A 144,179-nucleotide genomic window follows, 5' to 3' on the forward strand; every position below is an offset into this window, starting at 1 on the left:
ATGCAGTCGATTTCTGTGCCTTAACTTTGAATCCTGTGACTTTGCCAAATTCATGGATGACCTCTAACAGTTTTCTGGTAGAGTCTTTAGGATTCTCTAGGTATAGTATCATATCATCTCCAGTGATAGTTTTACTTCTTCCTTTCCAATTTGGATTCCTTTTATTTCTTTTACTCCTCTGATTTCTTTTACTCCTCTGATTGCTGCTAAGAATTTGTCCATTTCTTCTAGGTTTTCCATTTTATTGGCGTATAGTTGCATATAGTAGTCTCTTATGATCCTTTGTATTTTGGTGATGTCCATTGTTATTTCTCCTTTTTCATTTCTAATTTTATTGATTTTAGGACTTCCAAAACTATGTTGAAGTGTAGTGGCAAGAGCGGACATCCTTGTCTTGTTCCTGATCTCAGTGGGAATTCTTTCAGCTTTTCACCATTGAGAATGATATTCTCTGTGGGTTTCTTATATATGGCCTTTATGGTGTTGATGTAGCTTTCCTCTATGCCCACTTTCTGAAGGGTTTTTATCAGAAATGTGTGTTGGATTGTGTCAAATGCTTTCTCCGAGTCTATTGAGAGGATCATGTGGTTTTTATTCTTTAGTTTGTTAATGTGGTGTATCACAATGATTGATTTGCGAATATTGAAGAACTCTTGCATCTCTGGGATAAATCCTACTTGATCAAGATGTACAATCCTTTTAATGTATTTTGAATGAGGTTTGCTAATATTTTGTTGAGGATTTTTGCATTGATGTTCATCAGTGAAGTAGGCCTTTATTTTTCTTTTTTTGTGATATCTTTGTCTGGTTTTGGTATCAGGGTGATGGTGGCCTCACAGAATGAGTTTGGGAGGAGCCCCTCCTCTGCAATTTTTAGGAATAGTTTCAGAAGGATAGGTGTTAGCTCTTCTCTAAATGTTTGATAGAATTCGCCTGTGAAGTCATCTGGTCCTGGACTTTTGTTTGTTGGAAGTTTTTTCATCACAGTTTCAATTTCAGTTCTTGTGATTAGTCTGTTCATCTTTTCTATTTCAACTTGATTTAGTTTTGGAAGTTTGTACTTTTCTAAGAATTTGTCCATTTCTTCTAGGTTTTCCATTTTATCGGCGTATAGTTGCATATAGTAGTCTCTTATGATCCTTTGTATTTCTGTGATGTCCGTTGTTATTTCTCATTTTTCATTTCTAATTTTATTGATTTGAGTCCTCTCTTTTTTTCTTGATAAGCCTGGCTAAGGGTTTATCAATTTTGTTTATCTTTTCAAAGAACCAGCTTTTCATTTCATGGATCCTTTCTATGGTTTTCTATGGTTTTTATCTATTTCATTGATTTCTGCTCTGATCATTATGATTTCTTTCCCTCTACTAACTTTAGGTCTTGTCTGTTCCTTTCTCTTGAGCTGATTTAGATGTAAAGTTAGCTTGTTTATTTGAGTTTTTTCTTGTTTCCTGAGGTGGGATTAGAGGCAGCTGTGTGCCTGGGGATTCTTTAGGCAGCCTCTTTACTGAGGGGTGGGGCTGAGATCTCACCAGGATTGTTGTTTGCCCTGGGGCTTCTCAGCACTGACTCATGGGTGGGGCCAGATTTTTCCAAAATGGCCATCTCTGGAGAAAGGCACTGCTGCTGAATATTCCTGAGAGCTTTGCTTCCAATGTCCTTCCCTCACAACAAGCCACATTCACCCCTGTTTTCCCAGGATGTCCTCCAAGAACTGTGGTCAGGTTTGACCTAGATTCCTATGGAGACTTTGCTTTGCCCTGGGACCCAGTGCACATGAAAGTCTGTGTGTGCCTTTTACGAGTGAGGTCTCTGTTTCCCCCAATCCCATGGAGTTCCTGCACAAAAACCCCACTGGCCTTCAATGCCAGATGCTCCAGGGGCTCTTTCTCCCAGTGCCAGATCCCCACACTTGGGAATTTGATGTGGGACTCAGACCTCTGACTCCTACAGGTGAGTCTCTGTGAACCAGTTAGTTTCCAGTCTCTCGGACTTCCCACCTGGGAGGTATGGGTTTGTTTATATAGTGTAATCGCCTCTCCTATCTCTTGATGTTGCCTCCTCTTTGTCTTCTGGAGTAGGATATCTTTTTTAAGTTTTCTGGTACATTTGGTTGAAGATTGTTCAGACTTCAGTTGTGAATTTTGTTGTTTTTAGGAGAGAAGTTGAGCTCCAGTCCTTCTATTCCACCATCTTAATCCCATCAGCAAAAATGAATAATATTTTTAAGTAAATTAACCTCTCTCACAGTTAAACTAACAACAGAATAGTCCAAAATATGGATATAAAATCAATTCTCTACTGTTGGATATTTATGACACTTTTTTTACAGTTATAAATGTATGATGAATATATACAGACATACATGCCAATCACTTATAATTCCAAAAGGATATAGAACTAAATGGGAAAACTTTTAGAAATAAAACTGTGTCTTTAAAATTTATGCATATTTTAAGATAAATAAAATTTGGCATCTTTAATGATCTAATATTATTCCTGATGCAAGGCTTTTGTTTATAGTCTTTCTCTGCTATTAAAATGATCAATCCTGTTTTCCTTTTTCCAATATTTTTGTCCACACTTTTTAAAAAATCTTTAAACAATATTAAGTAACTTTCCTATAATTAGCAGACTTGGATTTTATTTCTGACCCAATTTGATATTTTTAGTCTTTATTTATTTATTTATTTATTTATTTATTTATTGGCTTTTTTAGGGCCACACCAATGGCATATGGAGGTTTCAGGCTAGGGGGTCTAATCTGAGCTACAGCTTCTGACCTACACCACAGCCACAGCAATGTGGGATCCAAGCTGCATCTGCAACCTACACCACAGCTCACAGCAACGCCAGATCCTTAACCTACTGAATGAGGCCTGGCATCAAACCGGCAACCTCATGGTTACTAGTCAGATTCATTTCTGCTGAGCCATAACATGAAATCCTATTTTTAGTTTTTTTAAAAGAAAAAATTCATTTTTGTATTGTTACATAGAATATAGTTAGTTTTATTTTTATTATCCTATTTTACTAGTTATCCTATTTCTTACTTTTATTACATTTCTTTAGCCTCATTTTTCCCCATGCTTTCTATGTTGTGCAACATAAACTCTAGTTTCTTATTTCTTAAGGTAGTCATTTGGAAGACATGCAACCTATTTTAAATTCTATTAGTAAAGACCTGTAGATTTAAAGAAAATTATTGCACTGAAATTCCTCTATTAATATCAATGTAAATGTTAAGAAAGCTCCTTTAAGCTCTGGCCTATGTAAAATTAGGCAATCAATCCATTTTTACTTACTATTTAACCCTGAACTTATAGTTTTTTTAATTGATATATCTCATAGTTTTATTTTCACTTTTGTTGTTAAATAATTTTTATGTATCTTAATTTCCAGAAATTATTATTGACTTTTCAATTGTTTTGTAACCCACATGTAGCACTTATTTGGATTTTATCCCATATTGTGTGTGTGTGTGTGTGCTTGTGTCTGTGTGTGTAAATACATATATATATTTTTTTCTTGCCATACCTGCAGCATGCAGAAGCTCCTGGGCCAGGGATCTAACTCCCGCCAAGCAGTGACAACACCGAATCTTTAGCTGCTAGGCCACCAGGGAACTCCTTCATTTGCATTTTTATTTGTATTCACTTTTCACTTGAATGAAGTATATTTTTAGTTACTTATGTTATTTGCATATCTTGGAGTCAAACATGAATATTTGACTTTCATAGGTAAAATATTTAGAAATGACCATCTTTTCTTGTTTAAATTATTTAATTGTTGGTCCACTATTTTCTGCTAGGTACGAAGTTATCTCTTTTTTTTTTTTTTCTTTTTCTTTTTAGGGCTGTACCTGCTGCATATGAAGTTCCTGGGCTAGGGATTGAATTGGAGCTACAGCTGCCAACCTACACCACAGCCACAGCAATGCCAGATCCAAGCCAAGTCTGTGCACTACACCATAGCTCACCACAACACCTGATCATTAACCCACTGAGCAAGGCCAAGGATGGATCCTGTGTCCTCATGGACACTAGTCAGGGTCTTAACCCATTGAGCCACAGCTGGAATTCCACCAGGACCAATTTCTGCAACCAATATTTTGTCCTGACCTCCAATCAATTAGATAGATCCAAATTCCTTATTTTTTAAGTGATGAATTAGAAAGGCCCATCTCATGTTAGGAATTGGCTTCATAAAATTCTTGGAAATAGGCACTATGTTCAAAACAAGGCAATCATTGACTATGTGTTTATTTTAGCTATGTTTGCACTTGGAATCACAACTACCTTTAAAATTGGTAGCAAATGATGTTGAATGAGAGAGGTTGATATTTACAAAAATTTCCCCTTAACTTTTTCCTCTTATTTTTTTTCATTTCAACTTTCTGAGGAAAGTAGAGATAGATATTCTTCATTTACTTTGCTGTCTTTCCATAATGAGAGTTATGTTGATTATGTGAGCATAACATAAAAGAAATTTCACCTATTAGTGATGACCTAAATTGGGCAGACTTAATTGTAAGACATGGAATACCCAGGCAAACCTATACCTAAGGGAAGAAAAACAAAATAAACAAACAGCTGAAGGAAATAAACCTCAGCATTTTATAAGGGTGTTTGCTTATGCTGAGCAATAGAGTATGACAGCAATAAGCAAAAGTTTCATTGCATCTCTCTTTAAACATTACTAGGAAAATTTCTTTGAAAAGAAAATTAATAAACTTTTGGACAATCTCTAAGACAACATTTATAAAATTATAATGATAGACAATTTGGTTCTCATGTACATTTTCAATTCTTGCCAGTATCTGAACCAAACTTATTAAGGTTAAATCAAACAAACCTATATACAATATATACCTTGTAAAGTGTTCATTTACATTAATTCCAATTAACTTGATTGCAGTAATGGAGGATTTACTTCCTTTCTATTTCCAAGCCAATGACACTTTATTTCTGTTAACTAGTACATTGCTTTTTCAAAACACTAAGGAAAATGCTGATTGACTATTTTGTTCTAGGTTATGGGAATGATCATATTAGTAAAGAATCTCTTCCTTGTCCTTACTCCAAATCTTTTCTGTGTTCTAGGCAATTGATTTTCCCAGTTGTGCTCTGCAGGGGAAGTTGAGGGCTAATATTTGCTGTTTTCTAGAGCAAAACAGATCTTCCCTTAGTTGTACTGTTACATCAATTCCCCCTATATGCACACACAACTAAGCATACAAATGAATAAGTGCAAACCTATATACTGGCTGGATGTGATTAACTAATGCCATTCAGTGAAGTGTTGACTTTAAAATCACAATGTTTCGTACATCTTAATTTTCTAAGAATTACCTCTGTCTCTTTCTAGAACATGCCTGGATCTGACTGGACTAGAGAAATAACCTCTCCTTTCTACCGTTATGCTTCCCTCAACATACAAAGTGGTGTCTGATAAGAGAATGAGTTTGAAACATAGCTCAAATCGACCATTTATTAAACTACAAATTTTGAAAGTACTTATTCTTGCTAAGTCTCAGTTTCCTTATCTATAAAGATAACCAAAAGATAATATCTGTTTTATGGGGTTTTAGTTGGGATGACCTATATAAAAAGTTTGAAAAATTTCTGGAACTTATTCCTATTTGATAAAGTTAATTTCCTGAAAAATGACATGTAAACAAGACTTAAAGTGGGGCTTGACTAGGCACACTTGCAATAATGAAAACTACTTCTTGTAATTTCAAATACTGGAGGTTTATTTTGCATATTTGAAGCTTCTACTATTTTTGTTAATTATTAAGTTTGGTATGAATTATATCCAAAATAACTTTCTTACATTAAAAATGTATAATTTAATGATAGAATTGTTAGTATCTAATATGATACTGTAAAATATTTTAGCTTTTTAATTATTGGTTTATTCATAACTCAGATTTCTATGTTTATTCACTTACAGTTCAGTACCCACTAATTGATGAGTAAATGAATACCAATCCCATGTATGGTGGATTCTAATTATTTTCAAAGGTGAGTTTGTGGACTTTTAATCTTATTTCTAAAATTTTGACTTTTCAGAGAGAACTTAGAACTCAGAAATCTACTTTTTCTAAATATGCAAATTGGTAAATAAAAGACAACAAAAATAAATGTAGTAGCACCTACTAATGTTAGAAACAATTCTAAGATTAATATAATCATCGGAATGAATTTATGTAGTAGGTCCTATTATTATCTCCAATTTTTTAAAGAAATGACAATGAGATATTGAGAAATCACAAGAAATTTGCCCAGGTTCACACAATAAGTGATGGAGTTAAAAAGTACCCCTCTCTCATTTAAATATACATCCTCATTTCTGAAGAATAAGTTTGCTTTTGAATAATTTCATGAGACCGAATTTGCCATTTAGGACCTGAGGGCCTGGGCTCATACCAATTTCTGAATTATGGAAAGGGCTAGAGACTAAAACACAATCTTAGATGAAAGTTTGGTATAAAAAAATCCACTTTGTTCATCAGCACTTAATTAAAATCCCACTGTTGCCATTGAAAGATAGTTAAGCACTGGGTTAGTGTATATATATGTGGTCTTTAGCTGGAAAACATCAAGAACTTTCTCTGATTACATAAATAAATGTAGTAATTGAGCCCATGCCTCATGTGGAATCTCATTTTCCTAGCAATTATTCTCCCTTAGGAAGGTAAGTTTATTTATCACTGTCTACTTGCTACACGGTTCAAATAAATCTTTAAGTGAAACATCGGACTTGCAGTCCATGACTATCTGGAAAACATGACCATTCAACCCATGCTAAGATTTACACCTTAGCTCAAAACATGCTCAAGTGCAATATGCAGCCTCAAGTCCTGGCTGACAAAATGTTGATCTTTTATTTGACATTAAAATCAATTATTGGGAAAAGGGGAAGAGGCAAACTCATTAGGAAAATTGCTGCTGATTTTATATTCTGTCACACCAAAGTGAACTGGATATTAATATTCTCATATTTTATTGTTAAAGCATTTTAATTTCTTTTAAGTGTGCATTTCAGGCTGTGAATCCTTGATGAGAACCCAGCTCATTAGTTCCAATTTGCATATGAAAGGGACAATATTCTGACACCTACCTGTCAGCAGGTACGTTACCCTCCTGAAGGTGTTCACCTGCTTAAAGTTTTTTAATGTTGGGGTCTAACTGAAAAATTAAGGAGATATATAGAAATTATGTGCTTAATGCTTATTTAAACCTCTCATGGATTTTTCTGATTTTCTTACTATAGAAAAGAAAGAAAAGGATATTTTCACTTCCTGGAATGACTAAAGAAAGCATTCAACATTGTGGGGCCAAATTTGTGGATAACCACTGGCCCTTCCCATATGGAATATTTTTAATACTACTCTCTGAACCTGTTTTATTCTTTTCTTTTTTATTTCAAGAAAAAGAAATATCCAGCCCAAAGCAGATTCTGTGCCCCAACAGAGATTATATTGGGTGTACTGGTCTGAACAAAGTTAAAATAAACTTGAAGTTCCAATAAAATATGTATTTCTGTGCTTCCATCTCTGAATTCTTCAAGTTAAAGGCTGCAGAATAAAATCATAGTAAGCTAAAATTTAAGAGGATTGATTTGAAGTTTTCAAAGTTTATTCAAGGGATTATACCCAAGAAAACCAAGTTCTCTTTGGTTATAAAGTTCTCTTTTTCCTACACATTTGTGAGTCTAAAGCACTAGTAGGTGCCTCAGCATTTCTTTCTTTTCTTTCTGTCAGCATAGCTATGGAATTTATTCATATTCTCTATGTTCTCCTCCTTCAGACTTCTTCACTAAGGAGATTATAGTGCTTTGGGCCAGTAGGTTTTCATACAAATAGACAATCTGATATTCAGTCACTATCCACTCATTTATTGTTTCATTTTATTTTATTTTTTGCTTTTTAGGGCAACGCCTGTGGCATATGGAAGTTCCCAGGCTAAGGTTTGAATTGGAGCTGCAGCTGCCAGCTTGTACAACCACAGCAACTCAGGATCCAAGCCGTATCTGCAACCTACACCACAGTGCACAGCAATGCCGGATCCTTAACCCATCAAACAAAGCCAGGGATTGGACCAGCATCCTCATTGATACTAGTCAGGTTCTTAACTTGCTGCGCCACATCGGGAATTCCTCATTCATTTATTCATTCAACAAACTACTATTGTGGTCATAAAGTGACAAAATAATCAATTTCAGACATGTAACTGTAATCACCTATGTAAACACAGACAAATTACATCACCTGTGTAAACACAAACAAAACACATCGCTTATGTAAACACAGACAAATTACCTAACCACATGAATGCCAGCATCTTCAGCTATAAAATAAAACTCCATTATGAGGATTAAAGAATGTTGCATTTGGAAAGTGCCTAATACAGTGAGAATATTAGATACAATATGTGTTCTTCAAATAGTAACTTGGCTTAAAATCAGTTCTTCATTAATTATAGACTGTTTAATATTTAAATATTTGCATTAGTAATACACTAGTATTGTTTAATTTTTTTTAAGGTGCAGGAAAGTATGTAGTAAAAAGTCCCCCTCTGCTTCTATAATTCATTATCTAGCCCTTTCAAGGGTTGGGGTGGGGAAGGGGAGTGTTCCCAGTTCCTTCATAGTTTTTCAGAATATTTTGTGCATGTGGGAGTAAACACAATATAAACTATTTTACGTTCATGTACTACGTATAGGATTGTTTTGAATTTATCACCTTCCTTTTTTCACATAGTAACATATCTTGAAGAGTGTCTTCAAACTCTTTTTTACAGCTATGTAATGTTCTATTTTATGCACAAATCATAAATATAACACAAGTTGTATTTAGTTACTGAAGTTGGAAAAATATTTGAAAGTTTTATTAATGGTTGCTTTTGGGCCCTAAGCTGACAGCTGTTATAGATGATAACTCCAGAAAGAGAAAGCCTCCATCCTCTCCCAAGCACTAACAACTGGAAAAACAGTTTTGCTGTTTTGCATAGCAGCAGTAGAGAAAATAAGGCTAACGTCAACTCCAATACACTCAAAAATTGACTATGTAAAATACCAACAGAATTGTTTATGCCTTTACAAAAAGGTATGTCTTTACCCAGAAAAAAATAAGCACAAATGAGTGAAAATAGAATACTGAATTTAACATGTACCTGATTTTTTTAAGTCAAGCTCTCTAGTTATATCTTCTCAATACACAGTGTGTTTCTACTAGTGTGTGTTCTTAAAGTTTATATTCTTCTCTATTTCTGCTTAAAAGTCCACTATGTAAGGTATGATGATTATTAAAATTAGTCTCTATCACATACACAATAAAACAAACTAGATATTTTCACATGTACTGTTTAATTTTAAAATAGACACATTTTCTTTATTCTACTCTTGGCTTTTAAAGGTTAATATTAAGCTAGATATATTAACACCTATGGAAATCCCCAACCCCACAAACTCCAAATAATTTTAATATTGCTAAATATAACATACAATTTACAGCTCCTAATTTTCTAGGTCTCACAACAGGATAGTTTTTTTCATTAATTCCTTGCCTCCAGCTTATCTTCAAACATATTTCTGTTTTACTTAATTGTATTTAAAAGAATCCCTTTAACACTAGGGTAAACCTCACACAAACCAAATCATTTTCATGGGGCTTACTTTTTAAAAAAGAAAATAAAAGTTCAAATGACTTTTAATGTTAATATTTAACTACTTTACAAGTTATTTGTATAAATAAAATTCATTTCTTCTCTGCCAATATTCAAACAAGTAGATGTTTATTGTATTTATACCAAATTGGTAAAATGTGAGTGATATTGGGTTATCTCAGTTGAGTCATTACAATGGAGATCATGAATAGAGCCATGTTAGAATAATATTCATAGGTGATTTTGAGGGAAATAGATTAATTTTCCTTAATCTCACCATCAGTACAGTTTACCATCAGCCCCATTTAGTAACCAAATATCTATGTCCATAAATACACACACATACACATACACACACACACTCCATTGTGCCATAATAAAGTTGCACTAAATAAATAACTATGGGTAGAGGAAAGAATGCAAACACAAGATACTTCAGATAAATTACATTTGTAAATGAAATAGGAAAATCTGATAGCCCTTTCCTCAGTCTTATAAATATTCTGTTTCAATTCACTCATGGAAAGAAGTGATACGGAAAAACGAATTCAGATTATGTGATTAGTAGATTAAAAACCACAAAGATTCATCAGAAATAAAAACAAAACTGAGACAGAAAAAAGATGTGATGCATTCTACATTTACACAAGAGGATTTTCATTTTTTAGGAGAAATGTGTTGTGAGTTTCTTTACTTAGCTTTACTTTCTTTACTTACACAGGAGGACTTCATTTTTTAGGAGAAATGGGTTGTGAGTTTCTTTACTTAGCTTTCCAGATATAGACATTAATTCTAGAAGCTAGAGCAGATACCTTTGGTGGACAGAACAGATCAGGCCCAGGATTTGCAGATGGGATTTACACATCGATGTTAGCTCTCAATGCCACCTGAATCTGTTTACCATTTTGATCTTTGATTTTCTTATCAGTAAGAGTTGGAACAAAACAATAGTTTTCAAACCAATGCAAGAGGTCTCATGAGCAGCTAAGCTTGAGATTTTCCACCTCCACAAACGTGAATATATTAAGCTCTTTTTAAAAAATCCCATTAATATATTTGCCTTTAAGTAAGATTTCTCTTGAATACAGATCTTGTCCAGTGAGACTAAAAATCATGAGACTAGATAAAGCCTCCTTCACTTATGGATCTAAATATTCTCTAGCTCTCTAATAAGACAAACTCATAGTTATGTACAAAGCAACATATTGATTTGGAATTTGGAAAACAATGAGCTGAGTAAAGCAGAGGCCAAAGAACTTGAGAACATTAGCCCAATTCTTAACATCATGTTATCTTCGTTATCCTAATGGGTTTACAAAATGTGAATCTTTATAAAATAGAGATCAAATTCCTCTTTTAAAATCCTTCAGAAACTACTGGTTACTCTTTGGTTAAATTTATTCTCCATGGCCTAGAAAAGAGACACTTTGTGGCCTGGATCCTGAGGCCTGGCCCTATAATGCTAATATCCAGCAAACCCCACAAGGGCCCCAGTCTCCAACGTGCTCAAGTTACTGTGCTTATAGTTCTGGAACTCACGCTTTTTACTCATCTTCATACCTTCGCATATGCTCATACATCTTGTGCTTCTTCCCAAACAGTCCATTTCCCAGATTCCTCCCTTTTATTAATCAAGAAGTTTGTACCCTGACTCAATTAAGATTTTTGTTGTTTTCAGAAAACATCTTCCAACCCTCTTCTCCACAGGCTAAACCAGATGCCTCTCAAAGTGCCAGATGTATTTATCTGGCCAAGTGCCTATCTTTCTGAGTTGTGACTTTCTTAAAATTGTCTTTCTCCACCCTATGCTGGGACTCTTAAAGTGAATGAAGAAATAAAGTTCTGAAAATATTATATTATGATCAATTAGCCAAGGAATAAATATTTTGTGGGGCTTTTATACTCATAGCCCACCAACTGCAATAGTTCTTATCTGGAACATAACCATGTACCTGTCAATTCTAGTATACACATCTTTTTTAACATTTTAATATTTCTAATATCTGGAAGCAACATACCATTGGTATTATTGATTGTCATTGTCTGTCCTTCAATAAAAAATAAAAATAGCCACATCAAAACTTGCAGAATAAGTGTCAGTGCCTTGAAAGAAAATCTCACAGACAACTGTGAATCATTATTTTACCCCTAGAAACCAGGAGGGAAGGGTTGGGAATGGGTGAATGAGAGAATGAGAGGTGTTTGCCATTTTCGCTGAAGGTGGAATCAAAAGTAGCCCAGCTTCAGATAACTACAAAATTGGTTTAAGAGTCCTGCCCTTATGGCACTTAGTTCTTTCTGAAATATTTCAAAGTATGTACTTGAATGAAATATCCTTCAATGAAGAATACATTGTATGGGATAAAGTGAACAGCAGTATTTTCAATAGAAAAGAGATTCTAAACATCAATAACTTAAATCCCTTATCCAATTGATTTTGCTCACCTCTTTTACATATGCTCAAAATAAATACTTATGTCTAAGTAAATGTAAAATGGGTCCTTCAATAAGTATAAAGTAAAAATGTAAGTTATAAGAAAGTACTATAAGAAATCTAATTAGTGGCTTTCTCCTTTGTTGGTGGTATATAAAATAATGGTGGGATTTCCAATTAGTGGTATTTTAGATTTAGTTTTATGGAGTCAAATATGGGACCAGGCAATGAGTCAAAATCTAAAATTTAGGCACTTTTGCTATTTTAGGGATTTAGTTCACAGCTTGAGTTTATATAAAGTTATACTTTGTTAAATTACTTTCTCCTAGATTCTTATATTTAAACTAAATGATCAGCGAGACTACATAGCTTTTTTTTTTACTACTCAAAAGAGATTGTAGAGATAACATGTTGATATCAAATTTTGACCAACATTTGAAACTGTAGTGTAAAAATAAATGTGCCAAAGTGAAAAGTTTACTAGACAGTAGCATGAAACAGTACACTTACATTTTAGGTATTAGTAATTCACATCAATACATCTGTGCACATATCCAATTCACTTTATTTGTCCAAATCTGCTTTCATTTCCTGACCACCAGTTGAAAAATCCATTTTCTGTAGTCTTTTAATGCCTTAGTTTATTTGTCTTTCAGCACAGGGATAATTCACTGGCAGTGAATAACTGGGATAGAAACTGTGGTGTGTTTCTCCTAAGCATATGCTGTGTGTGGTACAGCACTTTATGTCGTGATGAGGATACATTCAATTCAACTGATGCTGCCTGCCATTTTTTCCCTCCTCTAAAAAGGAAATGGCTTTCAGATATAAAGGATTTAGAATGAAATTTTAAACAAAAGTAACAAATACATGTGATGCTTGCTTGATAAATATGCCTTGGTTTTTTCACTCTTAGTCTATATGATTAATAATTCAAAGTTTGCATTAGGATTAATTTTGCCAGAAATATTTCTAAATAAGGATATCATAAATAAAATGTTCAAGTACCCCAATGTTTGCACACTTTATTATCAGAAAGAATGGCAAACAAATTAATTGCTATAATAGCTAAAACTCATAATCCAGATTGCAGAAAGTCTCAGGGATTGTGTGTATATGTGGGGGTGGGGGGATGAGAAAGACTTTACAGGAGGAAAAACAGCCCATCTTCAATAAGAACCTAATTACCCAGAGCTGGTTCTTTAGTAAGGTCACCAGTGGACCAGTTTTATAGCCAGGAAATAGCCTTTCTTTCTTGGAGATTCTGACTTTCCAGATTCCCACTCCTCTGTGTACCAGTGTTGCCTTTCAGCTTGTATCAACACACTAACCCCAAATGTTTTATTTAACTTCAGACAGAGAAGGGATTTGATTCAGTTTAAGAGTTTAAGATCTGTATTTTCCTCATTTTTACCACATTCACATTCTGTACTTCACATACACTGTTCTTATTGCTAAACTTTTGATATTTGTTATGATTTAGACATACAGTTTGTTATTAATAGAAAACATTACATTGATTTTTTAGATTATTGTGTGTGTATTCAGAAATACACATATATAACATATGAGCTGTCTCTAAATGTACTATGGATCTCTTTTGAATGATAATTGAAATAGTAAATTAAATGTGTATAAATCCTACTGACTTTTATCTTGAAAAATAAGTTCTCCAAGAATAAACTTCTTTATTTAAGATATATAATCTGAGTTAACACATAGTAAATACCATTCTAGGTTCCTTGTATGCCAAAATATTTGATGCTGACAGCACATTTATGTTATGTTAAGGAAACTGAGATGCTGGGAAACACATTGTTAGTAAAAACCCTGGGATTTGAATACAACTAGTCTAATGTGGAGTCTTGCTCTTACCAAATCTATTGTAGAGGATCTTAGCTATTCTGTACTGGGTCTCAACTTCTTGTTTGGCTTTCATCCAGTTACTAAACATCTCATGTTCCATACTTTCATATCAGCAAACATGAAAGTTAAAGTAGGACTTTTATAAGGACCGTTTTACCTTCCAACTTTAGAGCCAAGGGCTTGAGAAGTTGAGCAGCAGAAACAGGGCGGGGGAAGGGGTGGAAATGAAGGCGCGAGAGCTCAGGAAAGGAAACATTTACGTTTGAGGAAAGATACTCTTGCTCCATCAAAGATTTTTCAAATAAGCATTAACCAATTGAATAATTATATACTGACTGGCTTCTAAGGGCTTGGCCAGAAATAGCTGAAGAGGTATACCAGATTTCTACCCACTAAGAACTATTATTCCAATATATCAGACAAAGTATAGTATTATAAGTTATTTCCCAAACATAAGCACTAAGCACAGTGGGGATACCCAGAGCAGTCACTCAAACTTGAGGGAAGGGTCAATGCATTTAATTTATTTTCCTTGTTCTGACTTTGGGAGATGTACTTATCCTATGTGACCATGTTCTTGGCTCCCTTTTCAGTATGTAAACCATGGTGACTCAAAACAATGAGTATATATTTGAACAAATTAAACTATATCCAAAGCTAACAATCTACAATTTTATTCCATAGTCAATAGCGGAACGCTAAGTGTGTGGGAAACATATTTTAACATTATTTTTCTTACATTGTCACATTTTTCAGGAAAATGGTTTTTGTATTTCAGATGGGGACCTTAATTTATTACAGCTACTACTATGGGAACCAGAAAATCTTAGGATCTAATGTACATCTGTGTAAGTGATGTAATTATAGCATTTACAAAATATAATATTTAAAAATTCTATTATCATGTTTAGTAATTTTAGTGCTAATATAAAGTCCCTAAGGTGAGCATTATTAGAATTTGAGAAGTAAAATTAACAATACCTCTATTTCTGCCTTTATTTTGTACCAATTGAGATGCAGAATAGGGATCTAGAAGACAGAAAGAAAATGCCAGTATTAGGACTAATGGAGATTTTGGACAGCATAGCTTACAGAGATGGAAATGATGAGTTGTGTGGTTATTTCCCGAGATGTTACTGAAGAATTCAAGCATCATTGAGAATATAGACTAAAGAACTCTAATATTTCTTCCAACTATATGAGTGAGTTAAATCTCAGCCCAAAGTGTTCACAGGACTATTTTATATCCTTCATATTCATGAATAAATTAGCATGCTTTTCTGGAACACCTGGACACTTAGTAAAAGAAAATAAAGGAGTACATAAACAGGAGCTCCTGTCATGGCTCAGAGGAAAACGAATCTGACTAGCATCCATGAGGACACAGGTTTGATCCCTGGCCTGGCTCAGTGGCTTAAGGATCTGGCATTGGTGTGAGCTGTGGTGTAGGTTGCAGATGCCGCTCAGATCTGGCATTGCTGTGGCTTTGGCATAGGCCAGCAGTTACAGCTCTGACTGGACCCCTAGCCTGGGAACCTCCATATGCCTCAGGGGGAGCCCTAAAAAAAAGAAGACAAAAAAAAAAGAGTACATAAATAATCAACAAAATATCTAAAAAAAAAAAAAAAAAAATCAGCATAAAGAGAATCTTTACCATCAAGCAGTTTTCATTTAAGCCATAAAGAATAGGATATTTTAAAAATAATTAAAAATTTCAGATTCAATCAAATGTACTGACTTGAGGAACAAAAGAACATTAATAAAGACAGAAATTATGGTGATCTACAGTAAAATGAGAGGCCTTAGATGGGATAAGAACTTCTATTTAAAGGATTCACGAGTTCTGGGAGGGAAACAGGAAATACTCAACAGAATAACAAAACAAGTGCACAGATATGCAGATACTATGTGCTCACTGTGTACTTGCTGAATCAGTCAAGTGATACTTGCGTGAAGAGGGAATGATTTAAGGCTGAAATAGAGAACACATGATGAGGACAAAGAGAAGTGACCTGGATTATGTGAGATAGACATGAACTAACATGTACTTAAGTGGCAGAAAGAGATGACCCTTTTGGTATTCCCGAGTAAGATTTTACATTAAAAAAGTTATTTAGCAGTATTATCCCAGAGGGGAGAAACTAAGGATAGAATAAACAATAAAAAGGCTGTATTAGGAATGCAGGTCTGAAATAATGAGGACATAGATTAGAAGGGCAGCAGCAGTATTTATAGAAAGGAAAGGGTGAGTAAATCTGAGAGACCCTTACCAGGGCCAAGAGACACTACCTAGGGTATAGTAGCCTATGCTTAGAGTAAGTTCTAACTAGAATGTCTTCTTTATGGTTCAAGTCCAAAGCTTTGGGGAAAATAGATAATGTATGAATTTAATAGAAAGCTAGAGATGCAGTTCTGGATATTTTTCTAGGTTTTGAAAAGTGCAATCTTGTTTAGACAGAGAGCAAAAAAGATTTCTCTGCCCAGGAAGAGGATTTGTATATTTTCTGACTCCTTTTTCTTCCAACTAGTTTTAGTACTATGAGTGCAATTATAACCAAATGGGGAAAGAGAGACAGGCAGTGTGCCTGAATCCAGATTGAAAAGTGATCAGTGGCTCTAGGAGTAGCAGAAGGTTCTAACTGTCTTTTCAAAGTGGATGTAAGACTGAGGTATATGTCCTTTAGAAATAGGGATGCCTATAATTGTTCAAAGGATAGTTATACTCTTTCATGGGGAGACAGAGTGTGGGAAGCAATAAACGGTCTTTTCTTTGTAACTTAAGTGAAGCAAGTATAAATGGTGCCTGATGATCTGCAATTCTTTTTTAAGTACTTCCTTCTCACCATACCACATTGTTCCTTATCTTGTGGTTATAGTTATGATACCTCCCTATGCTATCACCACATATATCTGACCAAAATATTCATACTGGATCTGCTTTTTCTTTAAATCTATCAAAAATATATTGTAAGGTACTGCCTCCTTTTCTAAGTGCAACCTGGTTGTGTTTGCATAGAAAGGATTTTATCTTGTCTCAGACAAAACAAATGCATCTGCAAAGCCATTAGCTTTCAAATAAAAGAAACAATGCTGGGTTTCAACCCTATGCAATTTTGTAACATCCATGCTTGCATTACATTACTTACTTTGAGCTTGAAACATAATTTGTTTATTAGTTCACAATTATATATGAGTAAAGTGTTAATTACTTCTAACTGGTTAAAATGTGATGTAATAGATTTTAATATTTTCAACTTTTATTAATAAAGTTTAAAACTGGAGGAAACAATTTGCTGTGTGTATTTTTTTCCATTGTTCCATCTGCTGACTAAATTATGCTAATAAGACAGTAGATCTGTATAACCATCACTGGGCATCATTTTGCAATAAACAGAAACAAAAGTCTATCAATTTGGTATTGTCAATTTGTGTTCTCATAAATGACAATAACAACAAGGAGCAGGGAGAAAAAAGGTGAAAAATTTGTGGTTTCAAAATTGTCTTAGCTGGGCTGTTATTTTGGAGCTCATTGGTAAGGTCAGCTGATGCAGGATTTCAAAGGCAATTAGAGTAAATCAAACTGCAGAACATCCCCCTGGGCTGGTTTGAAGATACCTCCAAAAGATGCTCTTTTTTCCCCCTAACCCTGGTTGCTGCCACATCTAGCAGCTGCTTTCTTTTTGACAATTCGTCACTCCTGAAAAATGTTTGCAAGCAGTTTGGATAATTTCCAATTCATTCTTGCAGGAAATGAGGATTTGCTTCCTCACTTGGGATACCTGCTGCTAGGTTTATTCACTAATAAGCATGATAAATGTTTTAGCCTTTGATCAGTGCTAATTTAACAAGTAAGCTCCCCAGAAAAAAAGTCTTTGAGGCTCAGGGGCTCAAGACAGCACATGAGTTGGAAATATGATTGATTGTGTTGCTGTGAGAAATTTCCATAAAAACTTTTATCACACTGCTATGTTCTGAACAATTAAATAAAAAAATGAAAGATAGTTACCCTCCAAAGAAGGACAGAGGCAGCCCAGCAAACTTCACAAGACATTTTTTTTTTTTTTGAAAACTGGCTCAGAATAATTTTCCAGAGAAATATCAGTTCTCTTTTTTATTAATTTTTTTCACATTACTTTATCCCTTTTCTTCTCATCCTTACTCATCTTCTTCACACATGATTCTTTTTTCTACCTTCCTGGCCAGACCTATAAAATTAATATTTTAAACAAACTTTAACATGAAGTATATTATGAAAACTGAATGAATGAAATGGAAGAGAACTGGACATCTGGGACTTATGTATTTGAATCATTTCCTGTCAAAGGGGCTGACATAATCTAATGCCTAAGTATGGAAGTTCTCATTTGTTAATTGAAGAGTAGTCCACATGACCAATAGTGGACCAATATTGTCCACCGATAGTGAACAAACACAGAAAAAGGCCAAGTTCCTTTGGTTACCTAACAAATTCTGAATTCTCCCCAGCATGAGACTGTAGAGTTTTTCTCCACAATACAAATAAATTATGTTTGCCGTTAACCATGAAGAAGTAACAGTGGACTGCCTACTCTCTGAATCAGTTCTAACTACAACAAAAGGTGTATTATAAACTGCCCTTTTTATCATTTCAAAATACCTAACCTGAGTAAAATAAAAGATGCACAAACAAATGAGTCACTCCTTGCCATTCAATACACTCAACAAAATGCTCTCTATGGAGAAATAGGCATATAGATACAGGTGTGGGTAAAACTTAGTTAATAGTAATAATCATTTTCTGTTATGAAGGTTTATACTACAGGTGACAGTTAGGAAGTAATTTTATTTTAAAAGAAGAATTTGAAAAAGAAGAATGAGAAAGAAAATGTGCCGATGATCCAATGATACGAGGGTAGCTAAAAATATTAGGACAGTACAGGTACTGTTTACCATTTATGGATGTATGTGTGTGTAGTAAAAGTTTAACAACACAGAAAGATAGTGGTTACCTCATGCAAAAAAGGAGAGAAGAAAGTCAATGGGATCAGAAAGTGTTATAAAGGGGACTCTTCCTGTATCTGTATTGTTTTATTTGGAGGTAAAAAAAATGAGAATATTTTAATGTTTATTAGGTCTAAGTATTCATTAAATTTCTTACTGAACTTTCCTGAAGATTTGAAATATTTCATGATATATCAAATGTTCAATTATAGTTTATGTAATAATTACTCTAAGTTGAAAGCATAAAATGCTGGTAGACTGTTAGATTGGGGAAATGCTCTAAATTGATTTCATTTCCTTCATTGATTTGACAATATTTAATCTTTAATGGGAAAGATGGAAATATATATGTTTAGAAGTTTTAAGTTGAAAACACTTTTTTTGGTGATCTGTTTGCCCTAAAATATGAAATATATATATATATATGTATATATATGTATCTACATATACATATATATATATATATAGCCTTCAAAGAGAAATACAGAGTAGTGTTCCAGGCTCATATTATGACATTGTATAACAAAACAAAACAAAACAAAAAACTTTTTAGAAATGAAGACATGCATAGCCTGGATGAGAAAATGTAATTTTAAGGGGATATAAAGTCGCTAAAAACTCTCATGAAGTATGTGAGGCTTCAAATGTGGAAAAGTGAGCAGAACAACTTTAAGTATATCTTAAGTATAAAATTAACACCAGTTGGGGAAGTTACAATCAGAAACATTTTGATTTTTCAGTAAAACTACAAGATCATTCCAGTTATGCAATAGGATATTTTGCCTTATGAATTAGTGACTTGTTAGAAGTGTCCATAAGTATACTTCACTTTGTGAGAACTTTGCATTCTGAGTCTCTGAGTCTAGATAATATTCATTTATCTAGTAATAGCTATAGTATGTAGTATTTATGATGTTATTATCATAAATTGCAGTTAATTTGTTTTATAAGATTATGTTCTTACACTTTCCACCACACTCATCATACATTTCTAAGTAAACTGAGCTGCTCACAGCTAATATGGAAGGAAAAGCCTATGAGATACCACTGAAAACGTATCCACTAACCATCATTAATTAGAGCAGGAGATGAATAAATTGGAAAGAATATTTTAACTGATAATGCCATGCCTTGTCATTTTTCTTATTTTCAACATTAACACTGGTGTGTGTGGGGGGTATATGTATATATACATGCATATCTATTTTAAATAGGTATATTTATTTTTGGAAAATAGATTGGCTCTATTTATTTATTTATTTATTTATTTGGCTGCACCCATAGCATATGGAATTCCTGGGCCAGGGATCAAATTCAATCCAGAGTTGCATTCTATGCCACAGCTGCAGAAATGCTGGACCCTTAATTTACTGTGCCAGGCTACGGATCAAATCAGTGCCTCTAAACAAGCAAGCCAGATTATTAACCCACTGAGCCACAGCAGGAACTTCTAGATCTGTTAATGTAAATTATTTAAAATCATGCCAATAAATACGTAGAGTCAAATTCCATAGCACAGCTAGTGGAGTTAAAATAACTTAAAAAGAATGTCCATATGTCACTTGTACTTCCTACTGGGCCTTTCATCACTTATAATGGAGCAGTGGAACTCTTCAAGTCTAGAGCCATGATGCGGTTCCCTTACTGCTAAGTAGCTGCATGTATCTCACACAACTCTCTTAGACAACTCATCTATCCCCACCAATTTTTTCTCTCTTTCTGATCACCTTTTATCTGTCTCATTTGCTGCTTTATATTCTTTCAGTCTCTTAAAAACAGAAAGAAGGTTTCAAACCTGTCTTTGGCACTTTGGCAAACTCATGGACTCAATGATTATCATTACATACACAAAATTTGAACAGTAAACACAAATCTAATCCAACTGAACTTCAGCATTCCACTTTCAAATTTCTTATCAGAACTTCAAATTCATTATCCAAATGTTGCTCACAGCCTGTCCTCTCAAGTTGACTTTATACTTGCTTTGCTCCTTTTATTGTTTCGTTTCACTTCCAGAATATCTGAAACTTTCCCATCACTCTTGCCCCATAATACCCAGGTTTCCCATTTCTACTCATTCTACCTTGTTAACGTCTCTAACACTCATTTCACCACTCAAAACTATTACTCAAGTTCAAGTCCGTATTACCTTTCAACTTCTTTAACTGATTTCTATGAATCAATTTATCTCTTCATTCTTATTATAACATTCCCCTGCTCTAATTATAAGATTCTTTCACAATACTCCTAAAGAGTACTTCTGATCGTATTAATTCCCTGTTGAAAAAAAATTAATATATCTTCTCTGCATAGAGAATGAAACACAAGATCTTTGACCTGGGTCATTAAGTCTTTCAAAATTATTTGTCCCAAATACATTGCCAAACACTTTTAAGTATTCTATAATGTACTCCATATAGTTTTCTCTCCCTGTGTCTCACTTAGTATCTTTTTTCTCTTTCTCTCCTTTATTATATGATTAAAAACCCAAAGCAAATGTCTCCTGAGTAAGCAGTTTCCTTTAAAGTTGTCAGGGCTAATCTCTCCAGCTTAAGAGATTCTACTTAAATTGCATGTATGCATATATATGTTACAGTTTAGGAGATTTTATACATATACATAAACAAAAATATATGTATATATGTGCATATTGAATATAAACAGATAAGTATATATGTGTATAAATGCTTGATCAATATTTAAGTTAATGTGGTAATAAAATAGATAAAATACAGCCAAACTATGAAATTTTAGGTTGCAAAGTATTTGCTAGACAAGAATTTTGCCTTTAAAATGACTTATTGTAGCGAGATTTGGGTTTTCCAAGTATTATTAAAATTTTCTCTCTGAATTATGATAGCCTTCCAATTGCTAGAGGGTTAGAACTTATTTAATCTCACAGACCCCTCAGTGTAAACCCTCCACACGGCCAGTGAACAGAGGTAGAAAGGCACTAGAGGTTCATTACATGAACACTTTCATATGTGTCCTGGGATCCTCCTGAGAAGCTCAGCAGCAAGGTGGCTAATCCTGTTGTAAGAGCTCATTGACACCAGATGCTGCAATTGAGATGAATTTCCAAAAGGTTAATGAATTATACACATGACTATAAATAGCAGCATGTTTTTCTTCAGCAACCAGTTTTTCTGTAGTAGAAGAGACTTCAAATCAGTACTTTCCAGTGGAGGTCCTCTATGAAGGAACTTTCTCTAAGAATTTAGCTCTAGGAGGCTTTTGATTCAACAAGCATTTGATGAGAAGTGAATGCATTTCATGACTGTCAATCACTGATGGTGAAAAAAGTAAAGATTTCAAATCTGGAGACCTTTATTTATCCTGAAAATACTTAGGAGTTTATCTTACTAAGCTCAAGTCTTTTGAGTACAAATTCACCATTTCATAGTTTATTCCACATTGAGGCTAAGGAGTGAGATACTGTAGTTTAGAGATTCTCAAACTTGAGAGTGCATCAGAATTACTTGGAGGGCTTGTTAAAACGTCACAGCAGAGGGAATGAGGAAACGGGTATTCCCGGAAGTTTTTTTTTTTGGGGGGAGTCTTTGGTGGGGTTTAAGAACTTAACATTTGGTGGATTCCTACAATTTGCAATTCTAGCATGCTTTTACATGATACTGATACTGCTGGTCTGGTTACTACACTTTTACAAGCACTGTTCCAGCTATTTCGTCCTTAAACTTGATCTCATATTGAAACTACCTAGAGAGCTTTAACATTACCACCTCTCCACATCTCCCTTCCTACTCTGCCCCAGGTGTCTGAGATTCTGGAATGGTATAGGTTATGTCCTGCATGGGAATTTTTTTTTTTTTTTTTTTTTTTTGTCTTTTTAGGGCCACACCTGTGGCATATGGAAGTTCCCAGGCTAGGGGTTGAGTAAGAGCTGTACCTAACAGCCTACGCCACAGCAACAGCAGATCTGAGCCATGTATACGACCTACATCATAGCTCATGGCAACGCTAGATCCGTAACCCACTGAGTGAGGCCAGGGATTGAACCTACATCCTCATGGATACTAGCTGGGTTCGTTACCACTGAGCCACATTGGGAAATCTCTAAGTGAGAATTTTTAGTGTAGGTGACTCATAGTTGCAAGTAAAATCACTAGCCTCTGAGGGGTTATTTCAGGTATAGATTAGTAAATCAATCTCAGGTGTTGAACAATAGGGACAAGATATGACTTGGAAAAATCAAGAGAATTGTAAATGGCAGCTTATTGTTATTCCACACCAGCAAAGCCCTTTGTGGGGCAATAAAAACCCCAAAAGAAAATCACACTATGTGTATGGAATGGTTATGGCTAATATTATGGCCTCTAGTAAAATCAAACATACACTCAACATCTGAGCAGGAATTCATAGAACCAAGTTTTTTTAGATCAGTACTTTTCTCACTTAGAGGTGTTTTTAAAGCACAGACCTATCCCCAGAGCTCCTGGGAGTGGGGCCCATGAATTTCATTTATATTTCTAAAAATGTCCCCAGGGATTTCTGGTCAGGTATCATATTCTGAGGACAATTACTTTGGCATCAGAAGTTCAGCAAGACTTGCAGTATATAGGCAGCTCTTTACATGTCGAACAATCAGAGAAGTTATCTTGGAAATCATTCTGAACTGACTTCAGGTGAACTAGGAATCATTGGTGAAGGTCATGGGTGTGACCCATGATAAGATAAAGACATTATATACTAACTATTTCTGTATTAACTAAGTATGAGTTTATTAAAACTTATGTGTCATATACTAAAGTTTTTCTCTTAAATTATTGGAAAAAGTATGCCAAACATATCATATATATTAAATGATTTGAAGAATTTGAATTTAGCCCAGTTCTCTTTCTTAGCTTTTCAGAAATGATCTGGATTCATTCCAGCCAAAGGAAGAGATGTCTAATGACTATTGGTCTTCACCACTGTCATGCTATCAAAACAACAATAGATCTTTTTGGATATCTATTATTGAAATATCTAATTATTTCAATAAATTTACACTGAAATCTTTGAGAAGCCCCAAATTTGAGAACTTCTCTTTATCACATAATTTATCCATTCATTAGTCAATGAAACAGACATTCTGATAATCATTAATGATAAAATTGTCAAAAAATAGAAGACATTATGCCTTTAGGGTTAATAGTGAAGATATGCATTAATCAACTAAGTGTATCATTAAAACCTATAGTATTGCAATGAGAAAGGTTTATAAATCATTTACATGTGATTAAGAGTGTTTGAACACTCACAAAACCATCTTGTGCTAAAGCTAGACGACATTAAGGAGATAAGAACACACCAAGAGACCCACTCTTTATTTGAGTAACAGGCACACCAGTCTAATAAGGTTCAAATCTATACCTCAACAAAACTAAATCAGTATGTGTCACTGACCTTGAGGGAAAAATTCTAGTGACTGTAGCTATGGATATTAAAGCCACATAGCCAAAGTGATTTTTAAAGGGATTTTGCAATCTTATTTAAAATTATATTTTATCAGTGGGAAATTACTCACTGATAAAAGAAAAAAATTTAATGTTTCATCAAGTTTTTTAAATCAAAATCATGATATATGATAGTGACATTTTAGCATTAACAATGACTAATTTAGGTTATATAGTTTTTAATCCAGGTTATGCTAATAGCTGTACTCTAAATATAGTCAAGGATCCCAGGAAATATGTTGTCAAGTGATTTATTACGGAATATAGCAATAACTTTATGAATGAGTAATATATAATAAGATAGACTTACCTACCTTTCCCTACACACTTATTTCATATTTTGTAAAGTTTTCATTGAAATATAGTACAGATAGAAAATGGCATAAAATATAAATGGTCAATGAATTTTTACAAAATAATCACATCCATTTAAAGAGATTTAGAAGATGATGCCAAAGTCTTTCCATTGTGTTGTATCACTTTACACTTCACACAACGAGTGTCTTGTGGCTTCATATGCTTTTTAATTCTCTATATTTTCTTCCATTTTAGTGATCCTGGTGAAGTATAATAGCAGTGAATTGAATTGTGATTTTAATTATTTGCTTTTGGATCTTCTTTCTTGCGTGTGTGAGTTTTTTTAAGTTTTGCTTTGTCTTTTACTTCTGGATTGGTAGGAGTTTAATAGGTAGGTTGGTAGAAGGCAACTGCATTGAGGGAAAAATACTGCTCTTTCTTTGAGCCTTCTTAAGTCACCAATTCGTCCCTCCAGGCCCATGAATTCACCAATGTTTTGGGGTTTCACCATCCCATGAGATTTAGTAGTAATCTTCTGCTCTAGAAAAATCTCTGGTCCTTATTATTTACATAACATTTTGGTGCCATTAGTCTTAAAAATTTCTTGTAGCTTTTCCATTTGCTCTTAGTTGGATCATTGAGGTAGCAGAGGCCACACTATCCTACCTGGAAGTGGATGCTCATACCTAAACTTATTTATAAAACACATCAAATAGGATGTAAAAATAGCTATGTGAGAGACTAGGATTATCGACTAAATCTTTAAGTTGAAAATGATGAAGAATGCAATCTGAACTAAACAGCAATATTTAGGATAAAGATGATAATTTAAAAAGCAAGCTTCTAGAGATTAGGTTGCAATTTGAATTGTTTATGTTTTTGTTGTTGTGATTTGGTGTGTTTTTGAGAAGGAGAAAAACACAACAGCTATCCAGAAGCCAAGAGACTCAGTTCTTAGAGACTGTTCCATTAATAATAAAACATCATTTCCTTTTCCTGTACCTCCATCTTGCTGACCTATAAAATGAGAACTTTTATGTGTGTGTGAGGTATACTTCACATACAATATTAGTTTCAGGGAGTTCCCATTGTGGCTCAGTGGGTTAAGAATGTGACTAGCATGAGGATGCAGGTTCAATCCCTGGCCTTGCTCAGCACTGCCATGACCCATGGTGCAGGTTGCAAATGTGGTTTGGATCCCGCGTTGCTGTGGCTGTGGTGTAGGCCAGCAGCTGCCGCTTTGATTGGATCCCCTAGCCTGGACACTTCCATATCCCCCAAGTGTGGCCCTAAAAATAAAAAAAAATTAAAAATTTTTAAAAAAAGGAAAAGGAAAAAAAATTAGTTTCAGGTGTAAAATATAATATTCAATATTTGTGTATTTTGTGAAATGACCACAATAATCTAACATCCATCATCATACATGGTCACAATTTTTATTTTGTGATGAGAACTTTTAAGATATGTTCTCTTAGCAACTTTCAAATATGCAATATGGTATTATAAACTATAGTCACCGTGCTGTATTATTACATGCCCATGACTTTATTTTGGAAGTTCGTACATTTTTATTTCCTTCATTCATTTCACTTACCATCTCCTGATAAAATGAGAACTTTAAGCTAAATCATCTGGCCTTTTTTTTAACCTTCAAAAATTTCTACATGGACTTCCCACTATGGCATGGAGGTTAAGGATCCAGCATTGCCACAGCTGTGGCATAAGTCATAAGTGGCTTGTTTTGATCCCTGGTCCAGGAACTTTTATGTGCTGCAGGTGCAGCCAAAAAAAAGTTGGTTTCTGCAATACATTCACATGTTTCTCACTTGCAACTTATTTTTGAGTCTAGATAACCAACTTTTAAATATTAGTTGTCACTTTGGGTAAAAGAAGATACAAGTAAAGTAGTAATTATTCTCCAAATTCACTGCTGTTTTGATGTGACTGATAATGTAGTATATTTATTGTGGACATTAAAAAATATATAGAAATAGAATAGCCTAATAATTAAAAACAATAACTCTAGAGCCAGAATGCTCAGGTCCAAATCCCATCTTCCACTTACTAAATATGTGAGCATGGGACAGTTGCCTAACTCATTTTATGAATTTTTAAATATATAAACAATTAAATATGATTGTTTATGTATAATTTTTATATATAAGTTAATATATGCAAAATGCTTACAACTATGTCAAAGAACTAATATAAATTGTTTAAAAAAGAGATAAAAATTATGTGTGTGTACACATACACACTCACATTTTACAAGATATAATTCACATGAAAACTTCTTGATATTATTTTTAATGAAAAGTAACTGTTCCTAATGGAAAATTCCTTTTCCTGAGAAAATTGAACAATTGCATGTAGCCATTGTTCTTAGAGGAACTTCACTAAAATATACATATTTGGAGTAACTTCTCCATCAATCATCAGCGGGTCTTTGTTTTCTTAGCTGAGGATATGTCTCCACTGGACTCACAATGTCAGGGAAAAGGAAAAAGCAAAATTAAAATAGTCATTCTTCTGAATCTTCTGCTCTCAATACTGAGTAATCCTGAAATAATTTTTCCCCTTAGGGGAGAATAAAAAGTTTAGAGAGCTACTTTCATTATTTTTCACATCTGTCTTTCCTTTTTCAAGTCTCAGTCAGACCCCTAAACTAAAATCCAGAAATACATCAAGAAAAGCAGATCTGATGTTGGGAAGAAGAAGCCCTAAATCCTTACATCTATCCTCACTTCAAAATCCCCTGCAACGTTTCCCTTATCACTTGGCCTGCTTTAGTCCCTTGAAGAATTTGGCTTCACAGTCTGAAGAGTGATAAAGAAGGAACTGAGAAAGTTTTAGGTAGAATTGAAGCCCAGTCTGTATCATCTGAAGTACCACCTTAGAAACAAAGGCACCTTATTTGGTAGGCATTTTAAACTGGTAGGCATTTTAAATTTTCTTTTTCAAAGCAGCAAATTAGTGAGAACAGTCAATTTTTCTGTGGAAGTTGGTTTTATGTTTTTCCTTCAATTTCTGAATTTATTTTCAAATTTACCACAGGCAGTTTGAGATCAGTAGATTGAAACTTCATTTATGTGAACCTTACAGTCATGGTTGTTTAAATGGCTTGTCAGACCATTTCTTTGTTTCCCCAGTTTTTCTTTTCTTTTTTTCTTTTTTTCTTTTTTCTTTTTTTTCCAGTTCTTATCCTCCAGCAGCCCAGGATTTTTCTTACAAAGTTTGTCACAGTACATTTCCATGTATAGTTAGTTTCTTCTCAGTTTTTCTCTAAGGATCAGTCACGAGTCTTTATCACAGAAACCTGTGTAGGTCTCACTTTCAGGAAAGAAGCTAAAAAGTTTGAATTTTCATTTACAGTTAAATTTGAAGGAAGAAATTTTTGAGATCCAGGGTAACAGGATTTTGTCAAGAATTTGATCAGATCATGCAGAATTCATATTAACTATTTTTTTGATTTTGATTTTTTGTTGAAGATTTAACTCTAACAAACACACTCCTTTAGAGCAGAGTACGTTGAACTTTTTATTATTATTATTACTATTATTTTGTCTTTTGGGGACTGCACCTGTGGCATACGGAGGTTCCCAGGCTATAGGTCCAATCGGAGCTGTAGTCGCCAGCCTACGCTGAGCCACATCTATGACCTACACTCACAGTAACACCGGATCCTCAACCCACTGAGCGAGGCCAGGAATTAAACCCGCATCATCATGTATGCTAGTTGGGTTCATTAACCACTGAACCATGATGGGAACTCCCTGTTGGAAGTGAACTTAATACATAATATGAAATGGTAAGGGCACTGAGATGTCAAACTTATGAGGAATATTTAAGAGCAGATTGTCATAATATTGATATGTCACTAGATTCTCCTGGGATCATTTTAATCTTTCTTCAGGTACTCCTACTTCTAACTATCTGTGGCCTTTTGCTTTTATCGCCCAACACCTGTGGCTTTCCTTCACCAGGTAGGTCTCAGGCTACTGGAACCAGGTTGCTCTTTGCTTCTCAAGTTTATAGATCTGGTGTTAGCTGGGACTCTTTTTCCCCCCAGGTTTATTAGCCATTACCTAATTATTCACACATACAAGTTCATGAAAGGTCACCTCTCTTGCTTTAGGATGCACAACTCTTAGCTTAACTTACGCTGTAGAGAGACCCTGCAGGTCAAGCTAAAGCTGTCCCTTCTAGAAGACCTTTCCTGAGATCCATCCTTAGTTGGCTTCCTATACCCTTGTCCAACTTGCCTCACTCTTACCATTTTCTCTGGATTGGTCCCACTTGCAATACACTTGCTATTCATTATTGTTATAGGTACTGCTTCTGGTTTACCCTATGTAACACACAGGACAAGACCATCAAAGTCATTCATACACATTCATTCAAGTATTTATTGAAAGCTTTTGTTGTACCAGGTACTGTGCTAATGTAGATAAAGTGCTGAAAAGAGAAGACTGGAGGAGAGAGACATTTAGTCAATAACTTCATATGTCATTAGTTAGTTGCTAATTATTGTAAATGTTATTTAACAGAAGAATGTGTGGCTTTCTAAATAGCATTCATCAGGGGTTTTAATGGACAGATGTGGGAAAGGTGGATAGAAGCTACAAAAAGAGAGATTTCAGCTCAATATAAGAAAGTTTGAGCCCTGTCCAGAGGCAAAAAAGGGCTCCTGCGAGAGATGAGGACTCCTCATCAATGGAGGTATCATCTTAGAAGTTATACTTAGGCTTCGGCATCATTCAGTGTTTTATCCATTAGAATCAAACCTCTGTTGGACTAGACTAACTAGATGAAGCCTTAGAGCCTGACTTGACTCATTGTGGTGACATTACATGGTGTATTGGAGAAAACCAAAGGACAACTCAGAATATACTGAAGGATTTCAGTTTTGAGTCTGGAAGTAAATAAGGGTATGTTCAGTAAAAGAGATGACTGTCAGAAAATATTAAATAATCTTCTCATACAGTCTTTGCCAGATTCAAAAGTAAATTTTTGCTGTTATCATAGACATAAGTAAAATTAAAACCTATACTCACTTGTAAAGGTGTTTTCCCTATATTCAAATTTATGGATGTAACAGTGACTTATAAGATCCTGACGCCACGATGGGAAGAAGGGCAATTTGAAATCTGAGAGCATTGATCTTATTATATAAACCCCATTTCAGACAAATCACTCTCTTCTGCTGAACATTCATAGTACATGAATTTGAATGGACTATGACATGTCTTAAGTGCAATGGGGCAGATGATCACTTTGGGTTTTCAAGCATATTTAAACTAGAAATAGCCTGATATATACTCATATTCCATATATGGAAAGAGGAAAAAATATAAAAATTAATAAATCATGTCAAATGATAATCATGTAAATTTTTCTGTTATTGGTATGTAAATTTCTCGAGAGAAGAAACCATGTCTATCTCAATTTTATTTTTTTTACTATACCTCCAATACCATAACAGTGTTTATCACAAAGTTGGTTAAAAAAATTATTTGGAAATTAACATAAGATAAAGATTTATGAATTAAGTGGCCTGAATATATACACATATATATATATAAAGGGGGTACTTTTATAAGTGGTAGTTCACCTTCATGACTGAGTTTTATTTATTTATTTTTAGAGTAATTGTTTCCAAATTAGCAGGAAATTTTCCAGGTGAGAGTTTTAATGTCCAGAGTTCCTATAGTGACTCGGTGGAAAAAAATCTGACTAGCATTCATGAGAACTGCAGGTTCGATACCTGGGCTCATTCAGTGGCTTAAGTATCCAGTGCTGACGTGAGCTATAGTATCAGTCACAGATGCAGCTCAGACCTGGCATTGCTATGGCTGTGGCATAGGCTACCCGCTGCAGCTCTGATTGGACCCCTAGCCTGGGAACCTCCATACACTTCAGGTGCGGTACTAAAAAGCCAAAAAGAAAATAATAATAATAATAATAATAATAATATTAATGTCAGCTTCCTGTGATTGATGTTCCACTTTCAGCTAAAGTCACAATAAGAACAATCTTTTATCACATTTTCTTATATTTTATTGGTACAAGGTTTTAGATGTTTTAGAATAAGAAAAACAACATAAAACACTCAATGAGTAATTGAAAATTTCTAACCAAATGGCTAAGGCCTAAAACTTCATAATTGGATAATTTCTGCATTAATGACATTTAGGTATGCTTCACAGCATCACTGCCCCCCCCCCCCCAGTGTTTTTATACTCCATCCTTTGTCACCACCTCTGGAGCCACCATGATTTTGTTCTAGTATAAATCATGCCTTTAGGTGGACTAGATTATGTTGATGAGTTCAACTTGAGCTAGATTTATGAAGTGACACAAAGTTTGAAATCTTAATTGATTCTAGTCCTATGTGTCATCTTCTATGAGTAGTTTTATAACATGATTATTGGGCAATAGTTCAGCCTTCTGATAGCCCCAGGAAATTCAATTCCACCACAATACAGGGGATTTGAAGAGTCTGTTTCATTAAAGAGTACCCTGAATATAAATGCATTTATTTTACTTTTTCTTATCTAAGAAACACTTCAATATCTATTTTTTTTTCTTTTCCGCTCAATATTGTTCAAGCTTGAAGCACTGACTCACTAAAGGGGGATCTAGAAGGCGTCAAGCTCCATTGGACGAGATAAGTTCTGTACATCACTGATTACTACCCTGATGACTTCTTTATTCAGGCCCGGAAGTCAGATTGGCTTCTTTGTACAGAAATTACAGGACCGACAGCACGCAATGAATCATGCCTAACAACATGCTGACAAGCTGGCAGGAGACAGCCTGTACAGTGACAAATACAGCTGACAACAAGTGTACACATCTGTTTGGTCAGAATTATGAGAAAGGAATACAAACAAGCAGAAGATGGGTTCTTTGGTTTTATAAGAGATTTAGAGGCTCTTTTCTTTCTATCCCAATAAGAGCAATATAAGGAATACATATTAGTCCTCAAGATTTATTTATTACAAGCAAAACCAGATTACAAATGGTCTGTGAAGATTAGCATTTTGATTATCAAACTGCTGTTCCAAATATCTGATGAACAGATATTAGAACAGTTCTTAAACATACTGATTAAACACACATTGATGCTGCTATTTTTAACACATGCTTATAGTCAGGTATAAATCAGGTTCCATATTCTTCCTTCAAGTGAGAAATATAAAATGCATGTATGCCCACCAGACTTTTCTCAGGGAGACAGAAACCCACATCCCTCATTTTTGGTTCAATTTTGAGGATTAAATAAATTTGAAAAGGAGGTCAACAGATTCAAGTGCCATAATTAGGCTTTCAAATAGCTTATGCTATAAACAAAGTCTCTTACAAAACTTATTTCACAACCAGCTTACTACCTCTCCCTTTTGCATTTGTCTGTAACATAAAAGTTCTGCCTTCAATGCAATTAGTCCAAGGGACCAAAACTTCCTCAATTACGGAAAAAAAAATCCTAATAAAAAAATTTTATATCTTAATAATAACAAGAATAACAAGAATAAAAAATAAAATGATAATAATAAATTTATTCAGAGTACTAAGAATCTCTCTCCCCCTTGCAAAAGATTATATATCAAATTGAAAATGATGGCAGCACAGACAAATTTTATAAATGGTAAATGTTGCACTGTTTAGATGATTTAGGCAGAAAAAATATTTAGAAACTTTGGTTATTAGCAACTGGATTTTACCACAGTCATAGGTCTTGCTCTGGGTTATTTATTCTTATACATGTAGTTTTTTTTTTTTTTATCGATATTATCCTGGATGGTCATTGAGGGTAGACTCAATGCTTCTTTTCACATAGTAAATGCCTTTTAATGATTGGTCAAATGAAATGAAATTAAACTATAGTATGATGGGCCCAGAATTTTTTTCCTACCCTGAATGACCAAAACTCTGAACTTGGTCTTGGATGATGCTTCTTTGTTACTAATATCCTTAGAGAATAACAACTGGCAACAGAGAGAGATTCTGAATATCCTGAGCTGTCTGTAATAGAATCAGGGCTTTGTCCTCATTGCTATCATTGTTTTAAACTCTTGTTTTTGAAAATGGATGCTAGGATATTACTTGGAAGCTTGAATAACATATATTTTTCAACCTTAGGTTGAAACCCAATCAGAATTGTTTATAACCTGTTCCTCTTTCCCTCCAATGTGGGGACAGAGTGAATGGGTGAACTAGGCACCAGGGAAAGACTGATGTGTGGGAGCATGTTCCTTCTGTCTTTTTCACATGTTGAAGTGTAAAAGTTTAGCCAAGGCTACTAGTTTTGACAAAGAACTGGTCAATATTCTCACCTATTTACATTTAAGTTTGTTTAAAATAATTAATCACAATAATTGTTTTCATGAACTCTCTATCCTAAAGCCGTGAGAGGAAAAAAAAAAAAAAAGGAAATTTTCTTAAACAAAAAAATAAGTTTTCAACTTATTCAAGTCTATTGTCAATGACTCTTGGCTGTATTATTAAATTTTATAATTGAAGGTTTTTAGAGAAAAAAAAAGAGTGCAGAGATCATTTATTTAGGACCTTTCACTTCCCTTCCTTCATTATTGGCAGAGTTCTACCAGCCAGTTCATTCTGCTTTTATTGACTGAATTTCAAAGTAATATTTTATCAAATGTCATGTATTTACATAATTAGCATAATTACATATAAGTGTATAATTAGTGTAAATACATGTAATTACACTATTATAGTATGCTATAATCTTTTAAAAAAGCTTTTTCTAACTTTACAAGCCAAAACATATGCATCATGTTAGCATATTAGACAATTTTTGACATTCAGTATTTTTCTTTTTTCAATATCTTTATCTTAATTGATTTAACCATATACCAAATCTTAGCATGTGTATTTTAAAGATAATTTTATCTTTATTTTTGGCAGTTGTTTCCAAGCTGTGTTTTTTTTCAATTGTAAAGAAAACAACAAACTGTGGAAAAGAAAGCATTTCTCTTTCAGTTTATGTTAATATATAGAATAAGCAATCTTTGAAGTTAAATAAAAACAGGTTTATATGCAAATTTCATTTGAGCAGAAATTAATGAAACTGAACTCTGTGACTTGGACAATAGTAGTGTTAATGAAAATGTTGGATGTCACCTTCACTCTGCTGGTCTCCTAGTGCATCTGATAAAAAGATTCAAGTAATTTTATGCACTGGACCAAAGAGAAGCATCCAATAAACAGAGGAATTCACACCTGAAATACTATAACCCCTTTCTTGCCAGTCTCTGTAAAAAGTTCTAAAAAGCTTGATAATCACTTTATTCCTTTATCAACACCTCAGAGTGATTCCTATATCAAGTAGGTCTTTTTGAAATATTTGAGTTTCTTTCCTTTTTAATGACAAAATTCTAAGTCCATCACATCAACCCTGTTTGGGGATGGTATATTTAGTTAGCTTTGGAGATGTTTATATGTCTCTACACAGTATTGCTAACTAGAGGATAAAATTTCTAAGACAAGGTAATACTGGGGAGACATTTTCCTTGTCTTATTCTCTTGAAAAGAACATGAAATATCAGGAAAAATTTGAAATGTAGAGTAGAACATAATATATAATGTTGAAAAGAGAAGGTAAACTGAATAACTCACACTAGAGAGAAGTAATTATTTAACCTTAGTGTTTGAAGGTTTGAGTGCTGCCAAGATGCAAACTACTATGCTCCTAAAAACTACTTAGAAACCAGCAGTATCATCAACAGAGGAAAGAGCAAGATGAGTGGAAACTGGAAATGTTAATGTCTATAACATCATCAACTAACCTTCAGGTCCTCACCTACAAGCTTATGCAGTTAGAAAAATGCTCATTTCCAGTTTGGAGGTCAGAGATGTAATTACCCTCTTGAAATTAAACAAAACAGTTCTGAACATTGGAACTCCAAGCACAAAGGTGGCTGAAGGTGATGTACTGTACAAAAAATAAGATTAAGAGAAATATCTAGTTTTCTTTCTTTTAGAGTTCCAAAACACTTCCCAAGGCAAGAGACAGGTGGATTCCCCAGTACAAAGTAAATCACCACAGAGAAAAGACCTAAAACTCTTATGTTGATGCATTCTTCAAACAGATACCTGGCTATCTAGTCAGACTTCAAACAATTAAGTCAGTCAACCAGAAAGCCATTGCTCCAACTTTGTCACAATACACAGAGAATTTGTTGTATCCCTCTGAAACTTCAATGGAGAGCAATACAAGACATTGAGAACAACCTTTAATATAAAGGTAGATTCCAAAACCAAGAAAATCCTCCTTGCCTCCTGAAAAAAAGTGAAAAACAAAACAATTCAGGAAGAAAAAACTAGGTATAAAACTTTAAATGAAATACTCAAGGAGGTAGAGTAGATATTGCATATTGCACCTATAAAACAAGAAAAGGATACCGTGCAAAAAGGCACATCAGAGAAAAACAAAGAGCAATTGAGATAAAAAGAATGAACAAGAAAACATCAAAATACTAAAATACCAGTGATAAAGTGAAACAAATTGTCATAAAGGATAAGAATCAAAGTGATATTCAACTTCTCAAATTAACATAATATATTGTATGTCAACTGTACTTCAGTAAAAAAAATTAATAAAAAAGATATTGAATATTTCAATAGTAAGTGAGACAGAATTTACTAAAGAAATGTATTTTGAATGATGAATCAAAATCATACCAAGAGAGACATCTCTATTTTACGTAGCCAGATATAAAGCAAAGATTTGGCTTTTTAGTTTATGCATAGCCTTAAAAATAAAAAAAAGACTTTCCCATCCATACATTTTCAGAAGGTTTTCTGGGAAATGTACATCCTCAGACAAGAGCAAAAACCAAGAAAGAGCAAGATATAGGACCCAGAAAAAGAGAATTCGCCACTGGAGAAATGAGAAGGAACTACTGACAAAAGCTACATAAAGACCCAGGATGAAAACTGTATAGCTGATGGATAGATCAACTGGACCATATCAGAAAAGCCATTAGAAGACTCCAATAAGGATAGCTGCAGGTAAGGTTTGGCCAAGTAAAAATTTAAGTAAAGAGAATTTTACCAAGTTAGTAGAAGATTTAATCAGATAAAATTTTTCAGATAAAATATTGAAGTAATTAACTTCAGAAAAAAAATCAAAGTTGTAAAAGACATAGGAAATGTAAATATAGTATAGAATTACAGCTTAACAGTAATCAGTACTATCAGAGTTCTAAAACTGAAACAAGCTAATAGAGATTTTACAAAAATAATCAGTGCATTGTGATGATGGCAGGTAAGGAAGGATGGGAAGATTTGTAAATCTTCACTTAACAATAGAAAGTGCATAGGTAATGTCCTTAACTATGGAAGCTACAGGTAGAACTATATTCATATTATTTAGAAATATGTTGGTAAATATAGTATAGAATTATGTTGGTATAGAAATATGTGGTATAGAAATATGTTGGTAAATATAGTATAGAATTACAGCTTAACAGTAATCAGTACTATCAGAGTTCTAAAACTGAAACAAGCTAATAGAGATTTTACAAAAATAATCAGTGCATTGTGATGATGGCAGGTAAGGAAGGATGGGAAGATTTGTAAATCTTCACTTAACAATAGAAAGTGCATAGGTAATGTCCTTAACTATGGAAGCTACAGGTAGAACTATATTCATATTATTTAGAAATATGTTGGTAAAACCCAGAAATAGTAAATAAAACATTTGTAACTGGTTGCCACTGAGAGGTACAGATATATTTATTTATAATCTTTTAAAATAGATGGTTTAATTCAATATTATTTATATAAAATACTTTCATAAAAATTTAATTTAATACATTTGTATCACATTGAAAAGAAAGTCAGTGAAATTCTAGAGAATGAGATTACATTAGAAATATTTAATTTAGTACTGTGAAATTAAATTTTGCTAAGTTGTTAAGAAGAGGTTCTGGAAATGAAAAAGAGAATGAAGTTTACAGTGAAAAAGTAAGTGAAAGACTGGAATATGAAGGGAATTGGAATAAAAATTAAGTGGAAGATTGGAATATAAAGGCAATATCACTGAAAGTAAGACAAAAGTAACAAAGATTCATTTATTATTTACGAAACCTCTTATATCAGTGTAGCCTCCCAATTATTCTCCCTCCACATCAGAAGACTCCACTCAAGTTTCTCCAATAAGTCCCGTGTAATTTCCTACCCTCTCACACTTGGCAGATAAATTTCTCTTTTTCAGAGAGAAAAGAAAATCCACAAATGTGATCTATTTACATCTCCATTTAACACAACCTCCCTAATTCTCCTTCTGTTTTTGTCTCAGGAATGGGCATTGCTCTTCCCTAAGCCTAAACTTTCCATTTGTGCACAGAATATCAACCAAACTCAAATTCTCTTGATTTTATTTTCCTGTACTTCAGCTTCTGCTTCTTCTAGCTGTCTTTCTCTCACTTTGTAGACATTGGCACATGTCTTAATTTGAGTTGCCCCAGAAGCAGACACTGGAACAAAGATTCACGTGCAAGTAGTTTACTTGAGAAGTGATGCCAAGAAATACCCAAGAGTGAAGAGATTAGGGTAGGATGGGGAGAGAGCCAATAAAGGGCTCATTATCGCCGGTTACCATTTTCCGTAACTGAAGCCAAGTCCCACTTGGAAATTCTGGGATCCAATGGATCACATGCCAGGGATCCATTGAAAACAAGGCACAATGAAACCAAGATACTTATCTGCCAACTCTTATGTTCACACTGGTTGAGAGCTGTTTCTTGAGGCTCTGGTGCTTCCAACTTTCCCTCGAAGTGAGACAAGCATGCTTTTCATGCATTCAGACAACAGAGCACAGAATTAGAAGAGTCCTAGAAAGCACCTTCAGTGTGTAGAGGTGAATGACAAAAGGATCTGGGTGGATTTCTAACACCAAGTGTCAGGGCATCTGTGTCACAGACTAATTAAAAAACTTTGGAGCTATTCATGACTTTCCTCTCTTACCTTCTATAACCAGAAGATCATAAAATCCCATTAATTCTCCTGTAAAATATCTCCAATATGCCTCACCCATACTCTTAATTCTTCATAGGTTCATCAGAATGGTGATGAATTCTTCTATGAATTACTACAACAGCCTGTTTAGTGGTTTATGTGGGTTTTGATTGTTACACTTTCTCTTCTGTAACATAATCCAGTTTTTTATCAAAGTATAGTTGATTTACAGTATTCTCCAAATTTCTGCTGTAGAACAAAGTGACCCAGTCATATATCTATATACATTCTTTTTCTCATATTCTATCATATTCTGAAGTTTTGGGGTTAGTAGATGCAAATTATTACACTTAGAATGGATAAGCAATGAGCTCCTACTGTATAGAACAGGGAACTTATCCAATCTCTTGGGCAGAACATAATTCACCCCTAATTTCCTATATAGCATCCTATCTTCCTTAAGACCCATGGGAATTAGAATATCTGAAAATAAGAACTGTGGAATCATATAGAACTGGATTTGAATCCTGCCTTTGTCCTATACCTGTCTTAGGATCTTTGGAGTGGCCATGAGTCTTATTTTCCTCATTCATATATTGGGGATATTTATAATTATCTCATAGAATTGTTTTGAATATGAGAAACAATTTAAATATAAGAAATAAGTAATTTGGGAGGTCATCAAATAACTAACTTTCATCACTATGATCAGCATTAGTTCATCACACAAGGCCCTTTATAATGTTGCTCCTACATCTATTTTTAGATTCCTCTCCATTTCTCTACAAACTACTGTAGTCTTCTCTCTATAATTTGGCCATGTTCTTTCTTCCACCTCTTGACTTAGCAAACTCTTCCTTGGACTTAAAGAGCCAGTTCAATGCCTAGTCTTTTATGAAATATTTCCTCATTCTTGTAAGCAGAGTCACTCCACCTCATGTTACCACATAACTAGATACCAAATCTTTTATTTTATTTTTTTGCTATATTTTACATAAGTCTCCCCAACCAGAATATAAGATTCTCCAAGGCAAGAAGAAAATTATATTTATTTTTATATCCTTAGCACCAGACACAGTGCCTCTGCAATAATGTCTGTTAAATGAAAAGATGAAAAATAGATGAGAAATATGATTGCTAGATGATTGACTGGTAGATGATATTTTCTTATGGTGAACCACCTATGTTACGATACTACAACTAGCATTCATTCTAATGTAGACCTGAAATGAATATTTATTTTCTAAGGCAGGGTTTAATATAAAATGCAGATTTTTAATGTGACAGGTTATATGAGAAGTATTTTTAAAATATGAATATGATTGAGTTGGCTTAGTTTCATATGTGCAATTAGCTTCTTCTTCCAAATATGTCAAATTATTCAGTGATTGCCAAGATCACACTTAGTAACATGCCCTATAGTAAAGATTAAGAGCTCTTATAACATTCATTCCTCTAGAGCCAATGAGCATGGCAATGCAAAGTTAAATTCCATGTGTGCATCCAGGAAGAGAATGGCATAAGGGCAATGCTAATTACTTCATAATCCGACCAAGGATGTATAAATACACCCCAGCTAAGATCTCATATTTATGAAAATGTGCAAGTATTGACCTTTACTATATGAATAAATAGAGCTGAAAGGAAACTCTGAGACTTGCAAAAGCAAACAACCTATTAAAAGTGACCAGCATATTTATATCTGGCAGGAAGATACCCCTTTTAATTAACAAAGTACAGAAATATTAAAGTTTCCATAGGAAATCTCATAGATATTGTAGGACAAGCATCCATTTGTGAAAGAAAAAAAAAAAATCAAGTGTCATAGAATAGTCTTGTTTTGATATGGCCTTGGATTGTTAGATAATCTAGTACATACATATTCCTGATTATCAAGATCTTGCTGGTGAGTTTAGAGGCTCAGGGCCAATATGACTCATCTAAGGAAGGATACATTTTTGTTTGTGTTTTGAGTATTTAAAAACAAAACAAAATTAAAATATAAACTTTTTTCTGTCTTCAGAGTCACTTATATTAAGTAGGAAGAAGTAATTTTGAAAACCATTCCTTCATAATATAAAAGTATCATCAACACAGGAATTGCCATTTAGAGGGATAATGAAGGCCATTTTCACACAACGGAATCTATTTTAGTATTCTTCCTTTTGCTTGCTGTTTCTGGCAGTTCACATTGTCAGCAAAGTTAATGCTAGATGTGGAACCTTATACCTTCTTTTTAAATCAAGTTCATAAAGAGACAAATGACTTAGAAAGAAAAAGCAGCCTTTGCTCAGAAAGTAGGGAGGTATGACTTCTCCAAGGAGAAAAAAAAATAATCTTAAAGGCAATTTGATCATTTAAAGTACTCCTCATAATCCAACTTTTCTCTGATCTTATTATGTAAACATTTGTGTTAAACAGCATATAGCCAATTAACCATTAATAATTTAAGTTCTAAAATTACCACATGCTAAATCCAAGACAAAATTTCACTTTTAACATCTAAGTTTACCACCCATTCCCAAAAAAGGAATTTTTGTGTCCATGCTCAACTTCCTTTGTGATAATGTTTGATTTAAAAAGTTTGTTTCTCTATTTTAAAGTCAGCACAATAACAATAATATGCTTTCCCACTGCATCATACATGCCTACCTAATAATCCAATTATTAAAGGAGTTACTAGCAATAGGAACTGCAATTTCTGAAATAACATCAAGTTTTGCTTTACCAAATGTACCATAGATTTTACAGTGAATGCCCTTAAATTTGAAGCAACAAAACTGCCATTATTTTTGTTAAAGAGGGGCCATTTTCTTTGAAATGTGTTTTTAAGCCTGTTTAAAACACGCTCACATTTAGTCTTACTACACTAAAGAACTTTCCTTGGAGTCAAAGCCATGCTACTTAAATTTTTACCCATTTTATTCAGTAAACTTGGCTCTCAATGGATAATGCCTGTTTCCAAAAACCAAATCCAACTTCAAATCATGATTTTTCCATCAATCTGAGATATTTAAAAAATGTGCACCGAGGTATTTTGAAGGCATTAACACAGAGATGCTCTCAGAAATGTCTTGTGCTGTGAGAACATCATTGAAATATTTCCCTTCATTCCAAAATAACTAGTCTAGTGAGGTCAATGTTTATTAGAAAATCTTAAATTTGTTGCATTTGAAAAATAGCTACATTACATAATAGTCACAAACTCAACTCATGAGAATATACTGTCGATTCCTTCTTTCATTTACTCTGAGCATTTTAAAATCCACATTTCTTACTATCATCTAAAATATGTGGTCTCAGCTTTCTTCTCTGACTTTGGCTCACTTCTTACATTCCAGATACACTGGCCATTTTCAAAACTACATCAAACACACTTCTTTTTCTGGCCTCTGCCTGATGTTTCCTCAAAATGGAATGCTCCATCAACAATGATCTCAAAGCCTGATTTCTTACTCTGCTCAGTTATCAATTATCACCAGATTAAAGAGGCCTCTATGATCACCCTACCTAAATATCTTCGCCTCTTTATCTATGTTTATTATATTATTACCACATGATATCACACTATTTATTATTTGACTCCCACACAGAAATGTAAGATACATGAGGGCAAGTGGTTTATATGTTCTCTTCACCACTGAATTCACAGTGCCTAAACAGTACATGACATATGGGAAATACTCAAGAAATATTTGTCAAATACTGAGTTACAAACTGAAAAATGTATTCAGTCAGTGCCTACCCACCCCGTCCTTGATGGGGAAAAGGGAAGGGAGAAGGATACTCTTTCATCAAGGAGCTCACAGTTTATTAGGAGAGACTACATGTTAACAAATAGCCACAACAAGTAATTTTAAGGATAGTATGAGTAATGTATTACACAGTGTGGCACAAAAGAAAGAATGGACTCTGAATGGTCGGTGATGTTTCCATGGAGAAAGATAATTGAAATGAGTGGAGAAATTACCTAGATTTTAACAATTAGACAAGAGGAAAAAAAAAAATCTAAAAAGAGCAAACAAGTCATTCACTTTAGTAAGCTGCTTACCAGATAGTAGGTACTCTGCTAAATATAAAAAGATACAATAAGTAATGCTAAGATACACTGGGTAGATAAATAAGTAGTTAATTTCATAAATGCAAGAAGTATTTTGAGAGCAATATTCATGGTAAACTCAAAGAGGAGGACCAGTTGCTTCTCTAAAGGAGGGCCTGGCTTTCCCTATCTCATTAAGAGTCTGCTTTCATACGTCAGAAAGATTCTATCTTCCATGAAATCATCTTAAATCGCAAAAGAGGCAATTCCCATAGGAAGAAGGCTCAGGTGCTGAAGAAGGAGAAAGAGATGACATAGAAAATACTGTAGGTTAGCTTTTAGGTTAAACTACCTTGCATAAGAAAAAGAATTATTATTCAGCAAGCAATTTAAGGCTTTAGAAAAATGATTGATGCTAACTAGCAATACAGTGATACCAAATACATCAATAGTTCTCATCATGTCTACACATAATTTCAAGGATAGGAAAACAATAGTATACATTCTATTCTTTTAATTTTGGTGAAAATTACTGATCTCTTTTCTTCAATGCTACTCACAAAAATTTGTAGGGAAAAAATCTATCTTGAAACTAAATTGTAACTGTATAATGTTTAAAATGGGAAATTACAAGATTTCAATGTCTCTTTAAGTGGTAGTGTTTATTTAGTTAAATATAGAAAACAGAAATGTTCAATGAAATGACCTGTAAGTTGGTTGAGCAATTCATATTTTTGTATAATAGTAGTATTCTCCATAACATCTTTTGTATAACTGTACAGACATAGGATAATAGCATTATACTTGGATCAATAAAGCTAAACCACTGATAAACTTCTTCATGAAAAATATGCTCCATGTAGAATAATTAATTACATTTATGAAGTAAAGAATTAAAATGATTTTTTTTAACACCTGGAAATCCTGTTCAGAGGCATATGATGGCAAAACATAAAAAATTATACATTTTGTGGATATAGTCACATTGATCAATCCATAGCTTAAAAATCAAAATCATACAACATAATTCTGTTTTGCCTTTACCTTTAGCAATGGATGGTAAAAAAAAAAAAAAAAAGCCTTCATTTAGTACTTTTATCAGTTATCTATAAAAAGTCAATTATACAACTTGTAAGAAACTACTTAATTGAAATCACTATTTCATCTATTAATATTAGTTATATGCACAATTTTACCCATCCTTATAAGTACTTCTTAACTCTGAAGAAAAGTGTACTATATGTGAGAGTATGACTTGTGCATATATTTGTGCTTCCCACTTGTCTATACATTTCTTAAGAGCATACATATTCAATATATACAATGTCTGGCATATATTTGGTATGTTGTGAATTAGACAAAAAAATTCATTCTTCTACTAAGTGAATAAATGCCGAATACAGCAGTATGTAGAGAAACATGCCATTAGGAAAAACATGCTTCTGTAGAGGACTTTATTACAAGTATAATTTTAATCTTACTCTTGCAAAAGTAAAGATTGTAAGAATGTAAAAAAGTATTTAGAAATTATTTACTTTTGGTATAAAAGAAAATCAAACTCATCCTTATTCTCTTGCTTTAATTAAAATACACTGAAGAAGATAAAGCAATTAAATCAATACAAATCAGGTCCACATTTTCTTTTTTTGGTCTTTTTGCCATTTCTTGGGCCACTCCCACAGCAAATGGAGCTTCCCAGGCTAGGGTTCGAATTGGAGCTGTAGCCATTGGCCTACGCCAGAGCCACAGCAACACAGGATCCAAGCTGCGTCTGCAACCTACACCACAGCTCATGGCAACGCCAGATCCTTAACCCACTGAGCAAGGCCAGGGATCGAACCCGCAACCTCATGGTTCCTAGTCGGATTCGTAAACCACTGCGCCACGACGGGAACTCCTAAATCAGGTCCACATTTATCAAGTGTCAGGCTTAGTCATAAATAAGACAAACAGGAATGAAGTTTCACTTCTGTGAAGTGAGGAGAAATAGACCAGGGTTGAACCAATTCCTACTTATAAAAGAAAGGAAGGAAGGAAAAAGTAAAAAAGGAGGGAAGGAAGGAAGGAAGAGAGGGATGATGATCATGGGAGAGATGAAACTGTTAACAACTAAAACTTGGTCTCTATCTGGTACTGTAAGGGTTCATATCCTGTTCATTTAGGTGGTACCTTAAAGCCAAACCTGACCCCCATTTTTCTTCATGAACAAGTCACTATCTTCAACAAACCAAAAACTGCCATTTTTCAAAGGAAAATATTGGACATTACATCCATCACCAACCTCATCCATGACAATGGAAGACATTCATTCTTTGGGTATCAGCTATCTTGCAACAAAGATTATGAATAAAAATAGGTAGGTAGCTATGCCTAATTTCTTCCTCTTTGTTCAGTGTATTTCCTGTTTCTAAGATTCCAAGTGACACGAATATGTAATTCATTTAAATCAAATGGATAGATTATAGAAGCAGAAATAAAACAGATCTAGACTTCAGTAATGGTAACATATTAGGTTTCCCTAAGAATCTATTGACCAACAGTCATTCTTAGCCCCCAAGTATCACTATCCAAATTTGAACTGTGTTTTTAGAAAGGCTTCAGATGGATAGACTTTGTGAATGTCATATGTGACTTGCCCAGGGTCTCCTTGGAAGATACTTTATGTCACTAAGGTCTTGCCTGTTCCTCCAGGGCAGGGACTTTTCCCATACCATTTTAGTCAATTTGAGGCCAGCGTGGATAATGCTATTTCATGTGGACAGGTCTTCAATATGCTTCCTAGAAATGCTTCTCTCAAGAATGAGAAAAAACAAATTATGCATAGAAAAGTTTCAATAGTCCTATGGTTGTTTTCTTGATGTTGGGACTGTGTTTATTTTTCTATAGACCTTCCCAAGCTCTTCCATTTCTGTGTAACTCTTGCTTGTTGACTCTTCTGTCTGGCATTATAACTACCTACCTTGCTCTGTCCCTTCAACTTCTGCCAATGTTCTAATTGATGATTAATTGCACAGGTTTACTCTAGTTTTCCCCTTGCTGGATTGTTTTTGATTTGCCTCCAAGACCTGTAACTCATTCTTATCTTCATTATCTTCCTCTTCCAATCCTTTAAACACTCAAACTTCTTGTAAGCAGTATTTAATGAGCATTGTCCTATGTTAGTACAAACTACTGTTAATAATCAATTAGAAAGCACACTTGATATAAAATGAAAAATTAAGATGTAATACTTAAAGCTTTACTTTCTTCAACTTCTCATGTTTTTCATTCTTATGATATATTTTGGTGCTTAACTGCTTCTAAATGAATCTTTCCAATCAAGAGAATGCTGATGCCAAGCAGCTATGTCCTCTAATTCATGATCCCCACTCTATGGGCGGCTGATCCAAGAGTAACCATTCTTAAGTTGGCTAGTGGCTCATCATGGGGTTTGATTCAAGAAATATAGCCCCCAAATTGATAGTGGTTTGCTTTTAAATAGGTAAATAGAAATAAATAGATATATGGATGTAGGTAACTCCTATCAATGATTGAGAATTAGAAAGAAAATTTACTAAATCCTTTTCCAGAAGTTAACAGAACTCAAGATTTTCCCTAGTTTCAGAGAGGACTTCCCAAGGCATTTAGACTTTTCCAAGATTCAAAACTTCCTATCCTTTCCAAAATCCTCTTTTAATTGTTCTGACCTGACTGGACTTCTGTTTCTTGCAAGCAAACAAGCTTAAATAAAACACCTCTGAAATGAGGACTATATTACATTGAAATCCTCACTATAAATCTAAATGAAAAAACAATGTTTTAGTTAACAAGAATCCTGGTTGCAATGGCCAGGAATAGGGAGGCTAGTCAATTTCATAGTAATAACCTGTTCTGAATTATGTGGCAGTAGATCAAAATATTATATTCTTAATTATACTAGTGTATGATGGATCCTCATTTCTACTTTTAAACTGTCTTGTCTATGTATAAGTTCTTTAGGCTTTCTCTTCTACTGGGCTTCTGTTCCTGTTTTATGATCAGAAATAAATATAATTGTTCTGGTGACAAATGGACCATCCATGTTACCATAAATCAGCTGCACTTCCCTCACAAACCATGCTGAACAGAAAAATCTAGAATCTGGACAGTATTGACCATCGCCAGCATTTGCCTAGAACTAATCTTATATTGGCTTAGGCTGTCACTTTCCCACGGCGACTCCTTGCTCTTTGGACACTGTTGAAGATGATGGACTTGTTCTCTTTACTGACTGCTGCATTCGTTATGGTTATGTCATGTGTCACTTTCTTCTCTGGTCTAGTACCCACATGAATCTCAATGCTGCCATTTTCATGATTTTTAATGTGATGTGTAACTTGGGGCAAAGGACCCTCATTCTGGCAATTCTGGTATTGAGCTTCTTTTTCAAAGTGACCTACCACCACTTAGGACAAGGACTTGGCAATTTCCTAAATTAATAAACTATGTTAAAAAAATGTGTGCTGACAGAATGGACAAAAAACTTGTGGTACATCTATACAATAGAATATGACTTTGCAAGGAAAATGAAAAAATTATTGATGTATTATAATAGATAAATTTTAAAAAACAGTTTGTTGTTCTAAAGAAGCCAATAAAAGTGATTACATGCATTTGAAAGTCTAGATCAGGTAAAACAAATCTATGATCAAGATACCAAGTTGCCTTTGGCACTGAGGGAGAAGTGAGGGCTGGAATTAACTGAATACGGTATGAGGGAACATGGTGGAATGAAAAAATGTTCTATATCTTGATGGGGTATAGGTTAACTATGAATATGTTTTTATCAAAATTCATAATATAAAAATGTGTATATTTGTTGAATTTAAGTTGTATCTCAATAACGCAAGGGCATATTGTAATAAGAAATCCATATGAATCAGTTCTACTGTTTTATTCACTTTTTAAAACAATATATCTAGCCTGCCTGCCCAAACTGGAAAGTGCCAATCATTCTTACTTGGAACAAAATATCTTACTAGATGTAAATTAGGACATACTTCTTTTATTTTTTGCACTAATACAAAACTTAGGATATATATTTAACAAAAGTCTCTATTCTTAACTTTATATTACTGTGTATTCATTATTAAATAATCAATTCTATGCTTATTAAACAATGGTTTATCCAGTCAATAAGCATAACATATCCTGCTTGAAATTTCATTGGAAACTTATTTAAAGGCTCTTTTAAGAGGAGGAGGAATTCCATCTTAGAAATTTCCATACTGACAGATTTATTGAGACAGACCAGACTACAAAATAATGTTTTAATTTAGAACCTGAGACTTTTTTAACCGTCACTTCAAAATACTTTTTTTGCTTCAAAGAAGTATTAATAAGGAATGTATTAAAGCAGGTTGGGAACATTAATAAACATGTTTTCAAATGGCATCTTTAATTCCTGCATATGACTTACTTTCACCATTTGAGAATTATCACAATACTAAGCTCTAACTCAGGAGGCACTTGCATTGAAGGCCTTCATCTGGACCTTACAAAATGAATAATCATCTTCCTTTCCGTTTTGCATATAGTAAATCACTATATATGGATAACTGGTCATGGTGGGAAACAGTCACATGATAATAATAAAAAATTTATATCATTGCAAGGAAAACATAGCTTTTAATACTGTTTTCCTGCTCTATAACATTTGAGAATGAGAGTATATATTGCTCTCCAGAGTATTCATGTGCGAGACTGGTGTTGAAGTTATTAGCAGCATTTATCATTAGCCATTAAGATGGTGATACTATGATTGTCCAAATGTCAGAAGGAGACTGGCAATGTGAATTTATTGTTCTAACAGACTGAGTCCACTCTGACTTTGAGGCTTTTATAAGTTTAAATCAGAAATTGTTTGACTGTGTTTAACCATATATCTTAATCATTGGTTCCCTTCTGGACATGTCTGCATTTAGGTGAAAATCTTTTAATGTGAGCTGATTTATAGAGAGGAGGAAAGTCAACATGAGGGCTTGGGTCATTGGAGGTGTGTACTCACCCTTGCCAGTGATAAATGACCTTGGTATACAAAATATTACAGAAACGACCAGTCACTCTGGTCTTCCTTATTCTATAAACATTCAGAGATGTGTTTATTATAACTACTTCTCATTTAAATCAGCATTTGTAAAAATGTGTCACGGGAGGTCCATGTACCTGGGATGTCTTAGGCTGCCTTGGGATATGTTCACGGGGGCTGCTTTGGGTGGCCTCCAGATCAACAAAAGCTCCACATCTTATCTTTCTCATAGACAGAGGTTCCATGTGACTTTTAAGCTAAGAAGCATCTCCACTGATAAAACATTTGAAATTAGCAACTTATGTAGTAGGGTTTTAAACTTTGGGGAAACAGTAATTTACTCGTCCAAAATTATTAGTTTCCTATGGCTTCTGTAACAAACTCAGTGCTTAAAACAATATAAATTAATTGTCTTACAGTTCTAGAGGCCAGAAATCCAAAGTTAGTTTCATTAGGCCAAAGCCAAGATGGCAACTGGGGTATTTAGCATTTCCTTCTGGCAAGGCAAAATCTATTCCTAGCCTCTTCCAACTTCTGGTGGCTGCTGGGAGTTCTTGGCTTGTGGCCCACCATTCCACTCCAATTTCTGCCTCCCTAGTCACATTACCTTCTCTCTTCTATGTTAAATGTTACTCTGCCTTCTTCATTTAAGAGCACTTGCAATTACATTTATGGTCCATCTGAATAATCCAGAATAATTTTTCCATTTTAAGATTATTAATTTAATGACATCTGAAATGTCCCTTTTGCTGTATAAGGTAGCATTCACAAATTCCAGAGATGAGGATGCAGATATATTTGGGGGCCATCATTCAGCCTACCATAACACTGGAGCTAATTACGTTCCTTATACACAGAGCAAAATTCACTTGGAGGTTGCTAACGGTAGTAGCAGCAATAGTTGTAACAGTAGTATTAAAATTTATATAATTATAAAAATTGTAGTAGTTCTAAAAATAGTAATAAGAGCAGGTATAGCTGCTACCATTGTTGAACAGCTACAATATACCAGACCCTTTATAAGCTCCCTAAATATGCATGTCATTTAATCTTCCAGAGTCCTAGGAGAAAGGCACTATATTATTTTATTGTTATCCCCAATGTCCAAATAGGAAAACTGAGGCTGATGTCATTAAATCGCTTTCACAAAGTCATAATCTTAGGTGTTGGCAAAGCCTGGATTTAAATACAAAACTAGGACCTTGAATCAAGAAAATCCACTGCATTCATCTGATACTTACGGAGGCAATAATAGCATGTCTGCTAAGGTAACAGGACCCTGCTAAGGTAACAGGACTGTGGCAAATTTGAAAACTTTGCTATGCTAAAATAAGAACTTTTGGAATAATGAACATCTCCAGAAAGAAATTTTAAAACAAGCAAGAGGGATACAGGATCAAGATAGTGGAGGAGTAAGATGTGGTACTCACCTTCTCCCACAAACATCAAGAAAACAAACAAACAAACAAAAAACCTTACATGTGGAATAATTTGCACCGAGCAACTACTGAACACTGGCAAAAGACTTTAAACATCCAAAAAGCACAAGAAACCCTTCACATAACTGGAAAGAACAAGAGAAAAACAAAAGAGTGAGATAGAGAAGGAAAAAAAAAAAAAGGAATTGGGATAGGACCAGCACTTCTGAGAGTGAGCTCTTAAAGAGAAAAGGAATTTGCACCCTGGGAGGCCACCTGACAGTGAAATCAGAGGAAACAAAGAGAGAACCTTAAAGACTCACAGAAAAGTGCAGCAGGCACACTGAGGAGGGCAAAGCAGAGAGAGAGAGAGCTGCACAAACCATCTATACAACTGCACCACAGCCTGAGATGCTTGGACAGGGGCTGGGCACTAAGACTCAGGCTCCAGAGGTCAGCTCCAGGGAGTAGACTCTGGTTGACTTGTGGAGACAGCCCAAGGGGTTAGGGAGCAGTGTGCCACAGGCTGGGGAGCAAAGCACCACACTTGAGGGGGTGTGCAAGGAGGACTGGGCCTGCAGGAAAAGTGAGGTGCCATTGTTGGAGAGGGTTAGAGGAGAATGGGTGGGACCACATAGGAATATCTCTACACACACACAGGGGCTCTTGGGTGGTGGGGCATCTCTCATAAAGGCTACAGGTGGAAGGTGCTAACTGTGGCAGCCATCTCAGACTCCAGATGTGGGCATGACTTGCCACCACTAGGGGTCTGTGAACAGGTACCACTTGTGGTCCCAGTCACCTAGGGGTCATTGCAGAGGTGGACACTGCAATGGAATGCCACCCGTTGTTCTCACTCCCTTGGGAACACAAAGGTTCTGCTGTTGCCACTGTCAAAGGCGCTGGGAGCCACCTGTACTTGCCTGAGGATCACTGTCACTTTCCAGGGCTCTGCAACAGGGAGCAACCTGCATCACCTCCCCATAGGTCCTCACCCCTCTCAAGGGCCCAATGGAGGCCATGCCCTTTGCCTCCATCTCCCTGGAGGCATGCATAGGCCATACACCAGCATACCCACTATCAAAGGGATAACAGTCTACATACACTGTGGAAAGAGACAGCAAGTATCCAAACCAAAAGCAGCTCTTGTGCAAAAAACAAACAAACAAACAAACAAACAAACAAAACGGAGTAAGGAGTAAGCCCTCACAAACTACCCAGGGGCACACTCACATATAAATAGGCTTCCAAGACTATAGTAGTTTTTCTCCCTAAAATCACAGAATATAAAAAATATAAGCAAAATGCAGAAGCTCAAGATCCATTACCATTTAAAGAACAGGAGATCTCCCCTGAAAGAGCAAACAATAAAAGAGGGCTCTGCAGTCTAACATGCAAAAAGTTCAAAAAGGAGACAGTGAAAAATCTGTTGGAATCAAGAACAGATATGAACAGTAATGCAGATTACTTTAGAAAGGAATTAGAAAATACAAGAAGGAATCAGGAATAATTAGAAAATTCATTTACAGAGACGTGAACCGAGTTAAAGGCACTCTAGAGCAGAACGAATAATGCAGAGGAATGAATAAACAAGTTGGAAGATAGAATAATGGAAATCATCACATCATGACAGCAGACAGAAAACCAAATGAAAAATATGAACTCAATATAAGATCTATGGGATAATATAAAGCAGGCTAATGTATGATAATAGGGATTTCAGAAGAAGAAAAAGAAAATGGGATGGAAAATGTATTCAAAGAAATTATTGCTGAAAACTTTCCAAATCTAAAGGAAATAGATATCAAGGTACAGGAAGCATAAAGGGCCCCAAACAAGTTGGACCCCAAAAGGCCCATACCAAGACATATTATTAAAAAAATGGCAAAAGTTAAACATAAGGAGAGGATTTTAAGACAACAGGAGAAAAACAAAGAGTTATAAGGGAACCTCCACAAGTTTATCAGCTAATTTCTTTACAGAAACATTACAGGCCAGAAGAGAGTGGCAAGATATATTCATAGCTGTCAAAGGGAAAATGTGCAGCCTAGAATACTCTCCCCAGCAAATTGTCATTTAAAATAAAAAGAGAAATAAAGAATTTCTCCAACAAACAAAAGCTAAAAGAGTTCAGCAATACTAAACCCATTCTAAAAGAAATACTGAAAGATCCCCTCTAAATAGCAAAGAAGTAAGAAGATAAAGGATGGAGGAAATTACAAATGGAAAGTAATAACTTAAATAAGCGAGTATACAAATCTAAAGGGAAAAAAAACTATTTTGATGTGATGATAAAATAAAAGTGATGATAAAAATAAGGAATAGCAAAGGATAAACAAGAAGATGCAAAAAAAGGACATCAAAATCATAAAATGTGAAGAAGGAAAGTAAGAAAATCTAGACTTCTTTTATTAGAATATGTTTGAGCCTATAGGAGTGGTTACCATACTTGAAAAACAGGGCAACCACATATCAAAACCAAACAATACATTCACAAAAAATAAAAATAAGAGGATACAAGCATTAAATAAAAGGAATTCATCCAACCAAAAAAAAAGGAAAGGAACTAGGGGAAATATAGAATCAAATGGAAAACAATCTTTAAAATGGCAATAAATATATATTTATCAATAATTACCATGGAGTTCCCACTATGGTGCAGCTGAAATGACTGCAACTAGGAACCATGAGTTGAGGGTTCAATCCCTGGCCTCACTCAGTGGGTCAAGGATTTGGCATTGCCATGAGCTGTGGTGTAGATTACAGACGTGGCTTTGATCTGGCATTTCTGTGACCCTGTCATAGGCTGGCAGCTCCAGCTTGAATTAGATCCCTAGCATGGGAATCTCCATATGCCAAGGGTGCAGCCCTAAAAAAAAAAAAAAAAAAAAGTCAAAGAAAATAATTACCTTAAATGTCAATGGACTGAATGCTCCCATCAAAGAACATAAAGTGGACTGGATTAAAAAAAAAACAAACAAAACAACAACAACAAAACTAAGAGGATACAATATTTGTCTACAAAAGACTCACTTTAGGGCAAAGGACACATATAAATTGAAAATGAAGGGCTAGAAAAAGATATTCCATGTGAATGCAAATAACAAAAAAAGCAGGAGTTGCATTATTCATATCAGATGAAACAGACTTTAAAACAAAGTCCATAAGGAAAGACAAAGAATGACACTATATAATTATAAAACATCAATTTAAGATGAGGATATAACACATGTCTATATATATATATATATATATATATATATATATATATATATCCTGAATACAGAAGCATGCAAATATATATAACAAATACTAACAGACATAAAGGAGAAATTAAGGGGATACAATAATAGTAGGAGACTTTAATACCCCCACTCATGTCAATGGACAGGTCCTCTAGACAGAAAATCAACAAGGCAACAGAGATCCTAAATGATACAACGCAAAAGTTAGACTTAATTGATATTTTTAGGAAACTACATCCAAAAAATCAGAAGTGCACATGGAACATTCTCAAGGACTGATCTCTTACTGGGGCCCAAAACTATCCTCAACAAATTTAGGAGTATAGAAAATATTTCAAGCAACTTCTCTGACCACATGGCATGAAACTAGAAATCAACCACAGGAAAAGAAATGAGAAAAAACTGACTACATGCAGATTAAACAACATGCTACTAGAAAAGCAATGGGTCAAAGAGAAAATCAAAAGGGAGATTAAAAAAAAAAAAACTCCATATAAATGATAATGAGACCACAATCATTCAAAATCTATGGGATGCTGCAAAAACAGTGCTTAGAGGAAAGTTCAGAGTGATACAGGCTACCCTCAAAAAAGAAGAAAAATTTCAAATAGACAACCTAACCTACCACCTAAAACAATTAGAAAAAGAACAAATAAAACCTAAAGTCAGCAGAGGGAAGGAAATCATAAAGATCAGAGAGGAAATCAATAAAATAGACTCAAAAAAAAAAAAAAAGAAAAAAATGAATAAAACCAAAGGCTGCTTCTTTGAAGGGGTAAACGAAGTTGACACACCTCTGGCCAGACTCACCAAGAAGAAGAAAGAAAGAATCCATATAAAATAAGAAGTGAAAAAGGAGAAATCTCAATAGATACAGCAGAAATACAATAAATCATAAGAGATTACACAATTATATGCCAACAAATTTGACAACTTAGAAGAAATGGACAACTTTCTAGAAACATACAGCCCACCAGAAGTGAATCAGGAAGAAACAGATCATTTGAACAGACCTATCATTAGAAATGAAATTGAATATATAATAAAAAACACTCCCTAAAAACCAAAGTCCAGTACCAGATGGCTTCACAGGTGATTTCTATCAAACACACAAAGAAGCACTTATACCCATCCTTCTTAAATTTTTCCAAAAGTTTGAAGAAGAAGGAATACTCCTGAAGACATTCTATGAAGCCACCATCACCCTAATAGCAAAAGCAAAGACACTATTGGCCAAATCTTTCATGAATATATACACAAAAATTTTCAACAATATTTTAGCCAACTGAATCCAACAACATATGAAAAAAATCATATATCACAACCAAGAGGGATTCATCCCAGGTTCACAAGAATGGTTCAACATGTGCAAATCAATCAACATCATATACCATATTAACAAAAGAAGAGTCAAAAACCACAGGATCATCTCAATAGATGCAGAAAAAGCATTTTACAAAACCCAGCATGCATTCATGATAAAAATTCTTACCAAAGTGGATATAGAGGGAACATACCTTAACATAATCAAAGCCATTTATGACAAACCCCCACCCAATATAATACTTAACAGAGAAAAGCTGAAAGCCTTTCTGTTAAAATCTGGAACAAGACAAAGATGCCCACTCTCACTGCTTTTATTCAACGTAGTAGTGGAAGTCCTGGCAATGGCAATCAGACAAGAAAAAGAAATAAATGTAACCAAATTGGAAGAAAAGAGGTGAAATTGTAACTATATGCAGATGACATGATAGTATATATAGAAAACTCTAAGTACTCCACACAAAAACTATTCCAGGGGCTGTGGAGGTACCAGAGGGGTGTGACTGCTAATGGGTATGGAGTTTCTTTGGAGGTTTTGAAATATTCTAGAACTGGATGATTGTAATGGTCACCCAACCTCAGTAATATACTAAGAACCATCAATTGCACACATTTAAAAGATGGCATGTGAAATATATATAAATAAAAAATTGAAAAAAAAATAATGGCAACTGAATATCATCCAGAGGATAAGTCTTGAAAAGATGTGAAAAAATATTTTAGTAATAAGCACTTCAAACTTGAAAGATTTGAATTTAAGGTCAAAACTTTGTTCCCATACCTTTTAATGATAAAATATTCAAATGTATAGAATAATTTTTAAGAAATAGTTAAAGAAATGAATACCCTATGCTCTTCACTAAGATTCACCAATTAATATATTTTATTTTGGCTGAACCATTTAGAAGTGAGTTCCAGATAGAAAATTCCATTGCCAAAGTATCAGCTTATGAGTACATGCTCTTATATAACACATGCCATTTTTACACCTAAAAAATTGACAATAATTCCATAATATCTAATAACAATTCCATATTCTATTTTCCCAAATTTTCCTCAAAATGTCTCTTATATACATTTTTTTGGGGGGGTGGGGTTTTCTTTTTTGGCCCAGAAACAACAGAAATTCATTTCTCATGGTTCTACATATTAGAATTCTGAGATCAGGATTATCAGCATGGTCAAATTCTAGTTGCAAATACTGACTTCTCTTTGTATACTCAAATGGCAAAGGGCAGGGAGAGATTCACGAAATGAATGCCTTCAATCACTATATCCATGCAGTTCCTTTTAATCTAGAATATGTTTAGTGACATTTACTTTAAAGAACACAAGCTAGTTTTCTTGTGGAATATTCTGAACTTTGCAATTTTCCTATTGCTTCCTCTTAATATATTTCTTTCTCCTGAACTTTCTGTAAACTGAAAGTTAACTTCAATGACATAATTTAATTCATATTAAACATTTCTGACTAGAATACTTTCTCGTTAAATTGCATATTTCATTTGTGCCATATAGTGTTGTCCACAAGTGATTACAACTTTTTATTTGAGTAAGCTGTTAAGCACCAGATCTATATTGTAAAGGTACATGTCAGCATTTGTAATCAGTGAGTCATCTGTGTCATGAGACATGTTTCTACAATATTTTCTTAACCTCTTTTCTGAAAAATCCCATCTTCCTGCTTGAAAAATAGTCACAGTGCTGGTAAATGACTTAAGCTTAAGAATAAAGACCTAAAGGCATCAGCTATTCATAGGGTCAGGTGAATGAGGACATAATGCATTTGTCTAGGCACACTGGACTTATGCAGATTGGCACGCCATTTGCAGAAGCATGATATGTCCTCTAAAGAGTAAGAGAAAGAGGAACCTCATGGCCAGGTGGTTTATGAGCAGTTCTTAGCAGACTATGCATTAGCAAAGAGAACCAAGGTGCAAACCTAGGCACACTGGGTTGCCTCAAATAGGCATGCCCTTTGTGGAAGCACAGTCAGGATTCTCTGGAATGCTATGCATAGATAGCTAACTCAAATGCTAATGATTGCTATGTGCCTAAAGGTCAGAGTAAAAGCTTAACCTTTTACCAGCTAAGTGGCTTTTAAAATATTAAAGGAGCTTATAAAATAGTAAACAAACCCTATATCCTCCACCCAGAGCCCCTCCTCACTTGATGTCATCCTAAAGAGCACAATAAAAGCAGTGTGGTTTCTTGAGGCGGTGCTCTTGGTCCCTGAGATCTTGAGTCCCCTGGTTCCCACCTTTACTTAAGTCTCTGTATCTTGTTTTATGTTAACTTTTTTCCTTAAGTTTCACAGCACCCATTCTTCAGCCCCATCCTGCTGATCTGGCCTTGGCAATCTGTGGGTTGATATTTTGGCATAGGATAGATGTATTTTTCCTTAAAAAGAGGATACAAAGAAATGAAAAGATATTCCATGTTCTTACACAGAAGAAATAATGTTGTTAAAATGTCCTTACTACCCAAAGCAATCCACAGATTGACTGCAATTCCTATCAAAATACCTATGACAGTTTTCACATAACTAGAACAAATAATCCTAAAATTCATATGGAACCACAAAAGACCCCAAATTACCAAAGCAATCTTGAGAAAAAAGAACAAAGCTGGAGTTATGCTCCCTGACTTCAGACTATGTTACAAAGCTAGAATAATCAAAACAACATGGTACTGACACAAAAACAGACACACAGATCAATGGAACAGAATAGAGAGCCCAGAAATAAACTTACATATCAAACTTATGGTCAATTAATCTACAACAAAAAAGGAAATACTATACAGTAAAGAAAAGAGTCTCTTCAATAAGAGGTATTGGAAAAACTGAATAGCTATGTTTAAATGAATAAGATTAGGACAATTTACACACAGCAGGTAAAAAAATAAACTCAAAATGGATTAAAGATCTATACAGAAGATTTGAAACCCTAACTCCTAGAAAACAGGCATAATACTCTTTCATATAAGTTATAGGGGTTTTTTTTGTTTGTTTGTTTGTTTTGGGTTTTTTTTTTTTTTTGCTGTTTAAGGGCACACCCACAGCATAATGAAGTTCCCAGGCTAGGGGTTGAATCAGAGCTATAGCTGCCTGCCAACACCACAGCCACAGCAATGTGGGATCCAAGCCAAGTCTTCAACCTACACCACAGCTCACAGCAATGCTGGATCCTTAACCCACTGAGTGAGATCAAGGATTGGACCCACATCCTCATGGATACTAGTTGGATTAGTTTCTGCTGTGTCACAACCGGAAGTTCTGTAGCAATTATTTTTTGATCTATCCCTTAAAGAAAAAGAAATAAAAATAAAAACAAACAAATGGGACACATTAAACTTAAAAATTTTTTCACAGTAGAGAAACATTAACAAAATTAAAAGACAACCCACTACATGGGGAGAAAAATATTTGCAAACCACTTATAAGTGGTTAATAATTGAAATATATAAATAGCTCATACAACTCAATATCAAAACAAACAAACTGATTTTAAAAATGGGCCAAAGACCTGAATAAACACTTTTCCAAAGAAGACATACAGATGGCTAAGAGACATATAAGATTTTCAACATCACTAATGATTAGAGAAATGAAATCAAAACTACACTAAGGTATCACCTCACACCTGTCAGAATGACTAACATCAAAAAAATCTACAAATAACAAATGGTGGAGAGGATGTGGAGAAAATGAACACTCATATTCTGTTGGTGGGAATATGAGTTGGTGAGCCATTATGGAAATAGTATGGAGGGTCCTCCAAAAAATAGTAGGATTGCTATCATATGATCCAGCAATTTCACTCCCAGATATATATCTGAAAAAAGTGAAAACACTAACAGAGAAAGATACATGCATGCCAATGTTACTGCTCTCTCTCTGACACACACACTCACTCACAGACAAACACACAGTCACGATGGAATTACTCAGCTATAAAAATGAAGAAAATGTTGCTATTTGCAACGACCTCTACAAACATAGAGTTGGAGACATATACTTTATGTTATCACATGTGGAATCTGAAAAATACTAGAAACTAATGTATATAGCAAAATGGAAGCTGACTCACAGATATAGAAAACAAACCAATAGTTACCAGCGGGAGAGGAAAGTGAGGAGGAGGAAGAAGACAGCAGTATGGCAATTAAGTGATGCAAACTACTATGCATAAAATAAATAAGCAAGGAGGACATATTGTACAGCACACAGCACAGGGAAATACAGCCATTATTTATAATTACTTTAAATAGCATATAATCTATAAAAAATATCAAATCACTGCATACACCTGAAACTAATGTAATATTGTAAATCAACTACACATCAATAAAAAATTATTCCCCTGGAGTTCCCATCGTGGCTCAGTGGTTAACAAATCTGACTGGGAACCAAGAGGTTGTGGGTTCGATCCCTGGCCTTGCTCAATGGGTTAAGGATCTGGTGTTGCCCTGAGCTGTGGTGTAGGTTGCAAACACGGCTCAGATCCTGCGTTGCTGTGGCTGTGGCATAGGCCAGCAGCTACAGCTCAGATTAAACCCCTAGCCTGGGAACCTCCATATGCCTCAGGAGCAGCCCTAGAAAAGGCAAAAAGACAAAAAAATAAATAAAAATTATTCCTCAACAATTCCTCAGCAATGGTTTGACCAGTGGTTAATCAGTTTTTGACATCAACATTGGGGATTGGAAAATGATATATGCTCTTTATATTTCCTCCTAAACTTATTAGTTGCAATTCTTCTTTAAGAATTTTTTCTTCTCCTCCAGACTCCATATATCCCCTCTTTTTATCTTTGAATATTGTGGATTATGGATATTTAAATATGTACCATATTATAATCAAATATCACATTTTTTATGTTTAAATTGTCGCAAATTGGCCTGGGGAAACCCTTCTGGTCACTTCCTGTGTCCTATCAACATGGTTGCATTTGCTTTGGAGCACTTTCTTGTTTACTAGCACAAGTGTTTTGTATTCAATTTGTATTAATTGTGTCCCAGATATTACAGGCCACACTTTAAAACATCAAAAAAAGAAAAACAAAAGTATCTACAGCTCTTAAAATACATGCAGTTTATTTATTTTATGGTACTAAAAGCTCTTCTACACAAAATTATAATTTCTTAAGTATTGATTCTTTCACTTCCATCAACGTGTTGTTAACTAGGTATGTTTCACTCTACTGACAAAATTTCTCTCACATATTCTTCTCTAGCTCTAGGAACGGAACCTTAGGCAGCCCATATATCATGGGTGTAGTTGTGTAAATTTTGATGGAACATAAATACATCAGTAGTGTGCTTCAAGTATTTTATGTAAATAGTATAGAAACCATTTTCCATGTGATCAAGCACTAATACACACATGCATACTCATGTACATGTATAAAACGTTAAGTTTCATGAAACAACATATATTTTCTACATGTGAAATATTTGATCTTTTCTATTGCATTCTGTCTTATCTACATAAAGTCATTTTACAACAAACTAATGATCTCTGATTCAGGATGTAAAAGCAGATTAGAGGATACAGGAGAACTATATTTCTCCAGCAGGACACTGTAACTAAGTTAGATGGGAAAATGAAGATGAAGTCTATGAACCAGGAGATGTGGGAATAAGGGAGTACTGATACGGAGCATGGGTTACAATGGTCTATCAAAAATATATGCATATATGTGGATATATGCACACACATATTCCTTTTTTTTTTCTTTATGTGCTTGTAATACCTTAGTTGATCTCCATTAAAGTATTCAAGGTATTCTCTGATAAATTTTTTATAAGTTTTATACTGTCAAAGAATGCTGTGCTTCTTTGTCAATTGTATCATCTCTGACATTTATAAACATTTTCCTCTGGAAAGATAATGGTCATGACTCCCTTCACAACTTCCTCCAATATTGTGTTTATCCTTTTTTTATTTCTCAACAGAACTATGGAAATTGTCTGCTTTTTTAACTCTTTATATAATGATTTTTTTCCATTATACCTGGTTTACAGTGTTCTGTCAGTTTTCTACTGTACAGCATGGTGACCCAGTTTCACATACATGTATACATTCTTTTTTCTCACATTATCATGCTCCATCATAAGTGACTAGGCATAGTTCCCAGTGCTACACAGAAGGATCTCATTGCAATCCATTCCAAAAGCAATAGTCTGCATCTATTAACCCCAAGTACCCCATCCATTCCACTTCCTCCCCCTTGGCAACCACAACACTATTCTCCAAGTCCATGATTTTCTTTTCTGTGGAAAGTTTCATTTGTGTCATATATTAGATTCCAGTTATAAGGGATATCATATGGTATTTGTCTTTCTCTTTCTGACTTACTTCACTCAGTATGAAAGTCTCTTGTTTCATCCATGTTGCTGCAAATGGCATTATTTTGTTCTTTTTTTTTATGGCTGAGTAGTATCTTCTAAGGAATTTCTTTACTTCTATTATTTGCCTCTAATTCCAGGTCAAAAAATCACTCACATTGCCACTGACCAATGTGATGTCACTTAAAATCTCTAAAAATTGGTACATACTACATAGAGGAGTATATTGGTAAACTACCTCAAAGTTAGTTACTTAAAATAATACAAATGCATTGTTTTCCATTGGGCTTTAGAGAACTTTCGCCATCCAATTAATCCAGGATATTTACATCTCAAGATCCTTAAATTAATCAAATCTCAAAAGTATCTTTTGCCAAGTAAGGTAATATAGTCACAGGTTCTGGGGATTAGGACCTGGATTTTTGGGGGAACATTATCTGTCTACCACACATAGTGAGTAAAATAGCTTTAGCAATCCAGACAAATCACTTCACCATCTATTTCTTATTTCTTAATTTATCTCCTGCCTCTTCCCAGCCCTCTGAAGTTAGGCCAGGATCCATTCTGCATGGGAAATACTGACTTTTTTAAAGAGCAACATTATTTTTCAGGTCTTTTCATCATTTAACATTCTGTTTCAATTTTGTTTCTGAAATTCTTGCTCACTTCTCCATCTGCTGAACTTCAACTCAGTTTTTCAAGACTTATCACAAAAGATATCTCTTTGGAAAATGATACACTAGCACACAGAATTTTCATTCAGAAATAAGTTGTTCTTTATCATACCGCTTTGTCTGAACTCTTTTGGAAAGTTGATAACATTAGGTTATAATGTTCATCTCTTGGTCTTTCTTTTGAATTTGAATATAAGATTGTCAAGAGATTGAGTGGCTCATCCCTGTGCCCCAGGTACCTCTATCTGGCAAAAAAAGTAGACACTTAGTAAACCAAAGATGATTAATAAAGCCAAGTTAATAAAGCAATTATTTGTGGGACTTCAATGTGTCTGAGAGGAAAACCACTTGCTCAGTTTCAGAAACACATGTGGTCATGTATCACGATCCTCACAATTAGTAGATGGATTTGCAAATTCTTCCTAGCCACAGGGCTCTCAGATTGCACAATGCTGTGGAGGTATAATCTGCCAAATACAGAGCATGCATGACTGCAATGTATCAAATGAAAGGAATGTAAGACAAGGGTATATGGTTAATGAGGGGGAATAGTATAAACAGGAAAAAGGAAATGATGCCAGGAAATGTGCTATGAAGTAGAAGGAACAAGACAGAGAAAAAGTAATAGTGGGAAACATAGCAGGTAGAGCTACTTAAAAAGTCAGTGAGTCATCTGGTATGTTTTTTTAAATACAAATAAAAAATAACAATAAAAATAACACATAACAAATACACCTAATGATACCATGGTCATACTTCTGAGAAACAAAGATAGAATGTCACATAAGTAGCTAGAAAAAAGTAATACATTATACACAGGATGGTATTTATTTGGATTATGGCTAACTTGTCATCAGACACAATGTATGTCAGAGAGCAATGGAATACCATTTTAAAGTGCTGAAAGACAAACATGTCCCCCTAAAACTCTACCTCCAGCAAATTTTTTTTATCAGAGATAAAGGCAAAATGATGACAGTCAGATGAATAGGATTTAAGAGATTTGTTTTTTAAATAGCATATGCATACAAAAAGAAATCCTAAAGGAACTTCTCTAGGTTCAATTAAAATGATACAAACTAACCCTAGACTGTTCTGGAAGACCAAATAGTCTTGGGAAGGATATATATATTTATATCTCTATATATAATCACCAGATATATTGCTTATATAGATATATTAGAATGATATATACTTATTTATTGTATGTGATGATTTCTCTTGATTTTTAAAAATATTTTATGTTCTGAAAGAGGATGTTATTTTGTGGAGCTTATAAATTATGTAGACATAAGATGTGTGCTAATAGTGTCACAAAAGATAGGAAGGAGGTAAATCAAATAAATACCACAGAAAAGGGGCAAATGAAAAATGTATGATCTCCTGTATATGACAGCAGAACCAACTATCTACTGCAGAGAAATGAGAAAATCACACTTATTAAAATGCTAGGATAGAGCTAGCAATGATTTTCCATGTTCTTGCCACTGGGGACACCATGTGCTTCCTGGCTAAGAATTGGCAGACAGAGTAATGCTGTCATAGTAATTTGTCCTCTACATGAACAGTCAGAAGTACTATGGGCTAATAGAATCTGAGAGGCCTGTGTCTGAGACCCAACTCTGTTCCACTGTTTCCTTGAATAAACACTTAACTACCGCCATATCTGCAAAATGGGAAGACATCTGCCTAACTTGAATATTTTCTATGAGGATTAGAAATAATAAACATAAGTGCCTAGCACAGTGCCTGGAGTATAGTAGTGTTATTTGGAATGTACATAATAAATACTAAAGGGAAAGATGATGTTGAAGAAGGATGACACCTGTGCCTTTTAGTGAAGTTATATCTAAAATGAAGAGGTCTGATTTAATACAAAATTTAAGCATCGACTCACAATTCTTTTCCTTTGATGACTTAGCATCACCCCAATCAGATGACTTTAGAATGGCCTGCATCAGAGCCAGCAGGAGCCAGACCTAGTCACAGATGTTTCCTGCTGAAGAACAATCCAAAAGGGCTATAGAAGGTAAGGGCTGCCAAGTCCTCTGGTCACTCAAACAGGGAAAAGGGGAAAGAGAGCTTGGCAATTGAAGTACCCAGGTGCCACTTTGTGTGTCTGGGGTGCCTCAGTGCCACCTGGGTCCTCGGATTTCCATAAACTCACCCTGTGGCTGGAGTATCTATATTTCCAAAGCAAAAGCTGATGAAAGAGGAAGGCTGAGGGAGACCATGTGCCTTGGAATAATCAATAACACAATTCAGTGCCAAGTGAGAAATGTGCAGCTGTTCAAGAATTATCTTGTTCCTTAAAAAAAAAAAACCTTGGGTTTACTAAAACCTAAATTTATATCTGTATGCATATCACTCATCTTTTTGTAAAACAAAGGTTGGTTCTTTAAGATTTTGATTGCTCAGAGGCATGCTATTATTTTTAAGCATAAAAATTAAATAAAAATATAAAAACAATCAAAATAAAATATAAATACAAAATATAAGCAAAGACCCTACTATGAGAGTGAAAACTAAAGAATATATTTTTCCTAATCTATCAGTTCTGTTGAACACACTTATGATGACAATTTGGATTAAAATCTTACTTTTAAAAAATGTTCATTATATCAATTTCTTCATCCAACATCAGTATCATCCATGCTATCAACCATGATGTATAAACTCCAACTGGCTAAAATTTCTCTATGTTTAACTATCTTTCCTTTTTCCATTTATATCAACAGAACTTTCAGGCAGACCACATCCTCTTGTATGAATAAAACTCAAAAAATTTTGAACCCTAGGCAGTGATATTATGAATTTATTTATGCCTCTGGTCTCCAAATAGTTGCTTATAATATGCATCAAGTTACTTACAAAACCGTTATTTGTCACATCATGAGCTTTAATTATAATATATGCCTGCTTAAAGATTTTATATAAATTGGTGAAAAATGCTTTCAGTTCTTCCTTCACAAAACATTCACTGTGCAACTCTGAACTTTCAGAGAATGTACCATGATGTCAAAATTTTATGCAAATATCATCAAATTGCCCATTTTAGTAAATTCCATGTTTTTGGCAACTGCAATCTCACCTAAATATTGTATCTTGTGAAATATCTCTACAATGCTCTTACCTAGGAAGAGTCAGAAATGAGTTTCCAGCTAAAACATTCTGAGATAAAGTGTCCTAACAACCAAACTATTTTCTCAAAGTGAGTTAAACATCTAAAGAAATCGCTTCGATTCTTTCAGGTAGCTGGATCAAACCTCTAAGTACAAACTTTTCTACAAAGATAGTTTACATATGCTGCTTGGAAATTTAAAATACTTATTCTTTTATTTTAACATTTTTGAAGGCATAGATCTTTTTTATTTATTTTTTAATTTTCTTTTCCCACTGTACAGCAAGGGGGTCAGGTTATCCTTACATGTATACATTACAATTACAGTTTTTCCTCCACCCTTTCTTCTGTTGCAACATGAGTATCTAGACATAGTTCTCAATGCTATTCAGTAGGATCTCCTTGTAAATCTATTCTAAGTTGTGTCTGATAACATAGATCTTTTTTAAAGAATAGATCAAGAAGACCTAAAATCACTTAATTTTAAACCATTAAAAAGAGGGATTTCATCATTCAGATTAAAATCAAGGGGATCACAATGCCTAACTTTTCCTTCCTTCCTTCTGCTAAATATTTCTGACCTCCTCCCCCACCATGTATCTGATCATGGCCTATAATCTGCTTAATCCAGTATTTCTTTCCCTAAATAAAAGTGACACTGGAGTTCCTACTGTGGCACAATGGGATCAGCAGCTTCTTGTGAGCTCTGGGATGCAAGTTCAATCAGCAGCCTGGCATGGGGGGTTAAGGATCCAGCATTGCTGCAGCTGGAGCATAGGTCACAATTGCAGCTCAGATCTAATACCCGGCTGGGGAACTCCGTATGCCAGAGGGCGCCCCCCCAAAAAAAAATAAAGTGACACAAGTTTGCAGATTTACCTTGAGGAGCAATGACAAAATTTCACCTTACTATGGGATCTTCCAAGTAGTCAATACAGACTTAGTCAATACAAGGCACCTAGTAAGAGAGTAACAATTTAAAATAATATGTGTAAAAATGTACCCACCTTGTGGGGAATAGAAACACGCATAGATGCTTGTTACCAGAGATTAGAAACACATTGTCTCACCTCATTTTCACAGTAAAATATCAAATTTTTGACTTGTTTCATCAATCCACTTCTTATTTTTACCCCAATTTTACCTTTTCTCTTTTCAGTGCTAAAGCTTAATGCTATTTCACTTCCACTAAAGTATAAGGAGGCTTTGTAGGGGTTATTACTGCAACTCTTCCCAATGCAAGGTCCATCATTTCCTCTCCTATGACATTTTAGGCCAAGGTTACGCTAGCATCTTCTGTGAAAATGCATGAACCTTCAAGAAGGTCCTTTCTCATAAAATCAATTACAGAGCTCCATTCTAATCTGACTAAACCTTTTATAGGATTTTATTTTGCCACATGAGTGACAAAAAAATTTCCAAAAAAATGTTTCTCAAAGCTATGTCTATACATATAAACTAAGAAGAACTAGGTGATTGCCAAAACACTTGGACATCCGAGTAACTTTATATGGACTATTCAGACAGTGAGTCAATAATCATTCTGAGTATGTTTGTTTTGATATATGAATACCTGTTACCATTTCACTTTATACAGGTATCTGAGGTCTGAGTTTGATGAAAGTAATCAGTAAACTGTTCCAGACCTCTAATTCCAGGGCAAAGGATTCATTTTATATAATAGTTCCATCCTTCACTGGATTGAGCTGGGTTACCATGCGCAACAGGGTGTATGTGTGTATTTTGGTTTAAAAAAAATGTGAATTTGTGGGGAAAGAACAATACCCTTGCACCCATCTTGTGCTGCACAGGGTTGGATATATGAAGCAAAGAGTAAAATACTTAATCTTTAAAAATTATGGGCTTTTCCTCTTTGGCTTCCAGGAAGACTCATAAAGAGGGCCTTTCTGTGGTGCCTGAAGCCAATGTCTAACTCAGCATCATGATAAATAGCATTGTAGTAGCTAAAAGAGAAAAAGAGTTCCAGGACCATTGCACACCTACCTCACTGTGTCAATAAGGGATGAATGCAATAGAACACATCGGGTACCATATGTCTGATCCTGGGTTCTTGTCTCACGCAAGGGCTGAACCCCTCTAGCTGTACTTGTCAGGGCTTGTAAGGACTCCACAAGTCACTGACTTGGTAACTGCCAAGTGGCCTAGCGTGTGTAAATATGATGTGTTAGTCTTTCTCCATGTTCTTTTAGGGACTTATTGTTTACAAACTTCTTTCCATATTAGTAGAAAAATAGCCATAACACTTTTGACCAAAAGCAAAGAGTTATGCACCAGGAAATAGAATCTGAAATATAAGCTTCTCTAAGAGGGGGGTCCCTGAGCTATCCTCTCTTTTGTCTTCCCCTTCTTTTATTTCCTATTTTGGACCAGATCTTCTGTCCTACCAAATTGACTTTTTACCATACCCTTGCCTTCATACCTCCCCCTAAAGCCCACACCCCAATTCATAAACACATTTGTGGGGTGCCTTTACAACTCTTGAGCAATTTGTGTACAAATTCTGAAAAAATCTAGGAAAACTCCATCCCTTGTTTCCAATCTTCTGGTTCAAGAGTATTCCTTGAAATGATTCATGCCAAATACTCACACTGCATGAACCAAACCTGCTTTAATCTCTAATCCTAAGGTAGAGATAAGCAAGAACAGGCCTTCTATATAGAAACTGGGGTTAGGAGACCAAGGAAGAGAAAAGAAGTACATATCCATGTCACTCAGGAACTTTCATGCAGGTACAAGAAACTCAGGTCAAAGTGGCAACAAGACGGTGTTAACAGGAGAAAAATGAATGCAACCCCATGTTTTCTCTTGAGAAACTGAAGCTTTGTGTGAAATCTTGAGTTTATGAGGAGGAGGAAGGGTAGGAAAAGTGTGTGCATATCTGTTCTTTCCCTGATCTCTCCTCCTGTCATTCTTTAATTGCAGGAGACTGAGCCCCCTTGAGCTTTGGTGACCCCATCACTGGGGAGTTTACTTGATGGTTGGTTTTGCTATGATGGAGACTTCCCTTCTCTTTTTCAGGGAAAATATAGTGAGTAAATACTCACTGGCACTGAAAAAAAATAGCTAAGTGAATGTGCTCAGGTAGACATTGTTGAAGACCATAGAAAGGATTTCTACACTGAGTCGGAAGATGTGCTAAATTTCCCAAAGCACCCATGAACTAACCACAAAGACTAAAGTCCTCCTTATAAAAGCTAGGGCCAGAGTAGTAGAAAACAATTCAGGGTAGCTTTTCATGGGCTCAACTGGGTGTTAAAACTCTTATGTCAATAACATTTGGAGAATTGTTATCCTCTCTAATAGTAATGATTTTTTTTTTTATGGCCATACCTGTGGCATATGGAAGTTCCCAGGCCAGGGGTCAAATCTGAACTGTAGCTGCCGGCCTATGCCATAGCCATAGCCACACAGAATCTGAGCCTCATCTTTGACTCTTACTCTTTCCACTTAAAAAGTTTTTAATTGGACTAAGTTTTATTATCACAAATACGTTTTGGAACAAGTTAGGCATTAAATAAATAACTTGTCAAATGAACAAATGTGTCATTCTTGGTTCTCCAATATATACCATGGAAAGAAACTGCACAAGTCTATCATAGAATTTATAAGAAAGTTTAAAAATTAGTAGTTTTTCAGAACAAACTAGACTAGCATCACCCAAATATTTTATACTTACCTTTTCACCAGTCGCTTTGTCTCATGACCCACCTTTGCCCTTCTTCAATGTCAGTATAGTTCTGCCTGAGAGGGCAAAGATGCTTCTATAAGAGTGAGATTCTGTCAAGCTATGTTCTCTCATGGCATAGTTTCCATGTGTTACTGCATGTTACTATGTAAACTGTATTCCCAAAGAGAAAAAAAGGCCCTTTAAATTAACTCCCTGCATATTGAAAACATTAGGCTCAGCAAATCCAGAGACAAAATTCACAAGTCCCCTTTATTCTAAAATCCTTGTAATGAACTTTATGACCATTTTAATGCTATCACTGGCCATGCATGTCCACAAACCAGGAAACAGCAAAATGGTGAGATTTACGCTGTTTTTATCTTTATCCATTTTAACCAATCAAGGGAAGCCAAGGAAATATTTCAAGACTTGCAGACAGATATGAGTTAATTACTTTTTTAGGAAAGCTGACTTGTTTCCTATGGCTTCTTTATATTTATTCAGCCTTACTAATTGCTGACTGCAAATAATTCAATAGAAAAGCAATTGCTTATTCTAGATGCAGTGAGAATAAAACCAGTAGTTTATATTTTGTCTATTTCTTTTGCTTACAGGTAAGTGGTTATTTGCTTATTTAACAAAGCTAATATAACTAAGATGAAATGTGTTTCCCCCTTGGGGCATTATACTTTTCTATAAAGAAATATCAAAGAGATTTAAATGTGGTCTCAATTAAATGCACTGGCCCAGATTCCAGGGCTGAGCTGAATTTCTCAAATAATAATTCACATGCTTCAATTTTCCTGAGATACTTACTGCAGCTGAACAGGCTAAGAGAAACTTCAACACTGGTGGACATTAGGGATAGAGAGAAAGCTCCTAAATGACCATCAAAATAGAAAATGGTTTGAGGTGCAGAAGGAATTGAACTTGTAAAATATGCCTAGGTCAGAGGATTCTGCACAGTTCCTTTAGAAGAAAAATCTCAGACTAAGTAACAATAATAGAACATCCACATGAGAATGATGGCTGGCAAGTTTCACCCAGTAAATACTATGAAGCTGAAAGCCAAAGTGACTGTCAAAATCTTCTTCTATCTGATTACAACAGCAGCCTTCAATAAACATCACATTGAACCTTCAAGTCATTGCTCATTATTCCTAATTAAATGCTGTTCATTCTCACTTTTAAAATTCACTTTATGATCATTATGCTTAGGCTTTTCTTCTATCATTGCCACTTTTCTGGGCTACAAAAGCCAATAGTTTCCCTCATTATTCCAGGTAGTGTTACTTAATGTCAGCTTCAAAAATGGAAGCACACAAGGAAAGAAATATTCCTGCTGTGTCTGTCTTGGTTCCACAGCCTTACAGGGTTGATTCGTATGGAAATAAAAACCATAGGAACAACATTTCAGTACGAGAAAGATGCAGAAAAAATCTTTATTGATGAGTAGAGGGCTAGGTCACTGCATTCACATCTGTCCCATTGCAAATGATATTCACAATTTAAAAGACAAACCTATAAATTCAGCCATGAGGATGGATAGGCAGATTCTGGCTACCCCTCTGGGTGGGGCAGATATTTGAATTCTTGAGTTGTTTTCTACCCACAGAGATAGCACCATAGTGTTTTATTTAATTGTTTCTCATAATATCAGCTGCCTGAAGGTAACACTTCTACATATTATGATAAATTATGGAGGATACCATATGTGGTTAGACTAGCAGTGTCTTAATGAGCAGATATAAGCAGCAGGTATGTTAATACTTCTCTGTCATTCATAGGAAAAAATCATCAGTGACAGCAAGGTTTCTCTGCATCTTTTATGCTTCCACACAACAGTTAATATAAATTTTGAGGGCCTTTATCTAAGGTACTTTTTTATGCAATGTGGTGGTGCGTAGGTTAGTTTTTGCAATTTACTTGCAAATTTTCTTTAAAATTGACTGAAACACAGCTACTTACCACTAAGGAAGAATATTAAAAGGCAGCTATTTCTAGAACACAAACTAATGGGAGGACTAACAAAGGAAAAAAGAGAAAAATGATTTGTACTGGTATATCCTGCACTGTAAGTGAGAATAGGGTAAGCACTTGATCTTTTTAAAACCTCACATTACTTTGTATAGTGACCTACTTGAATTGTAAATATTGTTTCTTTCTGTTGAAAACCTCTTAGTCAAACAGTAAATCATGTTCGAGGTGAACATGTCCTTTTCTCATCTCAGTCTGTCATTTTGAATGTCATCAGCAAGGGTACAGTTTCCCTTATAACACTCATGCTTAGAAAATTCTGTGTTTTAATGTTGTTATCCAAATTAAAATAAGTAATTTCTGAAATGGATGTTTCAAAGAAATCACTGTTAAAGTCATATGAAATCTCCATTTTCCCCAAACACATACATGCTACCCAAACCAATTTTTTTCCTGTCTTTTCTATGTCTTAGAAACTGAACATAAGAGAGAAGAAGCAATGAAATGAAAGCAGCTTCTGGACTAGGGGTGTCCCTTGAGGTCCACCTTGTATTTTCCTGGTCAAGTAGCATATGAACATAAGCAAGATGAATCATCTTGCCTGGCATTTTATGAAAATTAGCATATTACTAACATCTTCCCAGGTGTGTAAGCCCATCTACCATGGTAAGAGAAGCATTTGAGAAGGCAATAACTTTCCAAAATCAATAGGATATACCTAGTCTCATTAGAGCAAAAGAAGATCAACTTTATTCGATGTCGTATTGATTAATTAGATAGGACAGGATTTCAAATTAATTAATTGAACATACCTGCCTTCTATATGACATGGCAATGTTTCCCGACATATGGAAATTAGAGGTTCTGTAATTTCTTCTCCAAGAAACAAACCAACAAACACACATACATTTATGGAGTAATTATAATTTGGAGGAGAGATCATATTCAATTGTACTTGGGAAAATATAGTAAGCTCCCAAGTATTAAGCAACTATGAGGGGACAAACACTGTTCTGATTTCATAAGGATGTAGAAATATTTAGAGCTGTAACAAAATAGAAGAGAGACGTTAAATTACACATCATAGGCTATAAGTCAATGCTCTGCCTCAAGTTTCTGTGATGATGGAAATGTTTGATCTTCTTATTGTCCAGTGCTGTCAGAATTAAACACATATAACTATTGAGCACTTGAAATGTAGTTAGTGCAATGGAAGAACTGAAATTTTATTTTATTTAACTTAGATACATATTGCAGTCACATGATTTAGGGAGAGAATTCCAGGGGAAGTTTTTATACATTGGCACAAAAAATGAGACCAGAGAAAAAGCAAATTTGAGGTAGAGAAGACATTACACAAATAAAAGTTTCAGAGGAAGAAAGCAGTAAAATCAGGGAGTGTTTTTCAAGCACAACTTGGATGAAGCTTTTTCAAGTTGATTAATTCCCAGATAAAAGTTCTTTCAAACTTCCAACCTCTTATCACAAGTTTGTCCTAACTTGACATGGTTAATAAGTCATCTATCTAATCCATATATATGTCTTAATATATATCATAAATGAAGACATATATACTAAAAACATATTTATGTCATTAATGAAGATGTGTATAAAGACATATATTTAATAGATTATAATTTCCACGTGTTTTTTATTCAGTATTATTTAAATAATAATCTTTTAAAAACATATTAGAGTTTTAAGAAATAAATTCTAAACAAAAAACAGTTGTTTGGGATATGCATGCAGTGGAATACTGCTCAGCAACAGAAAAGAATGAACCCACAGAAAGACTGGGACAAACCTATGTGCATATTGCTCAGTGAAAGAATCCATTCTGAAGAGCCTGCACACAGGGCAGCAGCTAACAATGCTGAGACCTCTGCATATGTGACCTGGGAGGAACAGTGCATTGATCATGGCGGGTGGTGGGAGCCAGGTTGACTTAATATAAGAGAGACTACAGCAGATATTATGGCCAAATTCAAAATCAACAGCCAAGTTACAGACTACCTTTGTCATGTTCTAAATCTCCATCCACAGCACAAATGAACATCTCCTCAGAAAAGAAAATCATGGACTTGGAGAAGAGACTTGTGGCTGCCTGATGGGAGGGGGAGGGAGTGGGAGGGATCGGGAGCTTGGGCTTATCAGACACAACTTAGAATAGATTTACAAGGAGATCCTGCTGAATAGCATTGAGAACTTTGTCTAGATACTCATGTTGCAACAGAAGAAAGGGTGGGGGAAAAACTGTAATTGTAATGTATACATGTAAGGATAACCTGACCCCCTTGCTGTACAGTGGGAAAATAAAAAAAATTATTTAAATAAAAAAAATAAATTAAAAAAAAAAAAAAAAACAGTTGTTTGGGATTAGTCAGAATAAATCAAAGCCAAGATTAACAAATGAAGCTTTTGGTTTTCCAAATATTGGAAGATGAGGGATCTAAGAGAAATCAATAAACAGATTTTAGAACATCCTAAGAGTCTTTTATTGCTGAAATACAGTTCATTGTATTATTTTAAACACAACAGACCTGTGCAAACATGACTGTCATACAACATTAAAAACTAAAAGAAATCATACCAAAATACTCAATATTTTATGCATTGTAAAAACGTTAGTAAAATTATTCATAATATTCATTACAAAAGGAAGTGATGACTCAAAGGCACTGGTCTCATTAAAATGTTCTCTGTGTCATGTACCAACATACATAGTGAATTACTTCACTGTATTTTGTCCTTTTTATTCGTAATGACAATGACTTAATTGTTCCAATTTGTTTTTTATAATGTTTCTTAAAAAGCATATAAATCAGGGTTCAGTTATTTCTTATAACAAATAATTCATCTGTGAGATCATTTTTGTTGTCCATTTTAATCCAAATGGACATTACATCTCATGAGCTTTGCTTGATAGTCTGCCAATGTTCAAATGTGTTTTGTAGTCAAATAAGCTTAGGAAATGATTCCCCACAGTATGCAGCCTGGGGCATAGTTATCGGATTTTAGCTACATGTTGGTCATCACAAAAGAGCACTGTAATAACTCAGGTATAGAATTTTGTTATATTAAGTGCTTGATTTCCAAAACATTAAAAAATAAATCAGACATATTGTTGCAATGCACTTGCATAATGCGTGCAGGCAGATGAATAGAGAGATCAAAACAAGGAATTAATTAGCATTAAATTATTTTCTAATATATGTGTATTCAGGGGGTGTAAGCAACAGTAAATTCTTAATTGGAATTAAGACTAGATTTTGTAATTGTGATAAATCTAGACCTAGAGAAAAGCTGTGACTTACTGAATGTTTGAGTAAATGCACTTAATATATTTTTTTAAATTCAATTTTACATTCATTATTTTCAGTCACTATATCAGGCACCAGGGATACAAATTAGGAGCCTTCATGAAGATGGTCACTTTCACCAATGGTTCTCAATGTACAGTTCCCAAACCAGGGGCATCAGCATCACCTGGGAAATAGTTAGAAATGCAAAAATTTTAAGTAACACCTATATTTACTAAATCAGAAAATGAGGGTGGGGCTTAGTAATCTGTATTTTAATGGAGCTTCTAGTTAATTCTGATTCATTAAAATTACTGACCTAGGTCATCATTCGAATTTCTCAGCTGAGGTAATTCAGATGCAGAAGGGGAAGTGATTTAGGAGGATGGGTTAAACTCAAAAGCTTTTTCACAGCAAAGGAAACCATAAACAAAAATGAAAGGACAACTTACAGAATGGGAGAAAATAATTTCAAATGATGTAACCAACAAGGGCCTAATCCCCAATATATATATAAACAACTCAGACAACTCAATGACAACAACAAAAATCCAAACAAGCCAAACGAAAAATGGGCAGAAGACCTAAAGAGACATTCCTCCAAAGAAGATACATAGATAGCCAATAGGCACATGAAAAGATGCTCAACATCGCTAATTATTAGAGAAGTGCAAATCAAAACTACAATGAGGTCCCACCTCACACTGGTCAGAAGGGACATCATTAATAAGTCTACTAATAAAAGATGTTGGAGAGGTATGGAGAGAAGGGTCCTCTCCTTCACTGTTGGTGGGAATGAAAATTGGTACAACCACTATGGAAAACAGTATGGAGGTACCTCATAAAATTATTACCATATGATCTAGCAAGCCCACTCCTGGGCATATATCCAGACAAAACTGTAATTCAAAAACACACATGCACCCATATGTTCATTGCAGCACTATTCACTGTCAGCAAGACATGGAAACAACCTAAATGCCCATCAATAGAGCAATGGAATAAGAAGATGTGATATACACACAGAATGGACTACTACTCAACCATAAAACATAACTAAGTAAGGGCATTTGAAGCAACATGGATGAAACAGAGAGATTCTCATTCTAAGTGAAGTCAGAAAGAGAAACAGAAAAACAGTATGATATCTCTTCTATGTGGAAGCTAAAATACAGCACAAATGAACTTATCTACAAAACAGAAACAGACTCACAGGGAGAAAAGACTCATGGTTGCTGGGGTGGGGATAGTGGAATGGATGGGGATTTTGGGGTTGGTAGATACAAACTATTACATTTAGAATGGATAAGCAATGAGGTCCTACTGTACAGTACAGAGAACACTATACAATCTCTTGGGATATAACAGGATGAAAGATAGTATGAGAAAAAGAATGTTTATGTATGTATGACTGGCTCACTATGCTACACATCAGCAATTGGCACAATACTGTAAATCAACTATACTTTAATAAAATAAAAATATTAAACAAGTAAGATTTGCTTATCACCAAGCTCCACTGCATCACTGCATCAGTAACTCTGCTTAGAGCCCTCCTGTGGACATAGATGTTTGCTCACTCAGTTGTCTATTTACCTGCTTTTATTCCTATCAGAATAATGGTTCTATTAATGGACCCACACTGTGTTTTTATGGTTCAAGGGGAAATTTTCTCACTTATAAAAAAGGAATTATGAAAATAAGAATTACCTCTTTTTCTTATGGCACTGACATTTTGGATAGGACACCTAGAACTCCTACAGCCATTCCATAACCATCTGAGTCCTAAGGTCAATCCAAACTACTGAAAATGTCACAATAAATGTAAAAAAAATCATAAAATCCTTGATATCAATGTTACTAAAATAACCTGAAAGAATCCACCAACAATATGAGGTACCATTCCTAATAGCCATCCTCCCTAGGACTTTGTTACGTGAGATAATAAACTTTTTATGGTTTAAGCCATTATGAGTCAATATTCCTATTATTTACAGATTTGAAAACATCCTTAATATAGGACTTGGAACACTGCCCTAATGGGACTCCTTAATTTCTGTTTATAACCTGTATTTATACATCATAATTGAAATAAATTTACTTCATTTAAGAAAGAAAAATATTTCCACCCCAATCTCTCTTTCACTATTCTTGATGTAACATTTTTAAACTCTATCATTTTGATGGTGAGTATAATAATTCTAAGTAACTTTCATAACATTTGATAAGTTTTAGACAATATTTTTTGATTTATAGCTGTAAAATATAATTATTACCCCCCAGACATTTTTTCTTTCCTTCATCTACCTCAGATTTTTATATATTTTCTGCTTTCACTTATTCTCTCACTCTCAATTTCTGTGAACTCTTTATCTTGCCAAAGTTCAAAACAGGTACATTAAATCTTCAGTAATTTTTCTAAAATAATTTGAAACCGTTAAAAATCATGAGTTGTTCAAATCTGGTAATATAAATGTCAGTCACTAAAGAGCTGATTAGAATGAACAGTTCAGAAACAGACATAACTCTAGGTTCAAAAATTGATGCCAATTAACAGACTCTTACGAGCACTAAGATCAAATAGATTTCTTTTCTTTACATTTCCTTATATCACAGTTTAGTTTGCTTCACCTTTGAATCATGATGTTCTGTGTTTCTTTTCATGAAAGACTGAATTACTTCTTCATTTTCTCTGAACAGAAAGGAACCACAGCTTCATCCTCTTATTAAGGGCTTTTAAGTCTTTTGATTGTCAATCAATCTCTCTAAAACGCCCTCCAAATCAGGGTCCAAAACAGTATCCTTTAAAAAGCCCCTTCTACTTCCTGATCTAAATTGGGCAGATAAAACCTGTCAGTTGCACATCTGTCTTTCTGGAACTTTTTTTTTTTTTCAAATAAAACTATGTTATTTCTATTGTTTTGGATCTGATATTTCCCTTTTTTTGTTGGGTTTATCTTGTTTTTGTTTTGCCGGACCAGAACCTTCGGTAATGTTTTAAAGATTTGTACAGGACTAAAAGTTCTGTCATTGCCTAACTGAAAAAATAGATATACTAATTTTTGGCCTCATAAGTGATTTACAGTTTCCAGATTCAAACTTTTGAGTACCTGCCTTGTTTCATTAATTTCTAGCATTTAGTAATACCCTTAGAAGTCTGATGACAATGTGAAAAAATTTTCTGTCTAGGTTTCTGCTTTCTTTTATAGAAGATTTTGGAATATCTCTTTACAATATATAAATATATATTTGAAGATAATATATCTAATTGTGGATTTTTCATTTATTCACTGATTCCGTTCTTAATTTATTCTATAATGGACCTCAGTGTCTATTACATCAGATGGACTTTGTATTTATTGTTTACTTACTTTGTCAATCTTATTTTTAATTAGCAAGAACTGTTTCTTCTTGTTCTACACTTGCTTCTTATACATGGTAGCCTGACCTGGTATTATGGTTATAATACTCTATTACTAGCTCTAAGAATATTATTGGTGAAATTTCTCTTAGTTTCATTCATTTTCTGCACTTCCTCAGGTCAATTGTTTATTTTCTTAAATCCATTTCTTTCAACCCCTTTCCCCCAAATAGAGGGCATAAAAGAAGGCCATCATCTAATTCCTACCATGACTTGGGTTTCCCTTTAGTAAGGAAGCATGGGCTGAGAAAAGGCAAGCCATGGGCTGAGGGCTCCCATAATTCCCAGAGTTAAGGACTTTACTCCAAGGAAACTGGCTTTTCTATGCTTTATCCTGTGAAGCTGCCTTTTAGTGATTTATCTTTCTATGTTGAATACTCTCTCCAAGTCCAACATCCATATCAAATGTCTACCACTCTCTTTAGAAGGCAGCTTTTTTTGTATCACTAGTTGCTGAGCATTTTGTAAACTAAATTAATCATAAAATTGATTTAATATACCAAATGCAGCAAATTAATTGAAATGACACAACACCATACCCTTCCCAACTAGGGACTGAAAACTCTCATAGAAGGTAACATCATTTCATGGACCATATGTCCCTAAAGATAAAGAAAATACTTTTATGTTCAAATTTTAAGTTGTTTTGCTAACATCCCTCACTAAACCATACAATAAGACTCAAAGATGTCCTCAAGGTTTTCTCATGGGTCTCCTCAGCTGACTTAAATAGATGAATGTATTTGCACATGGTTCATTAAGTTAGCTTTAATCTGCAATAACAAGTACCTATTCGGAGGTAATTTTCAAGTTTATGTACTTTTATTATATAACTTAAGCTAAATTTTATTCATTTTTATTTTGTTTATATAAAATCAGATTTAAGACTAAGGGGCTGGCCCTAAAATACGCCAATCAAGAAATCTAGAAAAATGAAACACACAGTAGGTGGTATGACATTGAAGACCAGTGATACCCCATAACTTAAACCAGCATGTATACAAAGCTTAAAACTTATTTTCCCTAAAGTGTTTTTTTTTTCTTTTTGATTACTGTACTACTTTAATTACATGTGAAGCAGACACGAAGAGCTAGGTTTCATACTAAGCCAAAGGCACAGTCCTTGGCCCTGCCAGTTTTTTAATAGTTCATTATAGGAAAGGCTAGATGTAGAAGTGGGAGAAATGTTTTCCCACATTCCTGCCTTGCCTCATGAAATAGAAACATTTGCCAGCATTTTTATACTGCCAAGGAAGTACTGGGAAGAAATTTCCACCATTTTCTCCATTTTTACTCTCTTCTTCCCGTGGAAAGAAGAATACATTACTAGCTGGGGTACTGTGGCAAAAGTTACAACTCACAGATGACCACAACCTCATTCTCAGCTTTAGCTTTTTTCACTCCTTCTGTCATCAGTGATGTGTGTTCTCTCCTGCCACTCCTGTCCTCATGCAGGGAGACCACATTAATTCAAATAAGGTCAAGATTCTCTCAGTCCTGGCTTGCTATGTGCTGGGGTATATTAAAGGTCATTATTCTCCATGTGGTTGAATAGGTAGCTTTTGGTTCAAAACAGCTATCATTCCTAACAGTCCCCAAGGTGTAGTTGGGAAAACAGGATGAATTTGAGAGTTTCACTATACTCTCCAAGTCTAAATTTCTTCTACTAATATATTAATAATTTTAAGAGGGGTATTATATTTTCATTCTCATCTCATTTTTTTGCAAATTTTCTCAATTTTGTTAGAGCTCAGAAGGTGGAAGTCAGGATAAATATTACCATCTCATCAATCCTTAACAGGGATTATATATATAATCAGCATTTTAAAAGATCCCCTGCAAACTCACAAAGGAAAAAAATAACAACTTCTTATATGCTAAAATGTGTTTGAACTGCATACTCATGTAATTTTTTTAAACAAATACTCCTATTAATTTTAATTTTCAGAAGATATTGATAAAATTCTAGTTGCTCATGTTTCAAACAATCATTGAGTGGCAGAGGCCCTTATTTGAATCAGTTACAGGCAAAACAAGATCACCTCTTTGCAGATTTATTATAGGTGAAATTTCTTTGGTATAAATGTTAATTTTTTTTCTCTTTTGGGGAAATCAAAGGTGCTGCATATAACAACTTGAGGGTTAAAACTACAGTGCTCACTTTTCTGTGCCAGCTGAAAAAGGCTTTTGTAGACCCTCTGCCCATAGGCCAGTATTTGATAGAAACCTTGTGCTTTAGGGAGTTTTAAATGTCTCTGGTAACTTTCTGCAATTATCCCTTGTTGAATTAGCAGAATCAACAGGGCACCCAAAGAGGCCCCTGTGAATTTCTGCTTGTTACCTTGGGGGTGTTTTTTAGTTTCTTACACTTTCCAGGGTTGTTAATTCTGTAGTTTTAAAGTTAAAATAACCATTGTGTGTAATGCAATGTTGTATAAATCTTCCGAGGTCTCTGATAACTAACTTTTGGCAATGTCCTTTGTTTTATTAACCAGACCACTGGGGCTATCCCACACTGTCCCTATATTTGGTATGCTTTCCCTGAAGGCTCAAAGGCAGCCATTTAAGACTTCCTTAAATGTTTCAATTACGTACAAGACCCACTTTAGCTCTGAGTTTGGAGGACCATCAGCTTCTCCAAGAGTAGACACACCTAGAGACCAATCAGGAAGTCACAGGAGATGTAGCTGTGGGTCTGCCAATTCAGCAGGAAACAAATGTACAAAACTGAGAGGTATGTTCTTTATATGCTGGTCACTTCCCTTTTACTGCCTTAAACTACACCTTGCCATTTACCTAAATATTCTTAGTTTAGTGTACTATGGCAGTTTCTAAACATTCACTTATAATTATTAAACTTCATGGACCAAAAATAATTTTTAGAACTTATATATTTACAAAATATTAAGCTCCTTTGTCAGAAAATTGCTGAAGCTTCATTTTAAATGCCCATCTTATTGACTCTGTAGTTCCATATGGCTCTGTATAAAACTATAAAAAAACTGTTAATTGCTGTAAGTCAGTCCTGAAGCACAGAATGATGGGAGAATGCATTAATAGCATACATTTCTTCCTAATGTACTTTATCTGCTCTGATTCTAAGAAGCTGCACCTGTGAGTTAGAATGTAGGAAGGGGAAAATTATTACTCTCAGATTTTGCTTTTATAAATAATTTTATGTAGAACACTAAGAGAATGTGTTCTCCATAACACTTATGTCAGAAAAATATATTTGAATGATTAGTTGCTAGTGAAAATAGATTAAGAGGGGAAAAAAATCTCCATTTAGCTCTCTGCATCCATAACAACCCAGCATTTTTTCCAAAACTTTCTTTCCACACCTCAATCAAAACACAAAAGTTGGAGTTCCCATTGCAGCTTAGTGGTTAAAAAAAAAAAAAAAAAAAAAAAACTGACTAGTATCCATGAGGATGTAAATTTGATCCCTGGCCCTACTCAGTAAGTTAAGGATCCGTCATTGCCATGAGCTGTGGTGTAGGTCCCAAATGTGGCTCAGATCTTGGCATGGCTGTGGCTGTGGCCAGCAGCTACACTTCCAATTTGACCCCTAGGCCATGGGTGCATATTAGACTTAAAATCTGAAATAGAACAGACATTTTTCATAGTCCGAATTAAGACGTGAGAACTTTGGGACTTGCTGAATCAATGTTTCAAGCACATACAGGCATTCAAGGTGAAACTTCAGAGCAGAATTTTGCTATACTGAATGATTATGTATGTTTCTGGTTGATATTAGTTTGCATCTATGGAATTTTCTTTTTCTTGGTACTACCTTTGACAGATTTTCTGTGTGTCAATGACTGGTTAGAAATATAACTGTCAATGGGACATAATCATTTTATAATAATTTTAATTATGTTGAATTTCTATAAATTAATTATGAGGGAAAAGTCAAAATATTTTTGGAGCAGATGTGATTTCTAATGTACTGGTAGGTCTTCTAGAATCATTTTCTCAGTTTTCTCTTGGAAAAATAAGTCACTAGAACCAAATCACCATTTTCAGAATTTTGCAATCAAGTACCACATTAGTTTTTAATGGAGTATCTCAAACATGTCGTGGAACAACTATAATAATAACATAGATGCCGATTACAAGTGAATCTATGCAGCCATCACAGCAATCTCTCCTAAATTTGTTAGTTGTTACTTTGTGTTGTGATTATCTCTTATATACCTGTCTCAAACAGGCTCAGAGATCAGATGTAAAGGATTTAGCACATCAAAGGCACTCAAGAGTTTTCTTTGGTTAATGAATAAATGAAATATCAAATGTTTCAATAATTTTATTCCACATTAACATAAAACTTGTATCTAGTTCATATGGTATTGATTTCTACATTGTATTTATATCATGTTGAAATGTAATTTGTTTTTCCTCTGCCAGTGACTTCTGGAGTAAGGAAGGCATATATATTCTCAAAGATGATAAGGCAAAATGCTTTGCCACTGATGTTTCACCCAATATTTGAGTCTTGACTTCCTCCACTTCATCTGCCTACTTCTTGTTCTCTTTAGTCTAATCACCCATTTGCTCTTTGCCCTAGAACTTGTTCCTGCTATTCTAGAGGGGTCTTAGAGAGTCATTTTCTAACTTTTACAAGTAACAACTCAATGAAAACACTAAAAAAAAAAAAAAAAAATCCAAGAGCTGCTTCTAATTCCTTTTCAGCAAATTCTTCCTTACTTATCTCATTTGAGTTTTAATATATATCAAACAAAGGTCTTAGTTTTAGCTCTTGGACCTCGCCATTTTTAGTCAGTGTATTAGAAGTCTAAGTATCCAGCCCTTCCACAGATCTGCAAATCCATCTTGCCAAATCCATGAGAACAAAATCACTTTATTTTTACATAGAATGCTACATCTATGCTAACTAAATGATATATAAGTGATTATGAAAATCATTAATACCTTAAGGACAGAAAAAATATGACTGATGAAAAACAGTTAAGGAGTTCCCGTCATGGCGCAGTGGTTTACAATCCGACTAGGAACCATGAGGTTGTGGGTTAGTTAGGTCCTTGCCCTTGCTCAGTGGGTTTACAATCCGGCATTGCTGTGAGCTGTGGCGTAGTTTGCAGACGTGGCTTGGATCCGGATCCCGCATTGCTGTGGCTCTGGCATAGGCCGGCAGCTACAGCTCGGATTCGACCCCTAGCCTGGGAACCTCCATATGCTGCGGGAGTGGCCCAAGAAATAGCAAACAAACAAGAAAAACAGTTAGTTAATCCTCTATGAACATCTCTGTCCTCTCAAGTTTAAGGAATTTTGTGAATTCTATTTTCTTTCCTAGACATTTAGTAAGTATGTACATAACAATCTTCAGTAACTATTTTCTATTTCCTCAATCATTATTTTAAAACTTTAAAAAATGCCAAAAAATTTCCAATTCCAATATCTAGTCCACAGACATACTAAGATTTTTATAAAATTCTTTTTGTACAATCACAACACATTAGCACTCTGACATCAAGCTTTACAATTCATTTAAGTAACTGAGGTCTGTTTTAAATAACATTTGTTAACTGATTTGGGGAATACATTCTATTTCAGCTTAATTGAAATAGTATTTTTACTTAATAGTTAACAAAAGTCTAAACATTTGTACTGGTGGGCTATATCTGTACATCTGTTTCTATTTCAGTTTTTTGCTGATTATACTATACAAAGACAATAACAACTCTCAACTACAGAACTTTTTGTTATAGGTAGAATGAGGGCTGCATTCTCATACATCTTCCAGTTAAGATTCTAACCTATGGAAAAAAGAAACATGTATATACACACCTCTTGAACACACCTCTCATATCAACCATTTATTTACAGTCTAATTTATCACTACTTTAAGAAGTAAATCTGTAGCTATGAAAGCAAAAGCAGTTTGGGATGTGAAAAAATTTCTTTTTTCAATTTAATTTTCCTGGGGCTTTTTTCTCTATGCAATTCATGTAAACAATTTAAAAAAAAAAAAAAAGATACTCCAAGAAAATGACAAGACTGTTAGAGTTTTCTCCTGAATAAGATTATTTAACCTAAGCCACCTCAACTGTGAAAACTATGGAAGCAACTTTGAGAAAACATTTTGAATGTGACAGCAAAATTACTTTGTGATGTTTATACATTTTTCATAATGTTGTTCCCAGTAGAACTGATTTCTACATTTCTCACAGCAATGGTATGAAGAATCAGCCTTTTAAAAGGATCAGAATTTGCTGACACTGCTGCTGGAGTGCCTTGTTTGCTAAGAGACAATGCTGTGGTTAAATGTAGTACAGCAATAACTTTGAGGAATTAGGAGGTATCAAAAAAAGCTGTATAGCTCTATATATTCACATTTGTGCAAGAGAAAAGAGAAAGGGGAAAACACAGAAGTAGACAGAAATGAAACAAGACAGCCAGAGCAGAGGACTCAAACAATGTGCCACTGAGTTCGATAAATCCATACTTATTTTTTAACATCCAGCAAGGTCATAGATGACGCTGACACTGGTCTCCTAGCAACCCACTCTACTAACCTACTTTTGTCCCAATCACTGGAGAATGGGTTTGGTGCTTTGAGCTGTGCTTCAACATGAAAAAAGAAAGAATCAAAGTGATGTTGGGTAACTATTGATGGGTGGAAAAAAAAAATGTGTGCACACACTGAAACATACACACCACTTCTGGTCTCTTTCCCATCTAAATCTACACAGTTCAGAGTGGTCTTTCTTCAAATTTCCTAGAATTGAAAATAAATGTCTAATTGTCACAGAATCATCGCCTTTCTAAAAATCCAAAATACTAATTTTGATGTAGCACACGTAACAACCTTAATACAATTATATGCGAGACACATACAGTAAAAGCTATAACATAACTACTACAAAGATCTAATTGGAAAAAAAACTAAAAATAAAAGTAATAATATCTATATTATTAATTAAAGTTTAAGTCACATGTTGTAAAAGTCAAATTTTTATAAATTAGTTTTGCCAATTTATCACAATTTGTCATTTAATTTCAGAAGTGATATTTTCAGAATTGGTTGCTATGACTAAATTTTACAAACTATGTTTTCTTCTGAGTTATATTTTTTCCCCTTTTAATATTTTTATATTATCTTTTGGTTCTATGATTCCAAGTTTTTACAGTACTTTCCTACCTCTACAATTCCATTGTTTTCTTTCTTAATTTTCTTGAAGATATTCTTAGTCTATGAAAGATGAATATGTTATGCTATTCGAAATAATTTCATGTAATGAAATATTTCCTTCTAATTTGTCCATTTGATTTCTTAAAAGGACAAATAACATTGGTTTTAATTACTTACAGCAAACTAGTTTACTATGAACTTACAAATAACTTCTCCAAAATTATTAGACTATTCACACATTGAGGGACAACTCATTCATATTTTAACATGATTTTTGCCTTCACTATTTCAGTTGTGTGATACAGATTCTAGACCTTACCTCTTCTCATTGTCTATCCCCAATTCTTAAAAAATACACTCAAAAAAATTTCCCATAGTTTCTCATGGTCCTTCTTAAAAAAAAACAAGTCTCAGAAATGAATGATACTCTTGAAGTGGTCTTGCCAATATATAGAACTACGTATCATTTTATCCTCGATCAATGCATGTCTTACTTTTAAAAAGGCATCTTCAATGCCTTGTACTATTTTAGAAAGCATCACAAACTATATTACAGCAAATGAAAAGTGCTATTTTTTCCAGAACTGCTGTTAATCTGCCACCTCAGTTTTACCTCTGTGCCAAGACTGAGCATATATTTTGAGTCGATAAAGGAAAAACTCATAATCATTTCTGTTAAGTGGATTTTTTGTCTTGGATCACAGCTTCAACCTGTTGAGGTAGGGTTTTGAACCCCAACTCAGTCATGTAAACAGCATCTTTTTTTTTTTTTATTTTGTCACATGAAGATGCTATGTATGCCATTAAATACTCTTTCATAGGACTGGTAAAAATCTATTGACCAAGAACTTTAGTTTCAAGATGGTATACTGAACACATCTATTTGTCTCCTCTGCTTTCTAAAACCTAAAAAAAAAAAAAAGAAAAAAAAACCTCAATATACGATGGAAAATCATGTAGCCATATTTAAAACAATAAGAAATACTATTATTATAGGCGAAAAAATAAAGCAGAAGAGGCAAACTGATGGATAACAGGAACTGTTATTTCCAAATAGGTACAACTCCTTGCTGAGTAAAATGAGGAATTACACATAAAAACACATTACTTTGAAATAATAACTCAAAATGTAGTAATTCAGGTGTATTACTTATAAAATTTTACCTAAGTTTTAAAACATTTCATAAGAAAATAGAAAGTACAAGGAATAAAAAAGTGAACACTAGAAAAATACCCAAAAGACACAAAAGTGCAATTATTTTTACATTATTTTTCTACTATAGTTGATTTACATTGTTATGTCAATTTATGCTATACAGCAAAATGACCCATACATACATATGTGTGTATATATATATTATATACATTTTTGTCACATTATCTGCCATCATATTCCATCACAAGTGACTAGATATAGCTCCCTGTGCTATACAATGGGATCTCAGTGTTTACTCACTCCAAATGCAATAATTTCTAACCCCAATCTCCCAGTCCATCCCAATCCTCTCCTCTCCCCTTCAGCAACCACAAGTCCATTCTCCAAGTCTGTAAGTTTGTTTCTTTCTGCAGAAAGGTTTGTCTGTAGATTCCAGATATAAGAGATATCATATGGTATTTGTCTTCTTCTTTCTTATTTCACTTAGTAGGAGTCTCTAGTTCCATCTTTGTTTCAACAAATGGCATTATTTTGTTCTTTTTATTGCTGAGTAGTATTCCTTTGTGTATGTATACCACGTCTTAATCCATTCATCTGTTGATAGACATTTATATCATTTCCATGTCTTGGCTATTGTGAATAGTGCTATGATGAACATATGAGTACATGTATTTTTTTTCAAGGAAAGATTTTTCCAGATATATGCCCAGGAGTGGGATTGCTGGGTCATATGGTATTTCTATATTTAGTTTTCTGAGGTACCTCTATACTGATTTCCATAGTGGTTGTACCAATTTACATTCCCACCAATAGTGTAGGAGGGTACCATTTTCTCCACACCCTCTCCAACATTTATTATTTGTTGACTTATTAATGATGACCATTCTGACTGGTGTGAGGTGGTATCTCACTGTAGTTTTGATTTGCATTTCTCTAATCATCAGTGACGTTGAGCATTTTTTCATGTGCCTGTTGGCCATCTGTATATCTTCTCTGGAGAAATGTCTATTCAGGTCTTTTACCCATTTTTCAATTGGGTTGTTGGTTTTCGCTCTGGAGTTGTATAAATTGTTTGTATATTCTAGAGATTAAGCCCTTGTCAGTTGCATCATTTGAAAGTATTTTCTCCCATTCTGTAGGTTGTCTTTTTGTTTTTGTTTTATTTTTTTAATGGATTCCTTTGCTGCACAAAAGCTTGTCAGTTTAATTAGGTCTGATTGGTTTTTGTTTTTATTTCTGTTGCCTTGGGAGACTGATCTAAGAAATCATTTGTATGGTTGATGTCAGAGAATGTTTTTACCCATGTTCTCTTCCAGGAGTTTTAAGGTGTCTTGTCTTATGTTTAAATTTTTAAGACATTTTGAGTTTATTTTTGTGCAAGTTTTGAGAGTGTGTTCCAGTTTCACTGATTTACATGCAATTGTCCAGTTTTCCCAGCATCACTTGCTAAAGAAGACTGTCTTTTTTAAATTTTATATTCTTGCCTCCTCCATCAAAGATTAATTGACCATAGGTGTCTGGACAAACATGCAATTTGAAATGAAAATAGTACATTTGAAAAATACTTCATCTATTTAAATAAATTAAAATTAAAAAACTGGGTATAAATTATCTAGTATTGATTGGCAAAAAGTTAAAAGAGCCCACAGTTGTTGAAGGACAAAAAAAAATCAGAAACTTTTATTAAATATTAGTGCTAAGAGTAAACCACTAGGATAAGTGAACTAACGGTTTTATTAAGGTTTCAAAAATGCATGTATTTTTAGTTTAATTTATTTTAAACATGCATGTACTTTTGAATAGCAATTGTACATCCAGTAACCCATCATAAAAATACTGAATGAATAGAATGAGTTAAAAGTACCTATATATAATATATAACCTCTTATATGTAAAAACAATATTCATCAATATAGTTTTTATTATATATGACATGGTTTGTTAAACAAATGAAATAATGGTCCAAAACCAAATGAACCAAAAGGAGGTGAACTTGGTCTTCTGTTTGTGCCATGGTAAAATGTTAAAGTTACTACTCTTGATTTCCAGAATCAACTTTGTTTTCAGAATCAACTTTGTTATTTTTTAAAAATTGGATATGTAAGCCTTTATCCAATTGTCCAGCAAATTTCTCATTTTTTGTGTTATCTATTCTACCACAGAAAAATGCTTCTGTAATTATATCTATCTAAACACCTCTTCCTATATAGCCTAGTATTGTGAGTAGGCATGAATATTTAATTCTACAAGCTACTTTTGTGTGACTATGAGCATTTTATCTGTCTAGTATTAGTTTACTTTTAAATTATAAAACCATGGTATAATACCTATCTTGTAGGGTTCTTAGGAATGTTAGGATTTATATAAATTGTTGAGGACACTTCCTGACACATAGTAGGAAGTCAAAACTATAATTACTATGTTTCCTTCTTTATTTGGTCCAAGGATATGATTAACCACATTGCCTTTAATGCTAAAGTTTGAAAAATCATTATCCTCTATACAGTGTATAGAAGTCAAGTAGAAGCAAGTAGTTCTGCTTTCTATTTCCTTTGGTCATTTTAACACCTCTTTCTTGCATGATGAAATGCATCTTCTGCTTGGGGTTTGGTTTTTTTTTTTTTTTTTCCCTTCCTATGGGTAGGATTCTAAATCTGTTCTTACTACTTCCATTATTACATTGTTCAACTGATAATGAACTCTTTCTTGCTGACAATATTTTAACAACTCCTTGCCATTATTTCTAAAGAACCTCAAGTATATACTCTTCCATTTTACTACGAAATACTATATTCTGAATTCTTCTGGAAATTATTTTTGCAGTTTAAATGTTGTAATTTTTAGAGGTGTTTCCTCCTTAAGTTTAAAATTTATTCCTTTATCTCTATTTTTAATCTATTTAGAAATTTAGAGGCTGTGATTACCAACTACATCCTCATTTTCTTAGAGCATTTTGCCATTGGCTTTCCACTATTTTAAAGCACATGTGTCTAACAGATATTTTCCTTTTTGTTACTGTCAACTCAGTATGACCAGCCCTTAGAAGGACTGTCCAAACATATCTTTTATGTGAAAAATCCCTATATTCCTATGAGAAGTGGTGGATAGGGAAGTATGCAGCATCATTTAATCCAGAGCCTATTGCTCTCAGAGAATCCTACTAAGGCACCAGAAAAAATAGAAAGAGTGAGGACAGACTGAAAACACACCAAATCATATGGGCTCACTTATTCCTCTTTTTAAGTGGTTATATGTATCAATATGTTATATGGTGAGCCAACTGAAGGCACACACAAAAAGATTTTATAAAACAAGAAGGTCCTTTTGTTCATGAATCAATAATTGTGATTTTAAATGGATTGCTGGAACTGAATCTGAAGCCAAAGTCGCCTTCAGAAGCTTTATCCCAGAGGAAACAGTAATGAAATTAGAAAGGCTAAAAATAACCAAGGACTGTAAATGACCCCTATCACTTCAACTAGAACTGTCATGAAAATATGTGGAGTCCAATTTAGGTCAATGAGATGATGGAATAGGAAGCCACAGGTTCTCCTTCCTCCACAAAAGCATCAATTTAACAACAATGTATGTATGGATGAAAATACTTCTGGGAGAACTCTAGAATACACTCAAAAGCCACTGTAAAACCAAGATAGGATTCTAGTGACATAGGTAGGAAATTTTCTGGTATTTGATATCCCTGTCCATGGTCCTTCTCCTATGCAACATAGCATTAAGCAACTGAGAAGAAATCACCTGTACCAAGGCTTTCCCCTTAGGATGGAAATGAAAGAATGGACCATGTGTTCAATGTTCTGGCTTGTCTGGGTGCTACCCAATGAGATAGAATTCAGCCTCACCTGACAGAGGGCACTGACAGGGTCATTGCTAGAGAGTTTGAAAGCTGTTGCAAAGAGAAGTATGCAACCCTTAAGAGCTAAAGTTCTGTAAGTAGATGCCAGAGGGAGCAAGCTATCAGGAAAATAAGGTTTTAAGAGATCCAATAAACCAAAGACTAGCTCAAGAATGAAATAATTCATGCAGGTCTTTCCCCTAAACAAAGCCAGTAGGAGAAGTTTAAGAGAGGTGCTTTTTGTTCCCCCCAAGTGCTCAAATCTTAGCAAAAAAATTTAAGGCACATACAGAAAGAGGGGAAGATGGCATAATAATGGAAAAAAATAAAACTCTAGAAACTGACTCTCAAGAAATATAGCTCTAAGAGAAGCCCGGCAAAGACTTTAAAATAAGTGTAATAAAGATGTTTAGTGAGATAAACGAAAGCACAGATAAACACCTAAACAAAATCAGGAAACCTGTGCATGAACAAGATGAGAATATAAAGAAAGTAATAGACTATAAAAAAGAATAAAAATTCTAGATCGTAAAATAAAATAACTCAATTAACAAATTTATTAATAGGTTTCAACAGTAGATGTGACAAGTAGAACAATGGAACAATGGTCAAGTCATTTAGTCAGAGGAGCAAAAAGACAAGAAAATAAGAGGCAATAGAGCCTAAGGGACTTATAAGACACAATAAATAAGTGTTATTAGAATACTGAAAGGAGAAGAAAAACAAAGACAAAAGGGTAGAGAACATATTTGAAGAAATAAAGGCCAAACGAATCTGAAAGACTAAATGGACAAACGTATTTAAGAACACAAGGAGTTCCAACTAGGTCAATTCAAAGACATATTACATCAAGACTTATTATAACAAGCCATACTTTCAAAGACAAAAAAATAGTCTTGAAAGCGGCAAGATAAAAGTGATTCATCACATACAAGGGAGCTTCTATTACAAAAACTTTATAAGCCAGAACAGAGTAGAATGAGATATTCAAAGTTTTGAAAAAAAAATAAAAACAGCTAACCAAGAATACTTCATTTAGAAAAACTATCCTTTAAAAATGAAGCAATTAAAACTCTTCCAAGTAAAGAAAAGCTGAGATTGTAGACCTGCTACACACACACACACACACACACACACACACACACGCACACACACACACACTAAAGGGGATAAAGTTGAAATAAAAAGGATGAGAGATAGTAACACGAACACATATGAAAATATAAGGTTCTCTTACAAAAATATAGACAAATATAGTAACATGTACTACAGTAATTTTGATGTTAAGAATTTAAATATATCTTAATGAATATATAATGTATACAATCAAATTTGAGACTTCAAAAACAAAGGGAATGAATCTATAAGGACAGAGTTTTTTATGCAATTGAAATTAAGGTTTTATCAGTTTAAAATAGAATGGTGTAACTAAGATATTTAAAGGAAATGTAATACCAAGTGATAGAAAGTATCTATAGTGTATGCACAGAAGGAAATGAAAATTAAAGTATATCATATTTAAAAAAATAAATGAAGTATGAAGGAAAGCATCAAAAGAGGAAAGGAGGGAAGAAGCTACAAGACATACAGAAAAAAATTTACGGAATGACAATGATAATAATAAGTCCTTCTCAAAGGGTAATTACTAAATTTAAATGGATGAAACACTCCAATCAAAAGACATATATTGGATTATTTTTTTTTCTTTTTACAGCCACACCTGTGGATATGGAAGTTCCAGAGGTAGGGGTCGAACTGGAGCTGTAGTTGCAGCCAATGCCACAGCCACAGCCACACCAAATCCAAGAAGCATCTGCAACCTATGCTACAGCTTGTGGTGACACTGGATCCTTAACCCACTGAGAGGGCCCAGGGATCAAACCTGATCTTCACAGACACGATGTCAGGTCCTACTCACTAAGCCACAATGGGAACCCCCAAATGATTTTTTTTTTTTAAAGATTCAACTATATGCTGTCTATAAGATATTCACATCAGGAGTTCCCGTCATGGCTCAGTAGCTAATGAATCTGACTAGGAACGATGAAGTTGTGGGTTCGATCCCTGGCCTTGCTCAGTGGGTTAAGGATCCAGCTTTGCCATGAGCTGTGGTGTAGGTCACAGACATGGCTCAGGTCCTGTGTTGCTGTGGCTCTGGTGTAGGCTGGTGGCTACAGCTCCAATTAGACCCCTAGCCTGGGAACCTCCATATGCCACGGGTACAGCCCTAGAAAAGACAAAAAAATGAAATAAAAAAAGATATTCACATTAGAAATGATACTGCAATGCTCATAAGCTAAAAGTGAAAGGATTGAAAAATATATTCCTTGTAAATAGTAACCAAAATAGACTTTGAATCACAAATTATTAGAGAGACAAGAAAGGACATTCTTAAAGGGTAATTACTAAATTTAACTCTCATTCAAAAGACATATATTGGATTATATATATATATATATATATTTTTTTTATAGCCACACCTGTGGATATAGAAGTTCCAGAGCTAGGGCTCAAACTGGAGCTGTAGTTGCAGCCAATGCCACAGCCACAAAATAAGAACAAAATAATTGATTGACCAGGAAGATAAAAGAAAAATTATGAATATTTATGCTCTAAAACAGAGATCCTAAATATATGAAGCAAATTTTGGAATATTTTGAGTGGAGAAATAAACAGCAACACAATAGTATCAAACTTCATGAGACTCTTAATAATGAATAAAACAGAGATAATATCAATAATGAAATAGAAGACTTGAACAATACTATATACCAATCAAAGCTAATAGGCAAACACAGAATAATCTGATCAACAACAGCAGAATATACTTTTTTTTTAAGTACACAGGAGTATTACTGAGAGACCAGATATTAGGTCACAAAATAGGTCTTAAATTCAAGACAATAAACTCAAATTGTCTCTTCTAATTAAAATATAATAAAATGAGAAATCAGTAGCACAAGGAAAACTGGAAAATCAACAAATACCTGTAAATTAAACAACACACACTTAATCAATAGGCCAAAGAAGTTACCAGATAACTTAGGGGAAGGGAGGAAATTAAGATAAATAAAAATTAAAACACAACATACCCAAGCTTAAGAGATGCAGCTAAAGCAGTGTTAAGAGAGAAATTTGTAGCTATAAATGTTTAAATTAAATAAGAAAGATTCCCTTTACACATCAAAATACTAGAAAAAAAAAATCTAAAGCCAATAGCAGAAGGAAATAAAGATTAAAGATAGAGAACAGAAGACTGAAAAACTCAACAAAATTAAGAGCTGCTTTCTTTAAATATCAACAAAAATGGCAAAACTCTTAGCTAGATTAATGATGAAAAGCAAGAATACTCAAATTACTAAAATCAGAAATGAAAGATGATATTACGATCAGTGCCACAGAAATAAAATGAACTTTAAGAGAACACTATGAAACTGTATAGCAACCAATAGGATCATCTACAAGAAATGATTAATTCCTAGAAACATACAGCCTACCAAGATTGAATCACAAACAGAAAATCTAAATAGATCAACAACTAGTAAGGAGAAAGAATCAGCAATCAAATACCTCTCAACAAATAATAGCCCAGGGGAGATGGCTTCACTGAAGAACTCTCTGGAACATTTAAGGAATTATCAGTATAAAATGTTCTCCAATTTCTTAACAAAATTCAAGATGAGAGAATATGTCTAAGCTCTATATTCTATAGGTCAACATTATTATGTCACCAAAGATAAAGCACAAGAAAACTATAGACCAATATCCCTGATGAACTGTAATGCAAAAATCCTAAAAAAGAGTATTATGAAAGTGATTTCAACAGCACATTATAAGTATTATACAGCATGATCAAGCAGGATTTAATCCTGAAATAAAATAATGGTTCCACCTATTAAAAATCAAGTTATGTAACATGTCACACTAACAAAAATAATACACACAATCATTTCAATTGATGCAGAAAAAGCATTTGACAAAAGAGCAAATCCTTTCACGATAAAAAACATGCAACAATCTAGGTATAGTATAAATCTACCTCAACATAATTAAAGTTTATGAAAACCCCATAAGAAACATCCTACTCAATGGTAAAAGACTGAAAGCTTTTCTCTAAGATCATGAACAAGTCAAGAATGTTTACTTTCACCAATTCTATTCAACATGGGATTGGAAAAACAAAAAAAAACAAAAAAAACAAAAAAAACATGGGATTGGAAATTCTTGCCAGATAAACTAAGGAAGAAAAAAAGAAAAAAGCAGTGATATTGAAAAGTTAAGAGGTACACTTATTTCAATTTGCAGTTGACATGATCTATGTATAAAACCCTCAACAGTACACACACGCACACGCATGCAGAGCTAGAAAAACTGGATTCAGTAAAGCTACAGGATATAATACCCATATACAAAAAATTCAGTTGTAGTTCTGTATACAATTTACCTAGTGTAAAAAGAATTAAATGTGTAGAAATAAACCTAACAAGGAGGTTAAAGACGTGTACACTGAAAACTAAAAACATTGCTGAAAAAAAAAAATTAAAGATGAAATGAATGTAGACATTTAGATAAGAAAATTTAAGATTAAAGTGCCCATATTACCCAAAGTGATCTACTTATCTCATACAATCTCTACAAAAATCTCAACCTTTTTATAACAGAAATACAAAAGTACATCATAAAATTTATATCAACTCTCAAGGGAACCTAAAATTCCATAATAATTTTAAAGAACAACAAAGTTGAAGGATTCCCATTTCCTGATTTATAAATATAGCACAAAGTTATGGTAATAATAACAACATTGTACTGGCATAAAGACCAATAGAGAAGGGAATCAAACCCTCAAATATGTGTTCAAATAGCCTTTAATAAGGCACTTTCTTCAACAAATTTTGGGAAAAGTTGATAACCACATCTAAAATAACAAATCAGGATCCTTATCTAACACCACATAAAAGATTACCTCAAAATGGATTAAAAACCTAAGTATAAGACTAAAACCTATGAAACTTCTAAATGAAAATATAAGGGAAAACCTTCATGACACTGGAATTAATAATGATCTCTTGGATCTGGCACCAAAACCACCAGCAACAAAAACAAAAATAGGTAAATTAGATTACATCAAATTTAAAAACATTTATGCCTTAAGGACATAATCTAAAAAGTGCCAAGATAACACACAGAATTGGAAAGAACATTTCCAAATAATATCACTGCAAGGGTCTAATATCCAGAATAAATAAATAATAAAGAAGGAAAGAAAGAACTCCTGCAACTCAACAAAAAGGTTAATGGATTAAAAAATGGGCCAAGAAACTGAGTGTATATTTTTCCAGTGATATACAAGTGACTGATTATATGAAAAGATGCTCAACATCACTAATCATAAAAATGCAAATCAAAATATCAATGAACTACCACCTCACATCTGTTAGAATGGCTACTTTTTTAATAAAAATCATAGAAAATGAGGCATTTGGTAAAGATGTGGGAAAAAATGGGACCCTGTGCACTCTCAGTGAGATAGTAAAATGGTGTATAGGCTATAAAAAAACAGCATTAAAATTCCTCACAATATTAAACAGGTTACTATATGACCCCAAATCCCACTTCTGTGTGGAGAGTTGTCCCTTGGTATCCACAGAGGATTGGTTCAAGGAATCCCCACAGATATCAAAATCCCCAGATGCTCCAGTCCCTTATATAGAATGGTGTAATATATGCAAATAACCTATGCAAATAATACCATATACATTAGATCATCTCTACATTACTTTCAACACCTAATAAATGTTGCATATATAATGTAAATGGTATGTAACTAGTTGCTGGTGTGAAGCAAATTCAAGTTTTGCTTTTTACGTTTAAATTTAAATTTGAATCTATGGATGTAGAACTCATGGATATGGAGGGCCAACTATATATGCAGAATAATATAAGCAGGGTCTCAAAGAGATATTTACAAACCCAACTTCATTAGCAGCACTGTTCAGAAGAATTAAGAAGTAAAGGTAGAAGCATCTTAAATGTCCATTCATGGATAAAACGGTAAACAAAATGCAGTACATCCATGCAATAAAATATACAACCTCAAAAAGGAAGTAAATCCTGCCATGTGTTATAACAGTGTAATATCCTCAGAGTTCATCTAAGTGAAATAAGCCAATCACAAAAAAATACTATGTGATTCCACTACATGAAGTATTATAAACTAGTGAAATTCATGAAAACAGAAAGTAGAATCGTGGTTACTAAGGATTTAGGGGAGGAAAAGGGAGAGTTGTTTATTTGAAATAGTTTCTGATTTGCAAGATGAAAAAGTTTTGGAGATCGGTTACAAAACAATATGAATATACTTAACATTACTAAACTACTTCAAACAGGTTAATATGATTATATATATGGTCCATATTTAAGTTTATAAGTCAATCTAAGACTTGATCATGTTGACATCTTTGAAGACAACGTTTAAACCTTTGAGTTTTGACTTTATGCTCTTTCCTCCATCTATAAGCATACTTATTTTGACAGTGTCGTGTCCACTTATTTTATTAGGTACAATAATTCACTCTCTAGTTTTCCGAACCTTTCCCTTTTAATGGTATCCTTACTCATCTGCAATCAATTTATATTATATATTAACTGAGCATTTCTGTTTACTTTGAAAACTTGTCTCTCTGATAAACAAAAATAATTTTCTCTTAGATAAGTAAGTTTCATGACCCAGGTAACCCATAAGAAAGATCTGAGAAGTGATCATTATCTTCATTTTCTACCTATAAAAAAAACTTCTGATTTTCTATAAGCAAACTCAATGATTTCATATTTATTTACTAAACACCTTAATATCAGATATGATATGATTTACCCTCCTCTAATTTATTGTTCCTTCATATTATTTATTTATTCAAATAATGCATTAAGTGACAAATCTCCCAGGTTCCAGAGGGTAGCTCACACTGTCTTTTCTCACTCTTCTCTGTATCTCCCAATAATCATGGCTTGAATCTCTCCAACATCTTCCCCAAACCGAACATAGTAATCATTCTCAGATAAACTTGGGGACTCTATTTTCTTAGTGGACAGGGTTTCTAGGTTTTGGCTAATACTGATTTATCTAATGGTTCTAACACAATGTAAAAATGAATAGTCAAGAATTTTGTAAGAGAATATATGTTTGTTTTGGTGTGAAGAGCTTGAAACAGGAACATGAGAGAGATGGAAAGAAGTTCACACAGGTGGTCATTGTAGATGCTAGGGTAAAGAAAAGGAGATTGGATAGGAAAATAAGTGAGTTGGGGCAAAAGAATAGGAATGTTGGGAAACAAAGTCCAGAATCTCTATCTTTGGCTTTAATGTCAGAATTGAGTGTTTGATGGTGAAGATGATGACAATGAATATGCTGATAAAAAAGAAAGTGTAAATGATATTGAAGGGGAATGTTTCATGGTAATATTAATGTGTCTGCAGACCTAATGAAGGTTGAAGAAGAAAGAAAAAGGACGAGCTGCGTAAATGAAGAAAATGAAGAAAGAAAAAGGAAGAGCTGTGTAAAGTCTTAACAATGTAATAATTCATATTTCAACTTTGTTTGTGTAATCTTAGAAAATTACGCCATTTCCTGAAACCTAAGTTCCTTCACCTCTTGAAATGGATGTACATTAAACAGGCATAAGAACTGTGCCTAGCTCATAGTATTGTGAGAATTATTAAGAAGATATTTGGGGAGTTTCCATCATGGTGCAGTGGTTAACGAATCCGACTAGGAACCATGAGGTTGAGGGTTTGATCCCTGGACTTGCTCAGTGGGTTAAGGATCCGGCGTTGCCATGAGCTGTGGTGTAGTTTGCAGATGCGGCTCACATCTGGCATTGCTGTGGTTCTGGTGTAAGCTAGAGGCTTCAGCTCCGATTAGACCCCTAGCCTGGGAACCTCCATATACCGCGGGAGCGGCCCTAGAAATGGCAAAAGACAAAAAAAAAAAAAAAAAAATTGGAACATTACATGCTTAATAAGATTTAGCATCATTAACTAGTAAATGCATTACTATTTAGAATATGTATATAATAATTTATTTTATTATAGATACGGTCAATAAGATTAAAAACATGTGAAACTGCTATGTTAACTATAAAATTTATAATGCCACTTTTTATTGGCTTATTAAGAGATTTCCCAATCTGGTTCAGAAAGTTGGAGAAATTAACCTCCTTTGCAACTAGAAATGACTGTGTGATCTAGTTCTGACCAAAAAAAAAAAAGTAAAGCAGGTCTGTGGAAAGCTTCTGGCAAAATTTTTATTATATGCCTCCCACCTCAAAGTATCATAAAAATAAATTCCTTCCTGCTTCTTCTGTTATTTCTATAGTGTGGCAAAATAACAAATTGTGACCAAAAAAAGAGTACAGGGGAATAAAAAGAGGGCCTGACCAAGGATCTGGACTTCACTGAATTACTGAAACATTCCTATTATAATGAGAAGACCTTTCTCATGTTTTCTCATGACAGGAGGAATCCCTATTGGTTAGGACACTATTAGTAAGGTTTTCTATTAATCACAGTCAAAGCCATTCCTAACAGGCACAATATTTTAATTATGACAGCTTATAATTTATATACTAGTCCTTGGGAATTACTTAGACATATAAGTTTGTAATCATTAATCTGAATTATTCTCTACTGGCCCAGATAGCAAAATATCTCATCTATAAGGGGAAAAAAAAAAAAAACAAGAAGATATCATATAGTGTTAGAAAGAGCATTGCTTTTACATTTAGGATATAAATCCAATCTTCTACTGACTGACTGTGATATTTTGCCTTATTTCCTAAACTTTACTTTTCCAATGCTAAATGCAATCTGTATAATATCTATTTCATAGGATAGTAAATATTCAAAAAGCTGATTGCTTTCTAGCCATTAAGGATCCTTAGGACTCATTGTGGCAGTCCTTTCCTTCCTCATCTGAAACATAGTTGATTGGTAAATTATTTTCTCTCCAATATTATTTATATCTGATTGCAAGCAAAGCAAGGTAAGTGTGACATTACTGTCGCTTATAACATGTGGTTGAAATACCAATAGTTTTTTTTATTAGTGTAATAATTGGTTTTGAATTAAATGGTTGACAATTATCACTTTCTATATGAGATTATTAAATTTCCTCATATGTCTATAAAATGATTATAGTAGTACTTGGATTGTGTGAAATTAAATTAGGAGAGCTAAACAATACTCATGATGCCTAGAATCAGTTAGTTATTATTATTAAGTGCAGTTACTATGTATCTATATCATCTTCTGTAATAGACTGTAAGGCAGTGTTTCTCCATCCTGGAAATATTAACATTTTGCACTAGACAATTTCTTGTTGGGGAAGTGGGGGTGTATTGTATATTCTGAGATGTTCAGCAATATCTCTGTCCTCCACCCACGAGATGTTAGTAGCACCTCCCACATCAGTCATGACAAAAATATCTCCAGACATTGCCAAATGTACCCTTCGGAACAAAATGCCCCCTAGTTAAGAATAGCTACTGTAATGCATCTGAGTGAGAAAAACAATACTTTGGTTCTGAGGCTTACAAGAAAAAAATATTAGTTGAATTTGAGTATGTGTACAAATAAGCATTTATACCTGTATTAGTGATTCTACTAGTGCTACTTTCTTTTTTGGCACTCTTAACAAGTTCTTGTTGATTCACAGATCTAAAATTGATTAATGAAGTTTTCATCATTGAAATATAATTAGATATTAAAATATGCACATACAGTAATGTTTGACACTGAAAGCTTAGGACATAATATTTAAGTAGCATAACTGAAATAGGAAAGAACTATTTTAGAAAGGATTGTCTCTCATTCTCTAATATTGAGAAAGTAGCCAGAGAATGATTTCGTGTAAATTTTCTGCTTAGTAACTGATTTATGGATAGCCAAAAATTTTAAATATACTTCTGAGAATACCCACTGTATAATTTGAAAAATTCTAATTTATCTTCTATTTAGCCAACAGAGCAAAAATCTCTGATAAAATGAATGCCATTTTATTTAATGTACATGCATGTCAAAGATTAAAAGTGCACATTCTAAAGTGGTAGTGGCTACTAAACATATTCATAATTTAGATAATTTTGCAACTGATTCAGGCATGTTTTAATTGGTGAATCTCAAACTTTTTAAATAAAGAGGTAATATAAAGAAGTGATTTTTTTCATACTTCCCATTTGATCTATATGTGAATATACTTCATTATCTAAAATTACACAGGAAAAATATTTTGTTAACTTTTAAAATGAATTACATTGATCTTTCTCTGGCATGATCTTTCTGGCATGACCTCTGTTATCATTAAACGTTTAGGTTATCTCCTTGTCATAGGAAAAAAAAAAAAGCGCGCACGTGTGTGTGTGTGTGTGCGTGTGCGCGTGCCCCCCCCCCCCCGGAGGTCCAATTTTTAATTCACTAGCTCAGTGCAAACGCATTTTATCATCTAAGCACTGAAAACTTCTTTAAAACAAAAACTTTCCTTTCATAAATTATGAGCATTTCCATGTAGGGTAAGGAACACATTCTCTTACACAAAAATAAAGGTAATTTAATCATTTTTTTTCCCTCTAAGATGGGAGAAATTGATAAAGCATAGAGGAAGAGAGTTTTTTGAAGATAAGGCATTTTGGGGGTGGAACACTTGCACAAATCAATAAAATGACAGATTTTTGAGCCCAATGTTTAATGTTTTATAGAAAACAGTAATAGTTAAGAAGTATCACTCTAAGGTCTACTTATTCATATAATTCTAATTTAGCTAAGGGAAAAAGAAAATGGCATATATATATATGTGTGTGTGTGTGTATGTATATATATTTAAAGTACAGTTAATTTACAATGTTTCTTCAATTTCTGTTGTATAGCACAGTGACCCAATCACACACAGTTCCCTGTGCTGTACAGTAGGGCCTCAATGCCCATCCAGTCCAAATATAGCAGTTTGCATGCAAAAACCCTGAACTGCCCATCCATCCCACTCCCTCCCTATCCCCCACTGGCAACTACACAGTCTGCTCTCCTTGGCAGTGATCTGTTTCTCTATTGTACGTAGGATCATTTGTGCCATATTTTAGATTTTAGATTCCACACATAAGTGATATCTATGGTATTTGTCTTTTTCTTTCTGGGTTACTTCACTTAGGATGATCATCTATAGTTCCATCCATGTTGCTGCAAATGGCATTAGTTTATTGTTTTTATGGCTGAGTAGCATTCCACTGTATATATGTACCACATATTCTGGTTGCTTCCATGTCTTGGCTATTATATACAGTGCTGCAATGACCAATGGGGTACATGTATCTTTTCAAGTCATAGTTTTCTCTGGATAGATGCATAGGAGTGGGATTGTGTCTCCTATGAACATATTATGTGATTTAATCCTTCCTACAATCTGGTGATCGGTACATTTTCTAGATTTCATAGTTGAGGAACTATGATTTCAACTTAATCTAAATCAAGAAAGATGATAATCCATCCTACTTACATTATACGAGGGTAGTTAAGAATCCTATATGAAAAGCTCAACCCAGCACTTTGGGGAAAGTGGAAGAATTTTTAGGAGATATTCACAGAGTTATGGATTTGGTGTTAGATAAATGTATATTTCTTAATGGCAGTAATAATAATGTTCAGCACTCTGGTAATTTACATAATTAAAATTATTCAGGAGTTCACGTTGTGGTGCAGTGGTTAACAAATCCGACTAGGAACCATAAGGTTGTGGGTTCGATCTCTGGCCTTGCTCAGTGGGTTAAGGACCCGGCATTGCTGTGAGCTGTGGTGTAGGTTGCAGACGTGGCTCGGATCCCGTGTTGCTGTGGCTCTGGCATAGGCTGGTGGCTACGGCTCTGATTGGATCCCTAGCCTGGGAACCTCCATATGCCATGGGAGCGGCCCAAGAAATGGCAAAAAGACAAAAAAAAATTCAAAATATTTATTAGCTTCAGACAGATATTATTTCCCTGTTTGACTCTAATTTGCTTATAAACCACTAGAAATGGTGTATTACTATTAACTATGGGACCAAATAATAATTGTTTTTATAAACAAAATGCTTAGTAATTTACAATGCATTTTCACTTACACCTATTCATTTGTTTCTTATAACAGCTATATGAGTAAGCTAAAAGAATCGATGGATTTAATCACTGATAAAGTAGCATAATTCCAATAATTATTTAGAGGGATTTATAATAATATATACAACATAACATGATGACCAGGATTATTTTAAGCATAAACTCATGGGGAAAATAAAGAAAAATATTTTAATGTAAGGGTAAAGTTAATAAAATCCATGTCATAAAGTCCAACACACCTACTAGAAATCAGTCACACATTTAAAAAGGATGTCTAGAAAATAAAGCAGAGGGAAAGACAACATATGATTCTGAGGATCTAAGGGATAATAACCAAAGAGTTATTCAAGATCAATGAATTATTTAAAAAAAAGATAATTTTCTTCTCTTCTAAAATTAGATACCAAGTAAAACAGTAAACTCAAAAAAAACCCCACAAAACAGTAAACTCTAATCTCCAAGATGCCCCTCATTAAATACAAACTCAGTGTATGAAGATGCTATGTGCTAATCTATAATTCAGTGGAAGCAAGATATTCATCCATCTGTAGATGACAAAAATTAACTTTAATTTGCTCAACATTCAGATGTGATCAAATCCAGCAAGAAGCGATAACATACAGAACTTAAAATGGATTATTTTACTCCAATTACAGAGTATTCCATATAATGTGGTGTTTCAGTCTAGATACACACTGTCAATAACTGTTTTTTACACACTTTTTTACACTGATTTCTATGCCCTGAGGATACAGAAGATTCTCCCATGAACTAAACAGGGTATAAAAATGGCTCTTAGTGTATGGAAAAAGAGGGAAGAATACCATTTATTTTTCTTATGGAGGTCAACTTCCCTACAGAGGGAAACCTTCCTAATAGTGAAAATACTTATGTAGGTTTTTGAAGGATGAAACAAATATATCTGGATTTCAACAGAAGGGTTACATACATAGAGGAAATACCAACAATAGTTGTTGCAAGATTATAGCATATTAAGTAGAACCTAGATATTCTAGTTTATACAGAAAAGTGGAAGAAGATGATGTTTAAGAAGGTAGACTAGAAAAATATAATGAGAGGTCTTTAAAGCCATGCTGAGGAACTTGGTTTTGATTTTGTAAATAAGGGAGACTCAATAGGTATTTTAATTAGGGATAGAACAAAATCAATTTTCTCATCTGTAGTCATGTGGACTAGTGGTGAGAGGACTAGTTAAAAAGTTTCATAGTGTCTGATCATATTTTGAACTTTAGCAAATAATAAATAAAGACTATACTAACTGGTCTTAGTTATGATTGCAAGTCTATGAATAACTCTCCTTGATTCACAAGCAGACTCTAGACTGGACACACTCTTGGTGGCACTGCTGGCCTCCCCACACCTCCTATATCAACAAAAAAGAGTGGTGCTGGGAAAATTGGACAGCCACAGGTCAAAGAATGAAATTAGAACACTCCCTAACACCATACACAAAAATAAAGTCAAAATAGATTAAAGACCTAGATATAAGACCAGACACCATAAAACTTTTAGAGGAAAACATAGGCCAAACACTCTCTGACATAAACGACAGCAACATCTTCTCAGATCCATCTCTGAGTAATGACAGTAAAAACAAAAATAAACAAATGGGACCTAATCAAACTGAAAAGTTTCTGCACAGCAAAGGAAACCCTAAACAAAATGAAAAGACAATCCACAGAATGGGAGACAATCTTTGCAAATGAATCAACTGGCAAGGGATTAATCTCCAAAATTTATAAACACCTTCTGCAGCTCAATACCAAAAAAAAAAAAAAAAAAAAAAAACCCATCACAAAATGGGCAGAAGATCTAAACAGACAGTTCTCCAAAGAAGACATATGGATGGCCAAAAAACACATGAAAAGATGTTGAACATGACTCAGTATTAGAGAAATACAAATCAAAACCACTATGAGGTACCACCTTATACCAGCCAGAATGGCCATCATCAAAACATCTACAAACACTAAGTGCTGGAGAGGGTGTGAAGAAAAAGGAATCCTATTATACTGTTGGTGGTAATGTAAATTGGTGCAACCACTGTGGAAAACAGGATGGAGATACCACAGAAATTTAAAAATAGAAGTACCATTTGATCCAGCAATCCCACTCTTGGGCATCTATCCAGAGAAAACCGTGACTCACAAAGACACATGTACTCCGATGTTCATTGCAGCACTATTTGCAATAGCCAAGACATAGAAACAACCTAAATGTCCATCAACAGAGGAGTGGATCCAGAAGATGTGCTACATATACACAATGGAATATTACTCAGCCATTAAAAGGAATGAAATACCGGCATTTTTAGCAACATGGATGGACCTAGAAATTATCATGCTAAGTGAAGTCAGGCACACAATGAGACACCAACATCAGATGCTTTCACTGACATGTGGAATCTGTAAAAAGGACAGAATGAACTTCTTTGCAGAACAGATAGTGACTCACAGACTTTAAAAAACTTATGGTCTCCAAAGGAGACAGTTTGGGGATTTGGGGGATGTGCTTGGGTTGTGGGATGGAAATCCTATAAAATTGGATTGTGAGAATCATTGCACAACTACAAATGTAATAAATTCATTGAGTAATAAAAAAAAAAAATAAGAATACCACTCTCTGTATGGGTGGAGGAGGTGAAGGTATAATGTTGGTCAGAAGCCCAAATGTCTGTGACCTGAGGGCCAAGTAGGAACACCTATGGCCAAGAATTGGAATGGGCCTCAAAATTGCAAGAGGAAATAAAAAAGGGTAAGTGAACTCTTTCTGAAGTGTCCCAAAAATTAGGCAGTAAGACTGGCAGTGATTAAGAATCTTGAATTATCATATAAACACACATTCACACATACAAAGCATTACCAGATGGAGGAGAAGGCAACTACTGAAAATAAAGATAAACAGCATAATATTTGATCACTAAAGACTTGCCAATATTGTTATTACTCTATACAGAAAATAGGATTATATATTGTTTAAATAATGATATCAATTAGAGAAATGGTGAGAAGAGTTAATAACAAAAAACAAACAAGAAAAATTAATTTCCTTATTAAAAATATAACTGGTAAAATAAAAATTATAATAGATTAGCTAAAGAGAGAATCAGTAATCTAGAAGTTATAAACAATTTATCAAGAATCATGTAAGGGAATCAAAAATGAAAATGGCAAATTAGGAGTTCCTCTTGTGGTTCAGTGGGTTAAGAACCCAAACAGTACCCATGAGGATGAGGGTTCAATTCCTGACCTCATTCAGTGGGTTAAGAATCTGATATTGCTGTGAGCTATGGTATAGGTCATAGATGTGGCTTGGATCTGGTGTTTCTATGGCTGTGGCACAGGGTAGCAGCTGCAGCTCCAATTCAACCCCTAGCCTGAGAGCTCCACATGCTGCAGGTGTGGCCCAAAAAAGAAAAAAAAATAGCAATTTAAAAGAAATACAACACAAAATAGGAAGGCATATGATGGAATTGTTTAGAATATATAATTAATGGATCGCAGAAGAAGGAATTTATGACTCAAGGGAAATTAAAACCTTTTGAACTGAATGAAAACAAAAATAAAATATAACAAAATTTGTTCAGTATAACTAAAGTGTTTAGAAATTTATGTTTTTCATGTTTTTATTAGAAAAGAAGTTCTTAAATTAATGATGCACTTTAATTTTCTCTGTTTTAGATTATTAAACACAAAGAAATCATAGAGAAGGATATGACAAAAACAGAAACAGAAGTCAATGGATAACAAAATAAAAAAATAATAGATAATATCAATGAAACTGAAAACTAGTCCTTTGAAAGGATTATTATTTATTATAATAAGTTAAGATCAAATCAAAATGACAAAAAAAGGAGAAAATACAAATTTCTGATAGCAGGAATAAAAAAAAGGAAATATTATCAAGCCTATAAAGTTTAAAGAATTAACAGGGAGTATTACAAAAACTCTATACCCAGTAATTCAATAATAATTCATATAATTGAATTCAATTATATGAAATAGAAAAAAATCCAACTACCAAAGCTCACGCAAGATAAAAGAGCTAACTAGAGACAAGATTAAAACAGTGGAATAGAAGGACTGAAGCTCAACTTCTCTCATAAAAACAGTGAAATTACAACCAAATGCTGAGCAAATTTCAACCAAATGGACTGCAAACTTTCAAAAAGATATCCTACTCCAGAAGACAAAGAGGAGGCCACATCAAGAGGTAGGAGGGGCGATTATGTGATACAAACAACCCCATACCTACCAGGTTGAAAGCTCCACAGACTGGAAAATAACTATACCACAGAGACTCACCTACAGAAGTCAGAGTTCTGAGCCTCACATCAAACTCTCACCACATTAACAAACTGAAGCCTAAAAACCATATGATCATTTCAAAAGATGTCAAAAGAGCCTTTGACAAAATCCAACTCCCATTGCTGATTAAAAAACCCTTCAGAAAGTGGGCATTGAAGTTCCCTTCCTTGCTCAGTGGTTGATGAATCTGACTAGGAACCATGAGGTTGCGGGTTTGATACCTGGCCTTGCTCAGTGGGTTAAGGATCCGGCATTGCCATGAGCTGTGGTGTAGCAGACACAGCTCAGATCTGGCATTGCTGTGGCTCTGGTATAGGCCAGTGGCTACAGCTCCAGTTAGACCCCTAGCCTAGTAACGTCCATATGCCGCGGGTGCTGTCCTGGAAAAGACAAAAAAAAAAAAGAGTAAAAGAAAGTGGGCATAGAGGGAACCTATCTCAACATAATAAAAGCCATATATGACAAACCCACAGCTAACATCATTCTCAATGGTAAAAACCTGAAAGAATTCCCGCTGAGATCAGGAACAAGACACAAGGATGTCTGCTCTCGCCACTACTATTCAACATAGTTTTGGAAGTTCTAGCCACAGCGATCAGAGAAGTAAAAGAGATAAAAGGAATCCAAATTGGAAAGGAAGAAGTAAAACTATCACTATTTGCAGATGACATGATACTCTATCTAGAGAATCCTAAATACTCTACCATAAAACTGTTAGAGCTCAACAAAGAATTTGGCAAAGTCGCTAGACACAAAATGAATACACAGAAATTGACGGCATTTCTATAAACTAACAATGAAAGTTCAGAAAGAGAAATTAGGGAAGCAATCCCATTTACCATTGCATCAAACAGAATAAAATATTGGGAATAAACCTACATAAAGAGACAAAAGACCTGTACTCTGAAAACTATAAGGCACTGATGAAAGAAATTAAAGATGACACAAACAGATGGAAAACTGTGACTTTGAAAAACTCATGGTTTCCAAATGAGACAGGTTGGGGGGTGCGGGGATGCACTGAGGGTTTGGGATGATAATTCTGTAAAATTTGGTTGTGATGACTGTTGTACACCTATAAATGTAATAAAATTCAGTAATTAAGTAATTTAACAAAAATAAAAGAGCTAACTTGAATAGAAATCTATTAAAGAAATTGCATTTGTAGTTGTTGCATTTGGGATTTTTGTTTTGTTTTGTTTTTTGGGGTTTTTTTTTTTGTATTTAATGTATTGCATGCCTTAGAGTAAGGCACTAATTACTTTTTCCACATAATCTTCAAGAAGTTTTGTATTGTAACTACCATTGGACAAAAGAGACAATAACTCCCTCCAGACCAAAGGGAGATTTTACCTGCAATAGCAGCAGTATACATACACGTTTTTCTCAGTCTTACATGGAACATTCTCCAAAGTAAAACCTACCAAGTTAGAATTCTGTATTCAGTGACGTTATCCTTCGAAGGTGAAGAAGTAATAAAGACTGGCCATAAAATACATTTTAAGGTGAAAACAATAGAAATTATGCTAGGTATATTCCTAGACGACAGTGAATTAAATCAGCAATTAAAAAGGGAAAGATGGCCAAAAATATCCCTAAATATTTGGGCCTTAAACAAAACACTTCTAAATAAAACATGGTTCAAAAATAAAAAGACCTAGGACTAATTTAAAATCTATTTTAATTGAAATAAAATGAAAATAAAATTACTAAAATTTGTGGAAGCTGTCAAAAGTTTGCTTAAAAGAAAATAAGAAACTGTATAGTACTAAATACATAGATAAGAAGGGAACTTGAATCACTAATTTAGGTCTTCACCTTAGGAATCTAGAGGAAAAAAGAAGTTTAAATTTAAAACTAAAGTAAACAGAAGCCAACAAACAATAATATTAACACAGAAATCAATGAAACTGAAAGGAAATCATTAGAGAATACTAATAAAACTAAAAACTTAAACTTTAAAAAAAGAATCAATAAACTGATAAACTTCTAGCCAGGGTAACTAAGAGAAAAAGAGAAGGAACAAATTATTAACATCAGAAATGAAAAAGGGGTCATCATTACTGATCTCATGGACATTAAAAGAAAAATAAGTGAATATTATAAATAACTCTTTGCCCAGAAATAGATCTTCGAAAAAAATCAAACAAATCCATTAGCACCCTCCAAAAATCAAATACTTAGGCAAAAATTTAATAAAATGTGTATAAGATCAGTATGAACAATTATTTTTTGTTGACAGAGCTCAAAGATCTAAGTAAATGGAGAGGTATTTCACTTTCATGAACAGGAAGATGAGATATTGTCATTCTTCCCAGCCTGATCTATAGATTCAAATAAATCTAAATCGAAAGCCCACCTGTTCTGTGGACATCAACAAAATGAATCTAAAATTTATATGTCGGGACAACAACAACCCCCGCCCCAGAAAAATAGCCAACACAGCATTCTTCAATACTGAAGAACAAATTCAAACCAAATTCAAAACTCGCTATAAAGCTACAGTAATCAAGATTCTATGATACTGGTTAAAGAATAGGAAAAAAAATTAATGAAAAATAACAAAGAGCCAGAAGCACGTCCATATAAATACAGTCAACTAATCTTTGCCAAAAGAGCAAAGGCAACTTAATCAAGAAAAAAAGTTTTCCAACAAATGACACTATGACAACCCCATGTTTAGACAGAAAAAGGATGTATCTAGACAAAAACTTTGCACTTTTTACAAAAATTACCTTAACTGGCTAATATACCTAATCTTAAAATACAAAACTGTAATAAATTTGAAAGATAACATAGCGGGGGAAATCCATGCGAACTTTTGGATTGCAGAAAAATTTTTAGTTCTAATACCAAAAGTACAATTCATGAAATTAAAAAAATATATAAAACTGTAAGTTAAACTTCAGTAAAATTTGAAAAATCCTGTTCTCCAAAACTCTAAGAGAATGAAAAGAGAAGCCACAGACTAGGAGAAAATATCTGCAAAAACACCTACCTGATTAAGAACTTATATCCAAAATACATAAAGAATTTTTAAACTCAGTAATAAGAAAACACTCTAATTTTAAATTGGACAAAGGTTCTAAACAGATACCTCACAAAAGATTTACAGATGGCAAATAAGTATATCAAAAGATGCTCAACATCATATGCCATCAGAGTTTGCATGATGAAACAACAAAAATGTACTGAAAATATTAGCTCTTAACCAAAACACCCAAGTGTGATTTTTTTCAGTCCAACCACAGACAATGACAAAGGCTTTACCTGTCAGGCCTCACAAAAGAGAACTGCCCTCCCTCAACAATTCACCACCATCTCTGAAGAGAGTAGTAATCAAGGAATTATACTTTCCTGAGCAGCTGTGTTCATACGGATCATTTCCATTCCTAGCCCATGGGCCTTCATTCTGAAGGTCTCCTTATCTGGAGCTTTGGCCAGTGCCTTCTCAGCCACATCATCTCTACAAGGGCACAGGAGTATTTTCTCTACTCTCACTCAGTAATCTGTATTTTTCCACTCCCAGCCCTCCCCCTCTCCCTCCCCACCAGCCCCCAGGTCCATGAAACTACAGGAACCCTTTGTTCAGGGCTCCTTGGCATTAAGAAAACCCCCACACCTGGGCTCACCCACCTGACCCTTGAGGCCTACTGTTAAGTGAAAGAAACAAATCTGAAAAGGTTACAGCTGTTATTCTAGTTTACTTGTCTTGATTAATTTTGCATGTATCTCCAAAAGGCAAAACTATGGGGACGACAACAAAATAATCAGTGCTTGCCATGGGTTCAGGTGTTTGGGGAGTGGAATCATAAAGGAAGCAGAGAGGATTTAGAGAGAAGTGAAACTAGTCTGTATGATACTGTAGTAATAGATACATGATATTTTTTCACTTGTCTAAACACATAGAACTATGCCACGAGTGAACCTTAGGCAATTTAGTTAATAATGCATCAAAGTTAGTTCACTAATGGTAACAAATATATTACTGATGCAGGACGCTAATATTAGGAAAACTCCCAGAAACAGTATTTGAGTATCATTTTAATACCTGCTGTTTTTGTGGGGTTTGTTTTTACTCTTTACATACATATAGCTAGACAAGCGACAGACTGGGAGAAAGTATTTGCTAGGCACACATCTTAAAAAACACCTGTATTCAAAAAAAAAATAGACACACAGATATAAATAACTAGTGATTACCAGTGGGGAGAGGCAAAGGGAGAGGAGAAACATAAGGGTATAGGATTAAAAAGCTGTAAAAATATATTGTAAAACACAGGGAATATAGCAAATGTTTTATACTAACTATAAGTGAAATACAACCTTTAATAATTATAAATCACTATATTATACACCTGTAACTTATATACTCTTTGTGTATTAATTATACTTTAATTAAAATAGGAAAATATTTGATTCTAGAAAAGAAAACACTTGTATTTGGAGTATATCAAGGACTCACAACTCATTTACAGAAAAACAGATAATGAAGTAGTGTATGTGCAAAATTTTGTAGCTTTTTACCAAAACAAATGTATGGATGGCAAAAAAAAAAAAACAAACATGAAAACATGCTCAAGATCATTCATCACTAACTAAATATAAGTGCAAATTAAAACCACAATCATTTACTACTGCACACCTGTTAGAAAGGCTAAACCAAAACCAAAAGTATTGTAGCAATATTAAGTACTGGTGATGGTATGGAGTATCTGGAACTCTCATTTACTGCAAAACCACGGAAAGTAATCAATATTCTTTTCATTAACCTACAGGTCAGAAAGCAATATGGTACAATCACCTAAGAAAACAGCTTAGCAGTTTCTGATAAAGTTAAACATATACTTTCCCCATCTCAGCATGTCATTCCCAAATACTTTTTCGAGAGAAATAAAACCTCATGTTCTCACAAAATGGTGTATTTGAATGTTTATACTAGGTTTATTCATAACTGCTGAACAAACCTCAAACTGTAAACAACACATTGTATCATTAAAAGAGCCAGGAGGCAGATGTCTCCCAAGTTTCATTACCTTCCGCCTTAGCTTTTCAGAACAGTTAGAGAATGGGAAGAGTTGGAATAAGCACCATTCTGGGTCAAAAATTTGAGGGAAAAGTTAGATAAACTCACTCAGAATATCTTTGGATTCTTCCTGGTGATTTCCGGCATCACAGAGTAAGAGACTCACAACTTCCATTTCCCAGAATTCCTTAAATCTAGGTTTGTGGTTGAAGTTAAAGCAATTAGAAACACCTGCAGGCAACGTGAAGTCAATTAAATGAGAAAAACAAACAAACAAACAAAAAAAAACAAGCCTTGAGGCTTCCAATTTGCTGATTGGGTTTTACCAGATGATGCGATGGCTGGTCTGTGGCAGAAGCTGTAACTGTGGTTTCCAATTATTTTCGGCATCCTCCTTATGTTTGAAAGTTCAGCTTCCATGGAGCCCCAGTTACATGGGGTGGCTTTGAAAAACCAACCTTCACAGTCAGCCTAAACCTTGTTTCTTCAGACCTCCTACTAAATCTTGAATCCATTTATTTCCTTTCCATTAGATAGATTTCTTTCTTCATCAACTAGCTAGGATGAAGTGTACCCTCTGTAAGCTGACCCTACACTAATATAAATGGAAAACTATATAACTGCCTTTGATTGAGAACAAGCTCCGCATTGCCCTATAATTTTGAAAAGCTTCTCTTAGCTATGCTTTTCTTCATTTAACAAAATTCAAGTTATAAATATTTCTAAGGGGAAACTGGAAAGGATGTTGTCTACTGGCAAAGAAGACCTCCACAAAAGGCAGCAATGCTACCCCAGGCTGTCACCAGTTGTCACTGTCACAATGCTACTCTATTTTAGTTTTCTTCAGATCACATTTCAAAACTTGATGTATAGCAATTGGTAATCACACAAATAACACAGATTTAGGATATATAAAGTAAATGAAGATTAGATCCTATCTTTGAAGAGGGAAAAACAAGTTCCTAACTTCTGAGGGAAACAGGGAGTGGCTAGATGAATACTTTATTTTGGAATTTTTCACTTCCATATAAGACACTTTTTTTAAAAAAAATGTCAATTTTAGGGCTATGTTTAAGTGGAAATACAATCTTTTATTCTTTGGATAAAATTACTCATTCACAAATATTCTTAGAAAGAAATTATAATGAACAACCACATAATCACATAATTTTATAGGAATAAAACTCCTCCCACTTCAAAGAAACAGGTATCAACAATATGCACACTATTGATGGATAATTTTCCAAAAAAAGATAAAATCATAAGTCTCATGCAGCTATGAAAAAACATGCATTAAATATTTTATTTAACTGATTAAGTGAAGGACTGGGATAAGATGTTAAAAGCAGTTCAAAGGAAAAGTTAAAGAAATGCAAATTTACATGAAATAAAGGAATATTGAAATGAATTTACAAATGGACATAAAAATGACTTTGTCCATAAGGGAAAAAGAAATCATCTGAATCTCCACTGGACATAATTTATTCTCTGTGTTTAGAAAACAATTATTTTTCATGGCGATAAGCTATCTACAAGTTACATTATAAAACAGCTCAAAAGCAATGCCAGATCAGAATCAGATAACCCAGAAATGTGTACAGTAAATGAAGGGTCAATAACCATAGCCCAAAGGCCAAATTCCGACCCTCGCCTGTTTGGGGGCTTTTGTTCCTTAATTTTCTGTGTGTAGTAAAATACAGCGTAAAATTTACCATCTTAACTGTTTTAAAAATTTACAGTTCAGTAGTTTTTTAAATTATTTATTTTTCCATTATAGCTGGTTTACAGTGTTCTGTCAATTTTCTACTGTACAGCAAGGTGATCCAGTTACACATGCATGTAAACATTTTTTTTCACATTAATGTTGTTGTATAACCATTACTGTCATCCAACTCAAGAGTTTTTTTTCATCTTGGAAAATTGCAATTTTAGACATTAAACAATAACTCCCCATTCTACTTTGTCTATGTGATTTAATAGTAATTCTACCTTTTACCCATGACATAAACAAGCTAAAATAAGTGAGAACCTTTTATCTTTTTTTTTTTTTATTTACGGAATAAATGAAAGAAGAACTAAACAGCATTCTTTTTCATAAACCTCACAACATGACAATCCTTAACTTACAAAACTGAACATTTTTGATAGCATTTATTGCATGATGGCATAATTTTAATACATATTACATATTCATTTGTTTAGGATTCACATTCTCCGGGGGTTTGAAATCCAAGGAAAGAAGACAACATTTTTAACACAAAATTTCCAGCACTTAGAACAGGCCTGGTAAATAATTTCCAAATAAATGAATGAAAACTTCCTCATTATAACAGCTTTAGACCCCTTACACTCGTTTACATTTAACTAACCAATTTTTAGTTAGGACTTTGTGTCTGTACACACAGGCATCCATATAATATTTTGCCAACATGCAGTTCTATTAACACAAACACAGTAAGAATTTTATCTGTTTCTTTAGTTGTGATCTCTGCCCCTTTTTATGACAGAGACTGATGTTGCACACAGATATTTTATTTGGTTTATGCAATGTCATGAAAGCATTTCTGCAGATTGGAAACACTTAAAAAGCATATTATTTTCTCTGAAAAATCCATCCAGATTTCTGGTTTCTGTTGAACAATCTGATATTACAACACAGGACCTAAAATTGTTCACGACAGCCATTAGCTATGCCTGAAGAGCTGCTCTACCTATAGACTGGGTATGTATTTCAGGCCTATACCCCTCGTTTATGTCACCTGCTTATCCCTTGGAGGTCTGACTTTTTCACTCCAGATGTAAGTAACTGTTCATAGTTTCCTTTTTTGTTTTGATTTGCATTTTGAGAATACAGACAAAAGTATGGTTAACTGACTGTCAGGGGCATGTGTCTGCTGATTGAAGAAAAAAAAATCGATGTGATAGCATTCCTGTTAAAACCAAGGGATCTGGAGGATAATATAATTATTAAAAAAATGAAATTATATAAAATGTGACAATGTTATGCAAAATGATATTATAGCCTCTCCACCTTAGACATATTGAGTCTCCATTTCACCTACAGTATTAGAATCATGATGTGATGCTAGGTAAAAAGGAAGAAAATATTTTTTAATGTATTTATAATAGTATGGAACGACTAGTGACTCATCTTCATTTTTATGCTTATGTTTGAATGATACATTCATTTTGTATTACATGTGTTTGAAAATCCTGAAACATATTTCAATTACAGATTTGCTGTATTTTTTAAATTCAGTTAATTTAGTAGTAAGAGAGCTGTTATATAGACCTCATCAATAATTACACAGAGGGTCTGTTACACTAACAGATGCTCTAACAGTATAAACAAAATGTTTTGTTTAGAGTTCTTTTTAACTTTACATATTTAATTTTAATAATATTTTAGTTTAGTTATCATCATTTATAGCACTGCAAATTTAGTTTTAAACACACACAGCATGAATTTTTTATACTTATGAAATGTATAGTATTTCAGGCAACAGTAATTCATGAATTGATTAGTTGTAGGACAGAATATATCCTATAATTAGAACATAATATTTGAATAGATATAAAGGCAAAATTAGATGTTGATGATCTGATTTATAAAGCTTTATTTATATTGGTGAGACAAATCATTAGAACCCAAATCATTAGCACGATAAATTTTCTTTTAAAATATTTTTCAAATCTTGGAACTTGTTTCAAAATAATAATAATTCATCATATTTGGGTAGCTATTTAACATTTTCAAGCCACTGTAATCCGGGTTATCTCCTTCAACCAAATACAGAAAATGTCATTCTCTCAACTTAATTGTAACTCCAATTTGAGAATTTGATGCCATTCTACATGAACAAAACCTATGCCTTATTAGAACACTAATTAGAAACAAAAGACCATTTTCTTGGAAATTTTCTCAATCAAAAGTTTACAACCTGGTATTTCCACTGTGGCTCAGGTTGTTAAGAACCCAACTAGTATCCACGAGGATGTGGGTTTGATCCCTGGCCTTGCTCAGTGGGTTAAGGATCTGGCATTGCCATGAGCTGCAGTGTGGGTTGCATATTCGGCTTGGATCTGGCATTGCTATGGCTGTGGCATCTGCAGCTCTGATTCAACCCCTAGCTTGGGAACTTCCATAAGCCACAGGTGTGGTCATTAAAAAAAAAAAAAAAGGAAGAAAAATAAAAATATTTTCAAAAGAAAAACTTTACAACCTATGCCTTATGATATATATTTGGCCATAAACATTTTACCTTTTATCCACACATTAATTTAAAGTTTATTTAAAATGATTGTCAATATTTGAATATTTAGAGATTTCCCAAAATACTGGATTTTAACCTTCCTTCAAAACAATGTGAATATTAGCACACTGTCAGGCTACCTTCACAGAAATAATCAGCTAGTGACTGCTTGCCTGTTAGCACTCTACAGTTAGTTTTGCTCTAAAGGGCCGACTTTAGTCATTTAAATTGAAACATTAAGTGCCCTCTGGTATTGTCTTTACAGTAGTTTTCAAACTCAGTGCACACGCTAATCATCTGATGGAAGTTTTCAAAGTATTGATTCTCTTTACCCATCATGACCAATAAAATTGTACTCTTTGAGGAAGTGGCCAAGGAATATTTTCTAAGTTCCCTGGGTGACTCTAACATGAATCCAGGTCTGAGAACTACAATTCTAGAGTTTCCTACCTATGCTCTAATTCACTGGTACTCAAAGCTATTCATATCATCAAAATCAAATTTTATGGAGGTGGGACACAAGAACTGAGTCCAACACACTTTCCAGGAAGGCACTTCTCTAAGTCACTACGACAAACGAGCACCTAAAGCAGACCTGCAAGTGAAAGAATACCATCTTTGATCTTCCTCTGCTATTCGGTATATTTCCTCAAATCTAGACAAAGGTCCTAGTGTTGCTGGCTGCTCTCTAACACTCTAGAGCTTTTCAGTGTAAGGCCCCATCTGAACTTGTCTTCTCTTCTAGTTCTATGTGCTGTCCATTTACCATTACCACTTCTGATCTAATTTGATTGAAGATCCGTTTTCTCCAGAGTGGCTGTAGGAGGAAAACAATCTGACATTAATTGTATGATTATGATTACATCTTTGGTTAACCTTATTACAGAGGATGTGAATTTTCAAAGAGATGTTGTTAATATAGATAAATCTCAAATTTCAGGAATTTCTGTTATTGTAGGGAAGATTTGGGGCAAGGGGAAGCAGGAGATACAACAAGTCTTCCATTCAAGCCTGTTATCTAGGAATTGACCCAGCTTTATACTATAAGTTTGGACTAATGAAATTCCCTAGACCTATGTATAACATAGACCTCTTTCTGTATGACTTGGGGTCATATCTTCTACATTTGTATACCATTAGCCCTGGCCCTCATTTTATGTATCCCAAAACTAAGAAGGTTTGGAAAAAAAAAATGTTGCTGTTGGTTTGTTGATTAAGGAGCTCTTTCTTCAAACAAAATACCATATAATCCCATTTTGTAAAGCAACTAAAAGACAACTTAATAAATTCAGAACGAGGGATACAGAGCATGGTTCACAACTCTTCCCTCCTTCTGACTTCAAACAAACAGGCAGGAAAAAAAAAAAAAAAAAAAAAAGGAAAAAAGAACTGCTCTTAGAAAAAAAAAAAAAAAAGACCCTTTGCCTTATTTCTTAGATAAATACAGAATTAATAAAATCTAGCTATTTTTAAAACACCTTTGCATTTTAGCAGCCAGACAAATTAGATTAGTAGCACAGGTCCAAGAAAAATTATACAGCTAAAGCTGGTATAAGTTCCATTATATTAAAAGATAGCATTTTTGGAAACCATAATGTTTCAAGAAAATAATTACATGATTAAAATAAATTATTGACAATTGTTATAAAAACACTGCAAGTTAGTTATTCCTATCTGCATTTTGTAGAAGAGGAAACTGAGGCACAAAGATATTATGTAATTCACCTAAGTTCATACATCTTGTAAGAGGCAGATCCTGTTTCTTAACCAGTGTTGACACTGATTAAAAGACAATGTTTTACCCATTGCTCCACTCTACCACTGATCAGTGCACAGAAAATGTTTCAGACATAAAATTTCAGGGTCATTTTGTTTGATGTTCCTAGTTAGTGAAGGAATTTGGAGTGTGTTTTACTGTTGTTGGCAATAGAGTATATTGAAGCAGGCAAGACCACCCATTAAAGTCAGATGGTTTTAGTTTTACCAAATACCCTGAACTTCTATTTTCTCACTTATGAAATAGGATTGCAATCATTACCTTGAAGAATTGTTGTAAGGAGGAAATAGAGTATTTTCAGGAAAGAAGAATGCCTGACATATAAAAGGTGTTTTAGAAGGTTAGTTTCATTCCTATTTAGGTTTGCATGTTTTACATTGCCTTGGCACCATGAAAATAGGTAAGAGTTAAACATTTCAATGGAGTTTTGACATTATTAAATGTGTAGAGGTTTAATTCAACTATTACATGCCCAGTAGAATTATAGGATCCTTGTTAGCTTGACAAAATTATTTGCAGAACTGGCATAGATAAAGCCTAAAATAAGGGGAGGGCTTTTTTTTTTTTTTCAGTTGTTTTTTGGGTGGTCCATATGTTTTAGATGAGAAATAAGTTACAAAAAATGATGAAGTGTTTTTCAAATATAAAAAGATTGATTAATACTAATGTTTGGAAAAGCTAAATCTCTACAAATAAATTTTCCCTCAAAGTGGAGCTAAATGTTTGTGTCTCTCTGTTCCTCAATTTTCAAATGAATTTTCCCCACATATTGAAGAAGGATAAATAATTTAGCTTTCCAAGTGTTTCAAGACAATAGAGTAAAATATGAATAAATATATTCTTCTTTGAATAATAAATACTTTTCTATAGTTTACAAATACTTTTTGATGGGTTTTTCCTTTTTGATTAAGCTTGCAATTTTTCAGTCATTTTGAAAGTCCATTTGTCAGTTCCTTAGAAAATTATGCATACTCTTACTATTGATTCTTCACTTGCATTCCTTGCCTCTTATTTAAAGGAATTCAGATATGTTCACTATACAGCAGAAATTGGCATAACCTTGTAAATCAACTATAATAAAAATATTAATGGGAAAATTAAATCATGTTCATACTAAAACTAGCACATGGATGGATGGATGTAGAAACTTTACTCATAGTTGCCAAAACTTAGAAGCAACCAAGATGTCATTCATTAGATGAATGAATAAAAAAATTTGGTGCATCCAAACAATGGAATATTATTTAGTGCCAAAAAGAAATGCAAAAATCAAACCATGAAGAGACATGGAGGGAACTTAAATACATATTACTAAGTGAAAGGAGCCAATCTGAAAAATCTACACAGAGTTGATTACAAATCTATGACATTCCGGAAAAGGCAAAACTATGGATATAGTAAATTGATCGGTAAATACATAAGTGGTTACCAGGATAGGGAGAGTGAGACATGAATAAGCAGAGCACAGAGGATTTCAAGGTGCTAAAACTACTATTTATGATACTAAACTGATGTCATTATACAGTTATCAATGTACAACACCAAGAATGAACCCTAATATAAACTACAGACTTTGGATGATAATGACATGTTCATGTGGATTCATCAATGGTAACAAATGTACCATTCTAGGGGGAATGCTTATAGTGGGAGAGGGTATACATGCTAACTCCTTATAGTTTCTGCTCCATTTTTCGATGAACTTAAAAATAAAGCTTATTCATTTTTTTAAATGTGTATAAAGCCCCCCATCTCTCCCTCTCTATGGTTAGTGGAGAAGGAAATAATAAAAGAACTAACAGAGCAACCTGGGTCTCAAAGAAAATTTTACTAGCTTAGAATTCACATCTACTATCTTCATACACAAATATCCTTCAAAATGGCTGACGTAAGAAAATTTAATTCTTTCAGCAAGAATTCTTTTTAAATAAAAAGAAAAGTAAAAAAAAAATGCTTGGTGAAGAATTCTCACAGAAAAATGTTGCTCTGAAGAGAAAATTTAATGAAATATTTTATGATAATAATGACAGTCATTGTGTAATAAAGAAGAAGAAATCTGATGCCATATTAGATCTGTTCCTTTTTCTTTAACCTTTGTCTTCTGCCACTTGTGCTTAGTCATCCTGGCTCTGTACCTTTTGTAAAAGGTTGCTGCCAATAGCCTGAAATATAGAGGATAACCTATTCTTAAGGCTATGAATTTTAAGAGTGTTACATTTTTAGATAAAATGTTGCAGAATAGATAATAACATTTGTTTCATCGGAGGTTTACAAGGACATCATGGCTCATGGCGTGACCTGATCTATGTGGACAGCTATAAGAACAAAGGATTTCTGCACCAAGAAGTATATAACAGACAACTCTCCCTGCCGTTGTATAACAGGAGCCTGAATTCCGACTGAAGGAAGATGGTTATTTGAGATATTAGTTGGCCATCTTCTTAGTCTGCTGGCTTTCTAATTAAAAGTTGTTATTCCTTGCCCCAACAATTCTTCTCCCAATTTACTGGCCTGTTGTGTGGTGAGCAGAGCAAGCTTGGACTCAGTAACAATTACAGAACAAGAAGAAAAAGCAGAGAAAAAAATCAGTGTTAAAAGAACTCGAGAAAGAGGTAGAAAAAAACATAATGATTCAAAATTTAATTTAGTAGACATTAAGAAATAGTGGGAAAATGAAATCTCATATTTGAAGATTTAATTGGTAAAAGCAAAGTATAGTGCTACTGAAGTTCCTGCTGTGCCATGGTGGGTTAAGAATCCAAATGCAGTGTCTCCAGTTGCTAAGGAGGTGTCATTTTGATCCCTGACCCAGAGCAGTGGGTTAAAGGATCAACTGCAGCTCTGATTCAATTCCTGGCCTAGGAACTTTCATATGCCATAAGTTCAGTCATAAAAAAAAGGAAAAAAGGAGTTCCTATCATGGCGCAGTGGAAACAAATCCGACTAAGAGCCATGAGGTTGTAGTTTGATCCCTGGCTTCACTCAGTGGGTTAAGGATCCAGCATTGCCATGAGCTGTGGTGTAGGTCGAAGGCACAGCTCAGAGCTGGCAATGGCTATAGCTCTGACTAGAACCCTAGCATGGGAACCTCCATATGCCATGTGTGCAGTACTAAAAAGACAAAAAAAAAAAAAAAAAAGGAAAAAAAAAGGTACAGCACTACCAATGCAATGAATGACACAAAGCATAATATAGAAATCAGGTTTTGAAAATGAAGCAAAAATAGAAAATTCAAAATTTAAAGAAATGTTAGGTATGAAAGATGTCAAAGGAGATTCTTTAAATTTATAATTAGAATCCATGAAGAAAGGACTAATAGAAATGAACAAATACTTTAAAATGTAACTTAAGAAAATGGCCTTTAAAAGGAGAATTGATTATATATTGAAGAAGTCACCATGGCACTGAGAAAATTAATCCAAAATGATAAAAGTAATGAATTTTCTCATAGCCCTACCCTAATAAATTTGTCATAATATAAAAAAAATCTTTTATATATCAAGGATTCTAAATATAATAACAATAAGTTATTTATAAAAGAAAAATCTGTCCTCTGAATTACCAACAACATTAAAAGCTAGAAGTCAGTGAAGCAATACCTATAATTTTAAAGAGAAAAGAATTTTCTTCCTAGCTAAATTTTCATTTTAATACAAAAGCAACAAACAGTCTTAACTATACACATGCAAGAAGTAAGGGAACAGTGTTCCCATGAACTCTTCTTAAATGAAAGAATAGAGTCAACCAAGAAAAAACTCAAAACAATTCCAAGTCGATGTTAGTGAACATCTGTTTTTAAGTTTAGTACTAATAAAAAAAAAAAAAAAAAGTAGTTATGGCCAGAAACACTACACTAAGAAAAACTAGGAGTCAAAGGGTGGATATAGTAATAACATCTATTGAAAGTCAAAATGAAGTTCACAAACCTACAAAGTAACTAATGGAATTATGCTTTTAGATAATTACAAAGTTAAACACTAAAATACTGTGAAAGAAAATAAAACAAACAAGAAATAGGTGGTGTAGGAGAGAAAGAAGAGAAGAAATATGCAAATTTAATCACTTACTCATGGAAAAGTTAAAAAAAAACATTATATATCATATCTATACATTTTGTACTGTGTATGTGTGTGTTCTTAAGAATATAACATAAAGTTAGCCACTAGAAGAAAATAAAAACTTTCTTAACGATCAGAAACAAAAAACAAAGTGGTCACACATTGAAAAATATTCTAAAATGTTTTTAAAAATGTCAATCTCAATATACCATAAGACTGAACTAAGAGTAATATTACTCTTTTGTATATTTATAAAAAATGCTCTAAATGCTCCATATACTTTGCTTTATGAAGAAAAACATACCTAAACTTTGTGACCTAGAAATGTAGGAAACCAAAAGAGAGCCAAAGAGATCTAGCAAAAAAACCCAAAATGAATCATGTGTTGTTATCTTAATTGAGCTTAAAATCATGCAAAGAGGCACTGAGTGAAACAAGTGATTTTATGTAATAAAATAGTGCCATTAATTATGACAAAATAGCAGTTATCAAGACTTACATGCTAGTTACTTTGGTATCAATCTTCATAAAATAAAAATTATAGGAGATTCAAGTAGAAACTGAGAGAAACACGTCAGTAGACAAAGGCTATAATTCTAACAATGATCAGTCAAGTGAACAAAAGTAAGAGATTATGAAAGATAATTCAGTCAATATTGACTTGGTTTAGCTTCAATAATCCCAATGTCTTAAAATAACAAATTTGTATTTCTTGTTTTACCACATGTTTTTAAGAATTAGGAGTCTCTGCTCAGAGTACCCACTCAGGGACACAGGATGGCAAATTAATTATGATCTCTAACATTGCCAGTTGCTGTGTTAGATGAAAAAAACACTGGAATATTTCACCAGCAATTACATGACACATAACACTTTTTCTTACAATTCATTTACTTGCCCCATTCAACCACAAGATTGGGGAGAGAGGTACAACCCGTGCTGTGTCCAGAGGTGGAGCAAACCAGAAATGTTTTGTAAATGTCATTAAAAACTACAATATAATCAATAAGGTGCATCTAATTGAGATATAGATAGCTATGTTATTGACATACAAGTGCTCATGGAACATTCACAAAAACTGATTTGCATTTAGTCATAAAATAAATATAGAAGAGTAATAATAGCATTATGTGATGACAACTCAAAAAAAAAATGGAAGAAAATAAAAACACTAGAAATTTAAAACACTGTCACCTGGAAATTTTCCAGGTATGTATTTATTTAAACAACTACTGTTAAAAAGACTAAAATTCATGATGCTAAATATTTATGTTATTAAGTAATGTTATATAGACACAACTCAAAAATGAAAAAAGTAGAGATAAAATCTAACAGAAACAAAAATCACTGAGTTAGAAAAATCATAGAAAGTTAACAACCTTAAATTAAAAGCTAGTTATTTCAAAGATGAACAAAAATATGTAAACTACTATTTAATCTTAATAAGCAAATAACTAGATAACAGGGAGGGAAGTAAAATAAGAAATAAATAATACTTAACAGAAAATAACTACAGAGACTGAAAAAATTAAAAGACCCATAAAAGAAATTATTAACTCTATGCAAATTAATTTGAAAACATGGATAAAATAATTCAAAAGGTATCAAAACAGACTCTAGTATAACAGACGATCCAAGGAATTAAATTAAACTTGAAGGTGGAAGTAGGGGAGAATAGAAGGAAATAATAGTTTTCAAAGAATAAATTATAGAAAACATCAGGTTAAGGTAGACTCAAAGTAGAATGCTACTAAATCATAAAATAAAAGGTAATCTCATTTTTTAATGTCTAAGACCACAGAGAAAGAAAAATGCCTTCTAAAATCTTACAAATAAAATATAACATTGCAATCAAAGCCCATCAAAAAATTTTAAAATGGGAGTTCTTATCATGTCTCAGCAGTAATGAACCTGACTAGTATCTGTGAGGATGCAGGTTCAATCCCTGGCCTCACTCAATGGGTTTAAGGATCCAGTGTTGCTGTGAGCTGTGATGTAAGTTGCAGACACAGCTCAGATCCTGGGTTGCTGTGGCTGTGGTGTAGGCTGGCAGCTGCAGGCCCAATTCAACCCCTAGCCTAGGAACTTCCATATGCTGCAGGTATGTCTCTCAAAAGAAAAAAAAAAAAAAAATACAATACTACTAATTGATGCTACACATGAATATCAATAAAAATAAAACATTGGCAAAGAGAATCTAGAGCACATTAAAATATTAATAATTTGCTATGATCAATAGAATATTATTCCACAAATCAAACATGGTTGAATATTAGAATATCTATTTATATTAATTACAATATGAATAGATCTAAGGAAAAAAGAACTTATTAGTAATGTCTGTCAGTGTTAAAAATCACTTGATAAATGTCTACATCTCTATTAAATATGTTATTAAAAATAGAATTATATATATTTTTAACATTTATTGAAATTCCAAGGACAGCATCATTCTTAAATGGGAAAACACTTATATATATATATTCATTTATGCAAGACATGGCACAGTGGTTAATGAATCCAACTAGAAACCATGAGGTTGAGGTTTTGATCCCTGGCCTCATTCAGTGGGTTAAGGATCTGGCATTGCCATGAGCTGTGGCGTAGGTCACAGACGTGGCTCAGATCTGGCATTGCTGTGGCTCTGGTGTAGGCCGGTGACTTCAGCTCTGATTGGACACTAGCCTGAGAACCTCTATATGCCATGGGAGTGTCCCTAGAAAAGGTTAAAAAAAAAAAAAAAAAAAAAGACTTTCTATTAAAATAGCCAGTGTTTAATATTTCTCTGAGTGATCTAACCAATGTAATTAGAGAAAGAAAAGAAATAATATCTAAAATTAATTGAAAAAGAAGGGGAAAATCAATTACTTAAAGATACATTTCCAGCTACCTAGGAAACCCAAAAAAGGGAACTTCAAAAAAATCATAAAAAGTAAGTCAATGATGTAGCAGAATACATCAGTATACAGAAAATAATGAACTTTATATATACAAAATTATCAACCTTACAGAAGTAATAAAATAAGTAATGACCCAATTTGTAATAGGAAAACAAGAATAAATATATTCTTAAGAACAAAATTTGGAGTTCCCATTGTGCTTCAGTGGTTAATGAATCTAACTAGGAACCACGAGGTTGCAGGTTCAATCCCTGTCCTTGCTCAGGGGGATAAGGATCTGGCATTGCTGCGAGCTGTGGTGTATGTCGCAGATGTGCCTCGGATCCTGCACTGCTGTGGCTGCGGCATAGGCCGGTGTCCACAGCTCCAATTAGACCCCTGACCTGGGAACCTCCATATGCCATGGGTGCAGCCCCTAGAAAAGGCGAAAAAAAAAAAGAATAAAATTTTAGAAAAACCACATAAATATAAATATAGACGAAGTGTCTAAAGGCAAAAGAAACTTTGAACAAATTGGAAGTTTACCATTTCCTAGGCAGGAAACCTCAACCTTATAAAGATACTGATTTACCATAAGTTAATCAATAAATATAATGGGATCCTAATGAAATTCCATTGTTATTGGCTTTAGAACTGGAAAAGCTGGTTAAAAAAGCATGTAAGAATAGCCAGAAAAATGTATGTGTGTATGTGTAAGAGAGACAGAGAGACAGAGAGAGACACAGAAATGAGAAGAAATTTTCCTATCAGTCAAATATACTTCAAAACTACAATATTTTAAATTGTGCATTATTGCATCATGTGTAGATGATAGAGTAATGGAACAAAAACAAAAGCCCAGCTACCTTAAATATACCAGTATTTGATAATTATGTCTGATTATGATAAAGATGATACTTCAGTTCAGTGAGGGAAGAGTTTTTCCAATTAATGGCACTTGGAAAAATAAGTAGTTCTATGGGAAAATAGTTTAACTACCATTTCACACTTACTTAAGGACGAATTCTACATAAATCACTTTTATACCAAAATGGACAATAAAAGAAACCATAACAGCACCAAAGGAAAATTTAGGAAAATTAAAAATTTAGGAGAGAGGACAAGACGGCGGAGGAGTAGGGAGACACGCTCGCCCTCTCCCACAAACACAACAAAAAAAGCACATCTACAGAATAAATGACTCACACAGAACAGCAACCAATCGCTGGCAGAGGAACCTAAACTCCAATAACGGCAAGAAGTTCGTGACATTACTGGGCAGAATGGGAAAAAAGAGGAGAGTGAGAGAAGGTGAATCCGAGCGGGATGGGCACTCCCGAAAGGGAACTGAGGAGGAGAAAGGGTTCCCGCACCCTGGAAAGTCACCTACAGGGGGAAAGATCAAACAAACCGGAGAAATCTCCAGATGCAGAGAAGAGTGTAGCAGTAAGTTGGAGTACGGAAAAGCCGATCAAGAACCCAAGGGACCATCTGAACTACGGGCACAGGCACCAAAAATTGAGACGCCTGGGTGGGGGCTGGGCACCGAGACCTCGCCTCCGAAGGTTAGTCCCCGAGAAAGGGCCAGGGGACGCCTGGGTGGGGGCTGGGCACCGAGACCTCGGCCCAGGAGGTTAGTCCCCGGGCTGGGGGAGCGGAGCGGAAACTGCTTGGGAGGTCTAGAAACCATTTGACGGGACAGAGACTGCCTGGGAGACTAGAAAACAAAGCTGTCGCAGAGGAAGGGAACAATACTCTAGGGGCGGGGAAGTGGAAAGCCGCATCAGAGGGAACCTGGGAGAAGAGCCTGGTCTGCGCCCGTGCTGGGGAGGGGAGAGAAGAAGGGGTGGGTCCCCATAGAATACCCCCCACGCCACAGCAAGCTTACAGGCCCGCTAGCTAGCAGAAAGCTGTGCTTCCCAGTGCATTCCCTCCCCCCACCCCCACCACCCCCTATGCTCTCGCCGAACATGGGGCTGCCTGCCATCCAGGAGGGCTGGCCTCAATAATTGCCTGAAGCCTACCACCACAGGGGCTGTCCCTGCACAGGCCTGCTTGCCCTTTGGAGGGGCTACACTTCCGCAGAGCAGCACCAAACACCACCAGCCCCCGAGAAAAGGCCTGCAGCCCAGAAAAGCTAGAACAAGCCTAGCCAGGCCGAGAATAGATCGGCCTAATTCTCGGATGGTTTTTCTGAGTCGGGCTGCCCTGGGGAGGAGCCTCTTGGGTCTCCAACGGCCCTGCTACACGCCCAAGCCCCCAGGGGGTGCTGAGACCTAGTGGACCAGCTGCATAAGACTGCCAGCTCCAGGCAAGACCCCCTGCAGCCCAGAAAAGCTGCAACAAGCCTGGCTGAGTCGGGAAAAGATCTCAGACAGTCTTTCTGAGTGGGGCTGCCCTGGGGAGGAGCCTCTTGGGTCTCCAATGGCCCTGCTACCCGCCCAAGCCCCCAGGGGGTGCTCCACTCCCTCGGAATAGCTGCTCAGCACCACCAGCCCCCTGGAAGAGCCCCTGCAGACCAGAAAAGCTGCAACAAGCTCAGCCAGACTGTGAAAAGATCCGCCTACATTCTCAGACTGTCTTCTGAGTTGGGCTGCCCTAGGGAAGAGCCTCTTAGGTTCTCAGTGACGCAGACAGCTGCTCCAGCCCCCAGGGGGTGCTGCACTCCTGAGGAACAGCTGCCCAACACCGCCAACCCCCTGCAAGAACCCCACAGCCTAAAAACACCAGAGCAAGCTCTGCATGACCAAGTGAAATCTGCTACCATCGTGGTGTGGACCTCCCAGTCCTGTCTGCCCTCAGGAAGCCCTCCTTTGCTTCAAAGAAACACTGTTAGCCCCATCAACACTCCAGAAAAGCCACACTGCCTCAAAAAAGATTGACCAACAACGACAGCCCTCAGGAAATAATCCACGGCAGTGACAAGGCAAACACTGCCCGATAACGGAGAGTACAACTCCCTCAGGAGAAAGAAAACAACAAGCAAGATGAAGAAGCTGAGAAACCACCCCCAGTCAAACCAACAGGAGAACTCACCTAAAACACTCAACAATGAAACTGATCTCTGCAGTCTGACAGACCTGGAGTTCAAAAGAGAAATAGTGAAAATACTGAAGGAATTAAGAGAAGATATGCACAGTAATGCAGATACCCTCAGAAAAGAACTAGAAAATATAAGGAGGAGCCAAGAAAAACTAGAACATTCATTTGCAGAGATGCAAACTGAACTAGGGGCAGTAAAAACCAGAATGAATAATGCAGAAGAACGAATCAGTGATATGGAAGATAGAATAATGGAAATCACTCAGTCTGGTCAACAGACAGAAAACCGAATCAAAAAACTGGAAAGCAATATCAGAGACCTATGGGATAATATAAAGCGGGCCAATCTACACATAATAGGAATTCCAGAAGGAGTAGAAAAAGATAAGGGGATGGAAAATATAGTTGAAGAAATTATCGATGGAAACTTCCCAAATCTAAAGGATACTGGGTTCAAGATACAAGAAGCACAGAGGGCCCCAAACAAACTGAACCCAAACAGACCCACACCAAGACACATCATAATAAAAATGGCAAAAGTTAGGGATAAAGAGAGGATCCTAAAGGCAGCAAGAGAAAAACAGAATGTTACCTACAAGGGAACCTCCATAAGAATATCAGCTGATTTCTCTACAGAAACACTACAGGCCAGGAGGGAATGGCAAGAGATATTTAAAGTGCTCAAAGGAAAAAATATGCAACCTAGAATACTCTATCCAGCAAGAATATCATTTAAAATAGAAGGGGAAATAAAAATTTTTTCCAGCAAACAAAAACTTAAAGAATACAGCAACACAAAACCCAGGTTAAGGGAAATATTGAAAGGGCTTCTCTAAACCAAAAAGAAAGGAAGGAAAGGGAAGAAAAAAGAAAAGAGAAAAAAAAAATAAGAGGAAGAAGAGGAAGAACTAGGACTGAGGAAGATACAATCAGAGAGCAGTCACTCAAATAAGCCAGCATACAGATTTAATCATGAACATGCTTCAAACAAAATAAAATTAAAAAGAAAAAATAAAAAAGAGTCATCAAAACCATAAAATGTGGGCAACGGATGTCAGGAGGTAAATAACCCTTTTTGTTTATATATATGTCTCTCTTCTTAATTTTAATATAGTAATGAAGTGTTTGAACTTACAGGACCATCAGGCTAAAACACACAATTATGGGAAGGGGTTAGCATATTTAAAAAACAGGGCAACCACAAGCCAAAACCAAATATTGCATTCGCAAAAAATGAAAAAAAAAAAATACACTCAAGCAGATAACAACAGGAGACCATCCAACCAAAAAAAAAAAAGAAAAAAAAAGAAAGGAAGAATGGAGAACCATAGAATCAACTGGAACATGAGGTTCAAATGGCAATAAAAAATCATCTATCAATTATCACCTTAAATGTCAATGGACTGAATGCCCCAATCAAAAGACACAGAGTAGCTGAGTGGATTAAAAGGCAAAAACCTTCAATATGCTGCCTACAAGAAACTCACCTTAGGACAAAAGATACATATAGATTGAAAGTGAAAGGGTGGGGAAAAGTACTTCACGCCAATAGACAAGACAGAAAAGCAGGAGTTGCAACACTCATATCAGACAGAATAGACTTTAAAACAAAAGACATAAAGACAAAGAAGGACACTATTTAATGATTAAGGGATCCATCCAAGGAGAGGATGTTACTATCATCAACATATATGCCCCAATTATAGGAGCACCCAGATACATACAACAAATATTAACAGACATAAAGGGAGATATTGATGAGAATACAATCATAGTAGGAGACCTTAATACCCCCCTCACATCAATGGACAGATCCTCTAGACAGAAAACCAATAAAGCAACAGAGATCCTAAAGGACACAATATAAAAGTTAGACTTAATTGATATCTTCAGGACACTACATCCAAAAAAATCAGAATACACATTCTTCTCAAATGCTCATGGAACATTCTCAAGACTCGACCACATATTGGGACACAAAGCGAATCTCAATAAATTTAGGAGCATAGAAATTATCTCAAGTATCTTCTCTGACCACAATGCCATGAAATTAGAAATCAACCATGGGAAAAGGAAAGAGAAAAAACCTACTATATGGAGACTAAACAACATGCTACTAAAAAACCAATGGGTCAATGAGGAAATCAAAAAGGAAATGAAAAACTACCTTGAAACAAATGATAATGAAGACACAACCTCTCAAAATCTATGGGATGCTGCGAAAGCAGTGCTCAGAGGGAAGTTTATAGCAATACAGGCCTTTCTCAAAAAAGAAGAAAGATCCCAAATTGACAACTTAACCCTCCACCTAAATGAATTAGAAAAAGAAGAACAAAAAAGTCCTAAAGTCAGCAGAAGGAAGGAAATTATAAAGATCAAAGAAGAAATCAATAAAATAGAGACTCAAAAAACAATAGAGAAAATGAATCAAAACAAGAGCTGGTTCTTTGAAAAGGTGAACAGGCAGTTCCCGTCATGGCTCAGTGGTTAACAAATCCGACTAGGAACCATGAGGTTGCGGGTTCGGTCCCTGGCCTTGCTCAGTGGGTTAAGGATCCAGTGTTGCCGTGAGCTGTGGTGTATGTCGTAGACGTGCCTTGGATCCCACGTTGCTGTGGCTGTGGCGTAGGCTGGTGGCTACAGCTCTGATTCGACCCCTAGCTTGGGAACATCCATATGCCGCAGGAGTGGCCCTAGAAAAGGCAAAAAGACAAAAAAAAAAAAAAAAAAAAAAAATGAAAAGGTGAACAAAATTGACAAACCCCTGGCCAGACTCACTAAAAAGAGGAGAGAAAGAACCCAAATAACCAAAATTATAAAGGAAAAAGGAGAAATCACAACGGATACAGCAGAAATACAAAAAAACATAAGAGAATGCTATGAACAACTGTACGGCAACAAGTTTGACAATCTAGAAGAAATGGACAATTTTCTAGAATCTTACAGCCTGCCAAAACTGAATCAAGTAGAAACAGACCAACTGAACAGACCCATCACTAGAAATGAAATTGAAGAGGTCATAAAATCACTCCCTACAAATAAAAGTCCAGGACCAGATGGCTTCACAGGTGAATTCTATCAAACATATAAAGAGGAATTGGTGCCCATCCTCCTTAAACTCTTTCAAAAGGTTGAAGAAGAAGGAATACTCCCAAAGACATTCTATGAGGCCACCATCACCCTCATTCCAAAACCAGACAGAGATACCACCAAAAAAGAAAACTATCGGCCAATATCATTGATGAATATAGATGCAAAAATTCTCAACAAAATCTTAGCCAACCGAATCCAACAACATACCAAAAAAATTATACACCATGACCAGGTTGGGTTCATCCCAGGTTCACAAGGATGGTTCAACATACGCAAATCAATCGGCATCATTCACCACATTAACAAAAAAAAAGTCAAAAATCATATGATCATCTCAATAGACGCAGAAAAAGCATTTGACAAAGTCCAACATCCATTCATGATCAAGACCCTCGCCAAAGTGGGTATAGAGGGACCATTCCTGAATATAATCAAAGCCATTTATGATAAATCCACAGCAAACATAATCCTCAATGGGGAAAAACTGAAAGCCTTCTCACTCAAATCTGGAACAAGACAGGGATGCCCACTCTCACCACTGCTCTTCCACATAGTTTTGGAAGTCTTAGCCACAGCAATTAGACAAACAAAAGAAAGAAAAGGCATCCATATAGGAAGAGAAGAGATCAAACTGTCACTGTATGCAGATGACATGATACTATACCTAGAAAACCCTAAGGACTCAACCCCAAAACTCCTTGAACTGATTAATAAATTCAGCAAAGTAGCAGGATATAAGATTAACATTCAGAATTCAGTTGCATTTCTGTATACCAGCAATGAAACATTAGAAAAGGAATACAAAAATACGATACCTTGTAAAATTGTACCTCACAAAATCAAATGCCTCGGAATACACCTGACCAAGGAGGTAAAGGACCTATATGCCGAGAACTATAAAACTTTAATCAAAGAAATCAAAGAAGATGTAAAGAAATGGAAAGATATTCCATGTTCCTGGATTGGGAAAATCAATATTGTAAAAATGGCCATACTACCCAAAGCAATCTACAGATTCAATGCAATCCCTATCAAATTACCCATGACATTTTTCACAGAACTAGAACAAACAATCCAAACATTTATATGGAACCACAAAAGACCCAGAATTGCCAAAGCAATCCTGAGAAACAAAAACCAAGCAGGAGGCATAACTCTCCCAGACTTCAAGCAATATTACAAAGCCACAGTCATCAAAACAGTGTGGTACTGGTATCAAAACAGACAGACAGACCAATGGAACAGAATAAAGAATCCGGAAATAAACCCTGACACCTATGGTCAATTAATCTTTGACAAGGGAGGCAAGAACATAAAATGGGAAAAAGAAAGTCTATTCAGCAAGCATTGCTGGGAAACCTGGACAGCTGCATGCAAAGCAATGAAACTAGAACACACCCTCACACCATGCACAAAAATAAACTCCAAATGGCTGAAAGACTTCAATATACGACAGGACACCATCAAACTCCTAGAAGAAAACATAGGCAAAACACTCTCTGACATCAACATCATGAATATTATCTCAGGGCAGTCTCCCAAAGCAATAGAAATTAGAGCAAAAATAAACCCATGGGACCTCATCAAACTGAAAAGCTTTTGCACAGCAAAGGAAACCAAAAAGAAAACAAAAAGACAACTTACAGAATGGGAGAAAATAGTTTCAAATGATGCAACTGACAAGGGCTTAATCTCTAGAATATACAAGCAACTTATACAACCCAACAGCAAAAAAGCCACTCAATCAATGGAAAAATGGGCAAAAGACCTGAATAGACATTTCTCCAAAGAAGATATACAGATGGCCAACACACACATGAAAAAATGCTCAACATCACTGATTATAAGAGAAATGCAAATCAAAACGACCATGAGATACCACCTCACACCAGTCAGAAGGGCCATCATTAATAAATCCACAAATAACAAGTGCTGGAGGGGCTGTGGAGAAAAGGGAACCCTCCTGCACTGCTGGTGGGAATGTAAACTGGTACAGCCACTATGGAGAACAGTTTGGAGATACCTTAGAAATCTATACATAGAACTTCCATATGACCCCACAATCCCACTCTTGGGCATCTATCCGGACAAAACTCTACTTAAAAGAGACACATGCACCCGCATGTTCATTGCAGCACTATTCACAATAGCTAGGACATGGAAACAACCCAAATGTCCATCGACAGATGATTGGATTCGGAAGAGGTGGTATATATACACAATGGAATACTACTCAGCCATAAAAAAGAATGACATAATGCCATTTGTAGCAACATGGATGGAACTAGAGAATCTCATCCTGAGTGAAATGAGTCAGAAAGACAAAGACAAATACCATATGATATCACTTATAACTGGAATCTAATATCCAGCACAAATGAACATCTCCTCAGAAAAGAAAATCATGGACTTGGAGAAGAGACTTGTGGCTGCCTGATGGGAGGGGGAGGGAGCGGGAGGGATCGGGAGCTTGGGCTTATCAGACACAACTTAGAATAGATTTGCAAGGAGATCCTGCTGAATAGCATTGAGAACTATGTCTAGATACTCATGTTGCAACAGAAGAAAGGGTGGGGGAAAAAATGTAATTGTAATGTATACATGTAAGGATAACCTGACCCCCTTGCTGTACAGTGGGAAAATTAAAAAAAAAAAATTTAATCTCAGAATGTAAAAGATCTTTCCAAGTATGACATAAGTCCAAAAGCCACAAAAGTAAAGATTGAGTAATCTGACTACATTTTGGAAAGTTTTCATGGTAAAACTCACAATAAATAAAGCCAAAGGACAAAATGAAAATAATAAAAAATAGCATACAGGTTATAGTCACTATGAGCTGGTTTTAAATATAAAATATAGACTTGTTACAATTTCATAAGAAAAATACTGTGACTACAGTAGAAAAAAGTAGACAAAAATGAATTGACAATTTACAGAAAAGACAATCCAAATGACTCTAATCATATGAAAAGATAATCTCGAAAATAATTAAAAATTACAGATTAAACTTCTCTGACCAGTATTCACTAGGCAGACTGTCAAGGAACTAAAAATTGGATCTCCAGTGGTGCCAAATACATGAGGGATGAGATCATCTCTGTGAAAGCAGTGTTTAATTGACATTTTAACTATAAAAGGAAATTTAGCAAAAGAGTGGCTAAATTATAAATGCAGCTATCATTTTTTCTCTCAATTCTACATCTAGAAATTATCCCATAATTATGTTCACACCCATTTGAAATAATATATGCTCAGCTGATGGCAACTAGTAGATCCAGTTATGCCCATGATGGTTGTTTAGAGCTAACATCTGCTCTGATTTTTCTGTCCTGAAATTATTGGTTGGCACCCAAGTTATACCACTAGTTGTGATGTATTTTTAATATTACCTTGATATTACAGTATCACTTATAGAAGCTAAAGACTGGAAATGACACTTCACATCATTATCACTAGGAAATTAGAAATAAAATCTCATTAAAATGCCAGTACACATCTAATAAAATGGCCTTAAAAAAAAAAAAAAAGACAGTATCAAGTTGTGGAGAGGATATAGAACAATTGGGACTTCAGTGGAAATGGAAAATTAAAAAACTACTCTGGAAAACAATTTGACATTTTCTTGCAAAATTAAAGATACATTTACTAGGAATCCCACTCCAAGAGAAATTAAAATTTATATTTATAGCAAATCTGTTTGCAAATGTTTATAATGGCTTTGTTCCTAATTGCCAAAACAGGAAACAACCCAGCTTGTTCTTCAAATGATGAATGAATAAACTGTTGGACATGTAAGCAATGGAATACTACTCAAATGTTTAAAAAGAAATACAGATATATATACAAAAATATATATACTAGAAAATGAAATGAAAAACTATAAACCTGTTTTCTCACATAAAAGAGGTACTGATGGAGACTATACCAATAACAAACAAGACTCCTTCTCTTCTCTTTGACCCCAGTTAGCAGGTAGCTTTTCTTTTCATGGTTGCAGTAAATGTGCTTCAGGTTCCAATTCTACATTTCAAGTTTGACAAAACAACATGTTTAGGAAGTCTTATCTTTGTGTTTCTCAGATATTTTTTGAAGTATATTTACACACCATAAAACTAACCCACTGTAATTATACAATTAAATATTCCTGATCAATTTTCCAGAAATACCACTCAATGGTGACCACAATCATTTTAAAAATTTTACTTCATCCAGAAATATCCCTCATGCTTTTTCAAACAATCTTCATTATCACTCCAAGTAACTACTAATCTGATATTTTCTATATCTATATATTTGCCTTTTCTGGACATTTAGACACATGATATTATACAATACAGTACCTATTATTATGTTTGTCATCATTCACTGAATATAATGTTTTGACCCATGCTATAACATGGTTATCAGAAAAACTTAGCCAAGACTGAGGCCCATTTTGAGGTGAGAAAAAACCTGGGGAGCAGAATAAGACAACAAAAGGATGAAGTTAACAACAAATGAAATTGGGGCATTGGGCAGAATATAGGGATGAAAGAGCCACACAATTGAAGGCAAATTTAATGAATTCTGAGATCTCCTGGAGCCTATCTATTATACAGAACAAATACATCCTCTTGTGACAAGGATACCTACATAAAACAGCTCACCATGTCATATGGAAATTCTGAGCCTTCCTGTGATGACTGAATGAGTACGGAGTGGGTTTATTCACAAACAAACAAAATGAGGCAAAAACTTAGAGTCTCCCAGTTTATTCCATTTGATGGTTTAAAACAACTAAGTAATGAAAAACCTCCCAAGACATGTAAGTGTCCAGAAATGACAGCAAAAATATAGCAAAACTTTCATTAACATACATTGTGAAGCACACTGAAAAAATTCCCAGGTGTCAAAAATTAAAGGAAACCAAAAACCTAAACTGATGAAAGACTGAATATTTGTAGTGAAGTGATGCAATTCTTGAAATGGATAGATAAAATCAATGAAATGTAAATGCACTGTAGTATTTTCTTATGGAATTATCTGTACTTAAAAATTAATCTTAAAAAACAACTAGAAAAAATAAACATTATTTGGGGTTGGAATGGAAATGCCTATAAAATTGGGTTGTGGTGATCATTGTACAACTATAAATGTAATAAAATTCATTGAGTAATTAAAAAAAGAAGGAAAAAAACCTTATATACCTAGGAAAATCAAAAAAATAAGTTTGAGCTTTATAACAACGGTGGATACCATTTACATTCAAAACATGAGAACTAAAAGATAAAGTCCAATCAATAAAATTCAAAAAAATAAAATTAAAACAAAACATATCTAGTGAAAACTTTATAACCTGAAAGTTAGAAAAGAAGAGAGACAAATAATCATGGGAGAAAAAATCCAAAATAAACTGGTAGAAATAAAATAACAAATAGTAAGTACAATAAATATAAATGTGCTAAATGAGCTAGTTAAAAATGCTTGACTCTTAATCTGAAATAAAACAGAAATAAAATTCAACTACAGACTACAAGAAATACAGAAAAAACTATATATAATGATTGAAAATTAAGGAATAAAAACATATATACTAGGCAAATAATAACCAAAATGGTTGAAAAGAAAGAAAGTAAGAGATGTGGAATAAGCAGAAAACCAAACACTTTAGGAATAAAAGGGATACCAAGTAAGCTATTCATTTTTTTTAACTCAAATTCCAAAATGTTCATTTTGGCATCAAATCTTTTCAAAGAATTTTTTTTTATTCTTTTCATACAATCATATACTTATGACATTCTTAACATAGGAATCCTTATGCACACTTACCGAATAAATTTCTCTCTGAAGATTTACAAAATACCTTTTGCTTTTCATAATTTTCATCATAATTTTTGCATATTTGTTGCTCTCAAAATTATAGTTTTCAGACATGTTTTTCAGAGATTTGAATATGTAAACTAATTTTTTACACATGAATGAGCTACATATTGCTAATACTTTGATACTTCCACAGAGAGATTTAGTTAAGACACAAATTGACAGATTTTTAGTATATAGAAATAAATTTTTCACTTCAGTTTATAAACAAAAGAGCTGCTGTAAATAAGTAATGTCAGAAACTGTTAAATTTTGAGGACTTATTTGCTCTTATGCTGTTTTTATTCAAGATTTCTATGATTCCAAAATGACGTGAGGTAGTTTGCTAAATTAAAGATAAGTCTTCAAATAAAATCAGAGCAGATATATACTATATTTATAGCTTTCATGTAGTACATTTGGTCCTGTCCAAAATATCCATTAGACAGTTGGTCTACACCAAAATATTTTTTCTTGATATTTGGTCCTGTCCAAAACCATTTGGCATGGACCAAATATGCTCTTGGACATTTTGGATTGGAACAAATTTCAAGGACCTTTTGGAGTGTACTAAATATCTTACGGACATTCTGGGCAGCACCAATGATCTGGAAACCATTCAGAAATATCATAATATTTATTGATCTAATCATAGGAAGAATATTATCATTAATCAAAATATAATATAAATAACTTCAATAACAATATATTTTTTATTTTATTATATTATATTATTTGGCAGTGGTGTGCAGCAGCTTGATATGGAATCTCAATTCCCAGAACAAGGATTGAACCTGGGCCACAGTAGTGAAAGCACCATATTATAACCACTAGACTACCAGGGAATGCTTTCAAATTTTATTTTTTTTTTAAATAGCAATAAATAATCATTAGAGTCATTAAGAAAATAATTCACACTTCTTTTGCCAAGGACAAATTAACCACTAATAAATATTTATTTCTATGATATAAGTATCTTTCCTTCTTTTTTTCTCAAATTATAAGATTACATCATTTTATTTTTTTAGCCCGCTGATGTAGTGGATTTCACTGAGAGATTTTTGAAATAGCCTATCATAGCTAGAATAAATCTCATTTGGTTATGGTGCACTTTTCCTTTTACACATTGTTAGATTTTTTGCTTGTGTTTTGTTAAGAATTTTATATCTATATCGATTAGTGATATCAATCTAGAGAGTTCATTTTCTGTAATCTCTTAATCTGATTTTAGTATTAAAAAAATACTGATCTTGCTACAACCACTATGGAAAACAGTATGGAAATAACTTAGAAAACTATACATAGAAGTACCATATGACCCAGGAATCCCACTCTTGGGCATATATCTGGACAAAAAACTTTCATTGAAAAAGACACATGCACCCGCATGTCATTGCAGCACTATTCACAATATCCAAGACATGGAAACAACCTAAATGTCCATTGACAGATGAATGGATTAAATAGTTGTGGTTTGGGAGGTGGAGCAAGATGGCAGAGGAGTAAGAGGTCAGGCTCACCTTCTCCCACAAACTCATCAAAAAAACACATCTACATGTAAAGCTACTTGCACAGAACATCAACAGAATACCGGCAGAAGAACTTAGACCTTCAAAAAGGGCAAGAAACTCTTGATATAAATGGGTAGAATAAAAGAAAAAAAAAAGAGAGAAAGAAAAGGAATCAGGATGGGACTAGCATTCCCAAGAGGAAGCTGTGAAAGAGAAAAGGAACCCACCTCCTGGGAAGCCACCTAACTGACAGAAAGATCAGCTGAGTTGGCGGAACCACAAAGTCACTGAGAAAAGTGCACCAGCTGGACTGAGAACAGCAAAGCAGAGTAAGAGCTGCACAGATCATCTGAACCACTGGCCTGGACACCATAGCCTGAGATGCTCAGGTAGGGTCTGGGTGCTGAGACTCAGGCTACAGAGGTCAATCCTGGGGAGAGGACTGCGGCTGCCTCTGTGGGAACAGTATGAGGGACTAAGGAGCAGTGTGCCATGGGCAGGGGAGTGGTACACTGCTGAGGAGGGTAATGCTGAGGAGGGTAATGCCATGGCAGAGGGAACCCAGGCAAAGGTCCGGACCTGCAGGAGAGGCAAGGAGCCAGTGTTGGGGAGGGAAGAGGAGGGGTGGACCGCCATAGGAAACTTCCTGCACCAGAGCTTGTGCATGTCTTCAGGCTCTCAGGGGGCAAGGCAGCTCCAGTGCAGGCTATATGCTGCGAGAAGCCTCTTGCTCATTTAGAGGAGACTGGGCACTTCTTGTGCGGGCTAATGGTGGCCAGACACCTCTTGTGTGGGCTAAGGGCATCAGGGGGCTAGATGTGATGTGGAGCCTCTTACGCAAGCTACAGGTGGCAGGGACAGACTGTGTCAGTCGTCTCAGAGGCCAGAGCGAGGCCTGTGAGTGGGCTCCATCTGCGACCCCAATCACCTCAGGGTTGGTAAAAAAGAATAAAGAGGGCATTGAAACCAAGCACAAAATGCTGTTGTTCTCACTCCTGTAGGGAACACACCTGCCCTGCAGCTTCCACTGCCAAATGCTCTGGGTGGCACCCAGACACTTGGTCACTGTCCCTTCCCAAGACCTACAACTCAGAGCAGCAGGTGCAGCACCTCCTGCATGGACTAAGTGGGACAGGGTGCCTGTTGGGTGGTCTGCATGCAGTGGGGGAAAACCGCCACAGTTACCCCTGATTCCAGAGGTGGGCATGGCCCACTGCCATTGGAGATATCTGAACAAAAATCACCTGCAGCCCCATTCACCTCAAGGGCACCACAGAGGATGGCATTCTGACCAAACGCCACCTGTTGGTGCTCTTGCACCCCTGGGAAAACACCCACTCAAACATCCAGGGGAGCACCCACATGCCTGATCTCTGTCACTTCTCAGGATCCTGCAACTATGAGCACCCTGTACAGCACCTCCTTTAGGAGGGCTAAGTGAGATGGGCTGCTTCATGCATGGTCTACAGGTGGTGGGGGCAAACCACCACAGTTATCACTGACTCTATAGAGATGGTCATGGTCTGCTCCCAACAGGGGTAGCTGAATAGACACCATCTGTGGTTCCAATCACTTCAGAGGAGGGCACTGCTATTGAACACAAGCTGTTGTTACCCTCACTCCCCTGGGAACTCATGAACCATGCTGCTGCTACTGCCAAATGCTCTGGTCACCTTGAAGATCTGTCTAGAGTTTATTACCACTTCCCAGGGCCCTGCAACTAGGAGTAGCCTGTGCCACCTTTCTGCAGGTCCTTGCTGCTGTTGAGAACCTAATGACCAGGCACTGACTACTAGCCATACCCATTGCCTCCTTCTCCCTGAAAACACACTGAGCATCCTGGTAATAAAACCTGCCCACACTGAAGAAAGAGACAGCAAATATTCACACTCCCACCCCCAAAATAAAATGCAAAGGGATGCTGTTGCATAGAAGTAGGCCTCCAAGACTACAGGTTGGCTTCCCTAAACTCACAGAAAGAGAAAAACATAAGCAAGACAAAGAAGCTCAGAAAGCATTCCCAGTTAAAGGAACAGGATTCATATGAAGCAGCAAACAGTGAAACAGACCTCTGCAGTCTGATAGACATTGAGGTCGAAAGGGAGATACTGAAAATACTGAAGGAACTAAGAGAGGATATGAACAGTAATGCAGGTTTCTTTAGAAAGAAACTAGAAAATATAAGGAGGAGCCAAGGAAAACTAGAAAATTCATTTGCAGAGATACAAACTGAGCTAAAGGCAATAAAGAGCAGAATGAATAATGCAGAGGAATTAATTAGTGATGTGGAAGATAAAATAATGGAAATCACCCAATCAGGACAGCAGACAGAAAACCAAAGGAAAAAACATGAAAGCAATATAAGAGACCTATGGAAAAGTATAAAGTGGGCTAACCTACGCATAATAGAATTACAGAAGGAAAAGAAATAGAAAGGGGGATTGAAAATACATTTGAAGAAATTATGGCTGAATACTTTCCAAATCTAAAGGAAACTGATATCAAGATACAGGAAGCACAGAGGGCCCCAAACAAGCTGAACCCAAACAGGCCCACACCAAGACGTATTATAATAAAATGGTAAAAGTTAAAGAGAGGATTCTAAAGGCAGCAAGAGAAAAGCAAAGCATTAATTATAAGGGAACCCCCATAAGTTCTACCAGCTGATTTCACTGCAAAAAAACTATAGGCCAGAATGGAGTGGCAAGATATATTTAAGATGCTGAAAGGAAAAAAAATTTGCAACCTAGAATACTCTATCCAGCAAGAATATCATTTAAAATAGAAAGAGAAATAAAGTATTTCTCCAACAAACAAAAGTTAAAAGAGTACAGCAATACTAAATCCATTCTAAACGAAATACTGACAGCATTCCACTAAATTAAAAAAAAAAAAAAAAAAGCAAGAGACAGAAAAGGAAAAAAGAAATAGGATGGAGGAAACCCCAACTGGAAAGCAATCACTTAAATACGCCAGCATACAGATGTAAATATGAAGATGTTTAAAAACAAAACAAAACAAAACAGACATCAAAATCATACAATATGGGGAAGAAAAGTAAAAAAAAAAATCTATTTTAGTGATGTGTTTGAGCCTATATGACTATCAGGCAAAAGCAAGCAGACATAGGAAGGTCTTAACATGCTTAAAAAACAGGGCTACCACAAATCAAAACCAAATATTACATTCACAAAAACTGAAAAGAAAAGTACTCAAGCATAAAATAAATGGAAACCATCCAACCAAAAAAAAAAGGAAGAAAAGAGAAAAATATAATCAACTAAAAAACAAATTCTAAAACGTCAATAAATACACATTTATCAATAATCACCTTAAATGTCAATGGCCTGAATGCTCCAATCAAAAGACGCAGAGTGGCAGATTGGATAAAAAAGCAAAACTTTCAACCCAAAGTCTACAAGAAACTCACTTTAGAGCAAAAGACACATATAGATTGAAAGTGAGGGGATGAGAAAAGATATTTCATGCCAATGGACAAGAGAGGAAAGCAGGAGTTGCAATACTCATATCAGACAAAATAGACTTTAAAACGAAGGCCATAAAGAAAGACAAAGAAGGACAGAGTTTAATGGTTAAAGGATACATTCAAGAAGAGGATATTACAATTGTCAATAGATAGGCCCCTAATATAGGAGCACCCAGTTACCTACAACAAATACTAACAGACACAAGAGGAGAAATTGATGGGAATACAATCATAGTAGGAGACTTTAACTTCCCACTCACATCAATGGACAGATCCTCTAGACAGAAAACCAATAAAGCAACAGAGATCCTAAAGGACACAATAGAAAAGTTAGTCTTCATCAACATTTTCAGGACATTATATCCAAAAAAATCAGAATATACATTCTCCTCAAGTACCCATGGAACATTCTCAAGAATTGGTCACATACTGGGGCACAAAACTAACCTCAACAAATTTAGGAACATAGAAATTATTTTAAGTATCTTCTCTGACCACAATGGCATGAAACTAGAAATCAACCACAGGAAAAGAAATGAGAAAAAACTTATTTCATGGAGACTAAACAACATGCTACTAAAAAACCAGTGGGTCAATGAGGAAATCAAGAAGGAAATTAAAGAATACCTCGAGACCAATGATAATGAAGACACAACCACTCCAAATCTACACAATGCCACAAAAACAGTGCTCAACGAGAAATTCATAGCAATACAGGCCTTCCTCAAAAAAGAAGAAAAATCTCAAATCAACAACTTAACCCACCACCTAAATGAATTAGAAAGAGAAGAATAAATACAACCTAAAGTTAGCAGAAGGAAGGAAATAATAAAGACCAGAGAGGAAATCAATACAATAGAGATTCAAAAAACAATAGAAAAAAAATGAATCAAACCAAGAGCTGGTTCTTTGAAAAGGTAACCAAAATTGACAGACCTCTGGCTAGATTCACCAAGAAGAGGAGAGTAAAAACCCAAATAAACAAAATAAGAAATGAAAAAGGATAAGTTACAATGGATACTGAATAAATACAAAAAACCATAAGAGAATATTATGAACAATTGTATGCCAACATGCTTGACAACCTGGAAGAAATGGACAACTTTCTAGAGACTTACAACCTGCCAAAACTGAATCAAGAAGAAATAGATCAACTGAACATAACAATAACTAGAAATGAAATTGAATATGTCATAAAAACGCTCCCTACAAATAAAAGTCCGGAACCTGATGGCTTTACAGGAGAATTCTACCAAACATATGAAGAGGAACTTATACCCATTCTCCTTAAACTTTTCCAAAATGGTGAAGAAGAAGGAACACTCCCAAAGACATTCTATGATGTCACCGTCACCCTAATTCCAAAACCAGGCAAAGATACCACCAAAAAAGAATGCTAAAGGCCAATATCTTTGATGAATATAGATGCAAAAGTTCTCAACAAAATTTTAGCCATCTGAATCCAACAACATATAAAAAAGATCATATAACATGGCCAGGTGGGATTCATCCCAGGTGCACAAGGATGGTTCAACATATGCAAATCTATCAACGTCAAAAACCACATTAACAAAAGAAAAGTAAAAAACCACATGAGCATCTCAATAGATGCAGAAAAAGCATTTGACAAAGTCCAACATCCATTCATGATCAAAACTCTCACCAAAGTGGATATAGATGGAACATACCTTAACATAATCAAAGCCATTTATGACAAACACACAGCAAATATAATATACTCAATGGAGAAAAACTGAATGCCTTCCCACTAAAATCTGGAACAAGAGAAGAATGCCCACTCTCACCAATGTTATTCAACATAGTACTGCAAGTCCTAGCCACAGCAATCAGACAAGCAAACGAAATAAAAGGCATCCAAATAGGAAGAGAAGAGGTAAAACTGTCACTGTATGCAGGTGACATGATACTATACATAGAAAACCCTAAGCACTCAACCCAAAAACTACTTGAACTGATCAACAAATTCAGCAAAGTAGCAGTATATAAGATTAACATTTAGAAATCAGTTGCATTTCTGTATACTAACAATGACTTATTAGAAAAGGAATACAAAAATACAATATCTTTTAAAATTGCACCCCAAAAAATCAAATACCTGCGAATACACCTGACAAAGGAGGTGAAAGACATATATGCTGAGAATGATAAAACATTAATCAAGGAAATTAAAGAAGATGTAAATAAACGGAAAGATGGAGTTCCTGTCGTGGCGCAGTGGGTAACGAATCCGACTAGGAACCACGAGGTTGTGGGTTCGGTCCCTGCCCTTGCTCAGTGGGTTAACGATCGGGCGTTGCCATGAGCTGTGGTGTAGGTTGCAGACACGGCTCGGATCCCGCATTGCTGTGGCTCTGGCGTAGGCCTGCGGCTACAGCTCTGATTCAACCCCTAGCCTGGGAATCTCCACATGCCGTGGGAGCGGCCCAAGAAATAGCAAAAAGACAAAAAAAAAAAAAAAAAAAAGACAAAAAAAAAAAAGAAATGGAAAGATATTCCATGCTCCTGGTTTGGAAAAGTGAATAGTGCAAAAATGGCCATACTATCCAAATCAATCTACAGATTCAATGCAATCCCTTTCAAATTACCCAATGACATTTTTCACAGAATTAGAACAAACAATCCAAAAATTTATATGGAACCACAAAAGACCCAGAATTGCCAAAGCAATACTGAGGAACAAAAACCAAGCAGGAGGTATAACTCTTCCAGACTTTAAGCAATATTACAAAGCCATAGTCATCAAGACAGTTTGGTACTATTACCAAAACAAAGACAGACTAATGGAACAGAATAGAGAAGCCAGACACCTATAGTTAATTAATCTTTGACAAAGGAGACAAGAACATAAAATGGGAAAAATACAGTCTTTTCAGCAAGGATTGCTGGGAAACCTGGACAGCTGCATGCAAATCAATGAAACTAGAACACACCCTTACACCATGCACCAAAATAAACTCAAAGTGGCTGAAAGACTTAAATATAAGACAAGACACCATCAAACTCCTAAAAGAGAACATAAGCAAAACATTCTCTGACATCAACCTTACAAATGTTTTCTCAGGTCAGTCTCCCAAAGCAACAGAAATAAAAGCAAAAATAAACCAATGGGACCTCATCAAACTGATAAGCTTTTGCACAGCTGTCGCACCTGCGAGACATGTTTCTACAATATTTGCTTAGCCTCTTTGCTGAAAACTCCATCTTGTCCTGCTTTACTTTATCCCATCTTCTTGCTTTACTTTATCTCATCTTATTGCTTGGAAAAACAATCACAGTGCTGGTAAATGACTTAAGCTTAAGAATAAAGACCTAAAGGCATCAGCTATTCATAGGGTCTGGTGAATGAGGACATAATGCATTGATCTAGGCATGCCAGACCTGTGCAGATTGGCATGCCATTTGCCCAAGCATGATATGTCCTCTAAGGAATAAGAGAAAGAGGAACCTCATGGCCAAGTGGTTTATGAGTGGTCATTAGCAGACTATGCATTAGCAAAGAGAACCAAGGTGCAAACCTAGGCACACTGGGTTGCCTCAAATAGGCATGCCCTTTGTGGAAGCACAGTCAGGATTCTTTGGAATGCTATGCATAGCTAACTCAAATGCTAATGATTGCTACGTGCCTAAAGGTCAGAGTAAAAGCTTAACCTTTTACCATCTAAGTGGCTTTTAAAATAATAAAAGAACTTATAAAAGAGTAAACAAACCCTGTATCCTCCACCCATAGCCCCTCCTCACTTGATGCCATCCTAAAGAGCACAATAAAAGCAGTGTGGTTTCTTGAGGCGGTGCTCTTGGTCCCTGAGACCTTGAGTCCCCTGGTTCCCACCTTTACTTAAGTCTCTGTGTCTTGTTTTATGTTAATTTTTTTCCTTAAGTTTCACAGCACCCATACTTCAGCCCCAGCTTGCTGAGCTGGTCTGGGCACACAGCAAAGGAAACCAAAAAGAAAACAAAAAGGCAACTTACAGAATGGGAGAAAATAATTTCAAATAAAGCAACGGACAAGGACTTAATCTCTAGAATATACAAGCAGTTTATACAACTCAACGGCAAAAAAGCCAACAACCTAATTGAAAAATGGTCAAAAGCCCTGAATAGACATTTCTCCAAAGAACTTATGCACATGGCCAACAAGCACATGAAACAATGCTCAACATCACTGATTATTAGAGAAATGCAAATCAAAACTACCAGGAGATACCACCTCATACCAGTCAGAATGGCCATCATCAATAAGTCCACAAATAACAAATGCTGGAGGGGTTGTGGAGCAAAGGGA

Source organism: Sus scrofa, chromosome 1 (genome assembly GCF_054392235.1).
Source record: "Sus scrofa isolate SSC_HxYL_T2T_F1_AM1 chromosome 1, Sscrofa_HxYL_maternal_Yorkshire_Landrace_v2.0, whole genome shotgun sequence".
NCBI lineage: Eukaryota > Metazoa > Chordata > Mammalia > Artiodactyla > Suidae > Sus > Sus scrofa.